The sequence below is a fragment of the Papio anubis genome, unplaced genomic scaffold (genome assembly GCF_008728515.1).
Source record: "Papio anubis isolate 15944 unplaced genomic scaffold, Panubis1.0 scaffold238, whole genome shotgun sequence".
NCBI lineage: Eukaryota > Metazoa > Chordata > Mammalia > Primates > Cercopithecidae > Papio > Papio anubis.
This window is the reverse complement of record NW_022162438.1, coordinates 1-138,311: the sequence shown is the minus strand read 5'-3', so window position 1 is coordinate 138,311 and position 138,311 is coordinate 1. Positions and strand designations below refer to the sequence as shown.

The 138,311-nt window shown below is 37.9% G+C and overlaps 2 protein-coding genes and 1 long non-coding RNA gene across 8 annotated transcripts; 1 reads left to right on the top strand and 2 right to left on the bottom strand.

Annotated features, from left to right (window-relative positions):
* Nucleotides 1-64,981: 64,981 nt before the first annotated feature.
* LOC108586273 lies at nt 64,982-72,766 on the bottom strand. 2 transcript variants are annotated; one of them, XR_001903350.3, is made up of 3 exons: nt 72,326-72,766; nt 71,201-71,380; nt 64,982-70,011 (listed from the first exon to the last, which is right to left on the bottom strand). It is a non-coding gene; the product is annotated as an uncharacterized LOC108586273 (long non-coding RNA). The 2 variants fall into 2 exon arrangements; XR_001903351.3 differs by having other exon boundaries at nt 64,984-66,842.
* A 229-nt stretch (nt 72,767-72,995) lies between these two features.
* Nucleotides 72,996-85,079, top strand: SELENOP (selenoprotein P). Of its 2 annotated transcripts, none has more exons than XM_009208343.4 (5): nt 72,996-73,108; nt 76,586-76,801; nt 77,840-78,052; nt 80,169-80,286; nt 83,624-85,079. In XM_009208343.4, the coding sequence occupies exons 2-5, from the start codon at nt 76,599-76,601 to the stop codon at nt 84,233-84,235; spliced, it is 1,146 nt and encodes a 381-aa protein (XP_009206607.2). In that variant the 5' UTR covers nt 72,996-73,108; nt 76,586-76,598; the 3' UTR covers nt 84,236-85,079. The 2 variants fall into 2 exon arrangements, with proteins under 2 accessions (XP_009206607.2, XP_017815002.1); XM_017959513.2 differs by having other exon boundaries at nt 83,624-84,217.
* Nucleotides 84,468-137,492, bottom strand: LOC101022090 (coiled-coil domain-containing protein 152). Of its 4 annotated transcripts, XM_009208344.4 has the most exons (10): nt 134,404-134,444; nt 133,987-134,083; nt 132,091-132,179; nt 128,766-128,871; nt 115,031-115,099; nt 104,980-105,044; nt 100,974-101,076; nt 87,998-88,125; nt 85,498-85,581; nt 84,588-85,287 (listed from the first exon to the last, which is right to left on the bottom strand). In XM_009208344.4, the coding sequence occupies exons 2-10, from the start codon at nt 134,063-134,065 to the stop codon at nt 85,165-85,167; spliced, it is 846 nt and encodes a 281-aa protein (XP_009206608.1). In that variant the 5' UTR covers nt 134,066-134,083; nt 134,404-134,444; the 3' UTR covers nt 84,588-85,164. The 4 variants fall into 4 exon arrangements, with proteins under 4 accessions (XP_003899676.1, XP_009206608.1, XP_009206609.1 ...); XM_003899627.5 differs by lacking the exon at nt 133,987-134,083 and having other exon boundaries at nt 84,468-85,287; nt 134,404-134,483; XM_009208345.4 differs by lacking the exons at nt 133,987-134,083; nt 134,404-134,444 and adding an exon at nt 137,277-137,492.
* Between the last annotated feature and the right edge of the window lie 819 nt (nt 137,493-138,311).

Below are 138,311 nucleotides of genomic sequence, written 5' to 3'. Positions count from 1 at the left end.
GCTTCCCAATTCTTACAGTGAAACATTGGTTTACAGGATTTACTTCATTTTGCTTAGAAGAGTTCTCATATTAACTTGTCGGGCGCAGTGGCTCACACTTACAATACCAGCACCTTAGGAGGCTGAGGGGGACAGATTGCTTGAGGCCAGGAGTTCAAGACCAGCCTGTCGTCGTGGTGCACACCTGTAATCCCAGCTACTGGGGAGGCGAGCCAGAGGTTGCAGTGAGCCAGGATTGCACTAATGCACACCAGCCTGGGCGACAGAGTAAGGTTCTGTCTCAAAAAAAAAAAAAAAAAAAAAAAGGAGTTCTCATATTAACTTGTAACATAGTCATATTTTCTCATTAAAACTATTATCCTAGACTGTATCATTCTTCAACTTTCCCATTTCTCCTGTATTTCATAACCATTATTATTACTATTATTTTTGCAGAGTTGTCTATATTTGCCCTCTTCTTTTCCCCCTTCCCAGTAACATTCCTACCCATTGCAGTCCGGCTTATGCCCCCACAATTTCTCAAAAGCTTCTCTTCTTCAAATCACCAACATCTCTTCCTAATCACTACATCTAATGCATACTTTCAATCATTATCTCACTTGACTTCTCAACAGCACTGAAATTACTGCACACTCTCTCCTTCCTGAAAGCTCTTCTTTCCTCTGCATCTGTGACATCATATTCTTACGCTTTTCTTTCTATCCCAATTGCTATTCCTTGTCATTTGCTAGTCTCAGTTTCTGGGTCGAGTTCTTATATTCCAGCATTATTCAGGATAATATCTTCAGTTCTTTTTATCCCTCACTGTTTGCAGGATAACATATCATTTTTTTCAGTAATTTTTTTTGTTTGTTTTTACCCCATACATTTACTGCCATTTAATCTAAGACAGTACTATATAAAATAACTTTGGAGGTAGTAGAATTGTGGACTTACTGAGAATTGCAATACTGTAGGAGTCTTTCAAGGCGTTTCTGTTAGACTGCACCAAAGTGGTATTTCAATCCACTGTTTATATACAGGTGGTGGCAGCTGAATATGTGCTCAGAAGTTGCATCAAATGTGCACATGTAGAAAAAAATGTCTTTTTACACGTGCTCAGAAGTTACAAACAAACAAAATCTCATCGAAATTTGGATGTGAGGGTACATCTGGTTATAGATTACAGAGGCATAATCATTAATCCGATTGCACATTATCTTTTGTACAGAAAAAGGCAAGGACAAGAATCACTGAACTTATCTTTTCTAAAAAATGCACTGATTCAGGCAAGAGATGTGGGAACCCGTGCTCTCCCCTTTTTACCGTTTTTAAGGCATTCTTTTGGAGGGCTGTGCTCAGTCATCGAGTCAGGGGCTCTGTGAAATTCTGCTGGCAAGGGATTATGTGAAATTCTGCTGGCACGAAGAATGAGCAAACACAGCTTCTTGCATTTACTATTTTGTCTCATGAAAGCATTCTCTACTTGCACTGTACAATACAGTAGTCCTTTACCACCAGGATAGTAAGCACTTGAAATGTGATGCTGTGACTAGGAATTAAATTTTAAATTTTGTTTAATGTTGATAAATTCACATTTAAATAGCCACATACGGCCAGTGGCTACTGTATTACACAGCCACACAGCCCACATTTAGACCTGGAAGTATTCATTGCTTTATGGAAAGACATTATATTAGAAAAATCAGAAAAAATGCTTTGTGACATTTCATGTGGAAAATCAGGACATTGAGGAAGTCATAACCAGAAGGAAGATCTGGGCTAGATATTACAAAAGAGGCTGGAGTTCCTGCAGGGAGAGGCAGGAGCATGACGAGGAAGAGAGGTCATCGAGGCTGGGGTGAGACATCTGACTCAGCGTCAGGAGCCATGTCAGTGCCTCATAAAATCCAATCTCCATTCAGGTGAGCGCCACACCCTGTCTGTGCAAAAACACTATGACAACTGTCCTTTCTCTTGTGATCCTATTGACAGCAGCCAGCAACTCACCTGTGACTATCCAGCAGCAGGCACACCATTCTGTGCCCTCATATTTTGATCCGTAATAATCTGACTTGCCTTCATGTGGACAACATGAAAGAGCATATGAAATGAATGCAAAAACTAAGCATCGCTACTTAAAATATTTATGCAAATTAAAAATTTTAAACACAGATTTAATTTGTTTTTATTGTCTGTGTTGCTCTGTTTTTTTTTTTTTTTCCCCCTCTCTCTGGTATGTTGCTAATTTTCCTGTGTTATTTTCTTCACTTTGTTAAATCCTAGGATAAACTCAAATTGGAACATGCATGGGTCCTTTCTCACATGCCTTTTGCTACAGATCTGTTCTGATGCTGGTCACCTGACTGCCTCTTCTACTTCCTGTTATTATCTGAAAATGGTATTTAAAAGCTTGACTTTTAGCAACTATTCAGACAGGTTTAAAGAACAGTCACTAGCAATCCCCAGGTGACATTTCAGTAATGGCTTCCTATAGTCTGAAAATCAGAGAGAAGGTCAGTTTCTTTAAGGAGACTTGCTATCTGGGAATTCACTTCTCTCTGGGATATACTTTCCAAGATCCCGCCTTTACCTTTATCTTTCAGTCACCCATGCTCAATTCACTCATTCACTTAGCAATGAATTGAGTCACCGATGCTCAATTCACTCATTCACTTAGCAAATTTTTGTTGAACTCATGCTAAGTGCTTGGCTTAGTTCTAGATGCTGGGCATATAGAATTTAACAATGAACAATTTCCTTGTTTTCATGTAGGAGAGAGGAGAAAGAACAATAAAGAAATACATGTGTAATATACTGTTAGGAAAAGTACAAAGAAATATAACAACATGTTAATAGGCTGGAGAGTAAGGAGATGGAGAGGGTGGTTATTTAAGACGAAGGTGTCGTGGGAGATCTCTCTGGGAAGGTGACAATAGAGCAGACACTGGAAAGATGGGAGAGTGTGAGCCATATGAATGTCTAGGCAGAAGGGTGTTCTAGACAGAGTGACAATCCAGCACAGAATGAGCTTGATCTGCTGTAGGAAAGGGAAGAAAGTCAATTTGGTCAAACTGGCAGAAGTGAGCCAGAAAATAAAAAGAGCTGAAGCTGGAGAAATAGGCAAAAGCCAGTTATTTTAGACCTTATAGACATGGTAAGGAATCTGGGTTTCATTCACAGTATTATGGGAAGCTGGTTATGGTGGCTCACTCTTGTAATCACAAAACTTTGGGAGGTCAAGGCAGAAGGATTGCTTGGACCTAGGAGTTGGAGGACAGCCTGGGCAATGTAGTGAGACTGCCATCTCTACCAAAAATAAAAAATTAACCTAGCTTGATGTTGCACACTTGTAGTCCCATCTACTCAGGTTGCTGAGGCAGGAGGACTGCTTGAGCCAGGAGGTCGAGGCTGCAGTAAACTACGATTATGCCACTGTACTCTACCCTGTGTGACAGAGCAAGACCTTATCTCAAAAAACAAAACAAAAACAACAACAAAAATCCAAAGTGTTATGGTAGGACATTGAGGCAGGGGTGAGGCATTATCTGATTTATGTTTTAGGCACATCATTCTAGTTGCTATCTGGAGACTTGACCACTTAAGAGTATAAAAGGAATCAGGGAGTCCAGGTGCAAGGCTACTGAGAGATTTAGGTGAACAACAATGGTTTCTTTGGTATAGATAGTAGCAGTGAAAGTGTAAACAGTGGTGAAGTTTGAAATAAATTTTGAAGGCGGAATAAATGGAACTTTCTAATGAGTTCGATGTGTGGTGTAAAGAAGAGTAAAAATATCTCCTATGTCTTGAGTTTGAAAAACTAGGTGAGTATTGGGGCCATTTATTGAAGCAAGGAAGGGTGGAGAGGCTGACTAGGGTTCACCAAGCATAGAGGTCAAGTAAGCAGCTGGAGATTTAAGCCAATGTAAAGATGTAGGTTTGAGATTCTTCAATATCTAGATGTATTTAAAGCCATGGAGCTGAGTGAGACCACCCAAGGAGAGGGGAGTAGATAGACAAGAGTGTTGAAGACTGAGGTAAAATGTTGGAAGAAGGTAAAGGAGTCGTCAATAGAGGCAGAATGGAGATGTCCAGTGAGATCTGAAGAATTTTCAAGGGAAAGGGGGTGATAACCCGCTTCAATGATGGTTATAGGTAAATTAAGATGGAGATCACTGGGATCGGGACAAGGCCAAGTTCAAGGGAGTGAGAGCGGTGAATACTCAATCAGTGTGTGCTGAAACCACAAAGAGAGCCAAGGAAGTGAAGACAGTAAGAATAGACAACTCTATTTAGAGATTTTTCTCTAAAGCGTTGCTGAGAAACAAAGCAGTAGTTGGAGGTGAATCAAGGGAGTCTGAGGAGGGATCTTTACTTGTTTATGAGAGATATTACAGAAATATTGTATGGTTCCCTTTTGAGAGCTTAGTTTTAAGGGCAAAGATACAGAACTTGGAGGGCAAAGCTTGCTCTCTGTTCCCTGCAGAAACACTCCAAGAAACTTTTGCCTGACAACTTAGCTTGCATAGAAGGAATGGAGTCCAGCAGCTGGGGTCCACATACCAACATTATTGGGCATTTTGGAATGATCTTCAGATCTGCATTTTGTCCTGAAGTTTCACAGTTAAGTTCTAATTGGGCAGTCCAATCATGTAGCCTTTGGTAACCCCACATGTGCTATTTTCCCCTGGTAATTGGTGAAAGTGAATGTAAATAGTGGATTAGTGTGGTTTGAGGTCTATGGAGTGTAATAGGCCAGTGTGGTTGTGTTCTAGGTGAGAGTGCAAGATCAAAGGGCAAATCCATGTGCCCCTTCTCAAGATGGGGATAGCAAAGGAGAACCTATTGATGCTATTCTGTCTATTTTTTTTGCCTGCTGTTACCTTTTCTTCCTTGTTTTTGAGAAGTGCTCAGGCTCTCTTCGACACCATCCCACCAGGAAAGTAAGTTAACATGAACTGACCTATCCTGATGTAAACAAAAAGAGTCAAACTCTGTAAAACATTTGAGGAGATTTATTTTGATTCAAATATGAGTGACCAATGGCCTGTGACACAGCCCTCAGGAGATTCTGAGGACATGTGCCCAAGGCGGTCAAAGCATAGCCTAGTTGTATACATTTTTGGAAACATGAGACATCAATCAACCACATTTAAGATGTAAATTAGTTTGGTCCAGAAAGGCAGGACAACTCGAAGCAGGGAACTGTGAGGCGGAGAAGGGTTTCAGGTTATAGGTAGATTTAAAGTTTTTCTGATTGGCAGTTGATTGAAATAGTTATTATCAATAAAAAGAAATGTCTGGGTTATGATAAAGGGTTGTGGAGACCAAATTATCTTGCAAATGAAGCCTCCAGGTAGCAGGCTTCGGAGATAACAGATTTTAAATGTTTCTCATCAGACTTAAGATCTGTGTTGATATTAAACGCTGGCTGGGTTTTCCTGAATTCCAAAAGGGAAGAGGGTATAATGAGCCATGTCTGACCCCTACTTCCCACCATGGCCTAAATCAGCTTTTCAGGTTAAGTTTGGAGTGCCCGGGTCTAGAGGAGGGGTCCATTAAGATGGTTGGCGGGGGGGCAGGGGAGTGCTTACATTTTTAATTTTGGTGTACAGGTTTTATACTTCTCTTCTTTTCCCATTTTAAAACAGGTGGCTGAAATTTACCTCATGAATAAAAACTGGGAAATTGTGACATCAAAAATTGTAAATGTAAGGAGAGGTGGAGTAAAAGTGTAGAGTTTTTTAATGCTATCAAATCAAGTTGTTATCAGCTTATCACCATTGTAAGATTTTTTTGTAAGCCTCATGGTGCTCATGGTAACCACAAAGCAAAAACCTATAGTAAGTAAAAAAGGATTTTTTAAAAAAGAAATCAAAACATATAAGCATAACACTGGAGGAAATTTCTAAATCACAAAGGAAGACCAACAAGAGAAGAAAAAAACAAAGAATCTACAAAGCAACCAGAAAACTATTTAAAAAATGGCAATAGCAAATCCTTATCTATCGATAATTATCTTGAGTTTTAAATAATTAAATTCTTCCATCAAAAGTCATAGAGTGGCTGAATGAATAAAAAAAGACCCAATCATATCCTGCCTAGAAGAGACTCACTTCATCTGTAAGAATACAACACATAGACTGAAAGTGATATAAATGGAAACCAAGAGAAAGCAGGAATAGCTATACTTACAACAGGTAAAATAAATTTTAAGTCAAAAAGTGTAAAATGAAACAAAGAAGGTCATTATGTAATGATAAGAGGTTAATTTATCCAAAGGACATAACAAATGTAAATGTATACATGCCCACATAAAAGCACCTAAATATATACAGCAAATAGTAATAGATCTGAAGGAAGAGATAGACTATAACACAATAATAGTAAGAAATTGCTGTACTTAACTTTTAGCAATGGACAGATCATCCAGATAGAAAATCAGTAAGGAATCACTAGCCTTAGACTATACCTTAGACCAAATGGACCTAACAGATATATACAGGACATTCCTTGCAATAGCAGCAGAATACACGTTCTTCTTAAGCACAAAAGGAACATTCTCCAGGATAGATAATAAATAATCATATATATGTCACAAAATATGTCTTAGCAAATTTAAGGAGATTGAGATCATATCAAATTTTTTTTGAACAGAATGATTTAAAACTAGTAATCAAGAGAAATTTTGGAAAACTCACAAACACATGGAAATATTCAATAAAAGATCTAGTCTGTAATCCAGAACTACTGAGTCAAAGCTTCGAACTGTGAGGACTAAGAAGCTTTGTTTTAAACATTTCCGATATGGCAACTTCACTAATATGAAATCTAGCTAGAACTAGTGATAACGTTTGGCAGATTTTACCCCAAATTATTCTTTGTGAATAATTTTATTTATTCATTTTATATACAATTATGGGATAATATTGTATATTGTATTTGTATTCATACAGAACCCCAAGCCCAATTAGCTTAAGCAAATAGAGAGTTTATTGGCTTATGACTGAAAAGTCTAAAGTTGGTTCTGACTTTAGTAACTACTCAATCTAGGGTGTCTGATATCTTCACCATCTTTATTTGGGAGTTAAGGCCTTTCTTTTCCTTAACCAAGTTCTAGGGAGAAAAAGTCCAGGACTTGTTTTCATTAGGCTGTCTTTTATGATGTACCAAGGAAATGAGTTACCTTAATTTAATCTAATTAACTTTTTTGACCTATGTGGGTTGGAGTCAAAGCACCACTTGAAACATGTGAGATGTTTTTCCCATAGGAAAGGGAAGTTCTATCAGCAGAAGAAGGAGGGGAAAAATATGTGCTGATCTGAAGTAAACAACAGATATGATTAACACGCACTGCATAGTTCTGCTTCCTGCTGTTTTCACTTAATGTTGTATACTCATCACTTTTCCATATCCTCAAAAATTCTTTGAAAATCTGATATTTTATTACCACACAACATCCTACTTTATACAGACAGTCTACTGGTTATCAATTGCTACAAAATAAATTACCCTCAACAGCATAAAACAACAAAAAATTTATTATATCCTATTGTTTCTCAGTGTCAGGAACACCAGAGTGGCTTAGCTGGGTAGTTCTGTCTGGGTAACCATGTTCTGTCATGAGTTTGCAGTCAAGCTGTCTGCTAGAGGGAAGATGTTGGTCAAAGGGCACACAACTTCAGTTATATAAGATAAATAAGTCCCAGAGACCTACTGTATAGCACAGCACCTGTAGTTAAAGGTACTGTATTGAATACCTAATTTTCTAAGAGCATAGATCCTAAGTGCTCTTATCACAAAATAAAATACAAAATAAAAGAGGCTCCTGCTTTTTGTCTTTCCACAGTATGCCCCAGGCCATCTCTTAGGCCCTGGGAACATCTTTGGCTTGTGCAAGAGCAGCTCAGAAGTGCCAGGGGTTAAAGTCCTTGAGACCAACCCTTGGGAGAATGGCATTGGAGTATTTGTTCCATCTTCCATCTTTCAGGTGAACCATTCAGAGAAAGTTTGTACACCACTCAGAAGTCCCAGCAGAATTGAATACCCATTGCTGATCGCAGTAATGCATCCTTACATTAGCTCTCCCTGCTTCCTCATATACCTCTCCAAGCTCCCTTGATCTGGCTCCCTAGTAGATCTTTTTAAATAAACTGCTTGTACCTAGTCCTTGTCTCAGGGTTCTGAGTTCAAGGAAATACAAAACAAATCACCCTTTAAAAATGTTTTTTAAAATTACATAGCATCAATATTTTAAACAATTATGTAGCAATCATCTTGTTGAACTAAACTCAAAGTCCCAGAAAAGGGAACAAGGATTCTTTACTGTCATACTAAGTAAATGTAATATTGTGTATATACCCTGTCTTGCTGTGTTTTTGAATTAGTTAAAAGCCATCTCCATATTTCCTTTAGTAAACATATTATAACCAATTGCACAATAGATGCTAACAGAAAACATTACTTTTCAGATATGGAATGTTCTAAGCTATATAGTCACAAGAACAGAAAACCAAACACCGCATGTTCTCACTCATAGGTGGGAACTGAACAATGAGATCACTTGGACTCAGGAAGGGGAACATCACACACCGGGGCCTATCATGGGAAGGGGGGAGGGGGGAGGGATTGCATTGGGAGTTATACCTGATGTAAATGACGAGTTGATGGGTGCTGATGAGTTGATGGGTGCAGCACACCAACATGGCACAAGTATACATATGTAACAAACCTGCACATTATGCACATGTACCCTAGAACTTAAAGTATAATAATAATAATAAATAAAAGAAAGAAAAAAAAAGGAAAAAAAAAACCAAACAAAGATTGTAAGAGATTTTCCTCCAAGAAAATGAGAGTAATTAAGATCCTCTGTATTTGGCATCCTCTTTCCTGCGATGATGAAGGCCTCCAGCTCTTTGGCAGGTCAAGCCATTAAGGAAATCTGTGTGGCCATTTGAACAAGAAGGATTATACGTTGACTACAATTATCACTGGTCCAGAGGTAGAACATGCCAAAACTACTATTCAGGATAATAATTATTCAAAGTTACTATTCAGGATAATGAACTTGCTGATATGTCAATTTCAATAAACAGAGTAACAAAGGACTGCCTGAAGTTTCCTGGGCTGGCCATGTGTGAGCCCCCATGATTCTATGCAAGTCCAATTGCTAGAGAAGTGGCTTCAAATCAACTCTAAATTACTTTGGGCATATGGGAGGAGGGGAAGGAAGACAGCTACTCCATTAATCCTCTTTATCCTCAATTTTTACAAATTGTGTGTACACTTTATGCAGTAGAAATGTACACGAAAAATTCTGAATAAATCAACATTCTATCATTGTTTACAATCACTTTAAAATGGTGGAAGAGTAAGTCCATTTATTCATGCAGAGATGAAACAGTTTTAAATTTATATTTTTACCTCATTAAAATTCTCAACTTACAAAAAGAACTACTAGCCAATCTCTTAGCCCAGCTGTCTGTTAAAACACTTGTTTGTTTGGGAACTTAACTGAAAACACACTTCTCAAGGAAATTGGTAGAATTATAACTATAAGCTTATAGTGACTCAATATGTAGTAAAAGGTTAAGATAAAATATATAAGAAAATGTTAATATGTAAACATTGCAAACATTTTAGTGAAGTAGAAAATACTTCTATCATATAAGGAACCAGTCTAATTTGTGCTTAGATTTTTCACATATTGAATTTTGTGGTCAATGACAAATTACTTCTGTTTCTAAAATGAATGACATCATTTTAGCTAAAAGCATAGAAACTTGGGGATCTAGCAAGCATTTGCAGCATTATAGTGAGCAAATGAAGATACGCTTTTTAGAAAACACTATCTTATGAAACTTCTCAGACTTTTATCACTACTTTCAAGGACACTTTGAGTATCTGAAAACTCTAGCTTAAGATCCACTGGTTTGCATTACAGTTTCTTTCTCTTGGAGATCTGCCTGGGTCATATGGTACAAATCAAGGCTATGGTCCTGGTAATCTAAAATGATCACCCTCCCAATACCTCACTATCATGAAGATCATAAAACAGTCTCAGAGATGTGCCCGTAGCAAAGTCCACTCTAGAGGCAATTCTCTTACAAGTGGATCCTGCAGGGTGATATGATTGATTAGCATTTATAGAATGAAGTTTCCCTTTGTGAGGTCAGAATTGGACTGTCTGCTGTTCCTGCCTGTGCTGAGGCCTGATCATAAGCTTGGCAGTAGATCGCTAGAAAGCTTTACTTAAGTTCCAAGACAGAGAATTTTAGATTTTCTGCTTTCCAGACTACCCACCATCCCCATGGAAATGGAAATCCACCAAAAATCCACCTAAACACACACACACACACACACACACACACGTTCCTCTTTAGAGTAGGGAAGTAAATAACATGAAAGCCCATTCTTAGCTTCTCTCTCTCTCAACACACACACATGCACACACATGCATGAGCAGAAAATAGACTTATAGACTTATTGATACAGCTCCCTGAGCACAGGCCTACAAAATGCTTTTTTGTTTTTGACATCTAATGATTTCAGATGTGGTTTATACCTACAGAAGAGTTAAATATCAGGACAAACATATTCTCTTCTTTTTCTTAGTCTTTTCTTCTTTCTTATTGAAAAAACTAAATGCTGAATTCACAATTTTTACAGTGAAGCCAGCTTATCGTTTTTAGGTCCTAATACTCAGACTTTTAAGTAGCTGGCTTTAGTTCTGAAAATAAAACTGGTAACTTTTTTTATCCTAACTTACCTTTTTAAAAAAACACCCCAAAGGCAGTTCCTTTAGCATTTTGGGCAATTCACTTGAGGATTATAATTCAAAAAATGTATGAATATGTATCTTGGTCAACAGAATAGCAGCTGGAATTCCAGCGTGCAGCCTGTCAGTGTCAGTGGAGCAGAGACATCTGGTTTCTGTGTAACCGTAGTGTTTGTTTAGGTTTCTTAACTCTATGGTGGACAAAAGGTCTGTTGCTCTAATTTGATACCGAAAAATTTTCAGGGTTAGCTTTCTTCCTCGTCCCTTTCTTTTTTTGTCTCTATTTTATTTTTTTTTAAGTTTAGAGTCATGGTATGAGGATTTTTAGGGATATTACTGATATGACTGCCCCAGCAAGAACACTTCCATCACAGAGACTCTGCTTTCAGCCCAAGGACAACTCGATGCCTTTCACTTTCTGTGCTCTTCCTACTGGCCTTGAGTCCTCAATGGTTAGAAGGTCACTTGCTTTAAAGAGAACTTGATAAAACAGCCAAGAGGGACTCAAAGGTTTGAGCTCTCTGTTCCCCTCTGGCCTTTGTCCCAGCCCCCTCCATATGCTCTTGAGTTTAACAGGCCTCTGAATTACCAAAGACACGAAGCTGACCAATCTCCACTTTCTCCTCCTCAGAAGGGTCTTCTTTCTCAAGGCTTCTGGACACTTTAGCCCTTCGCAGCAATCTGAAGTTTAGTGACTGATCACAGCTTAATTAATGATAATATTAAGCAGCATTGAGCACCTGTGGTGTTGGAGGCACACACTAGCTATATTGCACGCTATCTCCTTTCATCCTCAAGGTAGCCGATGTAGAGTATTATTTTAATTTGTGAACCACGAAGCTGAGGTTCTATAAAGTTCAGTTGCTTGCCCAAGATCATTCAGCTATTAGAGCCTGGATTTGAGCCCAGGCATGTTCGATTTCAGTCTTGAAAGTTAGTTCACTATATGATACTGCAAGAATGACCAGTTTACCCAGGGATTATAGTATAAGTACCCACATGCAGCATAATAAAGTAGAATAAAATACTGTGTTCAGGTCTGGACTGTGCCATCGCTTAGGTGTGTAACGGAGGCAAGTCTCCTAACCTTTTAGAGTGCCAGTGACTGCTTTACAACGTGAAGGTCAGTCACAACTAAGGCCCGTCACCAGACCAAGGTCCTGGTATTCCCTGATTCTAGACAAAGGGAAGAAGGAGGAATTAAACCAGTTAGATCCTGGGTTAGGGAAAGATTAAATAATGGAGAGAAGGGAGATCAGGATTTCCTGTAAACTTGGAGGTTTAGCCTGGACACTGCATATTGTAGATGAATATATGTCTGAGGCAGAGCGTGGACAAGTCTGACTACATTGCCTAGGATAGTTGTCCTTTTGACTTTAATTGGTGGAGTGAGAGCTGCCTCTGTTTTCTGTAGTTGAGCCCCTGTTCTGAGCTCTTGTTGCAAATGTCTCCAAAGCACTCATTACCCATTTCCTTCTTCTTCTACCCTCTAATGCACCTGGCCTTTACCTGAGGTCCCTACAGGCTCTGTACCCCTCAAATGGGAGGCACAGATGCCTAGGGCAGGGTGTAGGCTAGGGAGGAAGGAGAGTATGGAGCTCTGGACTTCACCCAGATGGATTCTTCTAGCCATTGAGAGCCAGATCTTTCCATTATTTGGAGTTTCATAAACCTATGCTGAAGGAGTCCTCTTTTCTTACTTTTCTTAGCACTCCTGGTCTTGTCACCTGAACTTCCCCAGGACAGTGCAGGGGGCTTACCTGCCTCTAAGCCTTTCTGCATGCATGTATACAACTCATTTCAGTACAACTTTTTCCTAAAGATGGTGTCACATGCTTATGGGTTGCTCTCTGAATGCTCAGATAATAAAAAATATCATTTGTTGAAGGTCTGTTAAAGTCTCAGACATTTTAGTAGCAGACTTAGACAAGTTATCTAACTTTTTTTTTTTATTCCTCACCACCCTCTTAGTCAGCTGTCATTATCCCAATTGCTTATAAGGAAATTGTTGCTCAGAGAGTTTAAATGAGTTTTACAAAGTTATTCAGCTAGTAACAAGCAGAGACATCATTAAATGCAGTTTTCCTGCTTGAAACAAAAGCATTGCCCTTCCAAGGCTATTTATCATGAACTTGCTTTCTTAATTGAAAATGAAAGCACATGCGTTGATCAGATTCAGTGCACATATGGTGACCCCTAACAGAACACTCGAAGTCATAATCATCCTGGATGAACTGGGAGACACATTTACTGAACCGCTATTTCACAATGGCCTCTTTTCTCATCTCATTCATGACCGCTCTATGTAGTAGGTCTCAGCTTACTGCTAGAAAGGAAGAAATATGACATTATGACAAACGTCGTGATAGCGACCAGGCTGCTTTATTTGACTGTCTGGTTTTGTGTTTGTTGTGCTTTCTTTTCCTCTATGGTGTAAACAGTAAAAGACCTCAAATTATGGAGTGCTTCAAGAATTTTCCTGTTCTCCTTATCATTGTTTTTATGTTAAATTTGAGCACATGAGATTACTAATGGGACTAAAAAACACTCTTTTTCTTTTTTCTTGAGCAAAGCACAAAAGTTCTGATTTTCCTATTTGCCTTACCTCATAGGTTGAAAGCCTACTTTTTGCTAATGTAATGCCATGTAATTGTCTGTTTATCTCTCCCTTTTAATAATAGGGGTTTTAAAGGAAAGTTATCAATCCCAAAAGAACTTGTAATTGGTGGGGCTTCAGGCTGGGAAAGTTTTCGGATTCCTCTGAAATCACACACCAAGTGGGCATCCACGTGCTTTAGGAGTGAGTAGTCTTCCAATTACCTTCTGTATTACAGAGGAGGCAGGTGGCTCAGGCCTCCACAGGAATGACTTTTAAGCTTACTAGTCTGGTCATCAAGGTTGCTTTCCCTGAACTGACTCCTGGTTTTTGACCCCTCTGCAGACTGAGTCCTCTGCTTAATCAGTTTCCTGTTTTCAGCTTGGGGTGAAGCTCCAACCCCAGGGCTCTGCTTTCTCCATCTTCTCTGTGACTCCAGAAAGAGGAAGGTTGACTCCTCAGAGGAAACAGAAACTGTCCAAGTCCAAAGGTGTAGGTAGTTGGCTCAGCTGTCCTCACTGGGGACGCTCACTGAATCTTGAATGTTTGGGAATCTGGGGGCAGAGGAAAGGGTATGAGAGGAAATAAATCCATCAGACCAAAAGGTCTGGTAAAAGAGGCTATAGCATCATACTTAGGGCTGGAAAACCTGTGTTCCAGATCCAGTGAAGAAGGGGAAGGGAATGACATCTGTCTTGACATACTGGTCTATGAGGGTACCCTCAGGTCTAACGAGGAATTTTACATGAATTTTCCACCAAGTTAACTTCAGATTTGTTGATTGTCCAAAGCATGAAGTTCTCAAATTTTCCAAGTCATTTCTCCTATTTATTTATTTATGGGCACCTATTAACACAGGTAGGATGAAGGGATATGAATATATCCCAGCCCCATGCCCAGGCATATTTACTCTCAATATACCAGTGGTACTTAGATCAGTGCAAGTGACCTGTGCGAGCTTGGACAAGTGTGTGAAACTGAGTTTTCTCCTATGTAATGTGTGGGAGAAAATATCTGCTTTGTCTTCCTTATAAGGTTGTCATGAGGATTAAATTGTCATGAGAATTAAAAAAAGAAAATTATATTTTCTTTTTTTTTTCAAATTATTTATTAAGGGATTGAATTTTGCTCATTGTTATGCAGCCTTTGGGGTCTCTCAGTGAACAAGAAAGACAAGGACCCTGCCATCAAGGCCATTTGTATTCCACAGTGCATCAGTATTTTTCATTTTTTAAAGAATGAGGTGACCTTTTGTTCAGTTGTAATCTTACCTAGAAATCCAACGTGTAAAATAAATACAAAGGAAATGGGAGCAGGGGTTAAAGTTCTGCTTGCTTATCCCAGCTCCAGCTTCCTGGTGGACTTTGGAAGCACAGTTTGGAAAATACAAACATTTCTTCACACATGTAAGAGACAAAAATTAAGAACTTGATGACTCCCAAATTTGCAAATGCTCTGCGTAGTAGATGCTGTGGGTGCCCACTCAGAACCCCTTTGCTGGCTGGAGTGGTCACTGCACCCCCTCCCTCATCCTACTGCTCTCAGTGTTGGCCACTAGCAGGTCATAGCTGTCCCTTTATCCAGAGCTTTGTCCATAGCTTTTGGGGACCTCCTTGTCCAGAGAAGCCATGGGCCATCTCCCTCCCTTGCCTTAAGGTGGAACAATGCTGTGGAGTCCTTCATGCCTCAGGGCTCTCTGTAGGCTGAGGCTGAGGCTGGACTTCAGCTGAGCACACACCTTTGCCTGGCGGCTTGCCCCACTTTTGCTGCTTCCCTCACTCCATGCAGGTTTCCCCTGAGAACACTCCCTCAGCAAATTCATGACACACCACCCATCTCAGACTATGCTTCTAGGGAATACAACCTAAGACACGCACATCTTATCATTTGTTCCATATGCTCATGTATGACATAGAAATAATGAACCACAAGGCTGTTGGAAAATCCAAGGAAAACTGTAAATTGGGGCATGTTACCAATTTCCAGGATGCTGTTCTAATAATCCACACTCACTGTTAAATTCCAACATCAAGATTCCTCAGCATTTGCTAATATTCTATAAACTGTAAAGTGCCAGGGAAATGCAAACCCAGTTTTTGTGGCCATGAGAAACAAGATACAGGATCAGAAATAGAGTAACTGCCTTTGGGCACTGATTGCTCTTCCTCTCCTTTCACTAAAATTCAAGTAACTTGATGGGCAAATATACTTATTTCAGGATGCTTTCTGAGCTGCCCTGACCTGAGTGTGCAGTGACATAGAGACTACATCACTTTATCCTCCCATAAAGAGACAGAGTGAAATCCTGATAGGATTGAACAACAGATGGGTTGCAAAATATTAGAAAGATTTAGCATTTAAAAAAAATTTGTCCAGCTACTTGAAATTGTGTGGATACAGTTATATTTTAGTTCCATGAAAGAAGACAGAAACATATAAAACATAATCCTTTAACCTTTCATAACTTATGTATTTTGAAATAATTTCAATGAAGACAGTATCTGGGTGGGATTGTTGTCTGAAGTAAATGTTATTTGTATTGCAGCAGGAAACGTGGTGGTGCCCTGTGCTTTCTCAATTTTTGAGGCTGGGGAAGATCATGAGTGTAAGCAGGTGTGTGTCTGAGGCTAACAGTTAGTTGAGGCTGGAAGTCCCTCCTGCTTGCGTCTTCCTGAGACATTTTGGAGGAAAAGTGTGAAAGTGTATGTGAGTCTGTGTGTGTGTGAATATATATGAATGTGTATATGTGTGTACGTGTGTGAGTGTATGTATTGTAAGAGGGGATATATGTGTGACTATGTGTATGTGTGTGTGTGTAAAAATGGGAGCTACCAGAATTCAGGACTGACTGTAGAGTCTTCCAGGCTCAAGGAGTTTCTCTAATACTGCAGGGTGAGTGACCAGTATTGTTTGCTTGGCCAAGAGTAACCATCTGGGATGCGGTTAGGGGACTCATAGATACCTTATCCTACAAGCTATCACAAGCTAGCAAATTGCAGAGCTGGGATTCAAGGTGAAGTCTACTTTTCAAGAGCCATGCTCCTGAAAAGACTTTGACAGCTTTCATCTCTGAGTTGTCACCTAGATGTTTTCGTGAATCATATCATGTTGAAGAAAATTCTATGCATTGTCATAAATCTTTACCAGCATCGTCATTGATTAGGATCCTATCATAAAACACATGAAAGAGCATTTGTTTAAAGGGGTGAATAAACAGAGTTGAATGGAGAGTATCTATAAAAGCAGGGCATGATGAAAGGACATTGACAAAGGATGAAGAGGCACACAGAGGGGAGCAGAAGGAGTCTTTGTACCCTAGGCCTGAGGGGAAAGGAAAGATGCAATTCCCAGGGAGCCTGAGTGAGAGCTTCAGGTGAAGGAGAGGCTGCTTGCTGACCATGGTGACCTTCAGCAAGGGAGTGTGGCCACTGCCAAAGCAAAGCCTGGCAGAAAGTGGCCCTGATCCTTCCTCAGTCCCTTCAATCTCCTGCTGGTACTTTCCACTGGCAAAATCAAATCAGAAGCTGAAGAAAAGGGCACCCTCATGATGTGGAGCAGGGTGCAAAATGGTGGAGAAGGGCGGAGAGCAGATGTGGAGGGCAAACAGAGAACATCTGTCCCAGCCATGCTGGGCTCTCTGTAGACTGCTGTAAGAGTGAGATAAGTGAGCCACAGTCCCTTTCTGGCTTTCTGGAAGAGCAGTTAGTAACTGGGAGAGTGAGGTAAGGACTAGAGCTCTGCTTTTAATCATCACCTAGATAGTTACTGTCTTTTATGATGAAGAACAAATGACAGTTTAAAAACTGTCTAGAAATCGAAATCTTTATAAATAATATACATTTTATGCAACAGTAGCCTCTGCAACAAAACCCTAGCATTGATAGGCAATACCATTCTTGTCTCTTTCTCTGACAGGCTCCTGTAAGGGAAATGAAGACCCTGACCTTTATGCTATTCAGTAATGTGGTGTCTTCGTAGGTATAAACCATTTCACTAACGGCGTTAAAAGGTGTTTATATTAATGTAGCAGTGAGGAAGAGGCATCCTTCCACACTCCATGCCCAACTCATGTGCCACACCAAATTGGTGTCCTGTCATCTCAGAAGGGGGAAAACAATTGGCAACTCTACAAAACATGGTTAACCACGAAACGTGATGGTACCCAACATCAGCTACTTAAATATGAAACCTGAGTCACAGCTCTATGTGTTTGGCAGCAGAGTAAACATCACATATGTGTGTGTGTTTGTGTGTGTGAATTTTTTTTTTTTTTTTCTGAGATGGAGTCTTGCTCTGTCGCCCAGGCTGGAGTGCCGTGGTGCGATCTCGGCTCACTGCAGCCTCCGTCTCCCGGGTTCACACCATTCTCCTGCTTCAGCCTCCTGAGTAGCTGGGACTATAGGCACGTGCCAACGTGCCCAGCTAATTTTTTGTATTTTTAGTAGAGACGGGGTTTCACTGTGTTAGCCAGGATGGTCTCAATCTCCTAACCTTGTGATCTGCCCACGTTGGCCTCCCAAAGTGCTGGTATTATAGGCATGAGCCACCGCGCCCATCCTGTGTGTGTGATTTTAAACACTGAAAACAAAGATAAATGATGAGGGCTATATGGATCCACTCCTGCGTTAGATTATCCCCTTTTCATCTCAGTAAGTCCCTATTGTCATGGGAGTAGATGCGGAGTGGAAGCACAGCCTAAGTTGGGGATGGTAGGGCTCTCATCACCTTAGTATCCATAGCCCCTGTTCTGTAGAGGCTGACGACCTCAGAGTGCAGGTCCCAGGAAATCTAGGGGTTTGTCTGACTTGCTGGTTCTCTGACTCCCTGGGAGATTGGCTGCCCAGTGAAAGTGGGTAAGGAATTTCATCTTTCATTCTGCAGTTCAATCTCCACTTAAAACTCTACTTGGAGAATGAGGAAGAATTCAAGTAATTTCTTACTAAAACAGAAGTGTGAAAGGAATTATTTTAGCCAGAAAAGATCTATTGATTTTTAAAAATCAGCCAAAGGCAGGAAATATGTGGATGAAACATCTTGCAGAGACTGTAGGAGCCCACGATTTTGACTTGATTTTTCTAAGAATTTGAAACTAAATTATTTCATTGTAGAAGAAAGAAAATTGTTTATTGACCCTCTATGAGAATCAGTCTTTCAAGGTAAAGGGTTTGTCTAAAGAAGAAGCCAAAGCTTGTTTTGGCAGTATTGCTCCCGTGTGGGAGTCCCTGGGAAAGTGGGTAGGTGTTAAGGAACCTCCCTTTGCAAAGCAAAACTGGACAGAGATGACATTTACAAGCTCCTCCAAAGCAGGCAAATAAAAGGAGATAGTGGAAGATGACAGATAGGAGGCAGGACTAGCTTGCAGCTCCTCCTCAGATAGACAGAGCAGCATGTGGAGAAAAGTTCACATCATGAACTTTTCCTCCAGGAACTACTGCAGGAACATCCCAGGAATGCCGAGAAAATCTAAAGAACTGGATCACTGTTGCAGATTCCTGCTTCCTGAGACACCAGAAAACTAAGAATAGGCTTGCTTTCTCAGCAGGGAAGCTCATGATCTGGGGCAAATTCTGAGCCCTGGGCACTGTCTGCCTGGAAATAAACTCAGTACTACTGGGGAGGCACAGTGGGAGTGAGACCAGCCTTTAGGACTGTCGGGTGCATGGGAGCAGGGTGAGGCCTGTGATGCTGTCCTTCTCCCACTTCCCTGGCAACCTGCATGACTCAACAGAGGCAGCTTAGAATTCCCTGAGAATCTAACTCCATTAGCCTGGGAACCACACCCCCATCCCCCACAGCATCCACAGCAAGCCCTGCCCAAGGAGAGTCTGAGCTCAGACAAGGCTATCCCTGCTGTTACCTCATGGTCTCTCTCTACCCACCTGGCAGCAGGAGACAAAGGTCATAATCTCTTGGGAGTTTTATGGCCCTGCCCACCACCTGAGAAACCTGAATACTTAAACAGGTGGCCCCAGGGTAAGTTTGCATCCACCCTATATTACCACAGCTGATGTGTTCTTGAAAGCACCACCTCCTGGCTGGAGGCCAACCAACACAAAACTAGTACACTAAACAAAAATACAACCCAGGACCCTCACAGAGTCCACTTCACTCCCCAGCTACCTGCACCGGAGCCGGTGCTGGTATCCATGGCTGAAAGACCTGAAGACGGATCACATCACAGGACTCTTTGTAGACACTCCCCAGTACCAGCCAGGAGCTTGGTAGCTCCACTGGGTGGCTAGACCCAGAAGAGGAAAAACAATCACTACAGCTTGGCTCTCAGGAACCCCCATTCCTAGGGGAAGAGGGAGAACACCACATCAAGGGAGCACCCTGTGGGACAAAAGAATCTGAACAGCAGCCCTTGAGTCCTGGATCTTCCCTCTAACATAGTCTTCCCAAATAAGAAGGAACCAGAAAAACAACTCTAGTAGTATGAAAAAGCAAAGTTCTTTAACACCCCCAAAAGATCACACCAGCACACCAGTAATGGGTCTAAATCAAGACAACATTTGAATTGCCAGAAAAAGATTTCAGAAGGTCGATTATTAAGCTAATCAAGGAGGTACCAGAGAAAGGTGAAATCCAACTTAAAGAAATAAAGAACATGATATAGGATATGAAAGGAAAGATCTTCGGTGAAATAGACAGCATAAATAAAAAACAATCACAACTTCCGGAAATCAAGGACGCATTTAGAGAAACGCAAATGTACTGGAAAGTCTCAGTCATAGAATCGATGCACAAGCAGATGAAAGAACTTCAGAGCTTGAAGACAAAGCTTTTGAATTAACCCAACCCATCAAAGACAAAGAAAAAAGAATGAAAAGAAGAAGAAAGCCTCCAAGAAGTTTGGGACTATGTTAAAAATCCAAACCTAAGAATAATTGGTGTTCCTGAGAAAGAAGAGAAATCTAAAAGTTTGGAAAACATATTTGATGGAATAATCAAGGAAAACATCCCCAGTCTTGTGAGAGATCTAGACATCTAAATACAAGAAGCTCAAAGAACACCTGGGAAATTCATCACAAGAAGATCATCACCTAGGCACATAGTCATCAGGTTATCTAACATCAAGATGAAGGTAAAAATATTAAGAGCTGTGAAGCAAAAGCATCAGGTAACCTATAAAGGAAAGCCTATCAGATTAACAGCAGATTTCTCAGCAGGAACCCCATAAGCTAGAAGGGATTGGGGTCCCCATTTTTAGCCCCCTTAAACAAAACAACTGTTAGCCAAGAATTTTGTAGCCAGTGAAACTAAGCATCATAAATGAAGGAAAGATACAGTCTTTTCCAGACAAACAAATGCTGAGAGAATTTGCCACCAGCAAGCAAACACTACAAGAACTGCTAAAAGGAGCTCTAAATCCTGAAATAAATCCTCAAAATACACCAAAACAGAACCTCCTTAAAGCATAAATCTCACAGGACCTATATAACAATAATACAATGGAAACAAAACAAAACAAAAAAAACAAGGTACTCAGGCATCAAATAGCATGATGAATAGAATAGTACCTGACATCTCAATATTAATGTTGAATGAAAATGGCCTAAATACACCACTTAAAAGATACAAAATGGCAGAATGGACAAGAATTAACCAATCAAATTTCTGCTGTCTTCAAGAGACTCATCTAACACATAAGGACTTACATAAACTTAAGGTAAAGAGGTGGAAAAAGATATCCCATGCAAATGGACACCAAAGGGGAGCAGGAGTAGCTATTCTTTTTTTTAATTATTATACTTTAAGTTATAGGGTACATGTGCACAATGTGCAGGTTTGTTACATATGTATACATGTGCCATGTTGGTGTGCTGCACTTATTAACTTGTCATTCACATTAGGTATTTCTCTTAAAGTTATCCCTCCCCTCTCTCCCAACCCCACAAAAGGTCCCAGTGTGTGATGTTCCCCACCCTGTGTCCAAGTGTTCTCATTGTTCAATTCCCACCTATGAGTGAGAACACGTGGTGTTTGGTTTTCTGTTCTTGTGATAGTTTGCTCAGAATGATGGTTTCCAGCTTCATCCATGTCCCTACAAAGTATATGAACTCATCCTTTTTATGGCTGCATAGTATTCCATAGTGCATATGTGCCACAATTTCTTAATCCAGTCTATCATTGATGGACATTTGGGTTGGTTCCAAGTCTTTGCTATTGTGAATAGTGCCACAATAAACATACATGTGCGCATGTCTTTATAGTAGCATGATTTACAATCCTTTGGGTGTATATCCAGTAATGGGATGGCTGGGTCAATTGGTATTTCTAGTTCTAGATCCTTGAGGAATCGTCACACTGTCTTCCACAATGGTTGAACTAGTTTACAGTCCCACCAACAGTGTAAAAGCATTCCTATTTCTCCACATCCTCTCCAGCACCTGTTTTTTCCTGACTTTTTAATGATTGCCATTCTAACTGGTGTGAGATGGTATCTCATTGTGGTTTTGATTTGCATTTCTCTGATGGCCAGTGATGATGAGTATTTTTTCATGTGTCTGTTGACTGCATAAATGTCTGCTTTTGAGAAGTGTCTATTCATATCCTTCACCCACTTTTTGATGGGGTTGTTTGATTTTTTCTTGTAAATTTTTAAAAGTTCTTGGTAGATTCTGGATATTAGCCCTTTGTCAGATGGGTACATTGCAAGAATTTTCTCCCATTCTGTAGGTTGCCTGTTCACTCTGATGATATTTGCTCTGCAGAAGCTCTTTAGTTTAATTAGATCCCATTTGTCAATTTTTGCTTTTGTTGCCATTGCTTTTGGTGTTTTAGTCATGAAGTCCTTACCCATGCCTATGTCCTGAAGAATTGCCTAGGTTTTCTTCTAGGGCTTTTGTGGTTTTAGGTCTAACATTTAAGTCTTTAATCCATCTTGAATTAATTTTTGTATAAGGTGTAAGGAAGGGATCCAGTTTCAGCTTTCTACATATGGCTAGCCAGTTTTCCTAGCACCATTTATTAAATAGGGAATCCTTTCCTCATTCCTTGTTTTTGTCAGGTTTGTCAAAGATCAGATGGTTGTAGATGTGTGGTATTATTTCTGAGGGCTCTGTTCTGTTCCAATGGTCTATATATCTGTTTTGGTACCAGTACCATGCTGTTTTGGTTACTGTAGCCTTGTAGTACAGTTTGAAGTCATTTAGTGTGATGCCTCTAGTTTTGTTCTTTGCCTTAGGATTATTTGGGCAGTGTGGGCTCTTTTTTGGTTCCATATGAACTTTAAAGTAGTTTTTTCCAATTCTGTGAAGAAAGTCATTGGTAGCTTGATGGGGATGGCATCGAATCTATAAATTACCTTGGGCAATATGGTCATTTTCATGATATTGATTCTTCCTATCCATGAGCATAGAATGTTCTTCCATTTGTTTGTGTCCTCTTTTATTTCGTTGAGCAGTGGTTTGTAATTCTCCTTGAGGAGGTCCTTCACATCCTTTGTAAGTTGGATTCCTAAGTATTTTATTCTCTTTGAAGCAATTGTGAATGGGAGTTCACTCATGATTTGTCTGTTATTTGTGTATAGTTATGCTGTGATTTTTGCACATTGATTTTGTGCCCTGAGACTTTGCTGAAGTTGCTTATCAGCTTAAGGAGATTTTGGGCTGAGATGATGGGGTTTTCTAAATATAAATTATGTCACCTGCCAACAGGGACAATTTGACTTCCTCTTTTTCTAATTGAATACCCTTTATTTCTTACTCCTGCCTGATTGCCCTGGCCAGAACTTCCAACACTACGTTGAATAGGAGTGGTGAGAGAGGGCATCCCTGTCTTGTGCCAGCTTTCAAAGGGAATGCTTGCAGCTTTTGCCCATTCAGTATGATATTGGCTGTGGGTTTGTCATAAATAGCTCTTATGATTTTGAGATACATCCCATCAATACCGAATTTATTGAGAGTTTTTAGCACGAAGGGCTGTTGAATTTTGTTGAAGGCCTTTTCTGCATCTACTGAGATAATCATGTGGTTTTTGTCTTTGGTTCTGTTTATATGCTGGATTACGTTTATTGATTTGCATGTGTTGAACCAGCCTTGCATCCCAGGGATGAAGCCAACTTGATCATGGTCGCTAAGCTTTTTGATGTGCTGCTGGTTTTGGTTTGCCAGTATTTTATTGAGGATGTTTGCATTGATTTTCATCAGGGATGTTGGTCTAAAATTCTCTTTTTTTGTTGTGTCTCTGCCAGGCTTTGGTATCAGGATAATGCTGGCCTTGTAAAATGAGTTAGGGAGGATTCCCTCTTTTTCTATTAATTGGAACAGTTTCAGAAGGAATGGTATGAGCTCGTCTTTGTACCTCTCGTAGAATTCGACTGTGAATCCTTCTGGTCTTGGACTTTTTGTTATTGGTAGGCTATTAATTGTCACCTCAATTACAGAGGCTGTTATTGGTCTATTCAGGGATTCAACTTCTCCCTGGTTTAGTTTTGGGGTGTGTGTGTCCAGGGAATTTGTTATTAATTTCTTCTAAGATTTTCTGAATTTATTTGCATAGAGAGGTGTTTGTGGTACTCTCTGATGGTGGTTTGTGTATTTCTGTCGGTTGGTGGTGATAGCCTTTTTATCATTTTTATTGTGCCTGTTTGATGCTTCTCTCTTTTCTTCTTTATTAGGCTTGCTTGTGGTCTATCAGTTTTGTTGATCTTTTCAAAAAAACCAGCTCCTGGATTCGTTGATATTTTGAAGGGTTTTTTTGTGTCTCTGTCTCCTTCAGTTCTGCCTGATCTTAGTTATTTCTTGCCATCTGCTAGCTTTTGGATGTGTTTTCATGCTTCTCTAGTTCTTAATTGTGATGTTAAATTTATCAATTTTAGATCTTTCCTACTTTTCTCTGTGGGCACATTTTCATGCTACACATTTCCCTCTACACACTGCTTTAAATGTGTCCCAGAGATTCTGGTATGTTGTATCTTTGTTCTCATTGGTTTCCAAGAACATCTTTTATTCTGCCTTCGTTGCCGTTATGTGCCAGGTAGTCATTCAGGGAGCAGGTTGTTCAGTTGCCATGTAGTTATGTGGTTTTAGTGAGTTTCTTAATCTGAGTTCTGGTTGAAGTTGCTGTGGTCTGAGAGTTTGTTATGGTTTCTTATCTCGTTTTGTGAGGGTGCTTTGCTTTAACTAGTAGCCAGGGTCAATTTTTGGAATAGAGGTGAGATGTGGTGCTGAGAAGAATTTATATTCTGTTGATTTGGGGTGGAAGTTTAGCAGATGTCATATTGGGTTATTTGGTGCAGAGCTGAGTTCAAATCCCTAGATATCCTTGTTAACTTTCTGTCTCATTGATCTGTCTAATGTTGACAGTGGGGTATTAAATCTCCATTATTATTGTGTAGGAGTCCTAAGTCTCTTTGTAGAATCTCTAAGGACTTGCTTTATGAATCTAGTTGCTCCTGGTATTGGGGTGTATATATGTTTAGGATAGTTAGCTTTTCTTGGTGAATTGATCCCTTTACCATTGCGGCCTTCTTTGTCTCTTTTGATCTTTGTTGGCTTTAAAAGTCTGTTTTATCAGAGATTACGACTGCAACCCCTGCTTTTTTTTTGTTTTTCCATGTGCTTGGTAGATCTTCCTCCATCCCTTTATTTTGAGCCTATATGTCTCTGCACATGAGAGTGTCTCCTGAATCAGCACACTGATGGGTCTTGACTCTTTATCCAATTTGCCAATCTATGTCATTTTAATTCTACCATTTAGCCACGTTACATTTAAGGTTAATACAGTTGTAGTAATGAATTTGATCCTGTCATTATGATGTTAATTTGGTTATTTTGCTTTCGTTAGTTGATGCAGTCTTTTCTCACATCGACGGTCTTTACAATTTGCTTTTTTTTTTTTTTTTTTTTTTTTTTTTTTTTGGAGACGGAGTTCAGCCTCTGTAGCCCAGGCTAGAGTGCAGTGGCCGATCTCAGCTCACTGCAAGCCCTCACTCCCTGGGTTCACGACCGCCTCAACCTCCCCGAGTATTGACTGTGGCGCCCACTCTACCCGCTATTTTTTTGTATTTGCAGAGGAATTTGTGGTTTCACCGTGGTTATGGTCTCGATCTCCTGACCCTGATCCAATCTGCCTCTCGGCCTCCAAAGTGCTGGGATTACAGGCTTGAGCCACCAAGGCCTGGCCCCATTTTTGCATGTTTTGCAGTGGCTGGTAGTGGTTGTCTTTTCATGTTTAGTGCTTCCCACAGGAGCTCTGTAAGGCAGGCCTGGTGGTGACAAAATCTTCAGCATTTGCTTGTTAGTAAAGGATTTGTTTTCTCCTTCACTTCATGTTTTACTTTATTGATATGAAATTTGGGTTGAAAAATTCTTTCTTTAAGAAATGCTAATATTGGCCTCCACTCTCTTCTGCCTATAGAATGCTTTTCTTTTCTTTTTTTTAAAATTTATTTATTATTATTATAATATTTTGTTGTAGGGTACATGCATAAGTGCAGGTTTGTTACATATGTATACTTGTGCTGCGTTGTTGTGCTGCACCCATCAACTCATCATTTACATCAGGTATAACTCCCAATGCAATCCCTCCCCTCCCCCTCCCCATGATAGGCCCCAGATGTTCCCTCTGAGTTCATGCGATCTTCATTGTTCAGTTCCCACCCAGTGAGAACATGTGTTTGGTTTTCTGTCTTAGGATAGTTTGCTAAGAATGATATTTCCTAGCTGCATCCATGTCCCTACAAAGGACACAAACTCATCCTTTTTATGGCTGCATAGTATTCCACGTGTATATGTGCCGCATTTTCTTAATCCACCTGTCACTGATGGATATCAGTTGATTCCAAGTCTTATTAGAATAGTGCTGCAATGTCGCGCATGGTAAAAAGGTGCCTTATAGCAGCATAATTGCGGGTCTCGGGTATATACCCAGTAATGGGATGGTTGGGTCATATGGTACAATCTAGTTCTAGATCCTGAGTGAATCGCTTATATACTGTTTCCATAATGGTTGAACTAGTTTCATAACCTACCCAACAGTGTTCTATCAAAGACCTCCAGCACCTGTTGTTTTGACTTTAAACATCGCCATTCTAACTGGTGAGATGGCATTCCATTGTGGTTTTGATTTGCATTTCTCTTACGGCCAGTGATTAATGAGCATTTTTTCATGTGTCTGCTGGTTGTATAGAATGTCTTCTTTGAGAAAATGTCTTGTTCATATCCTTTGTCTAATTTCTTTGATGGGTTGTTTGTTTTTCTTGTAAATTTGTTTGAGCTCTTTGTAGGTTCTGGATATTAGCCCTTTGTCAGATGAGACAAAAATCAATCATCTCTGTAGGCTGCTCAATCTGATGGTAGCTTTTTCCTTTGCTGTGCAGTAGCCTTTAGTTTAATGAGATCCCATTTGTCACTCTTTTGGCTTTGCTGCTGTTGCTTTTGGTGTTTTAGGACATGAAGTCTTGGCTCATGCCTATGTCCTGAATGGTGCCTACCAAGCTCTTCCCAGATTTTTATGGTAATAGTCTAACATGAAGTCTCTCAACCCATTCTGAATTAATTTTCAGATAAGGAGTAAGGAAAGGATCCAGTTTCTTTTAGCTTCTACTTATGGCTAGCCAATTTTCCCAGCACCATTTATTGGCCAGGGAATCCTTTTCTCCCATTTCCTGTTTCTCTCAGGTTTGTCAAAGATCAGACACAGATGTGTGGTATTATTTCTGAGGACTCTGCCCTGTTCCATTGGTCTATGTCTTATTTGGTACCAGTACCATGCCTTGGCTAATACTGTAGCTGCCAGTAGTATAGCTTGGAAGCCAGGCAGCAGGATGCCTCCAGCTTTGTTCTTTTGACTCTAGGATTGTCTTGAGATGTGGGCTCTTTTTGGTTCCATGAACCCTTGCCAGTTTTTCCTAATTTGTGAAGAAACTCTATTGTAAGGCTTGATGGGGATGGCATTGAATCCATAAATTACCTTGGGCAGCATGGCCATTTTCGATATTGATTCTCCTATCCATGAGCATGGTATGTTCTTCCATTTGTTTGTGTCCCTTTACTTTCACTGGCAGTGTTTGTAGTTCTCCTTGAAGAGGTCCTTTACATCCCTTGTAAGTTGGATTCCTAGGTATTTTTATTCTCTTTGAAGCAATTGTGAATTTGGAAGTTCATCTCCCTGATTTGTTTTCCTCGCTGACCCAAGCTACTGGAGTATAAGAATGCTTGTGATTTTGCACATTAATTTTGTATCCTGAGACTTTGCTGAAGTTGCTTTATCAGCTTAGCAGATTTTGGCTGAGACAAATGGGGTTTTCTAAATATACACCATGTCATCTGCAAACAGGGACAATTTGGATTCTTCTTTCCTAACTGAATACCCTGATTTCTTTCTCTGCCTAATTGCCCTAGCCAGAACTTCCAACACTATGTTGGAATTAGGAGTGGTGGAGAGAGGGCATCCCTTGTTCAGCCAGTTTTCAAAGGAATTTTCCAAAGTTTTTTGCCCATTCAGTATGATATTGGCTGTGGGTTTGTCATAAATAGCTCTTGTATTTTGAGGCATCGCCCATCAATACCTAATTTATTGAGCGCTTTTAGCATGAATATACAGTTGAATTTTGTCAAAAGCCTTTTCTGTATCTATTGGAGATAATCATGTGGTTCTTGTCTTTGGTTCTGTTATATGCTGGACATGTTTCATCAGAATGTTGAACCAGCCTTGCATCCCAGGGATGAAGCCCACTGATCATGGTAGGATAAGTTTTTGATGTAAAGTTGCTGAATCTGGTTTGCCAGTATTTTATTGAGGATTTTGCATCAATGTTCATCAGGGATATTGGTCTAAAATTTCTTTTTTTGTTGTGTCTCTGCCAGGCTTTGGTATCAGATGATGTTGGCCCTTATAAAATGAGCTATAGGAGGACTTCTCTTTTTCTATTGATTGGAATAGTTTGCAGCTGAATGGTACCAACTCCTCCTTGTACCTCTGGTAGAATTCAGCTTAATCCATCTGGTCCTGGACTTTTCTATTAGGTATACATTAATTATTGCCTCAATTTCAGAGCCTGCTATTGGTCCATTCAGGGATTCAACTTCTTCCTGGTTTAGTCTTGAAGAGTGTAAGTGTCCAGGAAATTATCCATTTCTCTAGATTTTCCAGTTTATTTCCATGAGAGGTGTTTATAGTATTCTCTGATGGTAGTTTGTATTTCTGTGGGGTCGGTGGTGATATCCCTTTAATACTTAATTATGCCGCATTTGATTCTTCTTTTCTTTCTATATATTCATAGTGTCTGTTAATTTTGTTGATCTTTTTCAAAACCAACTCCTGGATTCATTGGATTTTTGGAGGGTTTGTGTGTCTCTATCTCCTTCAGTTCTGCTCTGATCTTTAGTTATTTCTGCCTTCTGCTAGCTTCTAATGTGCTTGTTTTGCTTCTAGTTCTTTAATTTGTATGTTAGAGGTCAATTTTAGATCTTTTCCTCTGCTTTCTCTTGTGGGCATTTATGCTAGTAAATTCTCTGCACTGCTTAAATGTGTCCCAGAGATTCTGGGTATGTTGCATCTTTGTTCTCATTGGTTTCAAAGAACATCTTTATTTCTGGCTCTTCATTCTGATGTACCCAGTAGTCATTCAGGGTTATAAGTTCAGTTTCCATGTAGTTGAGTGGTTTTGATTGAGTTTTAGTCCTGAGTCTTGGTTTGATTGTACTGCTGTCTGAGACAGTTTGTTAATTTCTGTTCTTGTATACATTTGCTGAGGCGCTACTCACCATTATGGTCAATTTTGGAGTAAGTAATGATGTGGTGCTGAGAAGAATTTATATTCTGGTTGATTTGGGGTGGAGAGTTCTATAGATGTCTATCTGTTGCTTAGTATATTCAATTCCTGGATATCCCAGTTCACTTTCTGTCTCAAGCAGATCTGTCTAATGTTGACAGTGGAGTGTTGAAGCTCCCATTATTATTGTATGGAGTCTAAGTCTCTTTGTAAGTCTCTATGACTTGCTTTACAACTGGGTGCTCCTGTATTGGGTGCATATATTTAGGATAGTTAGCTCTTCCTGTTGAATTGATCCCTTTTACCATTATGTAATGGCCTTTCTTTGTCTCTTTTGATCTGACACAAAGTCTGTTTTATCAGAGACTCAGTATTGCAACCCCTGCTTTTTTGTTCCCTCATTTGCTTGGTAAATCTTCTTCTCCATCCCTTTATTTTGAGCCTATGTATGTCTCTCATGTAGGAGATTGGCCCCCCAATACAGCAGTGACTGGATGGGTCTTGACTCCTTTATCCAGTTTGCCAGTCTGTGGGGCCTTTTAATTGAGCATTTAGTCCATTTACATTTAAGGTTAAGATTGCTATGTGAACTTGATCCTGCCATTAAGGATATTAATCTGTTATTCTGCTCGTTAGTTGATGCAGTTTCTTCCTAGCCTCGATGGTCTTTACATTTTCAAGATGTTTTTGCAACGCTGGCACTGCTGTTCCTTCATGTTTAGTGCTTCCTTCAGGGTCTCTTTGTAAGGCAGGCCTAGTGGTGACAAAATTTAAGCATTTGCTTATCTATAAAGGATTTTATTCTCTCACTTATGAACTTACTTTGGCTGGATATGAAATTTGGCTTAAAATTCTTTTCTTTAAGAATGTTGAATATTGGCCCCTACCTTTCTTCTCTCTGGCTTGGAGAGTTTCTATGAGAGATTTGCTGTTAGTCTGATTGGGCTTCCCCTTGTGGGTAACCTGACCTTTTCTCTGGCTGCCTTAAGATTTTTCCTTCATTTGTAAACTTTGTGAATCTGTGTCTTGGAGTTGCTCTTCTCGAGGAGACCTTTGTATGCTCTCTGTATTTCCTGATTTGAATGTTGGCCTGCCCTACTTTAGTTGTAGTTCTCCTGATGATATCCTGGAAGAGTGTTTTCCAACTTGGTTCCATTTTCCCCTCACTTTCAGGCACCTCAATCAGACGAGATTTGGTCTTTTACATAATCCCATAATTTTTGCAGGCTTTGTTCATTTCTTTTCCTTCTTTTTTCTTTTTGTTTCTTCTCGCTTCATTTCATCTTATTTGATCCTCAATCTGATACTTTCTTCCAGTTGATTGAGTCGTTACTGGCTTGCATTTGTCAATGATTTCGTATTACCGAGCTTTTCATCTTTCATTTCAAGCGAGGACCTTTCTCTGCATTAATTTACTCTAGTCACACTTTCCACTTTTTTTTTCAAGATCTTTAGTTTCTTTGCGCTGGCACGAATTCTCCTTTAGCTCTGAGAAGTTTGATGACTGAAGCCTTTCTCATCTCACAAAGTCATTCTCCTGGGCCCAGCTTTGTTCACAGTTTATGAGCTGCGCCCTTTGCCGGGAAGATGCACTCTTATTTTTTGGAATTTCCAGCTTTTCAGTTCCCAGCTTTTTCCCCATCTTGTGGCTTCATCTGCCTCTGGTCTTTGATGATGGTGATGTACTGATGGGGGTTTTGGTGTAGGTGTCCTCCTGTTTGATAGCTCTTCTAACAGTCAGGACTCCTCAGCTGTGGTCTGCTGAGATTGCTTGAGGTCCACTCCAGACCCTGTTTGCCTGGGTATCAGCAGCAGAGGCTGCAGAAGATAGAATATTTCTGGAACAGCTTATGTACCTGTCTGATTCTTGCTTTTAGCTTCCTCCTTGTGGGGTGTACTCCACCTCAGAGGTGTGGGTGTCAGACTGCTCCCTAGTGGGGATGTCTCCCAGTTAGCTACTCAGGGGTCAGGACCCACTTGAGCAGGAGTCTTGTCCCTTTCTCAGATCTCAACCTCCGTGTTGGGTGGAGATCCACTGCTCTCTTCAAAGCTGTCAGACAGAGTCGTTGGCCTGCAGAGGTTTCTGCTGGGTTTGTTATTGTTTTCTGTGCCCTGTCCCCAGAGGTGGAGCTCACAGAGACAGGTGAGTTTCTTTGAGCTTTCGCTGTATTCCACTCCAGTCTCGAGCCTCCCAGCAGCTTTATTTACTCTGTCCTGGCCTCTATGGCCCATGCTTCCTCCCTGTGCTGCCCTGCCCTGTAATTCTGAGATCGCCCAGCATGAGGGGAGGTCTGCGGGTGTGGGATCCTCCCCGCCAGGGTGTGGGAGCAGATCTCCTGGTGTGCTCTGTTTGCTTAAAGCTGCAGGCTGGGGTGGGAGCACCCATTTTCCAGGGTTGTGTGGCCCCAGTTCCCCTGGCTAGAAAAAGGGATTCCCTTCAAGGCCTTCCCAGGTGAGGCAATGCCTCGGCCTCTACTTCTGCCTGGTCGGCTGCAGCAGCTGACCAGCACTGATCAACCGGGTACTCCCCAGTGAGATGAACCCAGTAATTTCAGTTGAAAATGCCGAATCACTCTGTCTTCTGTGTCGCCGTGACTGGGAGTTGAGACTGGAGCTGTTCCTTTATTCGCCATCTTGCTCCGCCTTCTTGGCTTTAGGGAAGCTGCCAAGAGATCCACTATTAGTCTGATGGGCTTCCCTTCGTGGGTAACCCGACCTTTCTCTCTGGCTGGCCTTAACATTTTTTCCTTCATTTCAACTTTGGTGAATCTGGCAGTTTTGTGTCATGGAGCTGCTCTTCTCGAGGAGCATCTATGTGGCATTCTCTGTATCTCCTGAATTTGAATGTTGGCATGCCTTGCTAGGTTGGGGAAGTTCTCCTGGATAATATCCTGAAGAGTATTTTCCAACTTGGTTCCATTTTCCCCGTCACTTTCAGGTACACCAATCAGATGTAGATTGGTCTTTTCACATAGTCCCATATTTCTTTGAGGCTTTGTTCATTTCTTTTACTCTTTTTTCTCTACACTTCTCTTCTCGCTTCATTTCATTCATTTGATGTTCAATCACTGATACCCTTTCTTCCACTTGATCGAATTGGCTACTGAAGCTTGTGCATGCATCACGTAGTTCTTGTGAGATGGTTTTCAGCTCCATCGGGTCATTGAAGGTGCTCTCTGTGCAGCTTATTCTAGTTAGCCTTTCGTCTAATCTTTTCTTCAAAGTTTTTAGCTTCTTTGCAATGGGTTCGAACATCCTCCTTTAGCTCGGAGAAGTTTGTTTTTACTGATATTCTGAGGCCTGCTTCTTTCAACTTCTCAAAGTCATTCTCCATCCAGCTTTGATCCTTTGCTGGCAGGGAGCTGTGTCCTTTGGAGGAGAAGAGCCACTCTGATTTTCAGAATTTTCAGCTTTTCTCCTCTGGTTTCTCCCCATCTTTGAGGTTTTATCTACCTTTGGTCTTTGATTATGGTGATCTAGAGATGAGGTTTTCATGTGCATGTTCTTTATGTTTGTTAGTTTTCCTTCTAACAGTTAGGACCCTCAGCTGCAGGTCCTTTGGAGTTTGCTGGAGGTCCACTCCAGACACCGTTTTCCTGGGTATCACCAGTGGAGGCTGCAGAACAGCAAATATTGCAGAACAGCAAATATTACAGGACAGCAAATGCTGCTCTGGAAGCTTCATCTCAGAAGGGCACCCTGCTGTATGAGGTGTCAGTTGGCTCCTACTGGGAGGTGTCTCCCAGTTAGGCTACCTGGGGGTCAAGGACCTACTTGAGGAGGCAGTCTGTCCGTTCTCAGATCTCAAAATCCATGCTGGGAGAACCATTACTCTCTTCAAAACTGTCAGACAGGGACGTTTAAGTCTGCAGAAATTTCTGCTGCCTTTTATTCAGTTATGCTCTGCTCCCAGAGGTGGAGCCTACACAGGCAGGTAGGCCCCTTGATCTGCAGTGGGCTCCACCCAGTGTGAAATTCCCAGCTTCTTTGTTTACCTACTCAAGCTTCAGCAATGGTGGATGCCCCTCACCCAGCCTCGCTGCTGCCTTCCAGTTCAGCAAAATTTCAAGATACAAAATTAACGTACACAAATTAGTAACTCTGCTATATGCCAACAGTGACCAAACTGAGAATCAAATCAAGAACTTAACCCTTTTTACAATAGTTGCAAAAAAAAAAAAAAAAAAAAAAACTTAGGAATATACCTAACTAAGGACGTGAAAGACCTCTACAAGGAAAACTCAAAACACTGTTGAAGGAAATCATAGATGACACAATCAAATGGAAACACATTCCATGCTCATGGATGAATACAATCAATATTGTGAAAATTACCATACTGCCAAAAATGATCTACAAATTCAATGCAATTCTCATCAAAATACCATCATTTTTCACAGAACTAGAAAAAAAAAGTCCTAAAATTCATATGGAACCTAAAAGGAGCCTGAATAACCAAAACAAGAGTAAGCAAAAAAGAGCAAATCTGGAGCTATCATATTACCAGACTTCAAACTATACTACAAGGCCATAGTCACCAAAACAGCATGGTACTGGTATAAAAATAGGCATGCAGACCAATGGAACAGAACAGAGAACTCAGAAATAAACTCAAATATTACAGCCAACTGATCTTCGACTAAGCAAGCAAAAACATAGAGTGCGGAAACGACACCATGGTGCTGGGATAATTGGCCAGCCACGAGTAGAAGAATAAAACTGGATCCTCATCTCTCACCTTTTACAAAAATCAACTCAAGATGGATCAAAGACTTAAATGTAGGACCTGAACCCATAAAAACTCTAGAAGATAACATCGGAAAAACCCTCCTTGACGTTGGCTTAGGCAAAGACTTCATGACCAAGAAACCAAAAGCAAATGCAACAAAACAAAGATAAATAGATGGAATTTAACTAAACTAAAAAACTTCTGCACAGCAAAAGAAATAATTGGCAGAATTAACAGACAACCCACAGAGTGGGAGAAAATCTTCACAATCTATACATCCAACAAAGGACTAATATCTAGAATCCACAAGGAACTCAAACAAATCAGCAAGAAAAAGACAAACAATCCCATCAAAAAGTGGGCTAAGAACATGATTGGACAATTCTCAAAAGAAGGCATACAAATGGCCAACAAGCATATGGAAAAATGCTCAGTATCACTAATTAACAGAAACCTGCAAATCAAAACCACAATGCAATGCCACCTCCCTCCTGCAAGAATGGCCTTAACAAAAAAATCCAAAAATAATAGATGTTGTCATATATGCAGTGAAAAGGGAACACTTTTACACTGTTGGTGGAAATGTAAACTAGTACAACCATTATGGGAAACAGTGTGGAGAGTCCCTAAAGAATACTCCACTGTAGTAGATCAAAAGTAGATCTACCGTTTGATCCAGCAATCCCACTACTAAGTATCTACCCGAGGGAAAAGAAGTCATTATATGAAAAAAATACTTGCACACGCATGTTTCTAGCAGCACAATTTGCAATTTCAAAAATATGGTACCAGCACAAATGACCATCAATCAACAAGTGGATGTGGATAAAGAAAATGTTATATATATATACACACACACACACATACATACATGTATACACACACACACACACACACCATGGAATACTACTCAGCCATCAGAAGGAAGGAAATAATGGCATTTGTAGCAATCTGGATGGAATTGGAGACTATTATTCTAAGTGAAGTAACTCAGGAATGGAAAGCCAAACATTGAATGTTCTCACATACATGTGGGAGCTAAGCTATGAGGACACAAAGGCATAAGAATGATATATTGTACTTTGGGGACTTGGGGAAATGGCAGGGGGTGGGTGAGGGATAAAAGACTACGCATTGGGTACAGTGCTCGCGTGATGGGTGCACCAAAATCTCAGAAATCATCCCTAAATAACTTATTCATGTAATCAAACACCACCTGCTTCCTAAACACTCACTGAAATTAAAAATAAATTAAAAAAAAACAGACAAGTAAGACAAAAAGATAAAAAACTCTATGTTTTGAACACAGACTGTTCCAGCCTGGCTTTGTTTTTAGAAACTGCCTTGTTTCTCTTCAACAGACCATACTTTTTAGTGTGCACAATAAACAAGTGCTCAGGCCGAGGCGCAAGGGAAAGGGGCCCTAAGAGTTGGCAAACAATACATGGACATGTACGTTATTAAAAAAACAAAACAAAACAAGGAAGCCGAGCCAGTGCTCATGGACCCAGGAATACCAAGCAGTGACTGGGCCGAGTTCCACAGGCAGACAATGGGGCTTCTCAGCTTTCATTCCTGGCAGTTCCACTTGGGGAGAGGGATGTACCTTCTCCTGGCAGTAAGGATGTGACAAGAATAATGTGCCCCATGTTCTTGAGGAAATATTTTCAGAACGTGTCTGCAGTTTGTCTTTTGGGGTTTCTTAGCAAGTAACCAGAAAGTCAGCATGTTGATAGTTTAAGGCTTGTTGATTTTTTTTTTTCATGACTGTGTAAATGGTACAATTTTTTTTTTTTTTAAAGTGGAGGTTTAAAGTACCAGTTTTATTAATGGAAAAGCTGGATGGAAGAATGATTCATGGATTAAATGCCAAAACACAGCTTCCTTGTCTTTTCTTCTACAAATTGAGTTAATTCATTTAGCTACTCAGAGTTTAAAAATAGCCAGTGGAAACCTAGCTGGCCTGCCTGAGAGGAAGAAAGGCAGGGAGTCACTGCCACTGGTCAAAGGCAGGTAGGGAAGTTTGCAGGAGGTCATAGACTACATTGGCTTTGAGTGTCTCTAAATGGAGAATGGGATGGGAGCCAAGCCCCTAAACACATACATTAAGGAAGTACATGATTTGTAGCTGTGGTGAAACAGATAATTGAATTGGGCAGAGTTTTTGGCTGCCTTCTAAGCTTGGTCTGGCCTGACCAAGTGACCCTAATGAATAATGCGTTGGCAGAACAATGAGATCTACTGACATATCCAAGCTAGTTTTGAGTTCTGCTAAAAGCAAAATCAAAGTATTTCTATTGTAGTACTGATTTACAGAAGAAATGCAAATGTATTTAAAACAGGTTTTACAAAACTGTTTAACATACAGATCTCTTTTAAGGGAAATAGTTTATAGATTTCCACAACTGACTCAAATTTATTTTACTATAATGATAGTTTCTCTTTCTTTTATTTTTTTTTCTTGTCCTTAGGGCTCATTGAGATTCTTAGATCTTGAGTTTCTAGAATTTGGAAAAGTTTTAACCATTATTGCTTCAAATATTTTTCTGCCCCCATCCCACCCTGGTTAATCTAGTAACACATGTTATTAGCTTGTCTGAAGTTGTTCCATGGCTCACTGATGCTCTCTTTTTATTTTTGAGTTTTTTCTCTTTTTCAGGGATCATTGTCCTGCACAGTCTAATGTCCTATGTGTCTTATATTTTTTCCTGCTTTCCAGTTACTTCCAACAGATGGATAAAATTGGTCCTTGCTAATTCATCCTAGCTGGAAGTGGAACCAACAAGAGCCACTTCCAAAACCTCTCTCAAAAGATTAAGGAAACTTTCTTATTCCAAAAACCCTCTGGAAATGTCTTCTTCAGGTTCATTGACCATTTAAGGTCATGTGTTTACCTTAAATCTATAATTCTTGTAAGATGGGACTGTGATTTTTAAGAAGGCTTGAACTACCTGTGCCACTGCTAGAGTTAGAGGTAGAGTTAGCTTTTCTCTAAGTCAACTTCTCACCTTGAGCAATAGTGACATTGCGGGCTGGATAATTCTTTGGTGTGAGGGGCTGTCCTATGTACTGTAGGATATTTAGCAGCATTCCTGTCCTTTACTCATGAGTTGCCAGAAGTTGCTATCCAAATAGTGACAATTAAAAACGTCCCCAGACATTGCCAAACATCCTGGGTGTGGGGGCAAAAATATCTCCCAGGGGAGACCCCCTGTTCTAAGTATGTAGGCTTCATAAAGGGGTGTGAATACCAAATAAATATGGAGTTGTTACCAAGAGAAGGGGAGGCAACCACGGTATCCATTGCAATATACAAGCATCATATTTTATGGCAAAAGACATTTACAACTTATTTTGATATATATTTGGAGTAATGTATAATCCTTAGGTACTAATAACAATCAAGTTATAGATAGCTAAGAGAATCAAATTAGGTACATATACGAAAACACAGTGTGAAGTATAAAACCCTAAACACTTAATGGTATAAAAAGTGAAAACCCTAAACACATACTATGTATGTGTACCTAAGTTGATCTAATTTGTACGCCATTACATGTTTCATGTTATGATTAGGGTAGATGGTAGTGAAGAGAACACCTGATAAATTTAGGACCTAAAGAACATTTAGGGGAACGTCATCATTTTGTAATAAGCATCACCCTGTGTTTAAACAGCATAGGAGCATTCTCCCAAGTATAACTACAGGTACGTGGAAGGAATATTGGGAGAAGTTAAACAGTGACCATTTTGGCTGAGACCCTGAGAAAACTGCCCATCTGCTCTGTCTCTGACATTAGACTCACTAGGAATAGATAAAGAATGAAATATTGGCTGTTTTCTAAAATGCAGTTGCTGAAGCCTTTAAAATTCAATGGGGGTATCATTAGGATTTATCTATTCTTTTAAAACTATTACCTTTTAATGAAACTATTACATGTAGAACACTTAGTTTACAAAAGGACTTTTCAAATCATCATCTTGTTTAATGTGCAAAATCTTTGTGACTTGGTTATTATTAATACTTTTTCTTTTTAGACTCGTGGAAATTGAGTGTCAAAGGCTTTAAGCAACTTACCCAAGGTCACACAGGAGGTAAATGAAAGAGCTGGAGTTTGATACCAGATCTGAACCCTGTCATTCTAAGTTGCATTTTTTTCCCCTCTTCAATCTACTTTTTTAGGCTGATAGACCATGATGCATTCTTTCTAAATTAAGGAGTGGGGAAATGTGCTGTTTGCAAAATTACTCGCTCTAAGTCTCTAGATGCTCCAATGCAAACTTCAGGGTCAAGCACTTTGGCAGTGCCAAATAGTCTGTTTCTGACTAGTATAGACAAGCATTTAGACAGCACATAACTAGCTTTGTGAGTGTTGCTTACGCAAAATACATGCCACCAACCCTCTCTGGCCATCAGTGTTCTCTCTCAGAGAAGCACAGCTTCTTTGTCATAGACTCTGGGCAATTTTTAAGCACAGGAAAACGCTTTGCTACTTCAAGGCTGGTCCTAAGACTAGCAGTGTTGATATTACCTTTGTTAGAAATGAAGAATTTCAGGCCATACCACAAACCTACTTAATCAGAATCTGCATTAACAAGCTCCTTGTGTGATTAATATACACATTGAAGTTTGAGAAACACTGTATTAGATACAGGTGCCCTATGTGACTTCTCAAAGTCCTCTCCAGTCTAGTGGTTCTTTAACCCAATGGCAAATGATCTGGGCAATTTTGATAATTCTGATGGGGTGTGCCTAATCACATTAGTGATGTTATGACTTTTCCTAAGGCTGTTATAGATGATATCCATATATAAGATCCACCTTAACACACCATGAAATCATGCAAGGTATTTGTCTCTGAAGATCCCAGGGGCATAAGTGCATTAGACAGGCACAGGCTGGACGTGAATACCACCCAGGAGCATGACTCCTAGTGCCAGATGCATTACGCTTATGCTATCCACAGTGATTAAATCAAGTGGCTATAAATTGTGATGTCTTAATGAATGATACTTTTAGATCTTCACAGATAACTTGTTTTATTCTGTAACCTCTAAGGAATGTAGATATTATCTCATAGACTGATGATAATGATGGGTCCAAAATCTGATTTTCAACTTTGTCACCTACTAGTTACTAAGTACAAAAAAATCTGATTTTTCTAGGTCTCATTTTCTGTAAATTGAAAAAATTAGACTGATAATCTAATCTAATCTTGTTGCAATCCATTAAAACAAACTCACTTGTGGCCAGACAGAATTAGAGTGATAATCTATTTTTACAACAGCTATAAAGCATGATCGCATGCACACTGTGTATCATTTTATGATAATTAACCAATTAGACCATAAAAATGAAAAACCTAAACTGACAGGGACTTGGAAAGGAATTTGAAAGATTGCTAAGAATACTCTTCCAGGATAATTTAAGTGATAACCACAAACTGAAAGATGGAGGCCACCGTGACCTGCTGAGACAGCTTGTGACTGAAAACTGTTGTTTCAGCTTGACTTATATGCTCAAAGCCTTAAAGGGACGCTTCCCCTAAAGAAACAGAAAACAACATAACATTTAATTCCACTTCTGGAGGAGGCCAGGGCCTACCTAGACAAAACTGAGCTTTGCTAGTTCAGCTTCTTTATTTAATGAAGGTTCAGCGATTATGGCATGTATTAGCAAGCAAAATCTTTCTATTGAAAGCACCAGGAACTTATTCTTTCAAAACAATATTTAATTGTAGAATATATAAAAAATACGGAAAATAATAACTAGATACCCATATCTATTGAATTAATAAATATTAACATTTTGTGATGTTTCCTTTAGATTCATTTTTTCTCTATAGAAATTATATCTACAGTTGAAGTCACACTCATTCTTACATCCACCCCAAAACTATGATTTTGAAGTAGTTTATATTATTCCCTTGAATATTTTTGACAGTTTTACACATACTTATGTATCTTAAATAATGCATACAATCATTTTGTTGTAATTTTTCAGGGATGCGATTTGTAGCAGTTGCTAAATTCCCTCAAGCCAATGGATTTTAAGGCACATGTAGGGGACAGTTGCATGAATGCTGCCAGGTCCCCTTCAAGCAATTTTCAGTGAAACTCTGCTCTTCTACATCAGAGTTTTCCCTGAAGACCTGGAGGTTCCTTGGCTGCACAGGCACAGACTACAACTGTGGAAGAGTAATACTCGGAGCAACCCTGAACTAATGAGCAGTAGAGTCAAGGGATAAATTTTCCAGGCTCTTGTTCTCTTCATGAAAAATTATGAGGCACAGTCCATACTATTCCTTAGAGGTCCCAAAGCAGGATCGTATCACAGTTTCTCAAAGCGATAACAAACACAATAAAACATCCTGTATTTGTCTTGCTTCCTTCCTTGCCTCACTCTGTTTGCCTCTTTGCTCTGTTTCCTGAGATCACTTCCCATATAAACCACCAAGTCCTTATCTCATTACTGAATTCTCTAATTAGTTCAAATACTTTGGTTACAAATCATTGAGTTTTACTGCAGTGTGGTCCGAAAATGTGGTATGATTGCTACTGATGCTTTCTGTTTATTGAGACTGGTTTTGTGACCTAGTACATGACTAACTTTTGCTAAATGTTTCATGTTTGTTTGAGAAGAAGGAGTATTACCTAATTATTGAGTGCAGACTTCTGTATATGTCTACAAATCAAGTTTGTTAAATTTTTTGGTTAAAATCTTCCATTAGGTTTTTGTCTTCTTGATAAATTTCTGAAAGAAATGTGTAATTGTAGATTTATCATTGTTTCCTTTTCAGGCTGTCAGTTTTGATTTTTATATTTTGAGGCTATATTGTTAAGTGCATATAGCTTCAGGGGGCGTATATCTTTATCTCAAATAATACATTTTCCCTTAATGTCTATTTTGATTTTGTCTTCTACTAATATAATTTACTCAGTTTTTTTTTTTCCTGTTCTAACTTTTCTTATCCACTTTCTCTCAAACTTTTTGGTGTAGTTATGATTTAATGTGTCTCTTGTGATTGTCAATTCAGAAAAATGATGAGACAAGTCTCTATCATTTTAGCACGTTTGTTTGCCAAAGTTAGGGATGCATGCCTCCTTGGAGACAGGTCTATGTGCCTTTCTCTGAAGAAAGGGGAAAGGCCATGATATTGAGAAGTACACAATTTTTATGTAAGAGGAGGTAGGGAAAGATAGTTATTCATGCCTTTGGCTAATGAATCTGCATTTTTTTGTTTTTTACATAAAATGACATGAACAAATGGGGCAGAGGAAAAATGCAGGGATAACATAGACAAAATGGGACAGGGGAACAATCAGATATGCATTTGTGACTGGTGGACTAGGAGTGACTGAACCTATAAAGATAAGCTATCAATTTACATTGCCATGGTGGAATTTTAACAGAAACACCTTAAAAGATCTTGCAAGGCCGGGCGTGGTGGCTCAAGCCTATAATCCCAGCGCTTTGGGAGGCTGAGACGGGCGGATCACAAGGTCAGGAGATCGAGACCATCCTGGCTAACCTGGTGAAACCCCGTCTCTACTAAAAAATACAAAAAACTAGCTGGGCGAGGTGGTGGGCGCCTGTAGTCCCAGCTACTCGGGAGGCTGAGGCAGGAGAATGGCGTGAACCCGGGAGGCGGAGCTTGCAGTGAGCCGAGATCCGGCCACTGCACTCCAGCCTGGGCAACACAGGGAGACTCCGTCTCAAAAAAAAAAAAAAAAAAAAAAAAAAAAAGATCTTGCAGCTCACTAGGAATTTCCTTGTGGGCAAAATGTGGGGGAGGTGTGTAGCTTTTCATCTTGTGGTCATTGTATGTAGGAACCAAAATGGTGAGGCAAGTTTTCGTGACCCAGTTCCTAGCTTGACTTTTCTGTTTGGCTAAATGAGTTTGGGGCCCCAAAATTTAATTTTCTTTCACTTGATCAACACACAGTTGGACTTTTTTTTTTTTTTTTTTTTTTGTCAATTTTATGAATTACTGTATGTTTCACCAGGAATTTTGATGAATTTATATTTATTATAATTATATTTCTATTACTTACATTCTGTTGTGTTTCTATTTGGCAGGCATTTTTTCCTCTCTGTGTCTTTTTTTCTCCTTAATATTATAGGGATCAGCAAACTATTTTATATAAATAAAGTTTTTATTTTTCTCCTTAATTTTGTAGGGGTTATTGGCAAACTATTTTATATAAATAAAGTTTTATTGGAACGTAGCCACACTCATTCAATTATATATAGCACATAGTTGCTTTCATACTACAATGGTAGAGCTGTATAGTTGCAACAGAAATTATATGGTCTGTAGAGACTAAAATATTTACTATCAGGACATTTCAGAAAAAAATTGTCAGCTCCTGTTGTACTGGATTCAAGCATTTCTTGTCTCTTCCTTTGAAATTAGAGATTGTAATTTTATTCCTATAATAGTTACCTTTACATTAAAAAAAGAAATCAGGATCTTTTTATCCAAAAACAGTTTGTCTTGATGGAGGGCATCTGGTTGTTTTGGGGGAACTATTCTTGATCTTCTTGAAAAGCTACCTGCCTGCTGTGCCAGCGAAAAATCACCATATATCCCCATCTCTACTAAAAATACAAAAATTAGCCAGACGAGGTGGCATGTGCCTGTAATCCCAGCTACTCAGGAGGCTGAGGCAGGAGAATTGCTTGAATCCGGGAGGTGGACGTTTCAGTAAGCCACGATCACGCCACTGCACTCCAGTCTGGGCGACAGAGCAAGACTCTGTCTCAAAAAAAAAAAAAAAAAAAAAATCACCGTGTACCAACTTGTCCAAGCTTATCCATGGATGGGACTACCGGGAAAACAGGAGTTCTGATGCTTATCTTGCTTTGAATGTCTGCTTGTCACCTGCTTAAGGTTATCCACTGTGATTCTGGGAATCATTATTGTACATGACCCCTGTGACTGTGGTTTCCCTACTGGATTAACAAAGATAGCCGCAGGCATGTTTTTTTTTTTTTTTTTTTTTTTTTGTCCCTACTGGAATGACAGCCCTGTGTAAAGTTACAAAGTTACAGTCTAGGAGGAGAACTTGCAGAAAACCATGAGACTAAGACTAGGAGTGATATGAAGGAGCGGAAGTCCTCAAGGCACTACAGAACCTTCCATGACTCAGTTACTGATCGTGAGCACCTTGCTGTAGCTGTACATTGAACCTTGATATCTTCAGGTCTTTGGAACTTTTAAGTCTCCTGAGGATTTTTTTTTTTTTTTTAAATATAAATAAAATCTGGCTTAAAAAAAAAGAAAAGGAAACAGGCCAGGTGTGGTGTCTCATGCCTATATTCCCAGCACTTTTGGAGGCCAAGGTAGGAGGATCACTTGAGGCCGGGAATTTGAGACCAGCCTATGCAACATAGCAAGACTCCACCTCTACAAAAAAATAAAAAATAAAAAGTTAAAAAACATACCCGTAAAAAGCCAAAAGTTAATATATCTACATTTTTGTGAACAAAACAATGAACTTTAGAACTCTTTAGTTCTAATCACCTTCTCCACTTTCCATTTTTGTTTAATATTTTAGTTTCATCTCATTAAAATTCCTCTTTCTAGTAGTCATTGTTGTTTTTCAATAGCCAAGTTTTATTTACTCAAATATTTACCAAATTATTTGATACATACTGTTTTTTTAATACCCAACTCTTTTCTTTTCAGTTGAATTTCTTCTTTCTAAAGTACTTACTTTATATAATAGTTCTTTCAAGAACCATTTGAGAATCCTTACTGCTCATTGCATACGGCATACACATTCAGATTTATTTTATTTTATTTTATTTTATCTCTCCCTTGAATGATAATTTAGCTGATATTTTTCCTTAGTACTCTGGAGATATTATTATATTATTTTGATATTTTAATTTTTTTTCTATTGAGAAGTCAACTTTAACGGTCACTTTGTAGGTAATCTATATTTTCATTCTAGCTACTGTTAAGTTTTTTTCATTATTTACGGTGTTTTACAGTTTTATTCTGATGTGTCTAGGTGTGAATTAATTTTTATTTGTTTAGCTTAGTGGTCAATGAATTTCTTATACTTGAGAATTAAATTCTTCCACTGCTTCTGAAAAATTCTCATCAAATATTACCTCTTCCCCAATTAATCTATTTCTTCCTTTGTAACTTTTCTAGATATATATTGTCTGATATCCTCCATCTCAATAGTTAATTTCATAGGATTCATGAACATTAATTCTATCCAACACAAACTCTCACAAATTTCTTCCTCAATATCCTGCAAATGTTTCAATATATGCACCTCTACTTATTTATTTTCTTTTTTAAATTAAAATAAAAAATTGTAGAGACAGAGTCTCACTATGTTGCCTCAGCTGGAGTGAAATTTCTAGAATGAAGGGATTCTCCTGCCTCAGCCTCCTGAGTAGTCTGGGACTACAGGCACATACCACCTCTTTTCTTATTTCTTTACTTCGGTTTCTCATAGGCATTAAGACACAGGTTTTGGTATGAAACTTATGTTTACATTTGTGTTCCATTCATATTATATATTCCCAACCTCAGTTTTAGATTCGAACAGATGCTAAATGGAGGAAAAAAAAGAATATACACCACTTAAAGTTGTTGTGAGGACAAAATAAGATAACATACATAACACTTAGTTGGGTAAGTGGTATAGTAAGCACTCAATATAATGGAATAATGAAAACAGTTATTATCATCTACTCAAGATACATTTTCACACTAATGTACACTGTCCATCTCCTCTGCAATTTTCAATATTTACTTTTTCCTCTAGTACTTTCAGCTTCTTTCCCTCTACTGGATCCTACCTCACAGGCTATAAAAATATTCTCTTTGTCCAAAATAAAAATTTTTGTCTCTACCTTGAGGTTTCCATTCAATTACAACACTTGAAGAAAATTTCTTAATCTTCCTCGGTGGCTCACACCTGTAATCCCAGAACTTTGGGAGGCCAAGGGTGGTGGATCATGAGGTCAAGAGATTGAGACCATCCTGGCCAACATGGTGAAACCCCATCTCTACTAAAAATACAAAAAATTAGCTGGGCGTGGTGGCATGTGCCTGTAGTCTCAGCTACTCGGGAGGCTGACGCAGGAGAACCTCTTGAATCCGGGAGGCGGAGGCTGCAGTGCAGTGGCGCACTGCAACCTGGAGATAAAGTGAGACTCTGTCTCAAAAAACAAAACAAAACAAAACAAAACAAAACAAAACAAAACAAAACTTCCTTTCTCAGCCATATTCTTTTATTGTAGTAAAATAAACAAAATAAAATTTACCACGTAACCAATTTTAAGTGTACAATTCAGTAGTATTAAACAAATTCATAATGCTGTTCAGCCATCATCACCATCCATCTCCATAACTTTTTTCATCTTGGAAAACAGAAACTCTACACCTATTAAACAGTTCATTCCCCTTTCCACTAGCTCATAGTAATCACTATGCTACTTCCTGTCCCCGTGAATTTGACTACTCTAAGTACCTCAGGTAAGTGGAATCATACAGTATTTGTTTTTATATGACTGACTTATTTCATTTAGCATAATAGTCTTAAGATTCATTCATGTTGTAGCGTGTGTCAGAATTCCTTTCTTTTTAAGCCTAATGATATTCCACGGTATGTATATACCACACTTTGCTTATCCATCTACCCACCGATGAACATTTGGGTTGAATCCATGTTTTAGCTATTGTGAATAATCCTGCTATGAACATGAGTGTACCAATATCTCACTGAGACTTTGCTTTCAATTATTTTGGGCATATACATGGAAGTGAAATTGCAAGATCATATGGTAATTCTATTTTAAATTTTTCGAGCACCCACCATACTGTTTTCTACAGGCAGCTGCAACATCTTACATTACATTTCACAGTGCACTGGGGTTTAACTTCTCCACATCCTTGCCAACATTTGTTATTTTCTGTTTTGTTTTGTTTATTATGGCCATCTTAGTGGATGTGAGGTAGTCCAACATAAGTTTTTATTTCACTTGGGTAAATACCTAGGAGTGGGATTGCTGGATTATATGGTACGTCTATATTTAAATTTATATTAAATTGTTGAGCCATTTTTCAAAGTGAATGTACCATTTTACATTCTGTCCAGCAATATTGAGAGTTTTAGTTGCTCTGTAGCTTTGTTAGCACTAGATATCCTTCTACAAAATTTTAGCCATTCTAGTAAGAAAATTATAATATCTTATTGTGGTTTTACTTTTTATTTTCCTAATAACTAATGATTTTGAACTTCTTTTCATGTGCTTATATGCCTTTTGTATTTGTATCTCTTCTCCAGTCACATGTTCAAATCTTTTACCCATTTAAAATTGGGTTGTTTTTACTATTATTTGATTTCTTAATATTTAGGTATAAGTCCTTTATCAGATATCCTTTTTTGCATTTTCTTTTGGTAGTTTGTTGCTTTGTCTTTTCATTGTTTTTGTAGTGATTTTTGAAGAGCAGAAATTTTTGTGCATTTTGTGTCTAAAAGTCTTTGTCTAAGTCAAGGTCACAAAGATTTTCTCCTGTGTTTTCTTCCAGAAGTATAATAGTTTTAGATCCATGATCCATCTTGAGTTGATTTTTGTTTATGGTGTGAAATAGTTGAGGCTTTTCTTTTTTTTTTTTTTTTGCATATAGATGTTTAATTTTTCTAGCACATAAGGATGTGTTCAATAATATTAATACAATATTCATTATATAATAGTATGATATTCATTGTACAAATGGAAGAAATAGAAGAATCTGCTGGACCCCAAAGCTGTCTTGGTTTTCTAATATGCCTCAGGGGCAAAAATGTTCTAGTTTAACTACTTTCAAGCACAAATGCCTAGTTAGAAAATATTACTTGGACCAGCTCTATCTCTGCTGATCTCTCTCATGCATGAGTTTTTATGACATTGAGAGATTTATTATATGATCTAGTGCTTATTGTTTTAAATATTTTCCTATATATTATTAACATATTTCTGCATTTCACTTTCTGTTTTCCTGTGCATTATTAATATATTTCTACATTTCATTAGATGCTCTGAGAGCATCTTGATTTGTGACTCTAATAATGGTTAGCTAAGTTCCTCTCCATTGATTACTGATAGATTAACTGACGCCTGACTTCTGAGTAAAGCAGTTGCTGTACAGGTAACATTTACCGTCTTTTTTTTTTTTTTTTTTGAGACAGAGTCTCACCCTGTCGCCCAGGCTGGAGTGCAGTGGCGTGATCTCTGCTCACTGCAAGCTCCGCCCCCTGAGTTCACGCCATTCTCCTGCCTCAGCCTCCCAAGTAGCTGGGACTACAGGGGCCCGCCACTACCCCCGGCTAAGTTTTTTTTGTATTTTTAGTAGAGACAGGCTTTCACCATGTTAGCCAGGATGGTCTTGATCTCCTGACCTCGTGATCTACCCGCCTCGGCCTTCCAAAGTGCTGGGATTACAGGCGTGAACCACCTCTCCCAGCAACATTTACCTTTGAGTTGAACACTGTCATGTGATACAGTTTTAAAAATAAACAAGGGGAACATCACACACCGGGGCCTATCATGGGGAGGGGGGAGGGGGGAGGGATTGCATTGGGAGTTATACCTGATGTAAATGACGAGTTGATGGGTGCTGACGAGTTGATGGGTGCAGCACACCAACATGGCACAAGTATACATATGTAACAAACCTGCACGTTATGCACATGTACCCTAGAACTTAAAGTATAATAATAATAAATAAATTAAAAAAAAAAAAAAACAAGTGAGTGAGGGTTATGCTCTCTTTTAGGTATTAACTGACAAACAAGACATCGTGCTGACTTGTTCTTAGACTGAAAAGTACAAATTTTGAGTACAGCTTCCTGTTCTTTAGAAACACATAGTCTTAGTCAGCAAGCATTAGCAAACTGGAGAGTTTTGAATTATTTATTTATTGCACAATCACAAATTTACAGCCTTGTGAACGTTAATATTATCTGGGAATGAGAACAGACTTATGAAAAAACAAAAGCTTTAGAGACAGTCCTTAGTTACCCAAAGTTTTGAAGCCTAAATTCAATTGCACAGGAAAAAACAAACAAATAAGATAAGGAGCTAGAGTGGTAATAAATTAGCCTGAAAGTCAGAAGATCAGAGTTCTCTAGTTTTGGCTCTGGTTTTAGTCAACTGTGAGATTTTGAGTAAGCCTAAAATCTTGCTGGGTCTCCAAATCCTCATATTTAAAGCCAAAGGCTTGATTTTTGTTTTTTTTTTTGAGACCGAGTTTCACTCATAGTCCAGGCTGGAGTGCAATGGGGTGATCTGGGCTCACTGCAACCTCCATCTTCAGGACTCAAGTGATTCTCCTGCCTCAGCCTCCTGAGTAGCTTGGATTATAGGTGCCTACCAGCACTCTTGGCTAAGTTTTGTATTTTTAGTAGTGACAGGGTTTCACCATGTTGGCCAGGTTGGTCTTGAACTCCTTACCTCAGGCCCGCCTTGGCCTCCCAAAGTGCTGGGATTACAGGGGTGAGCCACCATGCTCGGCCTCAGAGGCTTAAATTTCTGATGATTGATAATGCCTTTTCCTGTTTTAAGATTCTACTATTTATTTAAATCAACAACAACTGTGGTAGAGAGAATACATAATGATAATGGAAAGTGTCAGCACTAGAAAAATGGGCTGTAGAATGGAGGGGAATAAAGGCATGATTTTTTTTTTTTTTTTTCAGGGAAGGAGAACTTCTCTCTGAACAAATGATCTTTTGATAGAGGAAGGCTTAATACTTTAACCTGAAAACTTGCATTTCACATAATCTGAACTCAATAGTTTTGTGATCATTTCACTGTTTAAAAAGATTTTGAAGTTCATAGATATGTCCATCTAAACATTGAATGAGACAAAGATATAAATGGATGAGTTACATAGAACTAAGATTTTTTTTTTTTTTTAGAAACAGGGTTTCATTTTGTTGCCCTGACTGGCCTCAAACTCATGGCCCTCAAATGATCCTCCTGCCTCAGTCTTCCAAAGTGCTGGGGTTACAAATGTGAAGCACTGGGCCTGGTGTAAAACTAGACATTCTTGCACAGTTCTCAATTATTTGCCTTTTATTCTGGATCCACAGGGACTCAATCTCTATGATCTCCATGACCAAAGTTTTTCAACAATTTCTGCAAGGTTATTAATTAACCAATTCAGCTAAAAGTCGGATTAGTGTGGAAGCCAGCATGTTGCTAAAAATGATGGTTGTGGGTTTGTGAAGCCCATTCTGGGAGGCAAGCTCATACTCCTCTTTTTCTCTTCTTTGAGGTTGTCAGTGGTTGCTCTGTCCAGCCGGTGTCAGGGGGTGGTCCTGGCTTACTATCAGGAGATGAGTGGACACGTTAGCGCTTTCTGTTCAAAGGGTTAAAAACTCACTCTGGCTGAATAATTGAGGTTTGTACAAAGAAGAAAATTATTGAGATTTACAGAGAGGACAAAAGTGGCTCTAAGAAACGGAAAATTCATGGAGAACAAGGAATAAGTGGGGTGACAGGTTTCAGGGAATAAAGAGAAATAGTATTTGGGACACATTCTCTTAATTTTCTCCTAATTTTCACTTCTCTCCTCTGTGTCTGCTCACTTATTTCAAAATCAACTGCCTGAGGCTCTTTGTATTTTTCAAGTCAGATTCCTGAGAGAGAATTTATTAGTCTAGCTGATATTCATCACCTCTGTTTTGGGCCATGGGCAGAATGTCAACATAGCAGGTCTAAGGCTGCTATTTTTAGTAGGGCCTGCTTGCAAGGTTGGCCCTTAGCACAGTAATTTCCACAACTGATAAAGAAGTTTCACTGGGCCTAGACTGTTTGCGAAAATGTGATTTATGCTGAACACCTGCTTTCCTTCTGCAAGTCTGGAATTTTGGCATGTGTTAGGCAGAAAGTAGATGTGATCAGCCCCCAGTAAAAATGTTGAACGCTGAGTCTCTAGTGGGATTTCCTGGGCAGAAACATTGTATACACGGTACAGCATTTTTAATTGCTGAAGGAAGTAGGTCACTCACATGATGTCTCCCTTTACAGAAGGAGAGAGCATAGGAAGCCTGTGCATGGATTTCTCTAAATTCTGTGTCTTTTTCCATTGTGATCTCACTGTGTACTCTTGTTATTTCATCCGTGTAATAAATCCTAGCTACAAGGCGATTTCCTGAGTCCCATGAGTCCTTCCAGCAAATCTCTGAATATGGGGATGATCTTGAAGATCCTGACACAGGCCATTTCAATTAATTAACAAGATTAATTGCATATAGGGGAGAGCAACTAGAGTCTTACTTAACCCAGCCACCCCAGCTTATGGAATGGTCTCGAGCAGTGGCTCTCAACTCTGGCTGCAAAACAGAATCTTCTATAATGCCTTTATAAATTGGATCCCCTCCAAGATTAATTATAATCTTGGAATTAGAATCTGCGGGTAGGTTCTGGACAGTGACAAGTCTTTTTTTTGTTGTTGTTGAGACAGAGTCTTGCTCTGTCACCCAGGCTGGAATGCAGTGGCATGATCTCAGCTCACTGCAACCTCTGCCTCCCAGGTTCAAGCAATTCTCCTGCCTCAACCTCCAGAGTAGCTGGGACTACAGGCGTGTGCCACCACGCCCAGCTAATTTTTTTTTAATTTTTTTTATTTTTAGTAGAGATATGGTTTCACCATGTTAGCCAGGATGACCTCGATCTCCTGACCTTGTGATCTGCCTGTCTCGGCCTCCCAAAGTGCTGGGATTACAGGTGTGAGCCACCGCACCTGGCCTGGACAGTTACAAGTTTTAAAAATTCTCCAGTGATTCTAATGTGCAGCCAGAATTAGGACCAATGGTCTGCTGCAATTTTCCTCCATAGGGTTCTAGCTGGCAGTTTTCTTTAGAAGGAGACTATAGGCTTGGGAGGCATCGTTATCTATCTGGCAGTACAATGTTCATTTTTCAGACAAAGAAATGAAGAACTCATGTTTTCAGGCATACTGACAAAAAATTAGTGAAATTGTTTAGTTGTACTTGTCAACAGGAGTCTGGGAATTGTGTTATTTTAGGGGTCCTACTGCAACCATCTTTATAGCACAAAGTTTATCCTGACAGTGTTCCATGCTTTCAAACTCTGGTACAAAAACCATCAGAAAAGAACAATATTAAAATAAATACAATCAACTGCAACAATATTTTGCCATTGACCCACCTTCTTGAACATATTGTTCCATGAAATTTATTTCGTATGAAATAAAGTCACATCTGATTCTTAGGGTTATTCAAAGATCCATGTTAAATTATTTATTCTCATCAGAGACACTCTAATTTTGTCTTTTTTAAAAAAGTTAGTCGACAGGAAAGCCCTACTGGGTCAGCCTGTGATATCATGTGCTTCTTTTTCAATGTAGACATATGTGGCAATTGACCATTTGGGTATAAGATGTGAATCTCTCCTCCACTCTTCCTATGGCTGGCTTCCTCATAGCCTCCCAGGCCAAACTCCTCTGATACAAAAAAGAGTTGCCAGCTTTCCAGAGCGACCTTCATTTGGCAGAGCTACCTTCATGCCAGGTCCTACCCATACTGGACACCTGGCAAAGATACGCTGGTTTGATTTGATGTGATAATGGACGCACTGGAAGAAAGAACTACTGTTGACAGGCAGGAGCTCACCACACTTCCTGTCTTGTGTCTTTCGGTAGGGCCCAAGGCTGCTCCATAAAGTGCCACTGGATAAAAACAGGTGTTTTTTATATGCAGACAGCGTTATCCTGCATGTACAAAGGTGGTATCTTGATGCCCTGTTAGGATGCAGTTTTTCCTCATGATAGCTACAGGGTGTTTGTAAGCGACATTGATTACCTATCACACCACCCCTTCCCCTGCACAGCTTCGACTGGCCCTTGCACAGCTGGAGGTAAGCAAGACTTAACTGAGTCGGCTTAAAGCTTCAGCCTCCAGCTTTCCTTTTATTTGTTTCACCCTTTGGAGCTGGTGTCTCTCTTACCCACATGGGCTGAGTGTTCTCTCAAGCTATTTCCTTCCCCCCATGAAAACCCACTTTGAAAAAGAACTAGAAACTCATTCATCCTAAAAAATTCAGGTTGAAATTCTCTTGTGAGTTTATGCCTTTTAGGAAAGCTCAATGAGCAAAACTTCAGGTGAAGGAGGTTGCTTTTTGGTGGCAGCGGTGATGTAGGGGGCATGGAAGAGGTGGCTTCCTGGTACACTTGGTACCCTGACTGCAGTCTCTTCCTATCAGTGCATTCCACCCCCTGGCAGCCTGCCACTGACTCAGACCTGTGGGCTTGGCATGTAGACGACCCTTAGAACGGTTACTAAAAGTACCAGAAGGGTAAACTTCAATTCTGCCTCCACCATTTTGTGGTCTCCAAAGCATTTCATTTCGCAATTTCATTTTGTTTCCCTTGCCACAAGTTAACCAAGGCATCTGGCAGCTGTGATGCAGAGTCAGCAGGAAGTGTTTTTTTTTCCTTTACTGGCTGGCAACGTCTCAAATTTGAGTGAGTTCTCAACCCCAACTATGCTTTTAGAAATTTTGCTAAACAAAGGGAGATTGCTAAAAGAACAAGAGTCTTAAAACTGCATTAAATTCTACACCAAGAGTCTTGAAGAAAGGCTGTTCAAACAAAAACTCCATGAGACCAGGAAAGGACATTCTTATGTGTAGGTCACTTTTATGCCCAGAATCATAATGTAACAAATAACTAGTAATAGCTATATAGAATATGAAAAAAAGCAGATTGGAAAATAACATGCAGAATGACCATCTTTTGGTAAAATGCAGGACATGCAAATATATACAGACCATTTATTTTTTGCTTACTAGGTGCCAGGCACTGTATTAAGTGCCTTGTATATAGCACTTTAATATAAATCATTAACAAAAACCTGAAGAGTTCTTATTATCCTCATTTTACTGATGACAAAACTGAGGTGTATGGAGGTTAACCAATCTGCCCAAAGTCACATTGACAATATGTAAAAAATATCCATGATGCATTAGGATATTTTGAACCATTAGTATATGTGTTTGTAAAGAAAAACCACTGGCATAAGCTGTAATATTAACTGGTTAAGGATAATGACTCTTTAATTTTTAAATTTAAATTATGTATATTTTAAAATGCATCTCCAATGAATGTCTTTTGTTAACAGAAGTTTTTTTTAAGTGAGAAAATTATGTGAAACTGTGTATAGATGAGTTGAATATATTTACTGTTAGATGATAACAAATTTGAGTGAATTCTTTTTTTTTCTGTTTATTCTGTTTGTGAAACTATAAAGACTGCTGAATTAGTCTGCTGGAGCTGCCATAAAATACCACAGATTGGGTAATTTAAACAACAGCAATTTATTTTCTCACAGGTCTGAAAGCTAGAAGTTCAAGATCAAGTTGTTTGTAGGGTTGGTTTCTAATGAAGATTGTTCAACTTGGTGTGTAGATGACCATCTTCTCTCTTCACATGATCCTCTGTGCATGTTTATGTCCTAGTCTCCTTATAAGGAAACCACTTACATTGGATAAATGCCCACTCATATAACCTCATTTTACCTTAATTACTTCTTTCAAGTCCCTATTTCCAAATACCATCATGTTATGAGTATAAGGGATAAAATATCAACATATGAATTTTAGAGGGGACACAATTCAGCCTCCATAACAATGTTAATCATTGAAATGTCTAACTTAAATAACTCAAGACATTAAAAATTGATGCCAGTGATAAAAACAACATTAACAGATGCTTGACGCTTGAGAGGATCCTATAGCTTCTCTTCAAACGCTTCACTTCTGAAATAAAGAATAGTTTCAGAGTAAAGCTTATAAGATTTTTTCCAAACACTCCAGAAAGAGCCATGGAAAGGCCTAATGCCAATAACATAGATGTGCACTTGTTGTATATCTGGAATTCAAAACTCTATGACAATCATCATTCTGTCATCTTTTCCAATGGTGTTTTGCATTTGTGGCTTAAAAATATCTCTCTTCCTACATTTCATGACACACATGCAACATTTTAGCTAAATTTCTAGAGTCTAGCTGATAAGATATAAATCCTCGAGACGTTGCATCTGAAAAATTTTTTTTTGTTTGTTTTGTTTCTCCCTCATTTTTAGTGATAAACAGTTCATTCAAGCTTAGGAACAATATAGTAGTATAACAATGGTCTCATCAGAAATGGTACAATAAACCAAATGAAGAAATTATGTCCTCTGCATTCTCATCTGTGACAGAATTAACAAGTTGTATGTAGAATATTAGGGTCAGCAGAGGATGGTCTTTTTTTCCACAGAGTCCCTGATGCTGGTGATGATTGTCCAGAAAGGAAAGTTTAAATGAGCCTTGCTCTTTCTCTTCGTGTTTTTTCCCCTCATACTTTTCACTAACCTGTAGAGTCTCAGATTCTAGATCTGTTTCCTGTCTGCCACCATTCTTTCACTTCTTCACTTGTTTTGTCCCCATTCTACCTGCCTGTTGAATACTATCTATCCAACGAGGTCTGGCCAAGAGCTCAGTTTACCTTCTCTGGAATGCCTTCCCTGACTAGGCCTTCAATACTTCTATCCTTTCTAGATGTTTGTGGCCTTCTATAAAATGAAACTTTTCAAAGACAGATAACTGTTTTTGTCCTTGGGATGGTTTTATCTCACCAATGCTCAAAAAATAAGTGTTAGGTGAACAAATGAATGAATTAATGGAGTTCTTACTTTTGACACAGTTTCTGTATTAATAATCTATTACTGTCTAATAAATGGTCTCAGAACTTAGCCACTTAAAACAATAAACATTTATTATCTTACAGTTTCTGGATCAGGAATCTGGAAGCAGCTTAGCTGAAATATATCTCCCTCAAAGTCTCTCATAAAGCTGCAGTCAAAATGGCAGCCGGGGCTGCAATCTCATTTGAAGGTTCAGTGGAGGCAGGTTCTTGTTCCAAGCTCATTCATGTAGTTGTTGACATAATTCGTTTCTTTCCTGGCTATTGCATTGAAGGCTTCCCTCAGTTCTTTGTCACATGTACTTCTCCATAGGGAAGCTCACAGTCTAGCAGCTGGCTTTGCTCAGAGCCAGAGAGAAAATGGAAGAGGGAAGAAGGATGGAAATTAGAGTCTGGGAAGTGACAGCTCATTATTTTGCTATATTTTATTCCTTAGAAATGAGTCACTATGTCCCACCTACTCTCAACAAGAAGTGATTACACAAGGACATGGATATCAGGAGGAAGGAATCATTGGGGGTATTCTTAGAACCAGCCTTCCACAGTCCCACTTTCAATCTGCTTTTCTTCTTGCTGCACTTAATACTATGTTTTTTTTTTTTTTTTTTTTTTTTTTTCCAGGAAGTCAGCTATAATCCCCTGGAACATGGTTCCTAGAGCCTCAACTCTGGACTGGATATAAACCCAAAAGTTGATTGTGTAACTATTACTTTAATTTTAAAAGGTCTCAGAAAGATTCAAACATTTGCTCCTGCTGCTCTTTTATTTTTATTTTCATTCCATTGATTGGGCTTTTTTTTTTTAAGAAAACTTGTATTTTAGGTTCAGGGTACACGTACAGGTTTGTTATATAGGTAAACTTGTGTCACAGAGGTTTGTTGTACAAATTATTTCATCATTCAGGTACTAAGCCTAGTACCCACTAGTTATTTTTTTCTGAGCCTCCCCCTCCCCCCACCCCCGGTAGGCTCCAATGTCTGCTGTTCTCCTCTATATGTTCATGTGTTCTCTTCCACTTACAAGTGACAATATACAGTATTTTGTTTTCTGTTCCTGCATTAGTTTGCTAAGGATAATGGCCTCTAGCTCCATCCATGTTCCCGCAAAAGACATAATCTTGTTCTTTTTTATGGCTACATAGTATTCCATGGGGTATATGTACTACATTCTCTTTATCCAATCTGTCATTGATAGGCATTTAGGTTGATTTCATGTCTTTGCTATTGTGAATAGTGCTGCAATGAACATTCATGTGCATGTGTCTTTATGATAGAACGATTTATATTCTTTGAGTGTATACCTAGTAACAAAATGTCTGGGTCCAATGGTAGTTCTGTATTTAGTTCTTTGAGGAATCACCACACTTCTTTCCACAATGGTTGAATTAACTTATGCTCCCACTAATAGTGTATAAGGGTTCCCTTTTCTTTGCAACCTTGCTGGCCTCTGTTATTTTTTGACATTTTAATAATAGATGTTCTGACTGGTGTGAGATGGTAACTCATTGTGGTTTTGATTTGTATTTCTCTAATGGTCAATTGTAGGGAGACCCCCTGAAACTATTGCCACAGAATAAAAGATGAAATGTCCCTGATTATTGTAACTACAAAATTGCATGCAGGATTGTGTAAAGACAATGCCAGGTTGGGCTACCAGAATGAGCCAACAGTGCATGATGTGCTTCCCCCTGCAGAGAGCCTATAAACGGATGTGCAGTCAGGGAGGTTTCACGTCACCAAGATTCCTATCCCAGGAAAGCAGATGTTCATAACTCTGGGAATGGAATGTGACCCTTTTGGAGAGCCTATAAATGGATGCATGAGGGGCGCCTGTTCATATGGATAAGATAGGGCTATAAACGCCCTTATCTTGCCATGGCTCTTCAAGGCCTCTTTAGGGTTAAGGCATACTCCCATCTGAGAATTTCTGGTCTAACAGTTGTCTAGCTTTATGTCCTGTTTCTATTGATTGTTTGTAACCAGCCTTTGCTGCAACTGTTACTGCTGATTAACATCTTGCTAATCACAGGTTATGGAAAGACTGTGTTTCTGTTTTAAGGCTCTGTTAGAAATTGCTGATGCACACACTATATTGTAAATTCTTATCTCTGTATATACTGTACTTCTGCATACCGATGTTATGTTAAAGAATTACTTCATCCCCATATGACCATCTCACCTCATAATCAAATGATCCTAAATCCCTCACTAACCTACCCCTGCCCTCACTAAACTTAATAATAAATGCTGGTATATCCAGTGCATTGGCAGCATCGCAGGACTAGAAGGCAGTGACTCCCCGGACCCAGCTTTCATTATCTTGTGTGTGTCTTTTATTTCTTGACCTGCCAATCCACCTGGGAACAAAGAAAGAGCCCCATTGCATTGTGGGCTGCTGGCCAGATCCCACAATTATCAATGATATTGAGCCTTTTTTGTATGCTTTTTGGTGGCATGTATGTCTTCTTTTGAAAAGTGTCTATTCGTGTCCTTTGCCCACTATTTTTTTCTTGTAAATTTGTTTAAGTTACTTACAGAGGCTAGATATTCGACCTTTGTCAGACGCATAATTTGCAAATATTTTCTCCCATTCTGTAGGTTGTAAACACTTTGTTGATAGTTTCTTTTGCTGTGCAAAAGCTCTTAAGTTTAATTAGATCCCATTCGTCAATTTTTTATTTTTGTTGCAATTGCTTTTGATGCCTTTGTCATGGAATCTTTACCCGTTTCTATTTCCAGAATGATATTGCCTAGTTCTCATCCAAGGTTTTTATAGTTTTGGGTTTTACATTTAAGTATGTAATCCATCTTAAGTTGATTTTTGTATATGGTGTAAGGAAGAGGTCCAGTTTCTATCTTCTGCATATGCCCAGCCAGTTATCCCGGCACATTTATTGAATAGGGAGTCCTTTCCTCATTGCTTTTGTCAGCTTTGCTGAAGATCAGATGGTTGTAGGTGTGCAGCCTTATTTCTGGGCTCTCTATTCTGTTCCATTGGTCTATGTGTCTGTTTTTGTATTAGTACCATGGTGTTTTGGTTACTGTTTGGATTCTTCCATTATTATTTTGAGTGATTGCCCTGGAATTTTAGCTTTCTTTACTCCGTAGGCCATACTATAATTCTGGGTTTCTTATTGACCCATTATCCTCAAATAGGATTTCTCCCACTATGTCACTATAAAGAATATCTGGTTTGAAACTGGCCAACTCTTATTAAAGTCTCTTCAGAAACCATAATGGGAAAACTTTGATTTTGTAGAATACTACTGCATGAACTTAATTTAGGTTGAAGTAATTTTTAGGGTTAATAAAAGAAAAGGTTATTCTTGAAACATCAAATTACTGAAATATTAATTCTAGTTGTTAATTCAAAGCTGACAGGAGTATGTCTAATTAAGCATATACTAGTCCATTAATATAGGTAGTTAGCAACTCTTACTCAAGGATCAGAAGTATTAGAACTGGATGTTGAAGATCTGGCTCTGACACTTGTTGTGGCACTAATAGATAAATGAGTGTAGGCCTTTAGGCAAAAAAAAAAAAAAAAAAAAAAGAAGAAGTAAATTTGGAGGAGTATAGTTAGGCTGTCATCAGGTCTTTTTTATTTTCTCTAATATTAATAGCTAACACATACTAAACAGGTAAATCTGAAAGCTTTATAAGCATTATCTAATTCTTATGTCAACCTTCTGAGATAGTTACTACCTCCATTTTCAAGATGTAGAAATGGAGACTTAACAAGGTTAGGTCATTTTGCCAAAGATCACATAAAATGATGTGGTAGAGGTGAGATTCAAAGATTTGGCCCCAAAATATGTGGTTTTAATAAATTTGCTATATTGCCTTCTCTAACAATACAATTTAGTAACATTCATTCAAAAATATTCTTTGAATGTCTGCTATGTGCCAGGTACTTTCTTATATATGGAGAATACAGAATAAATAAGATAGCCATGATTCCTGATTTTAACTGGAAGAGACATGTGATAAACACACACATAAATAAGAACCCAGAAAATCCAATTATGGTCTGAGCTGTGCCATGGATTGAAGTAAGATGAGGTGACAGAATAACTGGATGACAAATTTATTTATTTATTTATTTATTTATTTATTTATTTGAGATGAAGTCTCACTCTGTTGCCCAGGCTGGAGGGCAATGGCACAATCTCGGCTGACTGCAACCGCCTCTTGGGTTCAAGCGATTCTCCTGCCTCAGCCTCCTGAGCAGCTGGGACTACAGGCGTGTGCCACCATGCCCGGCTAAGTTTTTTACTTTTAGTAGAGATGAGGTTTCACCTTGTTGGCCAGTCTGGTTTTGAACTCCTGACCTCAGGTGATCCGTGCACTTCAGCCTCCCAAAGTGCTGGGATTTTAGGCGTGAGCCACCACGCCTGGCCTGGATGACAAATTTAGAGGTGAGTAAAGGAAGGTCTCTTTGAGGAGATGACTTAAGCTGAAGTCTGCCTTACAGTACCATGCAGTGGTTAAGAGCTGGGACTTTGGAGCTACTTCTCTCATTTACTAGCCATGTGACCCCAGCCGTATTATTTAAACCCTGTTCCTTAGTTTCTGGCAGTGTAACTGCTCGTAGGGTTGCATGTACAAGTTAGTATGTGTAGAGTGCTTAGAAAATTTGGATTCTTGGCATTTTGTAAACACTATATAAATGTTAACTATTATTATAAGTAGCAATAACCATTTGAGGAGTAAAGAGAAAAATATTCCAGACAAAGGATGCAACTGGCACAAAGACCTTAAGGGAAGAATGAGCTGGGTATGTTCGAAAACAGGAAAATCAACGTGGCTGGATCGAATTGTAAAGAGGAGAATAGTAAAAGATGAAGTCGGAAATACAGACAGATACAGGCCAGATTACTAGTACTTTGTAAAACAATATAAAGAGTTGCTCCAAGTGCAAGGAGAAGTCAGGGAATGAGATTTTGAACGTTTCTCCAACTTGGCATTATTGACATTCTTAGCCAGATAATTCTTTGTTGTGGGATGCTGTCCTGTGCAGCATCCCTGGTCTCTACCCAGTGGCATGTATTTCTCTGAGTTGTAATAACCAAAAATGTGTCGAGACCTTTCCAAATGTCTCTTTGGGGGCAAAATTGTCTCAATTAATAACCACTGACTTAAAAAATCCACCTGGACTCTCATGTGAAGAATAGATTGTAGTGGAGCAAGATTGAAGACGGAGACCAGTTCAGAGGCTACAGCAGTTTCCTTGAAGACAGAATATTAGTGTTTGGACCGGAGTAGTAGATGTGAGAAGAAATAAATGTCTTTGTGACATGTTTTGGAGATAGAGTCTATAGAACTTGCTGAAAGATTGACCATGAAATGAGACAAAGGAGAAATCAAAGCTAACTCCTAGGTTTGAGATCTGTGCAATTGGGTAGATATAGTACCAAGATGGGGGAACACTGGGAGAAAATCAGATTTTGAGTCACCACAAGAAGTCTTAAGTCCTGATCTGGATATGTTATGTTTGAGATGCCTCTGGACATCCATCTGGAGACGGTGAGTCGGCAGAAGTGAGGTAGCACTAGAGATACAAACTTGCTATCACTAATACATCGGTGTTGTTAAGCCATAAATATGAATAAAGCCATGTATACAGCATGTGTAGATAGAGACGAGAACCCAAGACTGATCCCTTGGACAATCCAAAATACAGATGTCAAACAAAAGAAGAAGAGCTAACAAGAGAGACTGAGAAGGAACAATGAGAGGTGAGAAAATAAAACCATTCAAGTATAGTGTCCCAGAAGCTAAATGAAGACACTGGTCAAGAAAAACTAAGAGTTTGTTGAGTCAGATACTAATAAGTAATCATAAGAAGACAGAAAACTTATAATTGGGCTTGGTAACATAAAAGCCATTGGCAACTTAAACAAAGGAAGACGTAGAAAGGAGTCATGAAGACAGAAACTTGAGACAATTTGCTGCAAAGGGAGTAAATGAGCCGAAGCTAGAAGGAGAGGTGCTCTTAAGGAATACAAAAAAGACCAAAGACACATAGGGCAAGGTCTCCCTCCATGCTATTATCCAGATTCTCTTCTCCAAATACGATCACAGCTTCAGTTTTTCCTATTGTCATAGTGATATGATATGAGGGAGACAGGCAGTTAGGTAGGTAGGGAGGGAAGTAGATCGGTAGACACAAACACATGTACATTTTTATTGGGGTTTAGAGCCTCTGGTACGTAGGTAGCTGGCACTAGGCCCATTAATGGGACTCCGTAGGCATGTAAACTCACAGCAAGACTTCTGGGACAAACATAGTCTGCATCTTGAGAGCTGACTCCAGGAGCTCAGATAGCAAGTCAGAAAGTGGCACTGTTACCAAAAAACCAGGGGTTTGGGCTAGGTCCTGCTGCTTGGGACACAGAAAGTCAACCACTGAGATGACGATTATTGTCTAGAAAGAAGGCTTTAACTGAGTGTTGTAGCTGAGGAGATGAAAGCTCAGCCTCAAATCCATCTCCCTAACTGACTACAACTAGGGGTTTATATAACAAGAGAGAAATGTAACAATGTGTAAGAAAACAGGAACTACTCTTTTTTGTTTTTTGAGAGGCCTGAGGGTTCTTTCCTGAGGAAGGAGCTCAGATAAAACAAATACAAGTTTCAAGCTTTAACAGCAGAAGGGGCTGGGCGCAGTGGCTCACCCCTGTAATCTCAGCACTTTGGGAGGCCAAGGCAGGAGGATCACTTGAGGTCAGGAGTTTGAGACCAGCCTGACCAACATGGAGAAACCCAGTCTCTACTAAAAATACAAAATTAGCCAGGTGTGGTGGCACGTGCCTGTAATCCCAGCTACTCAAGAGGCTGTGGCAGGAGAATCACTTGAATCTGGGAGGCGGAGTTTGCGGTGAGCCGAGATTGTGCCATTGAACTCCAGCCTGGGCAACAAGAGTGAAACTCCATCTCAAAAAACAAAAACAAAAAACAAAACAAAACAAAACAAAAACAGAAGAACGGTCAATTTCTATGTTTATCCAAAAACAAGTCTATGAGACTATTCGGCCCATTTCAGCAGTAGAGGTCAGATATCCCCATGCCCTAGGCATTACCAGGATGGGGAGACTGCCTGGACCCTGGGAAGATCTATTTCTCCAAAATACTGTGAGAACTTAGTCTAAGCCAAATCTAACCTGATGGCTTGAGCTAAGGTCTGCACTTTGGCCCTTATTTTCAGGGATCTCGATCTCTGAGCTCACAAGATATTTATCCTGGTGACACCCTAGTGAAATCAATGACACTGTAATTCCCATTATCTAGCACAGTGTGGCTGCTTAATCAATGCTCATTTATTTAGAAATAAATGAATAAATAAATGAAGGAATATAGCCAGTTTTATTGCTTAGCACCTTTTACTATCTTATATAGATTCAGCTTTCCTGGTGTCAGTATTGTACTAAGTAACGTTCTTTGTGTGAGTATGAAATAGCCGATGTGCATCCTGCAAGGGCTCAGGTATGCCAAAGAAATGGATTTCAAGGCTGCTTCCTGGAGCTTTCTCCAGCCAAAAAAATAAAAATAGCCGTATAAGAACATATTATTTTCCCTTTCTATAGGCCTCCAACTGCTAGGCATAAATTTCTTTTCAAACTTTCCAGAAAACCTTACCCTTGGACTAAGATCAAGAAAAGAAACCTCAGGCTTTTCTCAGAGAAAATGCAAATAAGATTTGACTGAAGTCTTATGATTACCTGGCCCCAGGCCTGAGGGGCTGTGTCTTGGCACCGCCAGTGGAAGCCCAGGAAGATGGGAGCCTGCTGAAAGCTGCTTCTGGCAGAAAGACGATCATGAAGCTTTTTTCCCCTAGGCTGTCATGCCAACTCACAAATTCCTGAACTTAAACATACACAAACACAATCCTCATAAGACTCTTGACTCTTTCCTCATATCAGTCACTCCTTACTGTTTGTTGAGACCCTGATTGCATTACTTTAAGGGAAAAAAATTGGCTTCCTTTTCTCAGGACACAAAACCAAGCATAATATACAATTGTGGTCACCAAGATGGTAAGGCATGAATTTTGAGTCTTCCTAAATATTGAATAGGGCAACAATTTTAAAGCAACACTTTAAAATTGAGTCTGACCCCAAACTATTCTGACTCAGTGCATAAATGGCCCCACTAGGCTTCTTTTATAAAGACATAAAATCAACCTAAATGCCCATCAACGATAGATGGATAAAGAAAATGTGGTGCATATATACCATGGAATACTATACAGCCATAAAAAACAATGAGATCATGTTCCTTGCAGGAACATGGATGGAGCTGGAGGCCGTTATTTTTGGTAAACTAACACAGAAACAGAAAAACATATACTGCATGTTCCCACTTACAAGTGGGAGCTAAATGATGAGAACACGTGGACACATAGAGGCTTATTGGAGGGTGGAGGGTGGGAGGAAGGAGAGGATCAGGAAAAATAACTAATGGACTAGGCTTAATACATGGGTGATGAAATAGTCTCTGTACAACAAACCTCTATGACACAAGTTTACCTGTGTAACAAACGTGCACTTGTACCCCTGAACTTCAAAGTTAAAAAAAAAAGTATCTGTACTGGGTATCTGTAAGAAGAAAGCTGATGGTTGAAAAGGCAGAAATTGGCATTTTAAGGTTTTCTGGACTATCTGTGATACACACTGCTGCTTTGCTGCCTTTCAATGCATTCCTCACCATGCACCAAAGGAATCTTTTAAAGTACAAATCTGATTATGTTACACACAGACTCCCACAAAGTCTACATGGCCTGGCATGGTGTAGTCTCTGTGCATGTTTCCTATTTCATTGCTTACCTTTGGCTCCAGCTACATAAGCTTTGCTCAGTTCCTTCAGTCTGTCCTTCTCCCTTCTACCATGTCCTTGCACATCCTCTTACATCTGCCTCCAATTCCACCTGATTAAGTTTTACACTTCTTTATGATTGCTGCTAATTTTTACCTCTCCAGGAAAGCTTTTGCCAACTTCTATGAACTGGGTGACTTCTCTATTTTTCCATTCTTTGCTACTTTAACACTCACTGACATTTATTCTAACATTAAACTATAAGTTCTGTAAGGATAGGGATGCATTTTCAAGTGTTTAGAGCAATGCCAACGCTTAGATATTCAAGAACTACTTGTTCAGTTAAGAAAAACACACCCTAAGGACAGTGACCCAGACACTACAAACAACATGTCTTCTGCTGCTGGGATTCCCTAGGATTTTTGCCATACATCTTTTTATACAACTTCTGGGAAACAGGAGGAAGAAAATATTATTTGGGAGAGCAGATCTATTAAAAAAAAGAACTTTTCACATAGCCATCAAATGGAGATAGAAAACAGGTCTCTAACGCTTTGAAACATGTTTTTCCCTTGACTGTGATGCAAATAAGTTTCCACTTCTTGTTCCTGGCCAATTTCAGCTTAATTTAGCTTAATGAAACATAATAAATGTTTTCTGCGGACCTTTTTTTGTGGCAAGTATTGTGATGGTAGCTGTAGAGTATACAAAACTGAGTAAAACACACTCTTGGCCCTTAACAGTTCGTAGCCTGGAAGGATGGTTTAAAAATACACAAATAGTAGAGGAATATGTTAAAACAATGCTGTGAAAGATCCAGGGAGGGAAGGATTTCCTGGACCACCCTATTCCCGCATCTTCCCAGGGTGGGGACCTGTTGTTCTTCAGGGGCCATGTAGTCCAAGTTATGCAAGTGAAGAAGTCACTACAGACAGTGCATTTTCTCTCGCAGCTTTAGGTCTATTTATAGTCCAGTTCCTGGGGTAAGAATAGCTTATTAAAACATTGTATTATTTGATGCATAAGAAAGTTTGTATATATAACTAATGATTCTATTAAAATGTATGAATGAATAGCTTTTCAAAATCTACCATTTGATAAAGTGTCAATTCTACAGTAATCAAAAGCTAAGAAAAGGAAGTAGAAGTTCATTACCTAGATAGTTCCATAAAAAACAATCAGGTGTTTAATTCAGCTAGAGAATTTATTAGTTTTAAAGACTCTTGCCATAAAGTAAAACAAGAAATGTGAGAATACAAGCTTTCAAATGTTTCCGAAGCAGTTTCAAAGTTCCTGAATACATATTTTATTTACTGAGTAGCACCTATATGCATAGAATTCAGATAAGCATTGTGGGAAATCTCAGGAAATACAAGTTTAACAACAACAATACAAAAGCCACATAGTAGTAGAAGAGAATTGGACTTAAGATATGTGCCCAATGAGTACTGCAAATTTTAAGTGCCATATCAAGAAGGGAGATCTCACAGAAGGGGCTTTGAAGCCACTGAGTTGAGGTCTGAAATAACAATGCCAGCTAACAATCTTTATATATACATATGTGTGTGTGTGTGTGTGTATGTGTGTGTGTGTATATATACATATATATACCCACATTTTAGAGATAGGGATTTGCCATGTTGGTGCAGCCTGTTCTTGAACTCCTGGGTTCAAGCAATCTGCCCACCTTGGGCTACCAAAGTGCTGGGATTATAGGCATGAGCCACCATGCCCAGTCTCTAGCTAACACTCTTATAAGCACTTATTATTCAGGCATTCTGCTGGTCATTGATGTGTGTTTCAACCCTCACAGTCACTTACACACTGTTAAGTAACAGAAACCTAACTGAAATGAGAGAGTTCCTTCACCCTCTTATGGGACTTGCAACAGAGGTGTGGCTTGTTCGCTTGGCCACTGCACACTCAAACCCCTTAAGGGAGGGGAAGCACGCAGACAGGCAGGTGCAGGAGATGGGATGAGTGCTTTTGGGCTCTAGCCCCATGGTGGCATCTAGGGGTGTGTTACAATTAATGCTCTTTTAGCAGTTACTGTCCGTGGATGGCTAAGTGTTAAACCAGCTCAGTGAAGAGTCATGGTGACAGCCTTTCACATCCTGTCGTCTTGGTACCCAGGTCTTTGTCTGGCATCCAGGAAGAATCAGGTCCTACAGACTTGAAGGAGGGTGAATACAGAGATTTTATTGAATGATGGAGGTGGCTCTCAGCAGGATGGATGGGAAGCTGGAAAGAGGATGGAGTGAGAAAATAATCTTCCCCTGGAGTTTGGCCATCCCATGAATGATCTCTCTTGACAGTCCCCAGCTGAACTCCTCGATGTTCAGACACTCTTTCTCCTCTCTCCTTCTCTGCCACACTGCTTTGCTGCTCTTCTGCTCATGGAGCCTGAGGTTTGGAGTTTTTATGGGTACAGGGTGGGGGTGTGGCAGGCCAGGGTGTTCTTGGAAAAGGCAACATTTGGCACGAAAACAGGAATGCCTGTTCCTATTTAGGGCTGTAGGTTTCCAGGCTAGAGGATGGGGCCTTTGCCAGGGAAACACTCTCTTTTAACCAGTATTTCCCTGCCTCTTGTCCATATCATAACCACAGTGGCATAATGAAGTAAAGGCTCATCCTACCTCGCATAGTAAGGTTCAGGAGTAGGCAGTCTGGGGCTGATACAAATGCTTGAGAAATCATCAAGTTTCCAGCTTCCTCTAACCTTCAGCTGCATCATGCTCCGTGGGTGTTTTTTAGCCCCATGGTTATAAAATGAGTGGTCCACTTAAGGCATTGCACTGGCATCCCAGTAGAAAGACAACAAAAGCAACAAGTGCAAATAAATGGAAAGAAACACTTTCCTAAGACTTTCTAGCAGACTTCAGATTTCCACTCCATCCCGTTGGTTAGAACTATATCACATGGACACCCAGTGGCATAACTGGTTGAGAAATGAAGGCTTTTTGTTTTTCTTTCATCTGACAACATAGCTGCCTAAAAAGCTATGGAGTTGGATATTGGTGAAGAAGGAAGGAAATGGACATCAAATAGACATTTAGCAGTGCCACCTCAGATAGGTACTACTATTATTCTCATTTTGCATGAGGAAACCTAGACATTGAGAGTTAAGTAACCTGCACAATGTCATCTAGTTAATATGTAGAAAAGCTGGATACAAACACAGGCAACCTGATTTCCAGAGCCTGAACTTTTAACTCTGTGCTAGGATTTGAATCTGAGAGTAGAGGGAAAGGCAATTTGTGACAGGAAGATAGTGTTAACAAAGGTGCAGTGCGTGTGTGCATGTGTGCGTGTGCGCTTGTGTATATGTGTACACGTGCATGCATGTACGCTGGAACCCTAGATGCTAATCATGTGTGAGAGAGGCCCTGAGGCTGAAATAAAGGAGCCACCCTGAGTAGTGGAGGGAAGTCAGGAGGGAAGGTGATTTGGATTTATACCATCTGCCTGGGTAAGCCTTCAGGAACATGAACTGCGTCGGTCCTGAAATTGAAATAATGACAATATATAGGCAAATATTGGCAAGAATGCATGAGGAGATGTTAAATATGAGCAGAGCCAGAACCCAGGGTGTGGTAAATCAAGCAAAACATCCTAAGAAGCAGTAGCCAAGGTTAGGTCCAGGATGTTCTGCAGTCCAGATGTGTCCAGCAGTCAAAGATATATGAGCTGGAAGCCAGGGTCTGATGGTTCGGAGTTAGAGTTGGGGAATTAGAATCTTGGAATATTACATACCTAGGTTCTTGATTGTTTTATGGCAGTACATCCCAGCACTTTAGGAATATTATTGGCACATTATTTAGCACTAGTTCTTAACCCTTAAACACTGTAACATTTAAGAGGATAAGATGACCCCAGACTATGAGAGCACCAAACAAACAGATGTTTTCCATGAAAACATGTTTACTTTCAAATATTAGCTTTACCTTTGTTATCTCACAGGGTAAGTGGAGTGGGAACACACAAAAATAGGTAGAATTAAAACGGAAGGAGCTGTGCAAAGTGATGAAGCACATCAGCTTTGGATTATATATTTTTCAGTGTCGTTAGTACAGAGCTTGCACCATGAGATGGCAGATTAGTGTAAGGAGACCATTACTTAGAATATGTGGGGCTCAGCAAGAGAACATGGCCACATTTTGAGTGGTGGGCTTTCTGACCTGGTAGTGTTCAAACAGAGGTTAGAAGATTGTTGAGGAGAGAGATTTCAAAATTGCTTTTTGGATAAAGTTTGACTAAAATGACTTCAAATTTGCATTTCATAATTGTACAGTATGCCCATCCGAAATCGATCAGAATTGTAATCTCCAAAAAGCAACCTGAATCTGCAAAGTCTTTCCTATTGCTTGCAGACTCAGCAGCCCTGAGTCTGCTGCTAGGCAAGTAGTAGGAAAGGCTGTGTAGAGCCTTTGTCCTCCTCACTCAAGTTTCTTCTTTGTGCAGTTGAAAAAGCCTAGCAAATGAGGTCTTTTGAAGAATAGTTATAATGACTATTCTGCAGCAACCACGAGAATGGAATTCAACTTAAGGTGTTATGCATTTATTCAAATGTACCAAGCCTCAGTATGCATGTGTCTAGCCTTTATATACATACATATATAAATGTGTGTGTGTATATATATACATATTTGTATGTACATACACACATATCCACATTTATGATGAAAAATAAATTCATGTTTATTGTTGCAGTTAAACTCTGAAGCTCCGAAACCATTGGGTTTGAATCCCAGCTCCTTTATCTTCTAGCTGTGAATATAGATCAAGTTACTTAACATCTTTGTACTTATTTTCTCACAAGGTAATGACTATTGTGATGATTAAATGTGCTATTTATTACCTATAAAATACTTAAAATGACTGGTATATAGTAAACATCCAATAAATGATAGCTATTATTATTCTAGACTTTCTAGAAAACACATGAAAAATACAAAGAAGAACTAAAAATCATGTTTATTCTGAAGGAGAACCACTGTTAATTCTGAGCATATCTTCCCAGTCTTTGTTCACGTGCTTGTCTTCTGTTTACTCTCACTCTGGAGTCATGCTCCAGGGCCTAGGTTTCCAATGCACATGCATGCACACGTACACATGCACATACACAGAAATATACCTGCACATATGTTTTTATGTTTCTTGTAAAGGTTAGAATATGTGCCTTAATGATCAGTATAGGGGAAAGGGGGAAAACTTCCCCTTTGTCCTCCAAAGATTTGCTGAAAATCACTGACAAGAGGCATATTAATAGGAGAAAAGGAATATACATTTATTAATGTGTACATGGGAGCCTTTAAAATTAAGACCCAAAAATACAGGGGAAATTGTCCATTTTTATGTTTAGGTTTAGCAAAGTATGGACAGCATGTAGAAATATTATTGGACAAAAAATATGATCTAATGTTACTAGACTGAGTGGGGAAACTCAGGTCTGTCTGTTTAGATTTTTCTTTGTCTCTCTGAGCATGTATTCCTTTTTTTGGATATGGCATAGGGCCCTCTCTGGAATGGGGGTCTTGTGACCTATAATCAAAAAAGATAAATCTAGTTATCTAATTTTTTAGTGGCCAGTTTTTGTGCAGTTATAGTGGAGGGACAGTCAGAGTAAAATTTTTAAATTTTATGGCTGGCTTTGGGTAAAGGGGTTTTAGTTTCTATGACCCACCTCGAGTGAGAAAGATTCTAGTTTCTATGGCTAGCCTTGAGAGAGAATGGGACTGAGAGATAGTAGAGTAGGAGAAGGTCAGAGAAAAATTTCTGTTCTGAGGCTGCTTCTGCGGCCTTCATTTTGGGTATGTTTTTCTGAGTCACAACATTAGATAATCCTGCACAAATATGTATTCATGACTAAGTTATGCCCTAGAAGGTCACGGCTTTTTTTAACAGTGATAACTCTTAAATGATGATTGAGTCATTTTTCATAGAGAATAAATATTTTGCCATTTTTTCATTAATTCTCTGATCAGCGAAAGTATATATCCTAAATTTGATTGCTTTGTTTAAATATTTATATGTTTCTGTTACATAAACATAGAAAACTGTAAAATAAAAATGAATGTCTTATTTACAAAATCTGTGCTGCAAGTAGAAAGGGTAAGTGAGTATACACATTACAGACCATTCATAGAATAAAATAATGTGCATTTAAAAAAGAATGAGGTAAGTCTATACACACTAACACAGAAGAATGTCTATGACCCGGAAAGATGTCCATGATGCTTAAATTAAAAGCACTGTGGAACAATAAATAGAGAATGACCATCTTTATTTATACCTGTGTTTTAAAAAATTTTTTTTGTAGCTCATCAGCTATTGTTAGTGTTAGTGTATTTTATGTGTGGCTCAAGACAATTCTTTCAATGTTGTCTAGGGAAGCCAAAAGATTGGACACCCCTGGTCTAGGCAGTGCTGTGGTCAGGTTTGCTGAGTATTCTGTAGGTGGAATGTAAAATCCAAGATAATGCCTGATGAACTTGCTGGAAAGTGCACCAACCTGATACTGATCCTATCTCCAGGCTGGGTTCAATGCTCCTGTCTTCATTTCCAAGTTTCCAACAGAATCTTGTGCTTACACTCATCCTACAGGGGATCAAGCTTTACACTTTGCTTTTTCTGCTTACTTGTCTCTCTACCCTATTAGATTTTGAGGTCCCTGAAAACAAGAAATACCATTTTTTTGTTTTTATTTTTAAATCTCTATAGTCCTAACATTTAGCATTGTGCCTAACATAAGCAGCCAACGAATGTTCATTTGATTTGTTTGATTTAATATAAAATTTTGTATAATACCCAGTTGATGTTTGTTTGGAAATTCTGCTTTCTTGAAAATGCTGACTGGTTCCAGGTTGCTCAGCACAGAAGAGACTGTAAGGAATGGATCAATTTTTTCTTTCTTTCTTTCTTTCTTTCTTTCTCTCTTTCTTTTCTTTCTTTCTTTCTTTTCTTTTTCTTTCTTTTCTCTCTCTCTCCCCCCTCCCTCCCTTCTTTCTTTCTTTCTCTTTCTTTCTTTCCTTTCTTTTTCTTTCTTTCTTTCTTTTTTTCTCTCCCTTCCTTCCTTCCTTTCTTTTCTTTCTTTCTTTCTTTTCTTTTTCTTTCTTTTCTCTCTCTCTCCCCCCTCCCTCCCTTCTTTCTTTCTTTCTCTTTCTTTCTTTCCTTTCTTTTCTTTCTTTCTTTCTTTTTCTCTCCCTTCCTTCCTTCTTTCTTTCTTTCTTTCTTTTTCTTTTCTTCTTTTTCTCTCTCTCTCTCCCCCTCCCTCCTCTCTCTCTCCCCTCCCCTCTCTCTCTTTCTTTCTTTCTTTCTTTCTTTTCTTTCTTTCTTTCTTTCTTTCTTTCTTTCTTTCTTTCTTTCTTTCTTTCTTTCTTTCTTTCTGATGCTGGGTTTCTCTTCAGCATCAGGCTGGGTGCAAGACGTCTCTGCTCACTGCAAACTCCGCTTCCCAGTTCAAGTGATTCTCCTGCCTCAGCCTCCCAAGTAACTGGGATTACAGGCGCCTGCCATCATGCCTGGCTAATTTTTGTATTTTTAGTAGAGACGGGATTTCACCATGTTGGCCAGGCTGTTCTTGAACTCCTGACCTCAGGTGATCTGCCTGCCTTGGGCTACCAAAGTACTGGGATTACAGGTGTGAGCCACTGCTCCCGGCCCATTTCTTTTTTATTATTATTATTATTATCTTTTTTTAGAGACGTGGTCTTGCTCAGTGGTGCAATTGATAGAAATAGGAGAGAGCCAAATGCCGCCCAGGTCATTGTGTACAGGGGGCTTGCCTAAAGATGCCCACAACCAACTGGGGGCCCCCCTGTGCACTGGGAGAATGGGGTGGAGCCACTGGGAATACTCACCTTATGAAGTGGGGAGGAGCGCAGTCTCTTCAGCTGCTGTGTTGTGGCCTGGTATTCAATCTGTGAGGTGGAAGCCTGTTGGCAGGAACCTCCCATTTTTATTTTTATTTTTGCTGAGAGCTTTCTTTTAATAAATTCCACTCTCCTTGCCTTCCAATGTGTCTGCATGTCTAATTTTTTCTGGTGGTGAGACAAGAACATAGATTTTAGCTGAGCTAAGAAGCAAAAAATCCTGCTTCACAATCATAGCTCATTGCATCCTTGAACTCCTGAGTGCAAGTAATCCCATCTCAACCTCCTGAGTAGCTAAGATTATAGGTATGAGACACCATGCCCTCTAAGAATTAATTCCTTTCAAACATTACAAGCTCCTCATCTTTTCCTTTTGCCACCTGAGGTTTTAGACATACACTGGTCTCAATACACATAATCCTTGGCACTTTCTTTTGAAACCACTGAACACTTGGATGAAATTCTTTTGGGTCAGGAGGTTCCTGCTAAGCCCACGTGTAATGAAAAGAGGACATAGTGAAACACCTGCTTTCTGGTTGCAGATAGATCAATATGACTATTTAAATTTGTCAAGGAAATGAACTACAGGGAGGAATATCTGCTTTGTACAAAGATTTTTTAATGATACTCTTTGAAAAAAATGAGTATGTATAAGTGCATTTTAACTGGATTCTCAAAGAGATCTGGGACCCCAAAAGACAAATAACAACTGTTCAGGGCAAGTAAAGAAAACTTGGATTTCAAATGGTAACCTCCTAATTTGATATAAAGTTTCTTGAAAGGAAGGATAACATCTGAGTCTCTTTGTATTTCCTGCACCTTGTACAACAGTATTCAGCATATAGTAGTCAGTAGTAGGGGATTATTTGGAAAAAAATTAATTGATGACAAAAGCAGGGCTTACTCGAAAACCATTGCTATCTAGGAATGACATCATTTGACACTGCTCCTTACCTCACCTACAGTGAGCATGCCAACTTACAAGCGTTACCGGAAAGAATTTACCCCCTTCTGAAATAGTAGGAATTATCTATTTCATTTGTACACCTTGAAATTTCCACACTTTTTCCATGCCCAACTACTACCATTAATTTTTATTTTTATGGTACTTACATTTGTAAAGATTTTATATTCGATTCTCAAAAAATCCTGTGGGATGCATAGGTCTTCTAGGAAGTATGACTTCTGTGACAATAAAATGAGGCCTGATATCCCTCAGATAGGAAGTCTATTTTTCTATTTCCTTAAATTATAAAGAAAAGAGCAGTGGTCCTGTGAAATCACATATGAATTCAAATTATACATGTAGAACACAATCGAGGTAAGTCTGTAACAACAGGAGACCAGAGTAACTTGTAACAGCAGGTGACTTTTCTAACAAAGGTCACACAGTGTGGGCTAAGCTAGCACCTCATCACTGCAAAAGGAAGCAAAACAAAAGGAAAAAAAAAACCATTTTCTGTTTCTTTTTCTTTTTTTTTAAAGCAGCAACATAATTCGCTGGCTCAGCAAATGTTTTTCCCTATTACAGTTTGGGGAAGAACGAGACTTGGAGGCCTTGTTTACCCTTAGCCCTTCCTCCCGCCCCCGACTGTACCATTAAATCCTAGATACTGGGGTGACTGAAAAGGATAGGGAATAAATAAGTAATTGTCAAAATGTTTTCCCTATATTATGCATGGCAGGACTTGCTACTTTCTTTTAAGTTAGTAACAATCAGCTCAGGGATTTGCTCTGGTTGCAAGGTCACTGCAAGAATGAACATTGAACTTTGGACTATACCTGAGGGGTGAGGTAAACAACAGGACTATAAATATCAGAGTATGCTGCTGTGGCTTTGTGGAGCTGCCAGATTAAAGCAAAGAGCAAGGAAGCAGGCTCGTTGGAAGGGGTTGTGTAAGTAGGAACTTCGTGTTTTCTGACACTTTATTCTTTTAGAGTTTGGTAAATATTTTTTGAGTCTGATAAAATGTTTTTTTTTCCCATAGAATAGATTTAGAAAACAGGTGGGTAGAAGAAATAAAAATAATAAAAGAGAAAAAGGAAAAGAGTCTGAACTTGGGTGTGGTAGGTGAAGTTCCCAGTGGGCACATTTGACAGTTCTTGATTTCTGCCCTGTCTTCTGCACAGCTGAGAGCAGAGGAAGCTGGAAAAATCCAAACGTTTTATTCTATAATCTGTTGTGATGTTATGTAGGCAATATTATATGTTCAAATTTAAATATTTTCCACTGAAAGGCAGAGTAAGAACAAATAGGGAAAAAACCCAGCCATTTGGATTTGAAGAGCAGACACTGAAATATGCTCATTCTAGTGTCGTAGAAATGTCCAGGGATATTGTGAGCAGTTTCAGAAAAAAAGGTGGTGGTGGAGTGGGGTACAGCAGGTTCAGTCCACAGTGCAAAAGTGGTCACCATTAAAGAAGCTAAAACCCATGTCGCAATTAGGTGGTCTATGATTAAATGCAAAATTTTGTATTTTAAATGGTGAATGAGAGCATTCAGGTGAATTAGGGGCTTTCAGATGCTGGCCTAAAGTTCAGAGGTGGAGGACAGAGAAAGTTTGTGCATTTCCTGCTTTTTAATGAGAAATTTAAAATAAATGTAGGCCTGTATGTGGCCATCAGATCTAAGTTCTGCAATTGAAAAGTGGTGATGTTAGTGAAATTTACAACTACTTTTCAATTCTTACTGGATTAGCTTCCAGAAAATCCAATTGTGTTATTTATCTTCACTATTTTTGTATAGCTGTCTGACAACTATAATTATTAAAGGTTTATTGTGTAAGAAATAATTTTAAGAAAGCAAAATCGAGCAGCCTGTTGATTCTAATGACAGAAGAAATCCGTAAGTGTGAACTCTAAGCTACAACTCTCTGCCAATGGGTTATTTTTTCATCAAAAACCTAAATGAGGGAAATGAGTGAAATAGTCTTTTCATTTGTATTCACCATTCAGCTACTTGAAATACACGCTCTGGGCTGGGCACGGTGGCTAACACCTGTAATTCCAGCAGTTTGGGAGGCCGAGGCAGGCGGATCACGAGGTCCGGAGTTTGAGACCAGCCTGGCCTATCTCTACCAAAAATACAAAAATTAGTCGGGCGTGGTGGCGGGCGCCTGTTATCCTAGCTACTTGGGAGACTGAGGTAGGAGAACTGCTTGAACCAGGGAGGTGAAGGTTGCAGTGAGCTGAGATTGCACTATTGCACTTCAGCCTGGGCGACAGAGCAAGACTCTGTCTCAAAAAAAAAAAAAAAAAGGAAATATGTGCTCTGTGAAAAAGTGAAAAAATCAAATGCTGAATTTTTGTCAAGGTTCTATAACTACTGAATTTGTAGTCTAGGAAACAGAGAAACCCTAGCCATTCTATTAAGAAATAAAACAGCTTGAATTATTTTTATGTTCTCTTTGGCATCTTAGTGCGTAAACAAAAATAGTTGGCGGCTATAGTTATTACAAGGTGATCTGTCTAAAAACTCTCAATATATTGCAGTAGCTAAGATGTCATGCTTTGGATTTGATGGAACTAGTTTTAATCCAGTCTCTCTTGTGACTGACTTACTCTCTGTGTGATCGTAGACAAGCTACCTAAACTCTTAGCCATGGTTTTTTCCAACTGCAAAAGGGGATAATGGTCACATAATTGTTTTAAGGATTCACTGACATGATATATAAAAGTGCTTAGAGCCACCTGAATATAGTTGTATAAAAGTTAAATAAATGTTAGCTATAATAAGGATAATTGTATTATCATTGTAAATACCATTCTAGAGGAATTTTCTAGAAATAGTCCAAATATATCTTCTTCTTCTTAAAATATTAGAATATTTTAAATGTTAGAATAAGTAGTTGGGGTGGCCTTAAATAAGTAAGTTAATTTGTCCTCTCTCTCTATCTCCCTCTCACCTCGCTCTCTCTGTCTAGTTTTTTTCTCTTCCTTTAGTCAAGTTCTTATCAAGATATCATATACAGGTAGGAGTTTTGATGTCTTAAATAATGTGAAAGACAATCAGGGTTAAAAATTCTTCCAGTGCATTAAAGCCCAGATCAATCTGATTTTAGCTTTTCTATTCTCCTCTTAATTCTGGGCTCACTCTAAGTAATTTACCATTAGCTCGCCACCTCCAAAGAAATGCATCTGCTTTTAAAAATCTCAAATCAGTGCTTGAAAACGTATTGCCTTCCCAGTTTTCAAATTGTGTCCTGGTCTCTCCCCACAGACTCTTACATCAAAATGAGCCTGAATTACTTGTGAGGATTTTTCTTTGCTCCTCTCTGCTGAATGTGTTCCTTTTTCTTATTACCTGTCTACAGTTCACCTGTTTTTGAACCTCTCTGTTTAGAGAGCTAGCCCTAGTTTTCAGGATATTTCTAGTCAGGTATTTAAAAACATTTTAACTTCGTTGCTCAGAGGAAGCATCTTTTTACCAAAGAAAGTGCTGTCTAGTCATAGGAATTTTCTAGTCATAGGAACTTTCCAATAAATAGGCTAATTGAGTGTGGATTTCAGTGAGTCTTATATGGTAGAGGGGGCGGTGATGTGCGATATTTCTACTTGGTTAGATACATAGAGCCAGACTTCAAGGAATAAGAGAAACAAAAGGGAGCCATACCCAAGAGATTTATAAATATAGAATGTTTGAACTTGAAGAGCTAAGGGCCCGACATGAGCCACATTCATGTTGGTATACTGTCTTCTCTGCCATCACCTTTCTTCCTTGGTTCTCTTTTTTTGCTGGCTCTTTTCATTTCTGTGCAGAATTCTCTATTTATCCCTTTTTTCTTCTTTTCTTTTTTCTTTCTTTCTTTCTTTTTTTTTTTTTTTTTTTGAGACTGCTCTGTTGCCCAGGCTGGAGTGCAGTAGCGCGATCTCGGCTCACTATAAGCTCCGCCTTCCGGGGTCACACCATTCTCCTGCCTCAGCCTCTGAGTAGCTGGGATTACAGGCGTCTGCCACCACGCCCGGCCAATTTATTTTTTTATTTTTTATTTTTTTATTTTTAGTAGAGTTTCACCATGTTAGTCAAGAAGGTCTCGATCCCCTGACCTCATGATCCGCCCGCCTCGTTCTCCCAAAGTGCTGGGATTACAGGCGCGAGCCACCGCGGCCGGCCTATCCCTTTCTTCTTGGAGGATAGAAAGAACAGTCAGAACTTGGTGTGTCTCAAACAAAAGTCAGGTTGTGTTTGCAGAATGTTATATAAGTTACAGACTTATTTCTATAAGCCACAGTCTGAGCATAACTTTCTGGAGACAGAATTCATGGGCTAGGTATTTTTAGGGAGTGGAATTATGTCTGCAGGATTTATAGAAATTCATAGTTAGGACTGTGAAGTTAACTATGAAGAAGAGTGACAGGTTTTCTCTTTTACAGGACAGCCCCAGCAATGTGGAGAAGTCTGGGGCTTGCCCTGGCTCTCTGTCTCCTTCCATCGGGAGGAACAGAGAGCCAGGACCAAAGCTCCTTCTGTAAGCAACCCCCAGCCTGGAGCATAAGAGATCAAGATCCAATGCTAGACTCCAATGGTTCAGTGACTGTGGTCGCTCTTCTTCAAGCCAGCTGATACCTGTGCATACTGCAGGCATCTAAGTAAGACAGTCTTTCTGTGGCTTAAAATACCTTAAGGGGAAGGTTATTAGATACACACATGCATATAGACATAAAAGTGTAAACAATAATTTAAGTCACACTTTTGGAAAAACTATGTGTTTGCACAGAACGTATTAGAAGAGAGAAACTAGGATGATACACACCAAAATGTTTACAGTGGGTTTCCTAGGGTTATGGAAATTTTTTCTTCTTTTTGTGGACCTATATTTTATAACTTCCTACTAAATATGTATTACTTGTGTAATGAAAATGTTCTAAAATGTACTTCTGCAAATAGAACAGTTACTTCAATACAAGAAGCAGAGAAGACTTTTGTCAGAGTAGAAAGAACACTAGGCTTGCTATCAAAGGTTTTGGGTTATTTAACAAATAAATATCAAATATATTTGTTGAGTTATTCACCAGATATTGATTGGGTGGAATTCTCCTTACAGTCATCCAATGGTATCTGTGCAGGATTGGTTCCAGGATCCCCCTCACACACCAAAATCCATGGAGCTCAAATCCCTTATATAAAATGGCATATATAACCTATGCACATATTTTCACATGCTTTAATCATCTCTAGATTACTTATAATACCTAACAGAATGTAAATGCTATGTAAGTAATTTTTATACTGTATTGTTTAGTGAATAATGAATGACATTTTAAAAAGTCTACATGTTCACTACTATAGATGCAGCCATCTTTTTTTTTCCAAATATTTTTTATCTGTGGTTGGTTGAATCCATTCTACCTATAAGATACATTTAAAATATATACACTTTATTGTGCTAATTTGAGAACTAAATGAGCCAATGTTTGTGTAAGCATAAGGTTTTAATTAAGCACAAGTTTTAAGTAATTCTAAAAATTAAAGTTTTAAAATCTTTCACAATAATATAAATAGGTGCAGTATGGATTAGTTAAAAATAAGAAGGAGAGTTTCACATAGAAAATTAAGGAAGAGGGAAAAACCACCAATCAAATCAAATGAGATTATTCATTTTATGTGTTTCTTCCCAAATATTTTAGATTGGAAGAACTGCGAGTAAAATTGGAGAAAGAAGGATATTCTAATATTTCTTATATTGTTGTTAATCATCAAGGAATCTCTTCTCGATTAAAATACACACATCTTAAGAATAAGGTTTCAGAGCATATTCCTGTTTATCAACAAGAAGAAAACCAAACAGATGTCTGGACTCTTTTAAATGGAAGCAAAGATGACTTCCTCATATATGACAGGTTCGTACATACAGACAAACACATCCCAAATTTAAAAATAACTGTTTCGTATCTATTTATTTACTTCCCATCACACATAATAATCTTCTTTACTGTTAAATACAATGCCATATTTCAGTCTTCATCTCATATAATTTCTCTTTAACATTTAGAAGTAAAAATAACTCCTTATTTTTGAAATACTCTCATTTTAAAAAATTTCTATGACACTATACGCTGCTGGTTTTCCCCACATCCCTCTTCTTCTTTCTCCTTCTCCATACTTCCTCCGCTTCCACCTCCTTATTTTCTTCCTCCCACATTCTTCCTTGGTTTATTCTGTATGTGTTTGTGTTATTCAGGGCTGTATAGGTTTCCTTCTGTTGACACTCTGCACATTTTACCTGAGCAATCTCATCTATCCCTTGATTACAATTACAGCATATAGTAGGATGATCCCATATATATATACACAAAGGTGAAACACAATGACTGAACTCCAGACCAGTATATCTACTTCATAGATACATTCACAAACATCTTAAATTCAATTATTCAAATCTGTATTGATTATCTTCTCCTAAAACATGCTTATACTTTCACCTTTGTGTGATTTTTATATACAATCTATTGGAGGCAGATGCAGCCAACCACTAGGGCATATAATCCTATAATTTTCAGACCCTGCACTCCCAGTCATCATCCACCATTTTGCAGGACGTCACAAAAACCATCATGTATGGCAAGCTTGCTGCCATCTACCCCTTCAGAAAACTGTGTGACAGGAATGTATTACTGATTCCTTCCATCACACTTCCCATCTTGGGTCAATAATCAAATTCTATGGGTTCTTAATCTTGAGTTTATTTATCTCATATCCATAATTATTATCTCAAGTTACTTCCCAGTGACCACTCCTCTAGATTTTTCCACTGATCTCTTCACTTGATTTCTTCTTGTTTTGTATTTAATAGTAAGTGATTTAAAATAATATATTTGCTTTTGTTTATTGTCAAATAGTTTATAAACTGTTTATTCACATTTATTTTTTTTTGAAATGACTTTTATTTTTGAAATGACTTTTTAAAAAGTAAGGCATGTAAAAGATTTCACCATTCCAGGAGGAAAATACAGAAAATTGATTATCCCTGTAAATTGGCATTTTGGTTAAATAAAAAGAATGACCAATTTGTACATCCTGTACAATTCTAACCTAATTCTTTTGCAAATTAATAACTGTATCTTCTAATTAATTTTAATCTAAATAGTTTTAAGGCTACATGCCTGAATTTCTGAACTGTAAAGTGAGTTATCATTTAAGCATGATCTGCACAAATCTACTTTTGATTCTATGAACAAATAAAACATTTATATTTTGAGGGAATCTCAATTCATGCATTATGCCATTATAAACATTCTTAGCTGGTGCTTTGTTTTCTCTGACTCTCCGGAGTCTGGTGAGCCCTACTTGGTCTCATACTAAATTTTAAAAAATTCACATTTCATTCTTTTAGGCCTTTAAACTTCTAATTTTCAGGATAACCTAAAAGTATAATCTTTTGATAGTCACATAAAACCATATATACTAGGTAAAATGTGGGCAAGAAGAACATTTTAACCCCACCATTTCTGACAATGCCACATGTTCTAATACTTTCATTGTGCTGAAATTTTCATTGCATTAGACACATTTTTAAATAAATGGGCTACTGGCCAAGGCTTGGAGATCTTTTTGTTATGTGATGATTTCTTGTTGTGTCAAATTTGTGCTGCCTTAGCAGTTATGACAAGCTCAAGTGATTTTCAGAGCCTAATTTGTAAGTTAGTGGTTTGGGCACTGGTAGAATTTGTAAGTTAATCACAAAATTGTATTTGACCAAGTCACAATGATGGCATTTTTGATATTATATAGTGACATATCTATAACTTCAAAATACTAGCATGTAGTGTTGCTACGACCTGACCTGGTGTGCAGTGACTGAGAGCTCATTTGTAGTTCTCACCCGAAGAAATTTAGTAAAGGGGTGAAAGGGTCTTAGTTATAACCATTAAACCTATAACGCCTATCCCAGACTATTTGAGTAAGATCATGATACAGAAAATATTATAATGACATTGTATTTGTCCTTTTTCTTAGATGTGGCCTTCTTGTATATCATCTTGGTTTGCCTTTTTCCTTCCTAACTTTGCCGTATGTAGAAGAAGCCATTAAGATTGTTTACTGTGAAAAGAAATGTGGAAACTGCTCTCTCACGGTATTTTTCTGAATTATTTTTCTGGGGAGAAAAGAGGAAATCCTTTAAGAGATTATCATGAAACACTAACTTATTTAGATAACTCAATGCTTTTGCAGGCGTACTAAAATAAATAACAATAATTTTTATAATTAAACACATATCCTGTCATCTAACCTTTACTTTATTTATTTATTATTATTATTATTTTTGAGAGGGAGTCTCCCTCTGTCGTCCAGGCTGGAGTGCAGTGGCGTGATCTCGGCTCACTGCAAGCTCCGCCTCCTGGGTTCACGCCAACTCTCCTGCCTCAGTCTCCCGAGTAGCTGGGACTACAGGTGCCTGCCACTATACTCGGCTAATTTTTTGTATTTTTAGTAGAGACGGGGTTTCACCCTGTTAGCCAGGATGGTCTTGATCTCCAGACCTTGTGATACGCCCGCCTGGGCCTCCCAAAGTGCTGGGATTACAGGCGTGAGCCACCGCGCCCGGCCTAACCTCTACTTTAAAATATCTTTTGAAGATCGATGTTGATGCCTTTATCTAGAAGGGCTTTGGAAATTAAAAGTCAATGTATTGTATTTCAGTTACCACCAAATGATGTTGCATGAGCATAAGCGCTCAAAGAATTTAGTTAACACAAAAAAGCAACATTATTGTAGTATCCTGAACTTGTTAGCACAAGAACGTAGCAGTAGCAAAGCTTACTCACAGCATTACTTGGAATGGAACTGGGGCCAGAAACTACTTAATTTATTGAAGATGCAAGACTATCACATTTTTCCTGAAGCCCTTCCACTGTCTGCCCATCTGCAGTTTGAGTTTACTTCAGAATGGAATAAGTTTTCTACTCATTACTGATATTTATTTCCTAACAACCACGAAAATATATCTTCCTTGTTATGAGAACTATATTTAAATCTTTTTTAAATATAAAAGGCACTCAAAGAATTTAATTTGTATTAACTAGACTTGTTTTCCTTCATAACAAAAAGGAAAATAATTCTAAACAATGTTCCATTGATAGGTCAGATTGGGAAAATTTGAACTTAGGTTTAAAAACAATTCTCAATTTTATTTCTAGGTTGTATTTCCTTCAGATTTTCCCCAGCTCTAAAGAAAGCTGCCTCAAATTTTTAACAAATTTAATTAATTAATTAATTTAGTTGTTAAGGAGTACAAGTTACTTACTCTAGTTATGTAATTTTCACATTTTAACCTTTATAATGATCTTTTGAGGGTTATTTTACTACTTTTAAAGATGAGGAGACTGAGGTAATGGAAGAAAATACTAAGAGTAATGACAGAAAAGTACTAACTCAACCTGTACTAAGCTTTTATTAAATACTAACTATAATGATTCCTCATATTTTGGGATTATTTCTGTATTTCTCATTTGTGCAAATGCTTGATAGTTATAAATATGCCCAGTTATATTGAAAAAGTCAGTACAAGTTACCAAAATATGCTTAAAATGTGTGGATCATCTGTAAATACGAATTACAGATGAGACATTATTATTATCTGATATGCCAAATCAAATTGGAGTTTTTCTATTTCATTGTCTCCTAGATACCACTGATTATATGACATATTATCTTATGTACTATTTAGGGAAAAAAATGCTGCTAAATTAATTAAAGTAGGATACAGTGAGAAAACACCACCAACAGTGTGGTACATTCTAATTTTAGAGATATTAAAATCTAAAGAAATAAGCATCACAGAATCAGTAAAATATAGTAATTCGTTTCTGAAATTAGACTACTGGCAAGGTGCGGTGGCCCACGCCTGTAATCCCAGCACTTTGGGAGGCCGAGGTGGATGAATCACGAGATCAAGAGATCGAGACCATCCTGGCCAACATGGTGAAATGCCATCTCTTCTAAAAATACAAAAATTAGCTGGGCCTGGCGGCACATATCTGTAATCCCAGCTGCTTGGGAGGCTGAGGCAGGAGAATCACTTGAACCTGGGAGGCGGAGGTTGCAGTGAGCCGAGGTAGTGCCACTGCACTCTAGCCTGGCGAAAGAGCCAGAATCTGTCTCTAAATAAATAAGCAAATAAACGAAAGAAATTAGACTACTACCATGGGTATTTGTGTTTGTTTAAACCTTGAACACTTTGAACATTATACAATATATTTTAAACACATATCAAATTGTTTATAACTTTGGAAGCAAACACTATTAGCTTCTAATGTAGAAGTAATTCAGAAATAACCAAATAAAGTACCACTTAGTAGTTGTATGCTAAAATTTAATTAAATTTATAACCTTTTAAAACCTTCAAAACATCAAAAGCATATCACTTAGTGAGTCTTTGGGTTTCTAAGTTGATTTTGCGATTTTATTTACAAATTAGTCTTAGATTGAGATTTAATGTTACATTTCTGTATCTATAGGTTTTGATTCTCTGATTGGTAGGTACCACAAAACAATAAAGACTTCCAGTAAATTAAAGAACTAGGATCATGCAGAATGGATATTATGGTCAGTGGGAGTCAGGCAGTAATTTGCTATTTTCAGCTGACAGCCTTATGGTAGGAAGACATTAGAAAAGCTTTGGTGAAGTTCAGAACGTTTCCTAGCATAGGATGAAGTATGAAAAACTAACACATTTGAGCAGAGTTTATTAGCATTTTTGAATTATCAGAGATAAATTAATATTAGATTACAGTATCATATAGTATTAGATGAGATGCACTGTTGACACAGGTGCAGAAGTTTCCATAGAGTTCAACTGATTTTCTTATTTTTTTTTGTTTTTTTGAGATAGGGTCTGACTCTGTCACCCAGGCTGGAGTGCAGTGGCACCATCTGAGCTCACTGCAACCTCCATCTTGTGGGCTCAAACAATCCTCCCACCTCAGCCTCCCAAGTAGCTGGGACTACAGGCATGTGCCTCCACGCCCAGCTAATTTTTGTATATTTTGCAGAGACGCGGTCTCGCCATGTTGCCCAGGCTGGTCTCCGACTCCTGAGCCCAAGCAATCTGCCCGCCTTGGCCTCCCAAAGTGCTGGGATTACAGGCATGAGCCACCATGCTCGGCCCAGGTCAACTGAATTTAGGATTTGATATTAAATTGATTTTCCTGCAATCTAAGTTCCTTTTGCCAGTTTACTTCATTTGCTTCTGCAAATATAAGTACAGTGGTTTGGTTTTCTTTTTAAGCCTTTAATAAAATGTCTAGGTGTTGAGACTAACATCAGACTCTTTCTCATTAATATAATAAAAAGCGAGCTCGATTCTAATTAACTACTTAGAATTTCACATATGTTAGCTCTACAAATCATTTTTCATGCATTATTCCTATATCTATAAACTTGTTAATAAGTGATTTATAAATTTGTTCCAGACTCTCAAAGATGAAGACTTTTGTAAAAGTGTATCTTTGGCTACTGTGGATGAAACAGTTGAAGCTCCACAGCCCCATTACCATCATGAGCATCATCACAATCAGGGACATCAGCACCTTGGCAGCAGTGAGCTTTCAGAGAATCAGCAACCAGGAGCACCAGATGCTCCTACTCATCCTGCTCCTCCAGGCCTTCATCACCATCATAAGCACAAGGGTCAACATAGGCAGGGTCACCCAGAGAGCTGAGATATGCCAGGAAGTGAAGGTTTACAACATCTACAAAAGAAGCTCTGACGAAAGAGATGTATAAATCAATTACTCTGTAAATTGCCCAAAGATTCAGAGCTGGCTCCTAGGAGCTGATGCTGCCATTGTCGACATCTGATATTTGAAAAAACAGGGTCTGCAATCACCTGACAGTGTAAAGACAACCTCCCATCTTTATGTAGCTGACAGGGACTTTTGGCAGAGGAGAACATAACTGAATCTTGTCAGTGACGTTTGCCTCCAGCTGCCTGACAAATAAGTCAGCAGCTTATACCCACAGAAGTCAGTACCAATTGACGCTGAAAGAGTAAGGCAAAAAAGTGAGAATGATCTTCAAACTAAATATTTGAAATAGGACGTACTCCCCAAATCAGTCTAGACACAATTTCATTTCCAGCACTTTTATAAACTACCAAATTAGTAAACCAGAAATCGAAATTAGATTTGTGCAAACATAAAGAAATCTACTGGATTGGCTTCCAGATTTTAAATTTTATGTCATAGAAATATTGACTCAAACCATATTTTTTATGATGGGGCAACTGAAAGGTGATTGCAGCTTTTGGTTAATATGTCTTTTTTTTTCTTTTTCCAGTGTTCTATTTGCTTTAATGAGAATAGAAACGTAAACTATGACCTAGGGGTTTCTGTTGGATAGTTAGCAATTTAGAATGGAGGAAGAACAACAAAGACATGCTTTCCATTTTTTTCTTTACTTATCTCTCAAAACAATATTATCCTTGTCTTTTCAATCTTACACTTTTAACTAATAAGTGGATTTTGTATTTTAAGATCCGGAAATACTTAACACATGAATATTTTGCTATAAAAGCATATATAACTATATTTTAAATATCTGTTTATCTTCTGTATATCTAAGACTTATATCCTTATTTTTACTATCACACATGAATAAAGCCTTTGTATCTTTCTTTCTCTAATGTTGTATCACACTCATCTAAAACTTGAGTGGCTGTCTTAAAAGATATAAGGGGAAAGATAAAGAATATTGTCTGTCTCTATATTGCTTAGTAAGTATTTCCATAGTCAATGATGGTTTAATAGGTAAACCAAACCCTATAAACCTGACCTCCTTTACGGTTAATACTATTAAGCAAGAATGCAGTACACAATTGGATACAGTATGGATTTGTCCAAATAAATTCAATAAAAACCTTAAAGCTGACTTTTTTGTTTTGTAGGCTGTATGTGTATATTGAAACTTTCTATTGCTTTTAAATAAATACCAACTAATGAATTTACTGCTAAGCTCAAAACCGTCTACGCTTAAGGTGAGAATCTTTGTCAACAGAAAGGCGTTGCTCTAAATCTCGAATGGTATTACGAAGAATTGCAATCTCCTTGTTTTTTTCTTCTTGAAAATGTTGCAGTTTCTAAACAAAACAAAAAATTTGTTATTACAATTCAGAAATAATAAAATTTAGTACAAGGAACAACAAAATTACAATAAAGAAATACACTTCTGCTATAAATTGATATTTTAAAAAATACCTTACATTGTTAATAAGAATTAGATGATTTTTATAGAAGCATGCTTAGAAAGTTTTCTTAAGGAACGAATAATGAGAGGAAAACTCACATACCCTTCTGTAGATACTTTGTGGCAAAGCAGTAGAATCCGGATATGATTTTGATTTAGTCTGAACTCTTGCTAGTTTGGCATCAAACTGAATCAAATTGAAAAAGTTATTGAAACTCTAGACAATTAGAAACAATTGTTTCTATAATTATAGTCCATGATATCCTTTGACGTGTAATCTGTAATTTAGGTGTAAATTACAACAATAGACAATAGAAAAATCTTTCTTTAAGAAATAATTTTTCAGAAAGAGCGAAGAACAGAAAAACAAGATTATTGCATGGTAAAATTACCTGGAGAGGTTTTTTTTTCCTTTTCTTTTTTTAAAAGTACCAAATGCCTGGGCACTACTTTAGAGATTCTGGTGTGCAGCTAGCATCATCTTTTTCTCAAAACATCATGTGATTCTACAGTGCAGTCAGAGTTTAGAATCTAGTTTAACTTAAAGATAGGTAAAAATATTTTTACATTAAAATGAGTGCATTATGAAGAAAATGTAATAAACAGTCATGGGAGAAAACCTCACATAGCTTTCTGCAGGAACTTTGAGGCTAAACACTAGAATTTGATACGATCTTGTCGATATAGTTTGAACCCTTGCTGGTTTGAATTAAACTGAATCAGATTTAAAAAGTTCTCATAGGCCATTCTTAGAGGTCAGATTTTTTGTTTTTGCACAATATTCCATTGTATAACTCTTCTCTTCAGATTTAGTTAACATAGCCTGTCTGAGGACTAAGAATAAACTCTGAGATTATGTTCTGGTTTGAGGAGAGAAATGATTAGGTACAATGAAAACAAATAACAAGGAGCTCTGTATACTAGTTAAATAATAGACCAGTGATAAGGCCCAAATGGCAAACAAAATGCGAATTTCCAAACAGAGGAGGATTAGAAGTTGGTGGTAGATCTTGAAACATGGCCTATTAATTTCATTTGGCCATTCAGCCTTTCCTGTGGTTTGTGGTACACTTGTGGTAGCAGCAGCAACAAAGGGCATCTGAAGTCAACATCAGTCCTCTTTCTGCCCAATGATTACACATGGTACCTCACCAAGTACCCTGGGGATTCCAAAGTTTCAGGAATATGAATAGTATGTGATTTTAATTAAGACTTGTGAATTCTTACAAGGTAAAATGAAAGCTGGGGTGGGGGCAAGTGACGGAAGAATGATGGAAGGGTAGATTGATAGAGTCTAGAAAAAATTTAAAGGACAAATATTTTGTCAAAGTACATTTGAGATTGTGATATCTGGTTAAGAGAACTACTCAAGACTGTTTTTTTTTTTTGTTTGTTTGTTTTTGTTTTGTTTTTTGAGACAGAGTTTCGTTCTGTTGCCCAGGTTGGAGTGCAGTGGTGCAATCTCAGCTCACTGCTAAGTTGCCTCCCGGGTTCAAGTGATTCTCCTGCCTCAGCCTCCTGAGTAGCTGGGATTACAGGTGTCCGCCATCATGCCTGGCTATTTTTTGTATTTTTTTTAGTACAGGTGGCTTTCACCATGTTGGCCAGGTAGATCTTGAACTCCTGACCTCAGGTGATCCTCCTGCCTCGGCCTGCCAAAGTGCTGGGATTAAAGGTGTGAACCACCACAGCCGACTTACTCAAGACTCTTGAGCAAAGAGCTAGAGACTCAGCCTTTGAGATGCCCTATTTGAAGTCCCTTTAAGAATTTTTTTTAGGAATTTGGTTTGTTTGCCCCAAGGATATATATTCTTCCAGAAAGTTATTAGGAAGAAATTTGTCCTTTTTATGAGAAATAAAGCAAAAGAAATTTCTAGTTGGTTGCTGGGGTTCGAAAAATTTCTGCTGGGATGAGAATAATGTGAAGCGCTACAAACATTCTTCCCATGCTGGAATGGTAGAAATTATGAAACCTGCATCGAATTTACCATAAAATGCAGATAATCCTTGAGTTTTCTGTCAGGGAAATGTGAGTGCTAAAAATACAATAGCTAAAATAAAGTTTCACTGTATTGGTTTAATAGCCAATTAGATACACTGAAGATAGAATTAGTAAGCTGGAGAATAGGTTAGAAGAAAATATCTACCCTGAGACAGGGAAAAACAAGAAAATGACATATACAGAAAAGATCATATGAGATATAGGAACTGGTAGTAAAGTCTATGAAAGTCTGTTGTCTCTCACCTAGTGTTGGGCCTAAAGTTGCTGCAGTCAGAAAGGCCTGCAGTTAAAAAGAAAAGTTGGATGTCAAGTGGGAAACACTGAGAAGAAAAGTTCTCAGAGGAAGCAATATCCTCTCTAAAAACCAGGACCTTTGGAACAACTCAAGGGTCCACTTTCAGGTCAAGTAGTGAAAGGCAATGCAGATGACAATTGTATGGTATGTGATTACTGCAATCATTTGATGGAGAATAAGCATGTGTGAAGCCCTCTCACAGAATTGCTTCTAATCCTAAAATGTATCTCACTGTGATGAAAAACAATCAAAGTACAGTTTAGACTAAGGGGTGTGTCCTCAAGTTTAGCAGACTCAAACACTTACCTCTAGCTGTAGCTTGATTATTTCATTTTGCTTTTCTTTTTCTTGACTTCTTAGCTTTGCATTTAACTCTGAAATTTCCATCTCCTTTTTCTCTATTAGTTCTTTGTGCTTTTCTTCGTTTAATTCAACTGGATAAAATGAAATAAATAAAATTCATTCATTAAAAATTTCAAAAGTATTATAAGCTTGTATTTCTTTAGTGCTTAAAATCATTCCTAAGAAAGTAAATTTTATTAGTGAAACATATTTTAGAAATGGTTTACATATAGAATAGCTTTTCTATATTTTTTACAAGACCCTGAATAATGTTTGAGACACACAGGTCACTTGCCAAATATTTTTGAATGAATAAGGTAATTTAAACTATTAAACATCAAAGTACTAGAAAATAAATGGAAGATACAGTGGTTGAAGAGGGACACAAAGCCTGAGTTTCTAGGTATGAAGGCTCAAACTACTGGATGACCAGAGCTACATGAAGTCCCTGCTATACTATTCCATATGATCAGGCCATTCTCATGTTCACATCATGTCTTCATGCTTTATCAAATTTCTTCTTCTCCCAACTTTCTTATTCCTGTTAATGACACCATGACATCTAGGATGAGAGGCTCAAGAAAATCTTTGATTTTTAACGAGAAAGGAGACAGTCTACAAGCCCCACAAATGAAGGGCTTCCTAACTTTCTGATATATTTAGATAATAAATTTGTAAATTCTACTCTGTATGATTTAAGACCTTTGAAATCGATTGAAATTTGCGTTTTCATTTATGACATGGTCAACTTTCTTAAATGTTCCATGCACACTTGAAAATAATACATATTCTGCACTTATTGGGTATATTATTTATGTCAATTAGTATCAGTTGTTTATTTTGTTGTTTAAATTTTCTATATCATTACTAATTTTGCATATTTGTATGTACTTTTCTACCACTAAAAGGTGAATTAAAGTCTCTATGATTGTGGATTTGTCTGTCACCTACTAGTTCTGCAAATTTTATTTGGTGCATACAAATTTAGAATTGTTGTTTTATTTCCATGGTAGATCGAACACTTTACATCATAAAATATCCACCTTTTGCTCTAGTATTGCTTCTTGCTTTAAAGCATATTTTGTCTAATATTAGTATAGCTATGCCAGCTTCATGTTGGCTATGATTTGCATGATACATTCTTTTCCATCTTTTATTTTAAATCTTTCTATAGCTCTGTATTTTAGGTATATTGAAAGCAGCATAGTAGCAGATTTTAATATTTATTCAATCTGGCAATCTTTGTCTTTTAATTGGAAATTCATTCAAGTTTAATTTAATGCATTTAGTAATATATTTGGGTTTAAATCAACTAGCTTATTATTTGTTGGCTTTTACATTTTGTGTTCATTTCTCTCTCTTTTCTTATCTTCATTTGCACAGAATAACTATTTTTACTTCCTTTTTTCCTCCTCTATTAGATTGATAATGATTAGCTTGATAAATAATCTTTTATTCTTTCTTTAGTGGTTACCTTAGAGTTTATAACATGCATACTTGACTTATTAGAATTTAATAAAATTAGTAGTTTTATCACTTTATGGACATGATACAAACCTTAAAAACTTTAACTCCATTTATTCCCCCTTTTATCTTTGGTGTTTTTGTACTATGTTAACTTAGCTAAATTAGAACTATGTTTCCCAGAATTCCCTTGTCTATATGTTCTAAGGTAGAGTTAGCCGTAAGAGAAACGTCCACAAGATTTGGAAGATGGAAGTATAGCAAGAACTAATTTGCTCTGATGTTTAGTATAGGATGCTGGGTAGTGTTTCAGTTCACACGTGGTGTTGCTGGCCTTCTGGCTCACCAAATCAGCAGCTATTATTTTTTGAAGGCCAGTGTAGAGCCCCAGGGAACGCTGCAATTTATACAAGTTGTCACTTATCAATGGATCATCTCAGTGATAAGGAAAAACATTTGGTTCCACAACTTCTTAAGCTCCCACCAGATTTCTTTTTTTAGTTGCTAGATGTCTCAGGCCAGATGTCCTTGAAGCTCAATGGTGTAGGGCACCATCTTTTCCTGCAGGTTGTCATGTCATTAAGATTGGAGGAGGTAGAAGAAAGATGCAAATTCCAGTTCGTTCTCAGTATTTCTACTTGACATCCAACTTTTCTTTTTACCTGCAGGCCTTTCTGACTGCAACTTTAGGCCCAACACTAGATGAGAGACAACAGCCTTTCATAGACTTTACTACCAGTTCCTATGTCTCACATGCTCTTTTCTGTATATGTCATTTTCTTGCTTCTCCCTGTCTCAGAGTAGATATTTTCTTCTAACCTGTTCTCCAGCTTACTAATTCTATCTTCAGTGTATCTAATTGGCTATTAAACCAATACAGTGAAACTTTATTTTTACCTACTATGTTTTCAGCACTTACATTTCCATCTATTTCTCTAGCATAATTTTCAGTTCTCCATAAAAATTCCCCAAGTCCAGTTGAGCTTGGTGGCTGACACTTGTAATCCCAGCACTTTGGGAGGCCGAGGTGGGTGGATCACCTGAGGTCAGGAGTTCAAGACCAGCCTGGCCAACATGGTGAAATTCTATCTCTACTAAAAATACAAAAATTAGCCGGGCATGGTGATGTGTGCCTGTGGGCCCAGCTACTCGGGAGGCTGATGCAGAAGAATAGCTTGAACCTGGGAGGTGGAGGTTGCAATGAGCTGAGATGGCAACACTGCACTCCAGCCTGGGTGACAGAGTGAGACTGTGTCTCCAAAAAAAAAAAAAAAAGTTCCCCAAGTTCTTTACTTCTTTGATTATATTAATCAGAGTCATTGTAAATTATATATCTGATAATGCCATTATCTGGATCATAAATGAATTTATTTCCTTTTAAAAATGTTTATAATTGAGCTTGCTTAGGTTTTTGTATTTTTAAAGTCAGATTTACTGCAGCATAATTCATATATAGCAAAATCTCTCTCTGTATATAGAGGTGTACAGTTTGATGAGTTTCAAGAACCATATACAAGAATCTAACCATCAACATAATCAGGTAAAATTTTTCTGTCATTTCAAAAGGAGCCCTTGTGCCCCTTTATAATCTATCCTTTTGCTCAAATACTGGCAAACATTGATCTGATTTTTGTCACCATAATTTTCTCTTTTTCAAGAATGTTGTATAAACTGAATTATATAGTGTGTGGACTTTTGTGTCTGGCTTGTTTGATTTAGCATATTGCTTCTGAAGTGATCATATTGTTGAATGTATCAGTAGTTTGTTCCTTTTATTGCTGAGTAATTTCTATTACATGGATGTACCATGATTTGTTTATTTATGTTAATGGATTTGCTCGATTTCAGGTTTGGGCCATGATGAATAAAGTTGCTGTAAACATTCACAAGCAGGTCTTTGTGTACACATATGCTTTCATTCCTCTTGGGTAAATACCCAGGAGTGCGAATGCTGGGTCAGATGGTGTGTTATGTGGCAGCCATGACAATGAGCCTCTCAGATCTCAGGAATCCTAACTGATCACTTGCCCCAGCTCCTGCACTCTAAAATCCATTCCTACATTTAAGCTGAGGCCATGCTTCTATGGTTGCAACTAGTCAATGACAAGGTATGGAAGGAATATTACTGTGGGCCAATTCTTGAGAGATGTGGGATTCATTCATAGGTGAATTTGGATCAATGACTCTCCAGGGGCTTTACCTAACTTAGGACCGCACTGTAGCCTAAGACTTTTTAAAACCTAATCTTTCTTTCTCTCTTTCCTTCACAGAAGTTAGAGCTGCATTATGGATTGGCAGCTTACCTGGCTTTCTCTAATTCCCTCCCCATTTCTTCTCATAAGCATTCCTCTCAAAATAAATCTCTTGAATGTCTAATCCCATCTTGATGTTTCCTTCTTTAAGGACCTGAACTAGCACAAGGAAACAGGTATAATGGGGTTCTAAGATTGGCTCACTTACCACTTTCTGGGCAATGAGGACGCCATCCTTAGTGGTATGTGGAGTACTGGTAGTTCCTAGTATACATGTGTTACAATTACTACAGATTTCACTAGAAGTAATCTGGAAAGATGTCCTGGTGGTGGTGGGGAATGCCTTGCAAGGCATTAATTATCATTAAGACATTTGAAATATGGATAAAATAATGCCCACAAAGCCAGTAGAGTTACCTGGTTACTGCTAAATTAAACTGATGTTCTACTAAAGGATAATGAGAAACTGAGGGCTGTTAGCAAAAGGTTACAGAATTAAAGAATAAATGTGAGAGTGAGAGATCTCTTTGGTAGCTTACAAACATGCTGTTACCTCTGGTAATGGAACATCAAACACAGCTAAGCAACAGAAAAATCTAATAGATTTGAAGAACTCCAGAGATGTTTAAATGCTTAGTCAAAGCAGGTCTACTATGATAAAATTTGGACCCTGGTTGGAAAGACCTGAGATTCTGAAAAACAGAATGGAAATACTTGGATGGATGCCTCTGAGGATGCTAGCTTTAAAGATTTCCCTAAGCACTTGGAGTCTGAAGAGGTGGCCCACTCTTTCCTAGTAAAAGCTAGCAATTCCCCTGTGGTGGAGGATGCAGAGGGTCCTCTCAGAAGCTGCCTCAATCTCCTCTTTTGGCTGCTAGGCCAATAACTAGGGTCAAGATGCACCATAACTTGGCTGGGAGATAAGGGAGAAAAGTGATTATATCTAAAAATATCAACAAGAATTATTTAGGTTGTATTAGGAAGAGCTATGTGAGTACCCCTGCGAACAGATTTTGAGGCTGCTGGATCAAAGAATATAGAAAGTAAGACTAGGTAAGCAAGAATTCATTGACTCAACATTACTCTTTAGGGACAACAGACATAACATCCTAGCAAGGGCCTCAGGAGATGGGGCAAATGCTCTGCTAGAGTGGCCTTAAACCTCTAAAGAAAGCAATGATCAAAGCTGAGTGAAGTGAAAATATCTGAGCTGCCTGACAGATAGTAAAGAAAGAAATAAGGAGGCTGTAGAAAGTTGGCATGCTAGTATGAATATATTACATGAGGTAAGACAACCTACAAAAGGATTATGTTCTTTAGGAGGGTCCAGAAGACACATTATTAGCCGAGGCCACCAGAAATGTGCTGGTGAGGGGTAAAAAAGTATCACAAAAAATTCAGTGGTCAGTCTCCTTTGCAAGCCAGTGTTGACAGTAAAACAGGTTGCCATAGAGCTAGATTCATTAATATCCATGGGGATGGGATGCCTCTCCACCACAAAGTAATACAAGCCAGATGATAGAGCTTAACTGCCAAAAGGCAGGAGACCACAATTACCAAATTACCAGGAAGGCTGGAGAGTAGCCAAAAAGACTTGATGTGAAGATAATTGTAGAGATAGTTAATAGATGGACAACCAATTCTGCTTAACAGGTATTACAATTTTAAAAAATCAAAAATGGAAGAACACAAGGCTTAGGGTACATGCCTTAATTAAAAAATTATCATCCTTTTCTTGGTTTCCAGACCCGACCCAATTTTGGGATCTGGAACCCATTGGCTAAGTATATGGTCAGGTCACCAGGAAGAACACTTAAATACTTCTAGGTATCCCTTTAGGAAGAGAGGCCAACAAGAACTATAGAAGAGTTGCTACATGAACTCATGTAGAGAAGTAACTAGTGTAGTACAGTAGGTGGAGTGTTGTAGCCATGATAATACACCTTTCAGATCTCCAATTTCAGAGAGTTCACTGGGTTCATGACTATGTTTATGCTGAGGTCATACTTCTCAAGACCTACTCCTAGTCTATGACTGAGCTTGATAGGGCTATGAAGGCAAGCTTATTCCTGAAAGTTGCAGAACTTATTTAATGGGCAAATTGGGCCCAACTTTGTTGAAACTTTTTTAGAAATATGTCACAATCGAACACTTTCCCTACCCAAGATTCCTTCCTTTCTTCTCTTCTTCACGGAGGTTAAACCTGTATTACAGACTGACAGCTTACCTAGTCTCTCCTGGTTCCCTTCCCATTTACTCTCACAAATTTTTTCCCCAATAAACTTCTCAAATGTCTAACCCTGTCTTGACATCTGTTTCACAGAGGACCCAAATTAACTCATTGCATTTTTTAAAAACTGCCAAACTATTTTTAAAGTAACTGTACCATTTTATAGTGCCACTAATAATGTTTCAGAGTTCCAGTTGCTCCATTTGGCATTATCAACATGGCATTGATAATTTTTAAGGCTTTACCTGTTCTAAAAGATGTGAGGTTTCAATTTGCATTTCCCTATCTACTAATTATGTTGAATATCTTTTCACGGCTTATTTTTTATCTGTATGTCTCTGAACTTGAACTCCCGACCTCAGGTAATCTGCCTGCCTTGGCCTCCTAAAGTCCTGGGACTACAGGTGTAAGCCACCATGCCTAGCCCTTCACCTGTATGTCTCTGGAATAGTAACTGTTCAAATATTTTTGCCATTTCCTTGTTGAGTTGACTTCTTCTTATTGAATTCTTAGTGTTCTTTATGTATTTTTGGATATAAATCCTTTATCAAATATCCATTTGCAAGTCTATGGATTGTCTTTTCATTTTCTTAACAGTATTAAAGAACATAAATTAATAACTTTGATGAAGTCCAATTTATAACTTTTGCCTTTATTGTTTGTGCTTTTTGTTGCTTTCCAAGAAGTTGTGCCTAACTCAAGATCACAAAGATAATCTCTTATGCTTTCTTCTGGTAATTTTACAGATGTAGGTTTTACATGTAACTTATTACTCATTTTAAGTTAACCGTTGCATATGATGTGCATAAAGATAGGCTCATTAAGGAAGGTTTTCAACAACCATATATATAAAACCAATTAACCCTCAACATAGGCTTATGAGATCTGCTTTACTGAAGGAGGAAAATTTCATTAGTGAAATTATATTCAATATGCTTTACATATACATAAAAATTCTTAATTATACATTTAATACTAATTTTAATTTTATAAGAATACAAACTATTTCACATTAGATAACATTAAGTGTAAATACTAGGAACCAAATTTAGAAATGTTGTATTTACATACATAAATGTATAGGAAGGTACAAATCCCAAATTAAAATGCATCAAGGGGCCAGGTGCAGTGACTTATGCCTGTAATCTCAGCGCTTTGGGAGGCCGAGGCAGGTGCATTACTTGAGGTCGGGAGTTCGAGACCACCCTGGCCAACATGGCTGCCTAGGAATGTTGGATGCTACTTCTCCTCAAAAAGATCAAAGTTACTTGTGAATGGACGTGTTCTGAAAGGAAAACTGAGGGGAGAGAGCCAGTACCTGTCAGAGAGCCCACAGGAAGAAGCCAAAGTGCAGAAAATGAAGGCAGCAAGAGTCTAGCAGAGATCAACACCAAAGGAACTCAGAGCCCTGCAGAGGGAAAGGGTAAGTGAGGGTACTTCTTGGCTTTCCTCACTCCTGCAACAATCTGCTGACTGTCAAACTACTAAGGAGGTCCTCTTGTGACACTGGGCAATACTGTTGGTGGTCATTTAGGAACTTCCTGAGGAAAGAAAACCAGGTGGCTAGCTCATGTAGGCATGCCTGTGTATGCCGCAGGCCTGGACTGAGATGGTGGGTGCTGTACTGGTTGTGAACCTGTTGTGGGCCACTGCTGCTGCCCAAGGGATCTCTGTCTTTGCATCACCATACCACCAAATCCCCTGCAAATATACCCCACAACCTGCTCTGAGTTTGGCAAGCACGGGGAGCCAGCAGGTCCATGGAAGCTACAGGACCATGTAGGCACAACTTCTTGGAAAGCAACAAAAAGCACAAACAATAAAGGCAAAAGTTATAAATTGGACTTCATCAAAGTTATTATGTTCTTTAATACTGTTAAGAAAATGAAAAGACAATCCATAGACTTGCAAATGGATATTTGATAAAGGATTTATATCCAAAAATATATACAGAATACTAAGAATTCAATAAGAAGAAGTCAAACAACTCAACAAGGAAATGGCAAAAATATCTGGACAGTTACTATTCCAGAGACATGCAGATGAAGGGCCACACGCGGTGGCTCTTGCCTGTAGTCCCAGCACTTTGGGAGGCCAAGGCGGGCAGATTACCTGAGGTCGGGAGTTTGAGTTCAGAAGTCTAAAAAGAGGACCTCAGTCTCTTCTGGCTTGTAAGGCTTCTGTAGGAAGTCTACTGTGTTAGCCTGATTGGATTTCATTTATAGGTAATTTGGCTATTTTCTCTAGCTACCTTTGAGGGTTTTTTTTTTTTTTTTGGCATTGACCTTAAATAGTCTAATGATTATATGGCAGACTTCTTACAGAAGCCTTACAAGTCAGAAGAGACTGAGGTCCTCATTTTAGCCTTCTTAAAGAAAACAACAACAACAACAACAACAAAACACCATCCAAGAATTTTATATCCACCAAACAAGGAAGGAGAAATAAGTCTTTTCCAAATAAGTAAGTGCTAAAGGAATTCATCATTACCAGACCAGACCTACAAGAAATGCTCAAAGGAGTTTTAAACATGGAAACAAAAGGAAAACACTTGCTACCATAAAAGCACGCATAAGTACAAAGTTCACAGATCCTATAAAGCAATTAAACAACTGAGACTATAAAGCTCACTAACAACAGTCTAATGGGAACAAAATCTCACATATAAATATTTATCATAAACAGCCTAAATATTCCACTTAAAATACACAGATTGGCAAATTGGGTTAATAAAACAAGACTAAACCATCTACTGACTTCAAGAGACCCATCCTATGTGTAATAACACCATAGGTTCAAAGTAAAGGGGTGACAAAAGATCTACCATGCAAATAGAAAATGAAAAAGAACAGGGGTTGATATTCTTGTATCAATTAAAACACTTTAAACCAACAACAGTAAAAAAAAGACAAAGAAGGGTATTATATAATGATAAAGGCTTCAATTCAGCAAGATATAATTATGTAACTACTATTATATAATGATAAAGACTTCAATTCAACAAGAAGATTTAACAAGCAGATTTAACTGTGCCCAACACTGGAACACCCGGATTTATAAAACAAATATTACTAAACCTAAGAAAATAGATAGACAGCTATACAATAGTAGTGGAGTTATCAATGCCTCATTGACAGATAAAGAATTCAAAATATGGATTGCAAGGAAACGCAAAGAGATCCAAGAGTAAGTTGAAAACCAACACAGAGAAACCAGGAAAAAGATTCAGGATATGAAAGAGGAGGTAGCTACGTTTTAAAAAGCAAAACAAAACAAAAACTTCTGGAATTAAAAAATTCACTAAAGGAATTTTAAAATACAGTTGAGAGTTTTAGCAACAGACTAGACCAAGCAGAAGGAATAATTTAAAAGCCTGGAGACTAGTCTACTGGATCATGGAGGCTGAAAAATAATAAAGAAACTCTGAACTTAAATTGGACTTTTGACCAAATGAACCTAATAGACATCTACAGAACACTCCACTCAACAACTGCAGAATATACATTTTTTCTCATCTGTGCATACAACATTCTCTAAAATTGACCATATGCTTGATCATAAAACAAGTCTCAATAATTTTTTAATAAAATTATATCAAATGTATATATGGACCATAATGGAATAAAATTAGAAATCCATACCAAAAGAAACTTGCAAAACCACACAAATACATTGAAACCAAATTTGCTCCTGGTTGACTTTTGGGTAAAAGACAATAACAAAAAAACCAGAAATAAAAACTTATTTTGAAACAAAAGAAAATGCAGTCATAACATGCCAAAACCTCTAGGATACAGAAAAAGTAGTATTAGGAGGAAAGTTTATAGCACTAAATGCCTACCTGAAGAAGATAGATGTAACGTTAACAACCTAATGTTGCATCTAAATGAACTGGAAAAACAAGACCAAACCAAACTCAAAGGTAGCAGAAGAAAAGAAATAACAAAGATCTGAGCAGAACTAAATGAAAATGAGACGAAAACAAAACTCCAAAAAACCTTACAAAGGATCAATGAGACAAAAACTGGGTTTTTTGAAAGGACAAACAAAAGTGATAGATCACTTGCTAGATTAACCAAGGAAAACAGAGAGAAACAGAAGTTTCCAGATAAGCACAATCAGAAATGATAAAGTTGACATTACAATCAATACCACAGAAAGACAAAAGATCTTCAGAGACTACTATGAACATTTCTATGTGCACAAACTAGAAAATCTAAACCAAATGAAAAAATTCCTGGAAACATACAGCCTCCAAAGATTGAACAGGAAGAAATTGAAATTCTGAACAGGCCATTAATGTGCCATAAAATTGAATAAATAATAAAAAAAATACCAACAACAACAAGAACAAAATCCCAGGACCAGAGTATTTACAGGTCAGCCAAATTCTACCTGATGTACAAAGAAGAGTTGGTACCAATATTACTGAAGCTATTCTAAAAAATTGGGGAGGAGGGAGGCCTCTCTAACTCATGCTATGAAACCAGTATCATGCTGATACCAAAATCTGGCAAGTACCCCCCAATAAAAAATAAAACAACAGGCCAATATCCCTGATAAAAGTAGATTCAGAAATCCCCAACAAAACACTAGCAAACAGAAAATCCAGTAACACATCAAAAGGATAATTCATCAGGATCAAATGGCTTTATTTCAGGAGTACAAGGATGATTCAATATATACAAGTCAATAAATGTGATTTGTTACACGAACAGAATTAAAAACAAAAACTGTATGATCATTTCAGTATATGCAGAAAAAGCATTTGGTAAAATCCAACACCCTTTATAATAAAAACCCTAAAAAATAGGCATTGAGGGAACATACCTCAAAATAACAAGAGCCATACATGACAAACCCACAGCCAACATCATACCGAATGGGGAAAAGTTGAAAGCATGTCCCCTAAGAACTGGAACAAAACAAAGATATCCATTGTCAACACCCCTATTCAACATAGTACTGAAAGTCTGTAGCTAGAGCAATCAGGGAAAAGAAATAAATAGTAGCCATCCAAATTGGAAAAGGGGAAGTCCAATTATATCTGTTTGCTGATAATATGATTCTACATTTAGAAAACCCTAAAGATTAATTTAAAAGATTCTACACCTAGAAAACCCTAAATATTCCTCCTAGACCTAACAAATGACTTCAGTAAAGTTTCAGGATACAAAATGAATGCATCAAAATCAGTGGCATTTTTATAAACCAACAACACTCAAACTGAGAACCAAATCAAGAACTCAATTCCATTAAGAATTACCATACACACACAAAATTACCTGGAAATACATTTAATAAAGAAGGTGAAAAACCTCTACAAGGAGAACAAAACAGTTTGATAACATAAATCATAGATGACACAAACAAATGAAAAAGCATTCCATGCTCATGGATAGGAAGAATCAATATCATCAAAATGACTATACTACCCAAAGCACTCTACATACTCAATTCCTATCAAATTAACAATGTAGTTTTCACATAATTTGAAAAAGCAGTTTTAAAATTTATATGGAACTAAAACAGAGCCTGAATAGCCAAAGTAATTCTAAGCAAAAAGAATAAAGCTGGAGGCATCACATTACCCTACTTCAAACTATTCTACAAGGTTATAATAGCCAAAACAGCATGGTCCTAGTACAAAAATGGAAACATAGATCTGTAAAACAGAATAAAGAACCCAGAAATAAAGCCACACACCTGCAACAAACTAATGTTCAAAAATTCTACAAAAATAAACAATGGGGAAAAGATTCCCTATTTATTAAAACAAATGGTGCTGGGAAAACTGGTTAGCCATATGAAAAAGAATTAAACTGGACCTCCATTCCTTACCATATGCAAAAATTAACTCAAGATTGATTAAAGACTTAAGTGTAAGACCTTAAACTATTAAAATCCTAAAAGAAAACATAGGAAAAACTCTTCTGGACATTGGCCTAGGCAAATAATTTATCAAAACCAAAAATAGACAAATCGGATTTAAAGAGTTTCTGTAGAGCAAAAGAAACAACAGCACAAAACAAACAACCTACAGAATGGGAGAAAATAATTGCAAGCCATGTATCCACCAAAGGACTAATATCCAGAATCTACAAAGAAGTTAAAGAAATCAACAAGACAAAAACAACCCCATTACAAAGTGGGCAAAGGACTTGAACAGACACTTCTCAAAAGAAGACAAACAGCTGACAAGCATATGAAAAAATGTTCAACATTACTAATTATCAGATAAATGCAAGTTAAAACCACAATGAGATACCTTCTCAAACCAGTCAAAATGACTATTACTAAAAAGTCACAAAAATAACAGATGTTGTCAGGGATGTGGAGTAAAGGGAACAACAATGCACTGTTAATGGGAATGTAAATTAGTTTCGCCCCTATGGAAAACATTACAAAGATTTCTCAATTAACTAAAAATAGAATTACTATTCAACCCAGTAATCCTACTATTGGGTATCTATCCAAAGCAAAATAAATTGTTTTATCAAAAAGACACTTGTACTTGCATGTTTATCACAGTTCTATTCACAATAGCAAAGTCATGGAATTAACCTAAGTGCGCATCAATGATGGATTGGATAAAGAAAATGTGGTATATATACACCATGAAATACTATGCAGTCATAAAAAAGAATAAAACTGAATTATTTGCCAACATGGTTGGAGCTGGAGGGCATCATTCTAAGTGAAATAACTCAGAAACAGAAAGTCAAATACTGCATGTACTCATTTATAAGTGGGAGCTAAACAATGGATACTCATGGACATAAAGATAGAAACCATAGACACTGGGAACTCCAAAAGAAGAGAGGGTGGGAGGGGTGAAGGTTGAGAAATGACCTACCATGAGTTATGTTCACTATATAATTGATGAGTTCACTAGAAGCCCAAACACCAGCATTACACAATATACTCATGCAACAAACCTGCACATTATATCCCTTGAATCTATAACACAAAAGCAAGTTTATTTTAAACTTACCTTTTTTCTGCATGTCCTGATAAAGTTTGCTTATTTCTGTCTTATATCCCTCCTCTTTGATTTTCATTTCACTTACAAGTTTGGCAATATTATTCTTATATTCCTAAAGATTAAAATACATATTAATTTTTAAAATTTAAATATGTGTATATAACTTTTGATTCCTAGAAAGGTGAAATTCTCCATTCATATTACTTTTTAAATACTTTAAAAATTTTATATTACTTTTAAAAAAGGTACTATAAATGTAATATAAATGAACAATTTCACCTTTCTAATAATTAAAAGCTATCATATCTACAAGGAAAAATATTATTCATTGTTTGAATAATCAGCTTTCAGATAGACCCATTTTATTTTATTTTTCATATGTGTAAAGTATTTATTTTTTAATTTAAATTTACATTTTTGGCTGGGTGCCGTGGCTCACACCTGTAATCCCAGCACTTTGGGAGGCTGAGGCAGGCGGATCACGAGGTCAGGAGATTGAGACCATCCTGGCTAACATGGTGAAACCCTGTCTCTACTAAAAATCCAAAAAATATTAGCCGGGCATAGTGGTGGGCACCTGTAGTCCCTGCTACTTGGGAGGCTGAGGCAGGAGAATGGCATGAACCTGGGAGGCCCTGGAGCTTGCAGTGAGCCAAGATAGCACCACTGCACTCCAGCCTGGGCAACAGAGTGAGACTCCGTCTCAAAAAAAAAAATTAAAATTTTAATTTGAAAATTAAAAATTATATTTATGATGTACAACATGATGTTTTAATATATGTATACATTGTGGAATGTCTAACTCAAGTCAATTAACATATCTACATTATGGATATGTTCAATATATGTTAAATACCTCACATATTTATCACTTTTTTGTGGTGAGAACATTAAAACACTACTCTCTTAGCAATTTTTAAGTATATGATACATCGTTATTGATAACAATAACCAAATTGTACAATAGCTCTCCTGAGTCTATTCCTCCTTTCCAACTAAAATTTTTTCCTTTCATCAATATCTCTCCAATTGCCCCCTCCACCACAGCCTAACCACCACTCTACTCTCTGCTTCATGAATCCCTAAGAAAGATCAATTTCTGATCCAAGGAGATAAGATAAAGATAATACAGAAACAATGTCTTTTTTATCTTTGCTTTCTGGATACTCATCACCAGGGTTTAGAATATTAAGTATGCTCAAAATATTTAATTTTATGAATAAATGCCGCTACAGAATTAAGGCATGTTCAATATAAGTCAAAACTACACACTAGAGCCAACAAAAGGCACTGTTCAATAGCTAGCAAGCTTACTATGATGTAAGATGAGTCTCTTTGAATGCAGGCTGAACTTCTGTTTCCAAAAATTATATAAATATTCCTAATTCCCAGAGCAAGATTAGGCATTACCCGTGGTAAGGGTATGTTTTATGAGGAGGCATAGAGAGAAAGATGAATTTGGGATTTGCAAAGTGCTTGACAGCTGCCTGAGATTAACTTCTGAGGTTTTTGGAGGATAGGGGTGATTTATTATGCTAAGAACAGGGAGAGGAGCATTGAGAATGGTGATGGAAGACAGTTATTTTACTACAATTGTGAAGATAAATTTTACAACTTTACCAGGGGTATGGTCCTACATGAAGAAATTATTCAGAGGCCTAAAATGTAGGCAAGAGAAAAGGAAAGCAGGAAGAATAAAAGTTAAGTATGATAGTAGTAAAAAGACAATAATAAAGGCAAGAGGTCAATAAAAGCCTCTAATACCTAAAAGCTGGGGCTCACCATTGTATTCCCAACTCATTGTGTGTAAATACATGTGTGTATATACACACACACACATCTTGATGTATATTTCTTGAATGAATGGGACTGCCAATAAGAATTACTTTGGTCAGAACTCTTAAACTGGATCCCATGATTAGGCTTTTGCTCAACTTCCAAAATTTAATGTAAAATTATACACATATTTATTTGTGTGTGTGTGTGTGTGTGCGTGCATTTTTCTCAGTGAGGATTCATAGCTTTTAGTAGATATTTCATGGTATTAAGGAGGTTAAAAAATTTTAAACAGGTCAAGACACACTGGCTTATATGCCTACTATTAAAAATAGGCATACATTCCTCCATATTATCTCAGTTCAAGAGATTTAGTATGGATTCCTGTTTGTTCTACTTATCCTGCCAGGCAACTTGTAGGAATGGACAAAGCTATTCAACTTCTTGGCTCTGATTAAAACTGGGCAGGTGAACCCAGTGGGCAATCCCACAAATTGCCATTTTCTATGTATCTAGATTTCTAGATGGGCAACTACAGAGTAGCTTTTATAAACTACTGACAACTGTGTGCACTAAGCTGTTGCTGCTCTGAGAAATCACAAGAGACAAACTTATGTACCTTTCTACTCTCCACTGATTTTTGCCACAGGAAGATGTCACCAGTAAAGTGGAATGCATGCAGTAATTTGGTAAGACCCAGGATTTGCATTCCAGCCTCCAGGCATGAAGACTATTCTATCTGGGTTAAGTCAAGCTGTATCTCACTAGATCTTCTCTTCCATTTTAGCCTGTGCCATTCCTAAAAAATGTAATCTTTTCATTTTTCTAAGGAGACTAATCCCTAATAGGTTACAACTGGTTGTCTTCTTTTCATATGCTTTCTGGGAACTTTAAATTCCAAGGAATAACTTCTAGTTTCACTCTTGATATATAAAACAATGATTCTCTCTATACAAGTTGCAAAATCCTTCTACTCTCACAAATACTGCTATGGAGTACCTCCTGAGTTTGTTCCTGGGGAGTTGTTCTCTATGAACAATGGAGAATTTTAGATGTGTTCAGAGGTTTTGAATTAGCAAATCTGCACTGTCATAGTTTGCTTTGGACAGCTCCTAAGTAAGAAATTCAGACTCTTGGATTGTGGTGTTTTCTCTTTAATTTCTTCCCCTCCGAACATTCCTATGATATGACAAAGCAGTATCCTAGTGCTTGAAGTTTTAGAAAGGAAAGTGCCAAATTTTTCTCCCCCTGGTTCCCCACCCCAATTACAACCTGACTTTAGCATCTATTGTTGAGATCTAGAGTCAATATATGAAAGGGATAGGGAAAGAATAAAGGGAAAAAGGACAAGAAAAGGGGAGAAAGGGTAGGATTCATTCCAGAAATACTTAAAAACCATCTCAAAATTGGTGATGAAAAGCTACATTTTCTAAGAGCATAGCCAGAATGCTACTTATTACTGTAGAGTATTAACTAGAAGTTCTGGGCAGGTTTCTTCAGAGGGTCCTTAGATGAGGAACCAGACTGAATTTAGAGAAGATTCTTCAAGTTGAAGGCTCCTGTAGATTCAAATTGAGTTTTGAGGATCTTTTGTCTGCTAGAATTTGACATATTAGCTCTTGAGTGATGAGGTAGTATAATGAACCTCTCAAAGAGTAGAGGGAACTGACATTTATTTAGTATCTTTTATGCTTTTTAGACACTGTTCATGTGTTCTACAACTGCTATCACTACACTGTTCCTACAGGAGACAAGGAAAAGTATCAGAGGGTATGGTGGCTCCTGGGAGATAAATAATTTGTGATCCACATGAAATGCCCCCTGTATTTGAATGGTATAATGATTACCCAAATCATAAAGAGTACAGATTCATTTACATTATAATAAAAAAGTTCACGAGTAGTAACAAATAGAGTTTACTAGAGTAAAAACTCCATTAACATAATTGAAAAATATGTAGCAAAATAACTGCATCTCTTTTTGGTAGAAAGAAAAAGTAATGCATGTTATATGTTAGTACATTATATTTTGTAAAAATAAAACTCTTAAAACTTGTATTGCTTTGAAAACAAATTGTCATTTACTACAGATTTTGGCATATATACACATATCTCCACATACACCCACACCCACAAATACTTGGCTGTGTTTATTAATTTAAAAACCTCTTTTTTTCCCCTAATTTGAAAAGATAAATCTCCACAGGGACTTGACTGAATAGAATGATACATAAACTCACCTGTTCATGAGACTTCAACTTCTCTTTTATAAGATCAGCACTTATTTTTAGTTGTTCATTTTCACCTGTGTAATAATAATCAAAGATCATAATATATAGCACTTTCCAATTAATATGAAAATATGTTTAACATTTAGCTTCCATTATGTATGCATTCAACAAACATGCATCCAGCAGCTGCTACACATCAGGTACCACACTAGACACTGAGAATATGAAAGTGAAAAGAGTTATTGCTCTTCAAAGAACTTATAGCCTAGTGCTGAGTCAAATGTGTTAGTAGTTATAATATGCTATGATAATTACTCTTTAATGGCAGTATATCTGAAATACTACAGGAACCTGTAAAAAGAAAACCCAGGGCAGCTTGAAGTCAGGAAAGGAGAAGAAAACCTACTTGAGATGAGATTTAAGTGATAGGCTTACCCCATGTTAAGAGAGAGCATTCTAAATACAGAAAATTGCACAGAAGACCATGGGCTTGAGTGAATACAGCTTGGAAAAACTACAATTCAAGTTCGGTATTGTTGAAGTGTAAAGTGTGAGCAGGAGCTGCTATATAGGTTGGGATCCTATCACTAGGTAGACATATTCTAGATAAACAATTTTGGATTTTGGTTTTAATTTACAGGGAGTCATCAAAGAACTTTGAATAGTGCAGAAGTGAAATAATGAGAGTTACATGCTAAAACGATTATCTGGCAATGTGGATGATGAGTGAGAGGGTTTTGACCCTAGAGGAATGGATATCACTAAGTATAGGTCAAGTAAGAGATAACAGGAACCTAAATTACGTCAGTGGCAGTATGGAAAAAAGGAAGCAATGAGGAGAATTATTATTTAGATGATAGAATTACCTAGGAATTTAGTGACCCTTTAGTTAAAGGAGGCAAAAGAGAAAGGGGGAACCTTTTCTTTTAAGGTTTCTGGTTTGGGTAACTGAAAACAATACCTTCATAATATTTTTAACAAATTTTAAAAACCCTGTGGTTAATTTTGATTACTAAACATCCAGGTCAATTTAAAACTGTAATTTCCTATTTGATTGAAAGTTTTCATGATCCCTATCCAACTGGCTAGATCGGTAGCTGTAAAGAGTCAATAGAAGTGGGAAAGAAGTCTTAGTTTGCTCCTCAGTTGCTCTTTCCTGTCTTTCCTCTGGGTCATTTCTTGGGGGATGGAGACAGGAAATAAGGAGAGGCAAAAATTCTCTATTTAACTTCGAGGTTCCAGTCCTTTAGGTGCTTGTAGCAAATATATGCAGAGTCTGGACTCACTCCAACATTTGGCAACCTTTTAGCAGATGTCATTAGAATATGGAAATACGTAGCTATTTTATTGTTAATTGTGGCATGGGCCCTAGTCACTAATTCCAGGTCAACAGGAAAAGCCTCACTAGACATCCTATTACAGTTTCTCCTCTACAACCTTAACTACAAACACAACCAAGAAGTAGTTAAAGAAAACAACAAATCAGTAAAGATTTTTGACATTATCTTCTTTTAGGAAGGTTTCTTTTGCAGTAGAGTAACGTTGAGAGGAGCCTTGGAAACAGAGTCCACTTATGAAACTATTGCAGAGGTATTAAATCACAGTATTAAAATTAAAACCTTGACTATAAACAAAACTAAGAATTAGCTAAACAAAACAACAACAAATCAGTAAAGATTTTTGACATTATCTGAACAACGCTTTAGGAAGACTTGTTCTGTAGTACAGTAACATCGAGAGGAGCCTTGGAAACAGGGTCCACATATAAAACTTGCAGGGGTATTATATCAAAGTATTAAAATTAAGTAAAAATCTAAAATCAATTAGTTTTCAAAGGTTGTGATGAGAAAATGATAGGAAAAGTGTTACATTTTTAAGGGTCATATTTAATACAAATTTTAGTCTTGATGATGGCTTCAGTTTGTCAGATTGTGTCTTTCAAGAAATTAGTCCATTTCACATAGGTTATCATTTGTTCAGAGTATTCCTTTATTATCCTCTTTTTTTTTTTTTTTAAATATTGAGATGAAGTTTCGCTCTTGTCCCCCAGGCTGAAGTGCGATGGTGCGATCTTTGATCCCTGCAACCTCCGCCTCCCGGGTTCAAGCTATTCTCCTGCCTGTGCCCCTGAATAGCTGGGATTACAGGCGGGTACCACCACGCCCGGCTAATTTTTGTATTTTTAGTAGAGATGGGGTTTCACCATGTTAGCCAGGCTGGTCTCCTTTATTATCTTCTTAATGAACATGACATTTGTAGTGATGTCCTTTCTTTCATTTCTGATATCATTAACTTGTGTAATCTCTCCTATTTCCTTAGTTCATCTGGCTAGAGACTTGTCAATTTTATTGATCTTTTCAAAAAAACAGCTTTTAGTTTCATTGCTCTCTATCGATTTCTTGTTTTCAATTTTACTAATTTCTGCTTTATTATTATTTCTTTTTATTACTTACCTTGGATTTAATTTGTTCTCCTTTTTCTTATTTCCTACAGTGGAAGCTTAAATTAATTTTAGCTTTTCCTTGTCTTCTCATATACACGATTTAATGCTATAAATTTCTCTTTAAGCACTGTTTTTGCTGCATTTCACAAATTTTAATAAATTGTATTTTCAGTTTTATTTAGTTCAAAATATTTTAAAATTTGTTGATATTTATTTTTTGACCACTGTATTATTTAAAAGTATTCTTTAATCTGCATATATTTTCAGATTTTTCATCTATCTTTCTGTTTTTGATGTCTACTTTAATTCCATTGTGGCCTGACAGCAGACACCGTATGATTTCTGGTCTTTCGAATTTCTTAAGGTGTGTTTTATAAGCCACAATGGGATCTATCTTGGTGAGTATTCACTAAGTTTGAGGAGAATGTGTATTCTGCTGTTGTTGGATGAAATAGTCTATAGATGTCCATTATAGTCAATTGATTGATGGTATTGTTGATTTCAACTGTGTCCTTACTGATTTCCTGATAGAAGAATGTTGAAATCTTCAACTACAATAGTGGAGTCATCTATTTCTCCTTCCAGTTCTATCAATCTTTGACTCACATATTTTTGATGCCTTTGCTAGAAGCATATATAAAAGAATTTTTTATCTTCTTGGACAATTAATCCTTTTATCATTATGTAATACCCCTTTTTATCCTGGATAATTTTTCATGCTCTAAAATCTGCTGTTTGAAATGAATATAGCTACTCCAGTGTTCTTAGTGTTAGCACGGCATATCTTTCTCCAGCCCTTAGCTTTTAATCTATATGTGCCTTTATATTTAAAGTAGACTTTTTTGTAGAAAGCATATAGTTGGGTAATGTTTTTTGATCCACTCTGATAATCTCTGTCTTGTAAACTGTGTATTAGGCTATTGATTTTCAAAGTGATTTTTGACAAAGTTGGATTAATATCTACCGTATTTGTCACTGTTTTCTATTCATAGACCTTGTTCTTTGATCCTATGTTTGTCTTCTATTCTTTGTCTGCCTTTTGTAGTTTTGAGTATTTTGTGTGATTTCATTTTCTCTTCTTTTTTAGCAAATCCGTTATACTTCAATTTTTAGTTTTTTTAGTGATTGTCCTAGAGTTTGCAATGAATTCAGGTCCACTTTCAAATCCATTATACTGCTTCTCAGGTAGTACAAGTCTTTTATACTAAAGTATTCATAATTCCTTCCTCTCATTCCTTATGTCACTGATGTCATATATTTCACTTATGCATAAGCTTTTTAAGTATCATTAAGTATCATTACTTAATAATACATTGTTGCTATATTTTGAATAAACTGTTATCTGTTAGATCAATTGAGAATAAGAAAAATAAAAGTTTTTATTTTGCCTTCACTTATTCCTTCTGTAATGTTCTTCCTTTCTATGTATATCCAAGTTTCTGGCCTATATCATTTTGCTTGTCTCCTCTTTCATCACTTCCTGCAAGGCTGGTATACTTGCAACAAATACTCTCAATTTTTGTTTGTCTAATAAAGTCTTTATTTCTCCTTTCTGGACAATAAGTTTGCAGGATGCAGAATTATTGGTTGGCGTTTTATTCTATCTCTCTCAGCACTTTAAATATTTCACTCTACTCCTTTACTGCTTGCATGGTTCCTGAGAAGAAGCTGGGTATAATTCTTATCTTTGGTCGGTCCTCTATAGGTAAAGAATTTTCCTCACTCTTGTTTCAAAATTTTTTCTTTGTTTTTTATTTTCTACAGTTTGAATATGACATGCCTATGGGTAGTTTTTTGAGCATTTACCCTGCTTGGTGTTCACTGAGCTTCCTGGATCTGTGGTTTGGTATCTGATATTAATTAGGGAAAATTCTCAGTCATTATTGCTTCTGATGTTTCTTCTGTTCCTTTCTTTCTTTCTTTTCCTTCTGGTATTCCCATTAAGTGTTTGTTACAGCTTTTGTAGTTATTACACAGTTTTTGGATATTTTGTTACTTTTTTCCTAGTCTTTTTTTTTTTTTTCTTTTCAGTTTTGGAAGTTACTATTGACATATTCTCAAGCTTAGAGAGTCTTTCCTGATGCTGAAAAATTCTTTTCATTAGGCTATGTCTAGTCTACTAATGAGTCCAACAAAGGCATTCTTCATTCGTGTTTAGAGCCTTTAGCATATTAACCATAGTTTTTAAAAAATTTCTGGTCTAATAATTCCAATATCCCTGCCATTTCTGTGTCTGGTTTTGATGCTTTCTCTGTCTCTTCAAACCGTTTACTTTTTTTTTTTTTTTTTTAAGTGTGCCTTGTAAATTTTTGTACAAAGCTCATGACCACGTACCAGTAAACAGGCCTTTAGTGATTTGATGGTAAGGTGTTGGCGAAGGAGAAGCATTCTATAGTCCTATGATTAGGTCTCAGTCTTTCAGTAAGCCTGTGTCTTTGAACTGTGAGCTACCCTCATGCTTCTCAGTCCCTCTCCCCTTTGGTGAGATGGAATGACTAGAGTGGGCTGGAGTCGGCAAGGCTAGGGGGAGCTGAAATAGGATATTTTCCTCCCCTAAGGCAGCTTATCCTTGGCTAAAACCCCAGTAGTTTAGGTTCAGATAAAATAGCTTCTTTTGAGTCAGGCTTTCTTAAGACCAGAAGCTGTTGATTATTTCAAAATGGTTACTTTTCCTCTCCTCTGGCCAACAACATGAGGGGATTTTCCCCATATCTTAACTGTGAGATCTTAGCAGAGCTCTTACAGGTAAAACTTACAAAACTGTAGGGGCTCCCCTATGGGATTGGGTCCCCTGAAATTTTTAATCTCTTAAACTTGACCACGGTGAGCCTCCTGCAATTCATCAAAATTACATTTTAGGGTTTCCCGGCCTGACAAACAGGGAGGTTTCTGTTCTTGTAAGTTGTGATTTTCTGAATCTGCCTCCCTGTCTCCAATTCTAGGTGCATCAATCTGTCCTGTGACCTCACTTCTGTGATCAAAAGAGTCTAAGAATTGTTGATTTTTCAGTTTGCTCAATGTTTTACTTGTTAGCAGGGAATGACAACTTCCGAGATCCTTATATGTTTTACCAGAAACATGAGGTGCATTTGAAGGATTTTCATTAAAGTTAGAGTTCTATTTCCAAGTTTTATGTGCAAGTGAGAATACTTAAAAGTGACACATTTTTAGCCCTGAAGTTGCTTAATGGTGGAACCATTTCTAAAGATACAATGGTTTTTCCATAAATTAATTTTCCAAAATCAGTTAATTGGCCACTGTTGGCTGACATTTTATCAAGTCTAATAGACTTTGATTACTTTTTAACTTAATATGCCTGATAAAGAGCTTGTATGGGAGTAGGAGAAGTGACAGCTGTGATAATTTCTTATTGTTGGCTTGTGCTTGCATTATTGTAATTATTATTGTCCTCAATATATGTTTTATTTTTTAAAACTACTTGTCCATTTTGGAAGGATTAGTTTGATTAGAACTAGCTAGTTTTATCTATCAATCCTCTTATCTAGATACATATAAACTGTACTACATGGCCATACACTGAAACTAGAGGAAAAAGCAAACATGCAATTGTTCAGTTTTAGAACTCCCATTCTCCTCAGAGAAAGAAGAACCTTGTGTATCACGTGTGACATATAATTAACTTACACATAGAAAAAGGAATATTATCCTAGTTATTAAATTTTTGTAAGATGACTGGCTTTGAATTTTCAGATAAAAATAAAGATAAATAAGAATTGCAATTTTTTCTACATCTCATTGAATTATCTTTTACATAATCCATAAGTCCCTACTGGAAAGATTCATTGATAAGACTAAAGGAAGGTAGCATTTCTCTCATTGTAACTGAAAAGTTTCTTAAACCCAAAGGGTAATTGATTAATCGGCTCAATAGTGTTACCAAAAAACCAAATCCTTTTAGTTTACTTTTCTTGTTGTCCTCCAAAATCATCCTGCTGGCATGAGTTTTAGACTAGAAACAAGAAATCTGCAACAATTTTAGGCATTATATACAGTCTTATAACAACCAGAAGAACACAGTCCATCTCTTGGGAGAGAGGAAAATTATTCCAAAAGAACTCCCTTGGAGTTTGGATGCAATCAGCTTTCCCTGAGGCATATGGTTAAGTGAATAAAGGGTGAATGTCTGAAAATGAAAAACAGTTTCCTATTAAGGAGAGAAAAGAGCTATTGGAAAGGAAACCACTGGGTAGCTTAAATAAGCAGATTAATCATACTATCTTGGCAATCAATTGGATGAAAATGGTCAAATATAGATAGTTCTTATCTATCATCTTGCTCAATCAAGGCTTGTAAAAGCATTGGGAAAGTGAACTCAATGAATCATCATTTATTTGCAAGAGGCATCATACAATATTCATTTTTAAGAATGGCTATTTTATTTTTTTATTGTTTGAGACAGAGTCTCGTTCTGTGGCCAGGCTGGAGTGCAGTGGCGTGATCTCGGCTCACTGCAATTTCCAACTCCTTGGTTCAAGTGATTCTCCTGCCTTAGCCTCTTGAGTAGCTGGGATTACAGGCAAGCCCACCATACCCAGCTAATTTTTGTATTTTTTTTAGTAAAGGTGAGGTTTCACCATGTTGGCTGGGATATGGATTATAGGCGTGAGCCACAGCGCCCGGCCAAGAATGGCTGTTTTAAAACTTGTACCTGCCTTGTACCGGATCTCAAAGAGAAAGTTTTCTGTTTTCTCCCATTCTTTATGATGTTAGCTGTGAGCTTTTCATTTATGGCCTTTATTGTGTTAAGGCAAGATCCTTCCATGCCTATTATCTTCTCTATCTATACCTATTTTGTGAGAGTTTTAATTCATCAGTGGATGTTGAATTTTGTCAAATGTTTTTTCTGTATCTATTGAGGTGTTCGTGTGTTTTTTTCTACTCATTTTGATAATAAATAGAAATCACATGGTGTATCACATTGATTGATCTGTGTATACAGAACCATACTTGCATCCCAGGGATAAATCCCACTTGGTTAGGATATATGATCTTTTCAATGGGCTGTTGAATTTTATCTGATAGTATTTTATTGAGGATTTTTGAGTCTGTGTTTATCAGGGATATTGGGATGTAATTTTCTTTCCTTGCAGTGTCTTTGTCTGATTTTGGTGTCAGGGTGATGCTGGCCTCATAGATGAATTTGGAAGTGTTCCCTTTGCTTTTATTGTTTGAAAGAGTTTAAGAAAAATTGGTATTACTTTTTCTCTGAGTGTTTAATGGAATTCCCCATGAAGCCACCTCATCCTGGGCTTCTTTTGGTGGGAGATTTTTGATTATTTACTCAATCTCCTTATTTGTTGTTGGTGTGTTCTGACTATTTCTGACTCAGTTTTGGCAGGTTGTATGTTCCTAGGTATTTGACTATTTTTCCTAGGTTATCCAGTTTGTTGGCATATAGTTGCTCTTAATAATCCCTTATTATCCTCCTTACGCCCCCCTAAGACAACAGTTGTATCGTTTTCTCTTTCATTTCTGCTTTTATTTACTGACATCTTTCTTTTTTTTTCAGTGTAGCCAAGGGTTTGTCAATTTTATTTTTTCAAAAAAACAAACTCTTAGTTTTGTTAAATTTTCTGTTTTTTTAATCTTCTATTTGATTGTTTTCTCCTATAATCTTCATTATTTCTTTCCTTTGATTACCTTTGGGCTTAATTTGTTGTTGTTGTTTTTTTTTTCCTAGTTCCTCGAGGTGTAAAGATAGATTACTTATTGGATATATATATTTTTCCTTTTAAATTTAGGCTTTACAGCCATAAACTTCCCCATTAAAATGTCTTTTGCTGTATCCTATAGGTTTTGGTATGTTGTGTTTTCATTTGTCTCAGATATTTTAAAATTCCTTTGGTTGATTCTTTGACTCAATGATTGTTCAGGAGTGTGTTTAGTATTTTTGCCACTTCTTTTCAACATATTTGCTGGAAATCCTAGACAGAGCAATTAGGAAAGAGAAAGACATAAAGGGCATCCAAATCAGAAGAGAAGAAAATTATCTATATTCTCAGATGACATGACTATATACTTAGAAAACCTATTAGAACTAATAAACAGATTCAGTAAAGTTGCACTACACAAAATCAACATACAAAAATCGGTCACATTTCTATATACAAATTACAAAATATCTGGAAAGGAAATTAAGAAACAATCTTATTAACAATGTCAATAAAAATACTTAAGAATTAACCAAAGAAGGTGAGATTCTTGTACACTGAAAGTAATAAAACATTGATGAAGGAAATGAAAGAAGACACAGATAAATAGATAAGAAGAATTAATATTGTTAAAATTGTTAAAATATTGTTAAAATGTCCATACTATCTAAAATGATCTGCATATTTAATGCAATCACTATCAAAATGCCAATGACATTCTTTACAGAAGTAGACAAAACAATCTTAAAATTCATATGGAATCACAAAAGACCTCAAATAGCCCAAGAAATCTTGAGTAAAAAGAACAAACCTGGAGCCATTGCACTACCTAATTTCAAAATATATTATGGAGCTACAATAATCAGAACAGTAGCACTGTTTAAAAAAAAAAAACAGACATGTAGATTATGGAACAGAACAGAGAACCCAGCTGGGTGTGGTATTTTAGTCACAAGGAAGGGAAAAGTTGTTTTGAGCCCTGGCATTGAAATAGGAGCACGAGTGCCCTTTTTTTTTTTTTTTTTTTTGAGACGGAGTCTCGCTCTGTCGCCCAGGCTGGAGTGCAGTGGTCGGATCTCGGCTCACTGCAAGCTCCGCCTCCCGGGTTCACGCCATTCTCCTGCCTCAGCCTCCCGAGTAGCTGGGACTACAGGCGCCCGCCACCTCGCCCGGCTAGTTTTTTGTATTTTTTAGTAGAGACGGGGTTTCAACGAGTGCCCTTTTTTAACACTCCAAATTACAGGAATCACATATAAGATCAATATTTTATCTCACATATATAAGGTGCTTGTTTTAAAATAAAAGCAGAGGTCTAAGATGAGAAATGCTTATTTGATGTGAGTTTTATGTGGAAGGGGCCTTTAAGGCAATTTAGTTTAATCTCTGATATAGTAGAGAAAAATCTCACAGCCATCACAGCTGAGTCAGAACAGCACAAAATACTTGGTTGGTCTGTTTTGTGGATGGTAGGCCTGTTTGATTAAAATGTTTGTTAAAAATAAGGTAAGCTGAATGTGTTGACTTCACTTGCACAAATACAGTCTTAGTCTATGACAAAAAAATTAAATGGTAAATTATCACTGTGGTTTAAATAAAAAATTATGGTTTAACTAGTAATACCCACTCTTCAAAACTGAACACAAGGTTATTAAAGACCAACAATGCTACTGAGAATAAATCTATTTCTAAACTTTTTAAGGTAATAATTATATGACCTATACAAAACATCCCTTTATGTCACTATCAGATAGAACATGTCTGAATTGTTCCGTTCAGCATAACATTTCTTATTTCATAATCATCTAGGAAAATATTTTTAAGTAGTAAGATGTCCACTTTTAGCTGATAAATTGAAACTTATTATCAACAATGTAAAAGCTTCCCATTTTTAAAAGTGCTCAAATAAACAAAGCTTTTTTAGATTTTACTTTTTTTTCTAACTTACCTTTCAAATTCTGTTGACATTCAATGGTCTGTTGTAGCCCTTTAATTATATTATGAAGAGTAGCACATTCTAAAACATAAAAGATAAATTTATTTTAAAATCCTTTGCTTTCATTTTGGAATTATTTTCAGTTGAAATTATTAAAATAATATTTAAGCCAGGCAATGGTGATGTGTGCCTTGTAGTCCTATAGACTCAATGGGCTGAGGCAGGAGGATCACTTGAACCCAAGAGTTCAAGGCTGCAGGGGGCTATGCTCACGCCATTGCACTCCAGCCTGGGTGACAGAGCAAGACTGTGTCTCTAAAAATAATACTAATAATATTTAATTTGAAATTATAAGATCTTAATAAAGCAGCCAAGCACCTTAAAGAAAATTATATAAAGGAAAAACACATTTTTTTTTTTTGAGACAAAGTCTTGCCCTGTCGTCCAGGCTGAAGTGCAGTGGCATGATGTTGGCTCACTGCAACCTCCGCCTCCCAGGTTCAAGTGATTCTCCTGCCTCAGCCTCCTGAGCAGCTGGGATTACAGGCACGCGTCATCATGCCTGGCTACTTTTTGTATTTTTGTAGAGACGGGGTTTCACCATGTTTGCCATGCCAGTCTCGAACTCCTGACCTCAAGTAATCCACCTGCCTCAGGTGATCCACCCCCCTCGGCCTCCTAAAGTGCTGGGACTACAGGTATGAGCCTTTACTTTTAACTCACTCATTAAGCCAAATGAATTTCAAAACTTGGTAATGACTTTCCTAAAGCACAGAATAGTATGGATCCTACCATGTGCCTAAGCAATCTCTGCCCTAAGTAGTAAGGCATAATTGCATATGTCTGGGGAACTATAAGAAGAATGTCCATGCAAATCTTCCATGAAAGAACATCCTAAGGAAAGGGAGTCAAATTATATTGTTTTGGTATAAGACAATGTGTGGTACAATTGTGTGGTATAAGAGAATGCTTTTCTTACTCTGTCTTCCAGTCTGTCCTCTTAGTACTTATGCTTGAGTCTTAGAGCAAGAGATTAGCAATAAAAGGAGTAAAAACTCAATAAGTAGTGTTCCAAGGCTTCAACAACTTTGTTGCCAATGGCTGCTGACATAATAGAAGACAGATGTTTCCTTGCAAATATTAGAGCCTTGACATGCACATACAAGCCTTGACTATTGGTTACCAACAGCAACAGCCAAGATGGACAGCAACAGTAGTGGTAATTTCTATTACTTTAGAAGTCCACTTGGCTATTAGGGCTACAACAGCAGAGACTATTTTTTGTTTTGCTTACCATTGCTTCCTACTGTTTAGAACACTTGTGGTCCATAGCAGGCAATCCACAAATATTTGTTCAGTGATAATTGGGTTGACAGGTAATATCACAGTAAGTTGAAGCAGATAAGGGGTAAGTAGAGAATCTCTGTTATGAAAATAATATATATTTTGTCGATTGAATGAACCAATACTGTGAAGGGAGAATTCAAAATTTTTCACCTTTTTTTTTTTTTTTTTTTTGAGACGGAGTCTCGCTCTGTCGCCCAGGCTGGAGTGCAGTGGCCGGATCTCAGCTCACTGCAAGCTCCGCCTCCCGGGCTTATGCCATTCTCCTGCCTCAGCCTCCCGAGTAGCTGGGACTACAGGCGCCCGCCACCTCGCCCGGCTAGTTTTTTGTATTTTTTAGTGGAGACGGGGTTTCACCATGTTAGCCCATGTTAGGATGGTCTCGATCTCCTGACCTCGCGATCCGCCCGTCTCGGCCTCCCAAAGTGCTGGGATTACAGGCTTGAGCCACCGCGCCCGGCCCTCACCTTTTAATTAGAGATTCTGCACTCAGTCTCATGTACTTTTTCAACTATGCTGACAGAAATGAAAGTATTTTGCAGAAGTTTAAAGCTTTGTGATGATACAAGGTTTTGCTATTGTGGCTCTTCACTCCTCCCTGCTCTCCCTACCATCCCTACCATCCCCACCATCCCCACCATCTACTCTCAAAGTTCCCATCATCATCCATTTTCTCTATCTTGCTATTTCCCAGTAAGAGAATAATGGTTAAATTACATTTGACAGAAATTAGCTGAGAATCTGCTTCATGAGTGTCACTGTGCTAGCTGCTAGAATTCAAATATTAAAGAGGCATAGACAGACTCTGCCATCACTTGTCTTTGTGCCTTTTAGAGTAATGAATCCAGTGATTCATAGAATATAGTAGCTGAAGATACCTCAGTAATCTGTAAATTGAAAACAGAACTCTGCAACTGAATGTTTCAAAAATATGTATTTTCAAAACTTGAACACAAGGGGGCGCGCTCACCACATTTTTCTACAATGGAACCTAGATAAATTATTTTCTTATTTTTTTTCTTTTTGTTTTTTTGACTTAAAAAAAATCATTATTATACTTTAAGTTCTAGGGTACATGTGCACAACGTGCAGGTTTGTTACATATGCATACATGTGCCATGTTGGTGTGCTGCACCCATTAACTCGTCATTTACATTCAGTATATCTCCTAATGCTATACCTCCCCCTCCCCTCTCCTCACAATAGGCCCCGGTGTATGATGTTCCCCTTCCTGTGTCCAAGTGATCTCATTGTTCAGTTCCCACCTATGAGTGAGAATATGTGGTGTTTGGTTTTCTGTTCTTGCAATAGTTTGTTGAGAATGATGGTTTCCAGCTGCATCCATGTCCCTACAAAGGACACGAACTCATCCTTTTTTATGGCTGCACAGTATTCCATGGTGTATATGTGCCACATTTTCTTAATCCAGTCTGTCACTGATGGAAATTTGGGTTGATTCCAAGTCTTTGCTATTGTGAATAGTGCTGCAATAAACATATGTGTGCATGTGTCATTATAGCAGCTTGATTTATAATCCTTTGGGTGTATACCCAGTAATGGGATGGCTGGGTCAAATGGTATTTCTAGTTCTACATCCTTGAGGAATCGCCACATTGTTTTCCACAATGGTTGACCTAGTTTACAGTCCCACCAACAGTGTAAAAGTGTTCCCTGTCTCCGATCCCTTCCAGCACCCGTCAAAGCTCTCGGATTTTTAATGATCGCCATTCTAACTGGTGTGAGATGGTATTCATTGTGGTTTTGACGCAGCATTTCTCTGATGGCCAGTGGATGATACATTTTTCATGTGTCTGTTGGCTGTATAAATGTCTCTTTGGAGGAAGCGTCTGTTCATATCCTTGCCCATTCTTTGATGGGGTTGTTTGTTTTTTTTCTTGTACATTTGCTTGAGTTCTTTGTAGAATTCTGGATATTAGCCCTTGTCAGATGAGTAGATTGCAACAATTTTCTCCCATTCGTATAGGTTGCCTGTTCAATTTGATGGTAGTTTTTAAGGTGCAGAAACTCTTTAGTTTAATGAGAGATCCCATTTCACTTTGGCTTTACTGCTACTGCTAAGCTTTGTGTTTTAGACATGAAGTCCTGCTCACGCTTCATGTCCTGAATGGTATTGCCTAGGTTTCTAGGGTTTTGTTGTTTTAGGGTCTAAATATTTAAGTCCTTAATCCATCTTGAATTAATTTTCATATATGAGTAAGGAAAGGATCCAGTTTCAGCTTTCTACTCTTATGGCTAGCCAATTTTCCCAGCACCATTTATTAAATAGGGAATCCTTTCCCCATTTCTTGTTTTTGTCATGTTTGTCGAAGATCAGATGGCTGTACATGTGTGGTATTATTTCTGAGGGCTCTGTTCTGTTCCATTGGTCTATATATCTGTTTTAGTGCCAGTACCATGCTGTTTTGGTTACTGTAGCCTTGTAGTATAGTTTGAAGTCAGGTAGCGTGATGCCTCCAGCTTTGTTCTTTTGATTTAGGATTGTCTTGGCAATGCAGGCTCTTTTTTGGTTCCATATGAACTTTAAAGTAGTTTTCTCCAATTCTGTGAAGAAAGTCATTGGTAGCTTCATGGGGGATGGCATTGAATCTATAAATTACCTTCGGCAGTTTGGCCATTTTCACGGTATTGATTCTTCCTATTCATGAGCATGGTATGTTCTTTCATTTGTTTGTGTCCTCTTTTATTTCGTTGAGCAGTGGTTTGTAGTTCTCCTTGAAGAGGTCCTTTACGCTCCTTGTAAGTTGGATTCCTAGGTATTTTATTCTCTTTGAAGCTATTGTGAATGGGAGTTCATTCATGATTTGGCTCTCTGTTTGTCTGTTACTGGTGTATAATAATGCTTGTGAGTTTTGCACATTGATTTTGTATCCTGAGACTTTGCTGAAGTTGCTTATCAGCTTAAGGAGATTTTGGGCTGAGATGATGGAGTTTTGTAAATATACAATCATGTCATCCGCAAACAGGGACAATTTGACTTCTTGTTTTCCTAACTGAATACCCTTTATTTCTTTCTCTTACCTGATTGCCCTAGCCAGAACTTCCAACCCTGTGTTGAATAGGAGTGGTGAGAGAGGGCATCCCTGTCTTGTGCCAGTTTCCAAAGGGAATGCTTCCAGTTTTTGCCCATTCAGTATGATATTGGCTGTGGGTTTGTCATAAATAGTTCTTATTATTTTGAGATACGTTCCATTAATACCGAATTTATTGAGAGTTTTTAGCTTGAAGGGCTGTTGAATTTTGTTGAAGGCCTTTTCTGCATCTATTGAGATAATCATGTGGTTTTTGTCTTTAGTTCTGTTTATATGCTGGATTACGTTTATTGATTTGTGTATATTGAATCAGCCTTGCATCCCAGGGATGAAGCCCACTTGATCATGGTGGATAAGCTTTTTGATGTGCTGCTGGATTCGGTTTGCCAATATTTTATTGAGGACTTTTGAATCAATGTTCATCAGGGATATTGGTCTAAAATTCTCTTTTATTGTTGTGTCTCTGCCAGGCTTTAGTATCAGGATGATGTTGGCTTCATAAAATGAGTTAGGGAGGATTCCCTCATTTTCTATTGATTGGAATAGTTTCAGAAGGAATGGTACCAGCTCCTCCTTGTACCTCTGGTAGAATTCGGCTGTGAATCCATCTGGTCCTGGACGTTTTTTGATTGGTAGGCTATTAATTATTGCCTCAATTTCAGAGCCTGCTATTGGTCTATTCAGGGATTCAACTTCTTCCTGGTTTAGTCTTGGAAGAGTGTAAGTGTCCAGGAAATTATCCATTTCTTCTAGGTTTTCTAGTTTATTTGTGTAGAGGTGTTTATAGTATTCTCTGATGGTAGTTTGTATTTCTGTGGGGTCGGTGGTGATATCCCCTTTATCATTTTTTATTGCATCTATTTGATTCTTCTCGCTTGTCTTCTTTTTTTTTTTTTTTTTTTTGAGACGGAGTCTCGCGCTGTGTCACCCAGGCTGGAGTGCAGTGGCGCGATCTCGGCTCACTGCAAGCTCCGCCTCCCAGGTTCAGGCCATTCTCCTGCCTCAGCCTCCGAGTAGCTGGGACGACAGGCGCCCGCCACCACGCCCGGCTAGTTTTTCATATTTTTAGTAGAGACGGGGTTTCACCATGTTAGCCAGGATGGTCTCGATCTCCTGACCTCGTGATCCGCCCGCCTCGGCCTCCCAAAGTGCTGGGATTACAGGCTTGAGCCACCGCGCCCGGCCTTGTCTTCTTTATTAGTCTTGCTAATGGTCTATCAATTTTGTTGATCTTTTCAAAAAACCAGCTCCTGGATTCATTGATTTTTTGGAGGGTTTTTTTGTGTCTCTATCTCCTTCAGTTCCGCTCTGCTCTGAGTTATTTCTTGCCTTCTGCTAGCTTTTGAATGTGCTTGCTCTTGCTTATCTAGTTCTTTTAATTGTGATGTTAGGGTATCAATTTTAGATCTTTCCTGCTTTCCCTTGTGGGTATTAAGTGCTACAAATTTCCCTCTACACACTGCTTTAAATGTGTCCCAGAGAGTCTGGTATGTTGTATCTTTGTTCTCATTGGTTTCAAAGAACATCTTTATTTCTGCCTTCGTTTTGTTATGTACCCAGTAGTCATTCAGGAACGGGTTGTTCAGTTTCCATGTAGTTGAGTGGTTTTGATCGAGTTTCTTAGTCCTGAGTTCTAGTTTGATTGCGCCGTGGTCTCAGAGACAGTTTGTTATAATTTCTGTTCTTTTGCATTTGCTGGGGAGTGCTTTACTTCCAACTATGTGGTCAGTTTTGGAATAAGTGCGATGTAGTGCTGAGAAGAATGTATATTCTGTTGATTTGGGGTGGAGAGTTCTGTAGATGTCTATTAGGTCCACTTGGTGCAGAGTTGAGTTCAATTCCTGGATATCCTTGTTAACTTTCTGTCTTGTTGATCTGTCTAATGTTGACAGTGAGGTGTTAAAGTCTCCCATTATTATTGTAGGGGAGTCTGAGCCTATGTGTATCTCTGCATGTGAGATGGGTCTCCTGAATACAGCAAACTGATGAGTCTTGACTCTTGATCCAATCTGCCAGTCTGTGTCTTTTAATTGGACCATTTAGTCCATTTACATTTAAGGTTAAGATTGTTATGTGTGAACTTGATCCTGTGATTATCATATTAGCTGGTTATTTTGCTCGTTAGTTGATTCAGTTTCTTCCTAGCATTGATGGTCTTTACATTTTGGCATGTTTTTGCAATGGCTGGTACTGGTTGTTCCTTTCCATGTTTAGTGCTTCCTTCAGGATCTCTTGTAGGGCAGGCCTGGTGGTGACAAAATCTCTAAGCATTTGCTTGTCTGTAAAGGATTTTATTTCTCCTTCACTTATGAAACTTAGTTTGGCTGGATATGAAATTCTGGGTTGACAATTCTTTTCTTTAAGAATGTTGACTATTGGCCCCCACTCTCTTCTGGCTTGGAGAGTTTCTGCCAAGAGATCTGCTGTTAGTCTGATGGGCTTCCCTTTGTGGGTAACCTGACGTTTCTCTCTGGCTGCCCTTAACATTTTTTCCTTCACTTCAACTTTGGTGAATCTGACAATTATGTGTCTTGGAGTTGCTCTTCTCGAGGAGTATCTTTGTGGCATTCTCTGTATTTTCTGAATTTGAATGTTGGTCTGCCTTACTAGGTTGGGGAAGTTCTCCTGGATGATATCCTGCAGAGTATTTTCCACCTTGGTTCCATTTTCCCCCTCACTTTCAGGCACACCAATCAGATGTAGATTTGGTCTTTTCACATAATCCCATATTTCTTGGAGGCTTTGTTCATTTCCTTTTACTGTACACTTCTCTTCTTGCTTCATTTCATTCATTTGATCTTCAATCACTGATACTCTTTCTTCCAGTTGATTGAGTCGGTTACTGAAGCTTGTGCATTTGTCACGTAGTTCTCGTGTCATGGTTTTCATCTCCATCAGTTCTTTTATGGTCTTCTCTGCATTGATTATTCTAGTTATCCATTCATCCCTTCTTTTTTTCAAGGTTTTTAGTTTCTTTGTGCTGGTTACGTAGTTCCTTCTTTAGCTCTGAGAAGTTTGATCGACTGAAGCCTTCTTCTCTCAACTTGTCAAAGTCATTCTCCATCCAGCTTTGTTCCATTGCTGGCAATGAGCTGCATTCCTTTGGAGGGGAGATGTGCTCTAATTTTTTGAATTTCCAGCTTTTCTGCACTGCTTTTTCCCCATCTTTGTGGTTTTATCTGCCTTTGGTCTTTGATGATGGTGACGTACTGATGGCGTTTTGATGTGGGTTTCCTTTCTGTTTGTTAGTTTTCCTTCTAACAGTCAGGACCCTCAGCTGCAGGTCTATTGGAGTTTGCTTGAGGTCCACTCCAGACCCTGTTTGCCTGGGTATCAGCAGTGGAGGCTGCAGAAGACAGAATATTGCTGAACAGCGAGTGTTGCTGTCTGATTCTTGCTCTGGAAGCTTTGTCTCAGAGGTGTACCCAGCCATGTGAGGTGTGAGGTGTCAGTCTGCACCTAGTAGGGGATGTCTCCCAGTTAGGCTACTCAGGGGTCAGGGACTCACTTGAGCAGGCAGTCTGTCCATTCCCAGATCTCAAGCTCCGTGCTGAGAAAACCACTGCTCTCTTCAAAGCTATCAGACAGGGACATTTACTTCTGCAGAGGTTTCTGCTGCTTTTTGTTTAGCTATGCCCTGTCCCCAGAGGTGGAGTCTACAGAGGCAGGCAGGCCTTTTTGAGCTGCAGTGGGCTCCACCCAATTCGAGATTCCCATCGGCTTTGTTTAACTACTTAAGCCTCAGCAATGGCGGGTGCCCCTCCCCCAGCCTCGCTGCCGCCTTGCAGTTAGATCTTAGTCTGCTGTGCTAGCAATGTGGGAGGCTCCATGGACGTGGGACCCTCTGGGCCAGGTGTGGGATATAATCTCCTGGTGTGCCATTTGCTAAGATCCTTGGTAAAGCGCAGTATTAGGGTGGGAGTTACCCAATTTTCCAGGTATTGTGTGTCTCAGTTTCCCTTGGCTAGGAAAAGGAATTCCCTTCCCCCTTGCACTTCCCAGGTGAGGTGATGCCTCACCCTGCTTCAGCTCTTGCTGGTTGGGCTGCACCTGCTGACCAGCACTGACTGTTCGACATGCCCCAGTGAGATGAATCTGGTACCTCAGTTGAAAATGCAGAAATCACCTGTCTTCTGTGTCACTCATGCTGGGAGCTGGAGGCTGGAGCTGTTCCTATTTGGCCATCTTGGGTGCCGCGGGCTGAACCTAGATAAATTCTTCAAGACAATATCATTCACTAATTTTGAATAATGGCTTTTGATTCTCTTTGCAAAATTTAATCCACACTGTTGTTTTGTTGTTGTTGTTGTTGGACTTTACTATGTAATTTGAAAATGCTGGTCTATTAAATTCTTACTAAAAACCAGAGGTCAGAATATTAAGCTATTTCTTATACTATATAATTTAGTAAATCAATAATCATTTTGAGCTCAGATATGGGCTCTAAGATTATGAGCCCATAATATTATAATATTCATCAATATGAATATTAATATGTATTTCATACAATAGTTGCAAATATTAAAAGCAATTATACATGTAAAGAGTTTTCTGTAGTACTTAGTTCTCAATACTAATATTATTACTATCTTTAACTGGCAAAGAAATTCTTTATCTGACTGGCATCAAATGTAGAAAATAAAATGTCCATATATCATTCTTTGTTGTTGAATAAATTTGATCATGTGTAGTTTGCCCTTCCTTCCTAAGTGAATTATCACACACTTGGCTCCATACGTTGTCATTCTTATTCGTTCTTTTATATTTGCTAAGTACTATCCAGCTGAAACGACATTAGATTTAGAATAAATAAAATCGTATTTCTTAAAAATAATGTTCGTGGTTACATAGCAGGTGTATATATTTATGGGGTACATGAGATGTTTTGATAAAGGTATGCAATGTGAAATAAGCACATCATGGGGAATGGAGTATCTAGCCCTTCAAACATTTATCAACTGAGTGATAAACAATCTGGTTACACTCTTTAAGTTACTTTAAAATGTACAATTATTATTGACTATAGTCACCTTATTGTGCTAACGAATAGTAGGTCTTATTCATTCTTTCTATTTTTTTGTACTCATTAACCATCCCCACCTCCCTTGCAGCCCCCCACTACCCTTCCCAGCCTCTGGTAACCATCCTTCTACTCTCTATGTCCATGAGTTTAATTGTTTTGACTTTTAGATCCCATAAATGAGAACATATGATGTTTGTCTTTCTGTGCCTGGCTTATTTCACTTAACATAATGATCTCCAGTTCTATCTATGTTGTTGCAAATGGCAGGATCTCATTCTTTTTTATGGTTGAATAATACTCCATAGTTTGTAAGTGCCACATTTTCTTTCTTCATTCATCTGTTGATGGACACTTAGGTTTCTTCCAAATCTTGGCTATTGTAATCAGTGCTGCAACAAAGAGTGCAGATCTCTCTTTGACATACTGATTTCCTTTCTTTTGTGTATATACCCAGCAGTGGAATTGCTGGTTCCTATGGTAGCGCTATTTTTAGTTTTTCAAAGAGCCTCCAGGCTATTCTTTATAGTGATTGTACTAATTTACCTTCCCATCAACAGTATACAAGGGTTCCCTTTTCTCCACATCCTCACCAGCATTTGTTATTGCCTGTCTTTTGTATACAAGCCATTGTAACTGGGATGAGATGAGATTTCATTATAGTTTTGATTTGCATTTCTCTGATGATCAATGATGTTGAGCACCTTTTCATATGCCTGTTTACCATTTGTATGTCTTCTTCTGAGAAATATCTATTCAAATCTTTTGCCCATTTTTGGATTGGATTATTATATATATTTTTTCCTATAGGGGTGTTTGAGCTCCTTACATATTCTAGTTCTTAATCACTTGTCAGAGGGGTAGTTTGCAAATATTTTTTCCCATTCCGTGGGTTGTCTCTTCACTTTGTTGGTTGTATCCTGTGCTGTGCAGAAGCTTTTAAACTTGATGTGATCCCATTTGTCCATGTTTGCTTTGGTTGCTTGTGCTTGTGGGGTATTGCTCAAGAAATCTTGGCCCAGACCAATGTCCTGGAGGTTTTCCCTGAAGTCTTCCTGTAACAGTTTCATAGCTTGAGGTCTTAGATTTAAGTTTTTAATCCATTTTGATTTTATTTTTGCATATGGTGAGAGACAGTAATCTAGTTTCATTCCTCTGCATATGAATATCCAGTTTTCCTAGCACCAGCTATTGAAGACTGTCTTTTCCCCAGTGTATGTTCTTGGCACCTTTTTCAAAAATGAGCTCACTATAGATGTATGGATTTGTTCATGGGTTCTCTATTCTATTACATTGGTCTATGTGTCTGTTTTTATGCCAGTATCATACTGTTTTGCTTACTGTAGCTCTGTAGTATAATTTGAAGTCAGGTAATATGATTCCTCCAGTTTTTTTTTCATTTTCTTAGGACAGCTTTGGCTATTCCGGGTCTTTTGTGGTTCAATACAAATTTTCAGATCATTTTTTCTGTTCCTTTGAAGAATGTCACTGGTATTTTGATAGGCATTGCATTGAATCTGTAGATTCCTTTGAATAGTATGGGCATTTTAACAATATTGATTCTTCCAATCCAAGAACATGGAATATTTTTCCATTTTTTGGTGTCCTTTTCAATTTCTTTAATCAGTGTCTTACAGTTTTCATTATAGAGATCTTTCACTTGTTGGTTAATTCCTAGGTATGCAATTTTATTTGTAGCTATTGTAAATGGGATTACTTTTTAAATTTCTATTTTAGGTTGTTCACTGTTGGCATATAAAAATGTTACAGAGTTTTGTATGTTGATTTTGTATTCTGCAACTCTACTGAAGTTGTTTATGCTAATAGTTTTCCTGTTGAGTCTTTAGATTTTCCAAATATAAGTCCATATCATCTGCATACAAGAATAATTTGACTTCTTCCTTTCCAATTTGGATGCCCTTTATATCTTTCTCTTGTCTGATTGCTCTAGCTAGGACTTCCAGTACTATGTTGAATAACAGTGTGACAGTGGATGAAATTCTTGTCATGTTCCAGATCTTAGAGGAAAGGATTTCAGTTTTTCCCCATTCAGTATGGTACTAGCTTTGGGTCTGTCATATATTGCTTTTATTATGTTGAGTTATGTTTCTTCTCTCCCAGTTTTTTGAGGGTTTTTATCATGAAGGAATGTTGAATTTTATCAAATCCTTTTTCAGCATCATTTGAAATGGTCATATAATTTTTAGCCTTCATTCTGTTGATGATGTAACACATTGATTGATTTGCATATGTTGAACCATCCTTGCATCCAAGGGATGAATCCCACTTGGTCATGATGAAAGATCTTTCTAATGTATTGTTGAATTTGGTTTGCTAGCACTTTGAGGATTTTTACATCAGTATTCATCAGAGATATTGGCCTGTAGTTATTATTATTATTTTTTATGTGTCTTTGTCCGATTTTGGTATCAGGGTAATACTGGCCTTTTAGAATGAGTGTGGAAGTATTCTCTCCTCCTCCTTTATTTTTAGGAACAGTTAGAGTAGGATTGGTATTATTTCTTCTTTAAATGTTTGAATATACAAGCAATTATCCTGCCTCAGTCTCCTGAGTAGCTGGTATTACAGGTGCCTACCACCATGCCTGGCTAATTTTTGTATTTTCAGTAGAGATGAGGTTTCACCATCTTGGCCAGTCTGGTCTTGAACTCCTGACCTCATGATCCACCCCCCTCAGCCTCCAAAAGTGCTGGGATTACAGGTGTGAGCCACCCTGTCTGGCTGAAATTTAGTTAATAATAGTGGATCAATTGGCACATCTGCTATAACAAATGTATCATACTAATGCAAGATATTAATAATAGGGAAGTGGTGGGGTGAGAGAGTATACGGAAATTCTCTGTAATTTCACTCAATTTTTTTCTGTCAACTTAAAACAAAACTGTTCCAAAAATTTATTAATTTTTTAGAATCAAAAGTACAAATCCTTTCTTTTATTGTTTCCATATGCTGTGTCATACACTTAGAAAGGCATTCTCCATTATAAAAATAAAAACCCTACATTTCTCTTCTAGTTTTCTGTGGTTTCATTTTTTTAACTTTGAATAAACTTTACTTTTTAGGGCTGTATCTTCAAACCTTGGCTGTGATAATTTCTCAGAGTTTCCTTAGTTTTGATGACTCTGACAGTTTTGCAAATACTGATCAGGTATTTTGTAATGTCTCTCTATGAGAGTTTTTCTGATATTTATCTCATGATTAGACTAGGGTTATGGGTTTTGGGAAGAAGACCACAGAAGTGCCATCTTTATCATATCATATCAAGAGTGTATACTATCAATATGATATAACTATTTATGTTGACCTTAATCATGTAACTGAGGTAGTATTTGTCAGGCTTCTCCACTTTGTAGTTACTTTTCCCCTACCCTCACCCTTTTCATACTGTGTCTTCACTATAGTAAAGAAACTGACTATACTGAGCCCACGATTAATGAGTGTGGAGCCATGCTCTTCCTCCTTGAGGGCAAAATATCTACAAAAGTCATTTGCAATTCTTTTGCACAGAAGATGTGTCTCTTCTTCCCCAATTGCTTATTTATTAAATCATTTATTTATATCAGTAAGGATTCATGGATGTTTATTTTACACTTTGGGCTAGCTCAGGTTGTTCCAGCACTGGTTCTTTCAGTTGGCTTTTATCTCCCTTTTAACATACTCCCATCACTGTGGGGTGCTTTTTGTTTGTTTATTCCTTTTTGAGGACTTTCTTACTTTCTGCCCTTATAAGATACTTGAAGCTTATTGTGCATCTTTCCTGCCCCAGTGTTATAATCAGCCATGTCTCAAAAAAATCTTGGTTCCTTTTATTAGAGAATGGTGTAAGGAACCAAGATCTGGGAACCAGAAATGCTCAATGTCAGTGGGGAATTATTGCCTCTAGGCCCTCTCAGTTGACAGAGCAAATCAATATATGTGTACAACTTCCCTTTTAACACACATTTTTGACACATTTGACATTTATTTTGATGTAATTATAAGGTATAAATTCAATTTAATTATTTTCTCCATGGTTTTTATAGGCCTGTATTGAGACTTCAATTGGACATTTCTTTTGACCTCAGAAAATTGAGCGGCCTCAGAAAGATTATTTAACTTGTCTCATTCTATGTTTCTTCATTGGTGAGGCAGAGTAATAATACCCATCTTACATGTCTTTCAGGGCTATAATAAGGATATAAATGAGATGATAGTCTGGAAAGCTCTATGTGGACTTAAAATACTTTACAAATATATGGTGTAATATCAATCACTGTTGTACTGAAAAACACTTTCATTAGAATTAGCATTCCTCAGGCAGCAAATAACTAACCTTCTTTAATTGAGACCTCCTTTGCTTGCATTACTTTTAATAGACAGTTTGTCTTTTCCAACTGAATATCCAGTATATTGTTCTTTCCATTGGTTTCTATCATTTTCTGTAGAAGAAATAGAATACTTATTATTAACAAATCAATGCTGCTAGTTTAATTTTTTATTAAGTATATACAGACTAATGAAAATACAAACCACTTAATATTTGAAAGTCTAATAAAAAATACATATACAGTCATGTACTGCATAAAGATATTTTGATCAAGAACAGACTGCATATATAATAGTGGTGTTGCCCTCTACAAGTGTACCAATTTTATCTTTTATACCATATTTTTACTGTATCTTTTCTATGTTTAGATATACAAATACTTACCATTATGTTATAATTGCCTCCAATAGTCATTACAGTAACATGCTGTCCAGGTTTGTAGCCTAGGAGCAATAGGCTATACCATAAAGCCTAGGTGTGTAGTAGGCTACACCATTTAGGTTTGTGTAAATATATTCCATAACATTCACACAATGACCAAATTGCCTAATAATGCATTTTTCGGAACATATCCTTGTCATTGAGCAATGTATGACTGTATTTTAAATAAGCCCACTTCCCAATTTATTTTTAAATGAAAAGGTAACATGGTAGAATATTAAAACAGACTAGCAGTTATAAATGAAAAGTAAAAATATGATCTAACTTGAACCATTTTCTTTCTAACTATTCAACTCTCAGTCCCATGGTTAACAATTCCTTATATATGTTTCCAAAATATTTTATGACTGTATAGCTATAGAAAGAAATCATATTATATTCTGTTCTGTGCCTTGGATGTTCCGCTTAGTACTATTATCTGGGAGATGATGTCATGTAAACCCACATAGATCTACCTCATTGTTTGTTTTTGCTTTTGTTTTTGAGACGAAGTCTCACACTGTCGTCCAGGCTGGAGTACAGTGGGGCAATCTTGGCTCACTGCAACCTCCGCCTCCTGGGCTCTAGCAATTCTCCTGTCTCAGCCTTCTGAGTAGCTGGGATTACAGGTGCACACCACCACACTCAGCTTATTTTTTGTATTTTAGTAGAGACAGGGTTTCACCATGTTGCCTTGGCTGGTCTCAAAATCCTGAGCTCAGGCAATCTACCTGCCTCGGCCTACCAAAGTGCTGGGATTACAGGCGTGAACCACCGCACCCGGCCTACCTCATTCTTTTTAACAGCTACATTGAGTTTCATTTTTGAATATGCTGTAATTTATTTAACCAGTCTCTTACTGAGAGAGAGAGAGAAAGAGAGAGAGAGGCCATATTCTACTTTTTGTAATGAATAAACATTCTTGACCATATCTCTTGGGTGTTTTTTTGAATAGTATAAGCCTCCATATGCTCTTCAAACAGCTTCAAGAATCAACTCATGAACAGTCTTATGTCATCTGTATCTCTATCCACTTCCCTAGTCTCACCACTTTTGAACTGATCTCAAAGCAACTCTCTGACATTATGTTATTTCATCTGTTAATGTTACCATCCATATGTATCTCCAAGAGATGACTGTTTCAAAATATGGCCACAATACCATCATCACTTCAAAAATGAACAATTATTTCTTATTTAAAGTGTTTAAGAATATGACAGATATTTCCAAATTAATTTCCAAAATCATTGCACTAACTCCTTTCCCACCAAAAATGCTTATTCCTTTCTCTTTTATCTCTTGTTATATTAGGAATCACTCAGTTAAGAACACTTAACTTCACTGTTTAAAAAAAGTTCATGTTACTTCAAAATACCCACGATCATAAAAATTCTTTCATTATGACATTTGTGTGTGTGTGTGTGTGTGTGCGCGCGCTGAGGAAAAGAAGGAATAGAAAAGAATTATAAGAAAAGAAGAGAAAATAGAAGTAGTCTCCCTCCCACTCTTGCTTCACAAAGTCACTCCCCAATTCTTTCATTTAACCATCTACATTTTTCAACAGCTGTTGAAGGCAGAGGGGGGAGGATAAACCCAATATACACTTGTGGGTTTGGTCTACCATTTGTCCAGAGTTGGGGAGAGAGACTTTAAATGGCTTTGCTTTTAGGCAAAAGAGAAGGAAAATGGAACAGATAGAATAGGAAATACTAAAAAATGAGTAGTTATAATAACAGATTGAAATATGCATTTACTTCAATGTTTACTAAAACCATTCCTGAATTTACGGACAATGTAGGCTTTCTTTTTCTTTTCTTTTTTTTTGAGACGGAGTCTCGCTCTGTCGCCCAGACCGGAGTACAGTGGCGCGATCTTGGCTCACTGCAAGCTCCGCCTTCCGGGTTCACGCCCTTTTCTTGCCTCAGCCTCCCAAATAGCTGGGAATAGAGAAGCCCGCCACCATGCCTGGCTAACTTTTTGTATTTTTAGTAGAGACAGGGTTTCACCATGGTAGCCAGGATGGCCTCGATCTGACCTCGTGATTCGCCCGCCTCGGCCTCCCAACGTGCTGGGATTACAGGCGTAAGCCACCACGCCTGGCCTGGACAATGTAGGCTTTCAAGTATAGCAATTCCCTTTTATCCATGGAGGGATATGTTCCGTGACCTCCAGTGGATGCCTGAAACCACAGATAGTACTGAACTCTATATATACTATATTTTTGCCTCTACATATCTAACTATGATAAAGTTTAATTTATAAATTAGGCACAGTAAGAGGTTAATAACAATAACTAATAATAAAATAGAACAATATACTGTAGTAAACGTTACATAAATGTGGTCTCTCTCTCTCTGAAATTATCTCATTGTACTGTACTCACGCTTCTGATAACCAAGGTGGCTACCAAGGGACTAATAGACTAGTGGTCTATATAACATGGATACACTGGTCAAAAGGATGAATCACATCCTGGGCAGGACTGAGAGAGACAATGGAAGATTTCATCGTGCTACTCAGAATGGTGCAGAATTTAAAATTTATGAATTGTTTATTTTGGGAATTTCCCATTTAATATTTTTGGACCACTGTTGACCTCAGGTGGTTGAAACTGTAGAAAGCAAAACCTCAGATAAGGGGACTACTATATGCATTTTCTGTTTAACTTTGGCAAAAGTACATAAATTATTTGTTCCCCTGTCCTAGGGACATTTTGATGTATTAGTATAAATGAGTCAAAGCCAGATATATTTTAAACATGGATTTTTAAAGTCAGAGAGAAGAGCATAGCAAAATATATTATTATCTTGATCATTTTTTGGTACATTTTTCTTTCTTCCCAACTTCTATCCTTGGCAAAATCTGTTCCATGTATCCCTATATACTACAATTGTTTTCTATCTTTACATACCTTTTCTATCTGTGAGAAGTCATTAATAAGTTTGTCAAGATTCACACTGCTAATCTTTTTCATACATCCTTCACTGCTTTGGTCCATGTCTGAAAGTAGTAAACAGTAGATAGTGTTAAATAAATAAATAAGATCTAAAGCACCACAATAGTGTTCATAGCTCAAATACTAATATTTCTATATTCAACTCATAGGGCATCTACTTGGGCTCCATTGCACTCAGAGAATTTTTGTTATAACCAATATTAACAGTGGTCAAATGCATTGTCTTTTCCACTCCTTACCACCCACACCCCAGTTGACTTATTTAGATTTGTTTCCTTAATGCATTAAAACCTAATGCAATATTAAATCTGAGGCATGACTTTTAACTGTAATTATTCTTAAATTAAGATGTTAAAAATACTTATTTAACTATCATGTCACAAATATTTTCAGCTGTTATGCTTATTTCTTATATTTTGTTTGGTAAACTGGTAAATAAAGGACACATGGAAATTAATATGTTCAAAGCAATCTCTCTGCATTTCTATTGTCTTGTAGTTTTGTATAAGGGATTAACCTTTGGGGATAGCCAGCTAACTGCTGAAGAATGAGAGTTTCAGTTTTAGTCCTATGAAACCAATCATAAGAAATTCTTCAGAATCACAGAATGTAAATGCTAGTTACTTTGCAAAAGTCAGTTTATCTGTTCTGACTGGATGAGTTTACATCTTCAGACGTAATGTAAACAAGTATGAGACACTTGTCTTTAGATTTTTCTCTAGCAAAGAAGAAAGCGAAAATACAAGTTTGAAATTTAGGGATGTTAGGTTGAGGAAAAAACATGAACCCAGGTATGGTGTGTGAAAGTGGTAACTAGTCTAAAGTAAAATGTAAGTAAAATTCTTGATGTAGTTACTCAAAGCAATTTGGGGGCATATTATTGTTTAAAAGGAAGTTAACCTAAACAGACATTGCTTGACAATATGTTACTTCATCAAGATATCTCATTTTCTTCTTTTGAAATATTATTTTGCGTTAGCAATTATTAATGGTTTTTAAATTTCAGAGAATTTTAGCTGCATATTTTGTTTCTTGAATCATCTCAAATTATTATCTTATATATGATATATGCAAGTACAACTATATATAAAATCCCTTAAATAGTTAAAACTTGATCCTTACAGCAGAAAAATATTTGTAATAGCCTCCCATGATAAAATAATTAAAAATAATTAAAAATAATTGCTATTTGATAGTACTGTTATTTTTTAATAGTGCTATATGGTAATCTGAAGTAGTTAATGGAAGCTCTCTCCATCCCCAACTTTTTTTTTGGTACCTAACCTTTTAAATATAAAAGGTGTTACTAGGGTTTTGTCTCAAAATCTGGCTCTTGAAATAAATACATTTAAATTTGAGCTTGATTTTCTCTCAACTTCTTCCCCCAAATAAGACCCTGTTATTTCCTTATAAAACCATCACTAATATTCCATTTGCTATCATTGCATGATAGCCCTTTTGCCATACTGGCAGAGCCAGGCAATTCATTTCTAGGTATCTTAATTGTCTGCTCTTCTGATTTTCTAGGTCAAGATCCTTTCAGTGAATATAGTCTTGCCCTGTGAAATTCGGTGACAAGCTGGTGATTCAGTGCTTGTAAAATTCCTTAGTAAGCAGGATAGACTGATTTGTGACCTTCAAGGCTCAGTTTCAGCCGTCCCCACAGGCAAGTGACAGTCCCATTTCCTTCTTTGTCCTCTTGCCTGCTGGCTTCAACCATCCCCACAGGACAGTGACAGTTCCATTTCCTTTTGGGTCCTCCTGTCTGCTGGCTTGAGTCCCACAGCTCCTCCTCTCCCCTACCCCACACGGTTGGTCCTTTGCCGCTCGCCCGCCCCACGCTCTGCTCACCTCTTCTTCCCTCCTCGCCTCCCCTCAAGAATTCACTCTCAGTCCTGAAGGCTGGGTCCCCTGGCTCCCTCCGCGGCATCCTAGTGTCCTTAGGGACCTAGCAGAAATAAAGGATGGGGCCGAGCACCCGCGGATGTGAGAGAAGTGCCTGAGACAAAAACCTGTATGGACCCAGAGCGCTGTAAGGAGATACGAAGAAAAGTATCTCTATGGAAAAAGCGGGAGTTTCGAACTGCTTTCTAGCGTCCTTAGCGGCCTAGCAAAAATAAAGGATGGAGGCCGAGGACCCGCGGATGTGACGGAAGTGTATGAAAAGAAAAGCCTGTATGGACCCAGAGCACTGTAAGGAAATACGAAGAAAAGCATCTCTATGGAGAAAGCGGGAATTTCGAACCGTCAATAGAGTTCGGAGTGTACCTGCCGTTGCTCCCAGTTTCTCACAGTCTCCCTTGCCGCTGCCTCTGGGGCCTGATACAACCCTGAATGTCGTCCCCTCCTCCGGAAGCCGGATCCCCCAACAATGGGCCCGCCTTTCTATGGGCCTGCCCTGTGCACTATGCCAGAGCTCCTACCACCAGCAGTTCTTACCAGCTTGGCCCAGCTCCCCTCAGCATCTGCGACTGCTTAGGTATTTTCATGTGGTTTCCAGAACACAAATCAACACCGGATCAATAATTGTTTCCCCAACCAAAGAATAAATCACAGTGGGTGTTTTGAGTGAGTCAGCGCCACTGAATAAATAATTATCCATATCTATTTTTGTAACTTATAAAATTGACTTTTAAAATTCCAGAGCCAGTTAATAGATACGATTTCCCATCTACAGAGTTCTATCTTGGTAGCTTAATGCTAAGGGCGTGGGCTCTTGCGTGGATTCAAACTCCAACTCTTCTCTTTTTCCGTGGGTGATAGTGGATAAGTTCTTAATTTTATGCACCTAAGCATCTTCATCTGTATAAGAGATTAATTATAATGCCTGCCTCCGCCGGGCGCTGTGGCTCACGCCTGTAATTCCAGCACTTTGGGAAGCCGAGGGGTGTGGATCACCTGAGGTCAGGAGTTGGAGACCAGCCTGGCCAACATGGTGAAACCCCGTCTCTACTAAAAATACAAAAAGTAGCCGGGCGTGGTGGCGGGTTCCTGTAGTCTCAACTACTTGGAAGGCTGAGGCAGGAGAATTGCTGGAACCCGGGAGGTGGAGGTTGCAGTGAGCCATTAAATGAAGTGATGCATTTATAAGGTGCTTAATGGAGATCCTTGCTTAAAGTAAGCGTTCAGAAATCTTAATTATTAGAATTTTTAAATGTTGTTCAGTAATAGTGTGAATGTGAATCCACTGCCAACTTTGCCTCATCTGCTTTTGTTTTCTGAGTGGGAGATGGGAGGTTTATTTTAGTTAATGTGATTTTTTGATAGACTCCAAAATTCGGCAAGTGAAAAAATATGAACAGTAATAAGATAACCCATACTTCACTAGTTGAAAGGTAGTATGGCATAATGGCAAGAAAATTAAAGTGGAAAATAGGAGGGTGTAGTCTTCACTCGGCTGCTCAGGTAAACTTTCCTTAACATTAGTAGCAACACATAGAAATATCGAAAAAGACCCACTGAATTGCGGGTTCTACCCAATTAGCAAATATAAAATGTTCCATGTGATTCATGTCATAATAACTTTTGAAACAAGCCCATTTAAGACCATAAATGCTAAAATTCTACATTCTCCATGAGTCATTCACTGATCGTATCAATCACCTGTGACCTACCTTTCCTTACTCTATGGAACATGCTAGCCTTCTGTGGCATTTGTTAAGACTGAATTGATGTATTACCTCTTTTGTTGTATTTATTATTGGCTCCTTGGGGGAAGAAACTCTATTTCTATATATATATATACACACACACACACACATATACACACACACACACGCATGTAGGTATGTACATATTAAGTTCCACCTAGGCCCATCCTTGGCAAATTTCAAGAGTCCTTTGAAAATATGTGGTGACTAGAATGTGTAAGGTGGAGAGGGAGCTCCCTAGATCCTCTGCCTCATCTGTACTTCCAAATCTTCTGGATGTCCAACATTTGAAATACAGAGGCTTTGACTATCTAATGATTTTGGGATGTAGAGACTAAGAAAGTTGGAATATAATACACACACACACACACACACACGTACATATGTATATGTATATATTTCTCCATAGAGCCTACCATAGAGAAAATAGAAATGAACCAACACATCAGGAATAAATCAGAAAAGTTTAGCTTAATTTTTCTAGTTTAGAAAGGGTCGCAAGTTTAGCTTCCAGTTTATAGATGTTAGCATTTTTTTCAAAGAATTCTAGTAGGTTTAAAGTATGTCTTTCAATGAGAAACTAAACGAAGTTGTCATGATTTCATCTTTAAAAAGTGAATGCCTTTCACGGTTGTATTCACAGTCTTATTCATCAGTTATCATCCAACTGAGAAACAGAATTCATCAAATATTTGCTCAGAAAATATTCATTTTTGCTTACTACTTGGATGTGGGATCATTCATACACCACATATCAGCAAATGCAATTTACTCATGTAGTAAACTTGCACATGTACCCCCCCAAGCCCAAAATAAAAGTTGGGAAAAAAGAAAACATTTATTTTCTGATTGATCAAGGATTTATTGAATATATATTTTAAAACTGCCTGGAAAACCAAAAGAGAGAAACAAATTACATTATTTTGTCATACTAACAAAGAAAGTAACACTGGAATCCATTTAAAATACCCTGATTTGGAAGAGAAACACACGTGTACCTAGGCAGCTGAAAAAAAATCAGAAGCTACTGGTTTATGTACATAAGGATCTCAAAATGAGTGATACATTGATTTTTTAAGGCTGAAAACAGTTTCACTCATTAATTCATTCTGAAATATTTAAGTATTTACAAAACAGCAGCTGCTACAAGTCTAGGCACTAAGGAGAGCAAAGACAAATAAAAGACTCTCCTTTTGCCTTGGAGCTTACAGTCTCAAAGGAGAAACTAGCAGAGGATTGAAATCTAGTATATGTTAGTGGCAATATTGCTCTGGCATTGGAATCTCACTTGATTATTTTAGTTATTATCACCAGCAAGAAAATATTATAGTGTTGAACAAGAAAATATTATAACAAGAAAACAAGACAATATTACAACAAGAAAATATTATGGTGTTGCTGCCATATCACAGCAAATGTTTATAAGTGGTTTGGCTAATCTACTGAGTCCTTTGTTCCAGCCCTATTATTTAACTCTCTCAATATTCTTACCTCTGTTTAGGCCATGTTTTTTGTCTGTTGAATCAAATTCACCAACTGCTAAAATTTCAGGTCACTTTCATTTCCAGGAATATTTATTTAAAAATGCTACATAAAGGAAAAAACCTACACAAGGTGAAATATAAATTAGAAATTGAAGAGCAGTAGAGAATATAAAAGAGAAATACATTGGTCTATAAAGTTTTTATATTTCTGCCACAAATTTAGCTTTGAATTTCCTGATGGTTGGAATAAAAAAGGATACAGGCTTAACTACTTAGTTTATTTATTTATTTTTGTAAAAGAGGAGAAAACATACAAGTTTCTCAGGAGGAACCATGTTCCCTAACTTCTTAATTTTTCACATTAAGATTCATATAGGAGGCACTGGATAATTTAATAGGCAATTTCCTCAACATTAGCCTGAGAGTAAAGGTGGAAATAAGTTTTTTAAGACACTTTCAAAGTATCTCTACGAAAAAGGCTAGATTGGATCACAAATGGCAATCATAATGAATCATGATCTAGGCCCCTGCTTTTCGAAGTGTGGTCTCTGCACCAGCAACATGGGCATCGTCTGCGGGCTTGTAAAAATGCGGAGTCTCAGACTCTCTATCCCATCACTACTAAATCAGAGTCTGCATTTTAACAACATTACCAGGTGATTCATGTGCATATAAATGTTTGAGAAGCATTGATCTTTTACGTACAAAGCTTTTAGAGTTTTCTATTTCTTTCCTTTGCCTTTTTAAGATTATCTGTAATTACACATTTATTTATTCAAGAAATACTTGTTGAGCACCAACTATGTCCTGAGGTCTACGAGAAAACTAGGAATAAACAAAACAGATGTGGCCTCTGACCTTAGAGGACTTATAGTTTAAAAGGGAAATAGGTAATACATGAGTAAATTACCTATACATAAAATTATAATAAACGCAAAGAAACACAAATCTATGATATCGATTTTAAAAGTGAGTGGGAAGTGCTTTAGATATAGTGATTGAGGACAGTCTCTGAGTAGATAAGATAAAAGTGAGACCTGAA

Coding starts and splice junctions, on each gene's coding strand:
- LOC101022090 (XM_009208344.4), bottom strand. CDS start 134,065: ATGCCGCGGAGGGAGCCAGGGGACCCAGCCTTCAGGACTGAGAGTGAA. Junction 132,180..133,986: donor AGGCGAGGAGGGAAGAAGAG/GTGAGCAGAGCG, acceptor TACTACTTTCAG/ACATGGACCAAAGCAGTGAA. Junction 105,045..115,030: donor ATGTCAACAGAATTTGAAAG/GTAAGTTAGAAA, acceptor ATTATTACACAG/GTGAAAATGAACAACTAAAA.